This window comes from Amphiura filiformis, chromosome 15 (genome assembly GCF_039555335.1).
Source record: "Amphiura filiformis chromosome 15, Afil_fr2py, whole genome shotgun sequence".
NCBI classification, from domain to species: domain Eukaryota; kingdom Metazoa; phylum Echinodermata; class Ophiuroidea; order Amphilepidida; family Amphiuridae; genus Amphiura; species Amphiura filiformis.
Window position 1 is genome coordinate 40,563,747 of NC_092642.1, and position 144,179 is coordinate 40,707,925.

A 144,179-nucleotide genomic window follows, 5' to 3' on the forward strand; every position below is an offset into this window, starting at 1 on the left:
TGTATGCCAATTGAATACGCTAACACTACCATTTGGAAATACATAACCTCATCATGATGAACAGTGGGGCTGTAGAAAGTGTGGACATCGAGGGAGCTGTAGACGAGGCATCCCAAGAACTTGTTAATAAACTGGTTACGTTGGTCAAGAACGATCCAGGATTTATGTCACTCCTAAAATCAAGCATTGAAAAGCTGGTGAGTGAAAAACTTGTTGCAATAACAGATAAACAGGACAGCCTGCAAGAAGAACAGGAGAAGTTGAAGGTGAAATTCATGACCTAAATGTATCTGTAAACAAACTAGAAAGGGACGTAGTTGAGCTCCAAAATGACCGTAGCATATTATTCGAGAAAGAACACAAGAATAAGGTCGACATGATAGACATGCAACAATACACACGGAGAAACTGTCTCTTAATAACTGGTATACCAGAATCAACTGAAAGGGACTCTGAGGGAAAAACCATCCCAGAAGATACCGATCAGGTCATCATGAATCTAGCTAAAGATAAACTAGGCATCGAACTTAAAGTACAAGACATTGATCGGACACATCGAGCGAGCAGAACTTTGAGAGGAGACGGCAAACCCAGAGCAATCATAGCTAAATTTGCAAGATATAATGTCAGGGACAAAATCATCAAGGATCGCAAAAACTCAAAGGAACGCACATTGAATTCACGATCTCCTTTGCAAGGCCAAACAAGAGATACTGGATAAAGCCAAGGACATGGTAAAACGCGTACCAAGGGCTCAGTCTGCTTGGTCATGGGAAGGCAATATCTATGTTCTTATGCAGCTTGGTAGACCAACACGCTACATCATGAGATCTATGTCGGACATTCAGAACATTATTCATCTCTATGGAGAAATGCCGGCAGAGTAGACTTTTCATTCAATGAATGATTGTACATAGAAATTGTAATTTTTGTGTATGATCTATTTGCTCAAGTACAGCTTGATGCAAAATGTACATTTTGTAAGAATCATAGTATGTCTTTGTTCAATATTTTCCATGCTGTTTTCTCTTCTTTCACTTACTACTTGAAAAGTATTGAACTTCCATTATTACAATTCAATAATTTACTTATTATGCAAGGTTTTACTCAACTGCAGCAATGTGTGAAAACTTTTACCAATAAGCGAGTCATATCGATAATTGAATAAATCTTTGACCAAATCAATGTAATACTGAAATTTTGAATGCAGCAATTTGTGAAAAACTCTTATCAATATAATTCAAGTCTGCAAGTCACATCAATAGTGAAACGGATTGAATATTTGATCAAATCAATATGATTATTCTGGTTGCTGTTAAACCAGTCTCGCTATTCATCTTGATTTTATTATTATCAATATTGTGTTTAAATGTTTAATTGGCCTATGTTGAACCTCTAATAATATGTATAATGATATTATATAACATGCTGCAGTGACTGGTTGATCATTAAATCTGCTTAAAAAGAAACTTCTTATCATTTGGTACAACGCTTATATTTTGAAAGAAGTGTTTCTTTTCAGGTGTTTGTTTTTAGATTATTGATATTTATATAATTGTATGTTTGTTGTATGTAAAGATATCTGTGTTTCGTCCTCAAAAATAGTAAAAGATTGTCATAAAAATATAACATGTAGAAATTGCAAGGGATTTGTTCACAAAAAATGTACTAATCTAAAACCGAATGAAATTCGACGCCTGAAATGTAATGAATGGACATGTAATAAATGTATTCAATTGGTAGAAGAAAATACTAGTATTGATGATGATAATAACACAGATATATCTCAACTCATTAATGAAACACATATTCCAAATATAGACCTTAAGAAATATGATGATATGATTTTTAATCCATTGCGATTTGGAAGTAGTTCTAGAGACAAAGATGATGTTGCTAATGTTAGTTGTAATCATGGATGTAATTATACCACACCTAGTCAATGTTCATTCCTTAAGGAGGGCAAATTAAATTTTATGAACATTAATATTAGAAGCATGTCTAAAAATTTCGATAAAATGAATGAATGTGTTAAATCTGTTAACCATGATTTCACCATTATAGGCATTTCTGAAACACACTTGAAAGATAAACCACATGACTTTTACAAAATCCCTGGATATAATTTTGAATATACTAATAGAGTCGGAAAAGAGAAAGGTGGCGCAGGTATGTACATTTCCGACAAACTTACTTATAAGCTACGTAAAGATTTGAGTAAGGCAACATCAAATTATGAGTCATGTTTCATTGAAATAGAAAATGTAAAAAGTCGCAATATTATTGTTGGTGTGGTGTACAGAGCTCATACAGCGATAAACGAATTTATATTAGATATAGACCCTGTCTTTCAAAAAATAAACACTGAAAAAAAGTTAGCCTACGTTATGGGTGACTTCAATATAGATCTCCTGAAAGTGGAAAATGAAAAAGCTATTCATGACTACTTAGATTTAATTTACTCTTATTCCTTAATGCCAACTATTTACAAACCGACCAGAATAACAGAAACATCTGCTACATTAATCGATAACATATTAACGAATAATGAAAATATTGTACAATCTGCTATTTTAGTTACTGATATAAGTGACCATTTCCCTACTATCTTGTCTACAAATCTAGATGTATCAGATATTCCGTGTAAAAAGGCAACATACAAAAGAGTACACAATAACTACAATATTAATAAGTTAAAGAACAAATTGGCTAATGTTAAATGGCAAGAATGTCTTGATAATGTTAATGCAGATGATGATTATAACAAGTTTATTGAAATATTTAACAATGTATATGATGAATGTGTACCATTGAAGAAATGTTCAAGTAAAAGAAAAAAAGACCCAAGATCACCGTGGATAACTAAAGGGCTTTTACGTTGTATAAATATGAAAAATTCTTTATATAAACAGTATTTGCAGAATCCAAATACGGAATGCCTCCAAAAATTTAAAACCTATAGGAATAAACTGCATGGTTTGATACGCAAATCTAAAAGAAACTATTTTTTTACCAAATTTGAACGGGCAAAAAATAATATGAAACAGACGTGGAAAACAATTAATAGTATTATTGGACGTGGTAAAAATCAGCAAACTAAAAATAAATTTAAGACGGACAATAATGACAATACTGCTACTATTTTAGATCCCCAAGAAATATGTGATCATTTTAATAAATATTTTGTGAACATAGGTCCGAAACTTGCAGCAAATATTCATAAATCGGGAAAAGACTATTTTGATTATCTAGATAATCCCGTATCTAGTAGCATGTATATGAAACCTATTATAGAACCAGAAATTATTAAAATCATAGATAAATTCAATCAGAACAAAAGTGCTGGTTGCGATAATATTGGAAACTTCATTATCAAAAGGGTAGCAAACGAAATTGTAAAGCCACTTGCCTCAATTTTCAATCTTTCTATCACAACAGGTATTGTCCCTCAAAAATTAAAAGTAGCAAAGGTAATACCAATCTACAAAAAAGAAGACGCTGAAGTGTTTTCGAATTATCGCCCAGTATCGGTATTGCCTTGTTTTTCAAAGATACTTGAAAGATTGGTTTTTAATAGATGTATTGCTTATATTGACAGTCATAAAATACTTAATGATAATCAATTTGGCTTCCGCAGCAATCACTCTACTTATATGGCCATTATACATTTAGTGGATAAAATTAATAATGCGGTAGAAAAGATGAAACTACTATTGGAGTATTTTTAGACCTTTCAAAGGCTTTTGATACTATAGACCATAACATATTAGCCCACAAATTAGAACACTACGGATTCCGAGGCATTGTACTGGACTGGTTTAGGAATTACTTAAGTAACAGGAAACAATATGTATATTATAACTCGTGTGAATCCAAAATGAAAGATATCATATGCGGTGTCCCTCAAGGTTCCATATTGGGACCTCTACTATTTATACTTTATATAAACGATATTGTTAACACATCTAACGTACTTAGCTTTATTCTGTTTGCAGACGACACCACAATACTATACTCGCATAAAGATATAAGAAGCAAATTTTGGTTAATTAACAATGAACTAAAGGAAGTCAGTAATTGGTTCAGAGCAAACAAATTATCAGTAAATGCCAGTAAAACCAATTATATGATTCTGGGAACACCACATATGACGTCCAAGAATTGGATAAATATTGATTCAACAACAACTGTCTGTAATGTAGATGTTAAGATAATTTTAGACGAAATCGTTCTAGAAAGGGTAGATAATACCAAATTCCTGGGAGTACTCATAGACGAAAACTTAACATGGAGGTGTCATATTAACTGTATAGCAAAAACTATTTCAAGGAATATTGGTGTAATGAACAAACTCAAATTCTTTGTACCAGATCGCATTCTTTATACTCTATATTGTACCTTTATTCAACCTTATTTGAACTATGGAATATTAATTTGGGGAAACACATGTAAAACATATTTGGATAAAATTGTGAAACTCCAAAAATGGGCGATACGGACAGTTGCCAGTAGTCATTACAGAAGTCATACAGCCCCCTTGTTTGCCAAATATAACATTTTAGCAAACAATGACACCTATAAATTAGAATTGGGAGTTTTTATGTATAAGTACAGTATTAATGAATTACCGAGCTTATTTGACAGTTTATTTACCCTACGATCTAATATTCATGATTACCAAACAAGAAACGCTAATAACTATAACTTGACTAAAAATAGCAGGGTTTTCACCGATCACGCTGTCCGTACAGCTGGTCCTATATTATGGAACTCATTGCAAAAATCTTTAAGAGCGTCTTATTCAGTGAAACATTTCCGGAACGTGTACAAAAGACACTTAATTTCAAAATATGATTAATTGACGAGCATTGTAGTGTTTTTTTGTTTCTTGTTTGTTTGTTTGTTGTTTTTAATTTTTATTATTTGCTGTTGAATTTTCTGTTTGGTAACTTTTCTGTTAAAGGGATGGCTACCTCTGGCCTTACTGGCCTTTCGGCCATCTCCTCCATGATTCTTTGATGGTATTTTAATGCGTATTTTGTATTTATATGTGAATTGTGGAAATAAATAAATGAATGAATGAATGAATGAATGAATGAATGAATGAATGAATGAATGAATGAATGAATGAATGAATGAATGAATGAATGAATGAATGAATGAATGAATGAATGAACTAACTTCTACGTGTATGACAATTGAATACGCTAACACTAACTTCTACGTGTATGCCAATTGAATACGCTAACACTAACTTCTACGTGTATGCCAATTGAATACGCTAACTTCTACGTGTATGCCAATTGAATACGCTAACTTCTACGTGTATGCCAATTGAATACGCTAACACTAACTTCTACGTGTACGCCAATTGAATACGCAAACGCTAACTTCTACGTGTTTGCCAATTGAATACGCAAACGCTAACTTCTACGTGAATGCCAATTGAATACGCTAACACTAACTTCTACGTGTATGCCAATTGAATACGCTAACACTAACTTCTACGTGTACGCCAATTGAATACGCTAACGCTAACTTCTACGTGTACGCCAATTGAATATGCTGACGCTAACTTCTACGTGTACGCTAATTGAATCAATTCAAAATCATTCTACTGTGACTGATTAATTGAAAATTTTCACAATGGAGTGGTTTTGAATTGCGCGTATAGATTAATAGAAGTTAGCGATAGCATAAAAATCTCCATCTCTCAAATAACTCCCATATATGCCATACGGTACAAGTAGCAGGATTAACGTGGGATGCTATACTCCATACCTAGCATCCCATATTTAAACTATATTACTATATTAGGGGCGGAACATTAATGGTGTTTTAGCATTATGCGTCAGTTTCTTGCCATTCTTTTGGTCCATCTGTTGTCTTGTATGGTCTGCCCATCTGCTCCATTTCATTTCATTTATCTTCTCTACAATGTCTCTGACTTTGAATGGCAACCAAGGACCAGAAAAAGAAGACGAGGGAGACAGAAAAGGAGATGGAGACATGGAAACAACAACTTTATCAAAATGGTCAAGAACAACAAATGCTGTAGGAGGACTTCACACAGCAGTGGGTAAATTAGCCTGATGTATTTAGGTGATTGAAACATGAGTCTAACACTTTGAAGGTGACTTCTTTGCTCGATTTATTTGGTTTTGTTGTTTGGAACATGTATTAAAATTGAGAGAAGGAAGAACGAACAATAATATTGATTATAGCAGTTAAGGGCACAAAGTTGTTACACATATTGGGTGTTTATAAAGAAAATAGACTCAAACATCAGTAACTCATCAGTCAAGATGAATCTATACCCTGGAAATGAGGGCACAGAGTAAGCTATAAACAAAGATACATCATCGAGTGTAGGTCTATATACATCAAAAATGAGTACACCATGCAATATAGATGAACTGTCACAGATAGAAAGGTCATACATCCTGAGTAAAAAAAGTTAATTAAATTTTACGATTTTTGTTTGTGCTACACAATCAAAGGCGGGTTCAGAGGTCATTAAGGGGTACTACACCCTGGTCAATTTTGTGCCTATTTTTGGATTTTTCTCAAAATTAAAGCACATTGGTGACAATTAAGATATGTATATTATAAGGGCAAGGACTACAACTACTGTACTGAGAATTCAACAATTCAAGGCAAGTAGTTATTGATTTATTAATCAAATATTGGTTTTCCCTAATTTTTGACCGTAACTCCACAACTGTTGTCTGTGCTGAAATAACAATTTCCAGTGCAGTAATTGTAGTCCTTGCCCCTATAATATGCATATCTTACTTGTTCCCAATGTGCTATAATTTTTGAGAAACATGCAAAAATAATCACAAAATTGGGCAGGGGGTGTAGTACCCCCTTAATATTCTCAGTTTGACTAATTATATTGCAGTATCAAATCATATTGATCCATTAATTGGTACAAACAACTCATTAAGACGTTTTTCTTTCAATCCAACGCTTACGCAGTTTGACTAACATAATCCAAATTCACACTTAACAACAAATCCTATCATTGATCATTAGTTCAAACACTGAGTTCATTAAGACGTTTGCTCTTTCCAATCTAACGCTTACGCAGTTTGACTAACATAATCCAAATTCACACTTAACAACAAATCCTATCATTGATCATTAGTTCAAACACTGAGTTCATTAAGACGTTTGCTCTTTCCAATCTAACGCTTACGCAGTTTGACTAACACCCGGGGACTAACATAATCCAAATTCACACTTAACAACAAATCCTATCATTGATCATTAGTTCAAACACTGAGTTCATTAAGACGTTTGCTCTTTCCAATCCAACGCTTACGCAGTTTGACTAACATAATCCAAATGCACACTTAACAACAAATCCTATCATTGATCATTAGTTCAAACACTGAGTTCATTAAGACGTTTGCTCTTTCCAATCCAACGCTTACGCAGTTTGACTAACATAATCCAAATTCACACTTAACAACAAATCCTATCATTGATCATTAGTTCAAACACTGAGTTCATTAAGACGTTTGCTCTTTCCAATCTAACGCTTACGCAGTTAGACTAACGTAATCCAAATGTACATCAACATGTAAATCATATTGTTGATTAATTAGTTCACAAAGTTCATTAAGATGTTTGCACTTTTCAATCCAACGCTTACCCAGTTTGACTATCACAATCCAAATTCACACTTAACAACAAATCCTATCATTGATCATTAGTTCAAACACTGAGTTCATTAAGATGTTTGCTCTTTCCAATCTAACGCTTACGCAGTTTGACTAACGTAGTCCAAATGTACATCAACAAATCATATTGATGATTAATTAGTTCACAAAGTTCATTAAGATGTTTACACTTTTCAACCCAACGCTTACCCATTTTGACTAACGCAGTCCCAATCCAAATCTACAGTTATTTCAAAACAAATCTTATTTATTAATTAGTACAAACAATGACGTTTGCATTTTTCAACCCATAGCCTTCAAGGGTAAAAGTGTTTTTTTCCTGACCTAAACAATGTGAATCGATAATATGATATACCTTTCAGGTACTTACATGTCATCTGAAAGATCTGAATAAGCCAAATCGGCATTGGAAGTTTGCAATGCATTGTGGGACATTTTTTGCAGTTCTGGGATACATCGCCCTTTGACCTATTGAGAAAATTCAGAAAAAATGGCTTTTGTGCGTGCACAATATACTCTAAAATGTTTTACAAGAATGAAAACAAACCCAAAAAATATTATTATTGAATAAATTAATTATTTAAATATTTTTAATGATAGCATTACGACAATAATAAATAAATTAATAATAATTACAGCAATTTCCCCGATATGTCAGAGGTCAAAGTGTCCCAAAATAACCGGAAGTTATAATGGCGATTGGGCTTATTATTATAATATTATTGTTTATTATGCACCAATATTATCACAATGTCATATGTAGCGGAGACACCCAGGTGAATCACTCTCTTCTGACTGCCACTTACAATTAAGCAAAATAACAGATTTACCTTGAAACCAAAATGCAAAGACCTTCAAAACACTTCAATGAATTAAAATGTTTTTATGTGTAAAAACATTCATTGTGTACAACCGCGCATTGCAATGCTTCATGTGATTTCATTAAAAACTCATCACAATACGAGTGCACTAATATATTCAGTACAGAAACGGTTTTAGAAAATAAGGCGAAGTGCTGACTTTTAAAAAGTTAATTCTGTACCAGTTTGCCAAAAATAAGCATTATCAACGGCCCGATGCCTCGACATGCATGATCAGAATGTTCTAGTTTTACTTACACAAGGCTTCTAAATATATGGTTAAAACATTTAGTGCCATGCAGTATTTTTGACGAGTCATTTTAGCACCTTTAATACATTATTTACTTCTTAGGGAAGTTCCTGCTGGTGTGTCATAGAACTCACACATCAGCATACAATTTAACTAAACTTGTTACTTTTGTTTTCATGTATCCGCAGTCACTGAAGTTCAGATTTTGTTGCCACCATAGCTATGGCTATGTAGCAGCTTCGTATACCTAAAATAGTTTATTGATTCTCTTTTGTCCGTATTTCATGGATTTCAAGGATTTATAAGTATCTTTTAAACGCCAGTTTCCAATTTAACGACTCATTTTACACGTCTTTTTTCCCATGACATATGGACTGAACCTAATATAATGCTTATGCTGTCTTCAGTATTTAGCATAACTTATCTATAACCTGCTTTCAGTAGATAGCATGGACACAATGCTATCTTCAGTTAATTCAAGTGACCTTGGCGATCTGAAAAACTCACTAAAATCACTGCAAAAGGCAAAAATGCACTTGATGGTTTGAAATGTTTTCTCTGAAATATTAGTTGTTTGACACTCTACAAAACTGTGTTAGAATTGCAGAGAATTGATGGGGTTTTAACCTATATATGACCTGCTACCACTGAATGAGTATTAAGTCGCAAGTTGGTAGTGTCGAAACGACCCGGATATTACGTTGGTGTTCATTGTTTCTTATGCACTTGTTCAAGCCAGTATGTATGTATGTCCGTGTATTGGTGAATGGGTCATTCTCGAACATGTCGAAGGACATACTACTGGCTTGTACAGGTGCGCAGCAAACAAAGAACATCAACTCAGTCAGCCAGGGCGTCTCGAAACTACCAACTTACGACTTAACGCTCATTTCATTGTAGCAGGTAAAATGTAAAAATTCCACTTTGAAACCAGCACATTCCCGTTATTTTATGTGTTCAATAATAGATCCGTCTTGTTTTACTATAATAAATTGTCACACACACTGAATTATATAATCATAAGGTTCGTTTGACACCTCTATCTTGATAATGTCATCGTAAGACGCAAAGAGTAAAATTACGAAATGTTACACCATATATTCTATATGATCGTACTGAATATCACAATTTGAACTTCTAGTGTCGTTTTCCATTTCGTTCTCATCATCCTCATCTTGGTTTCTATCGTCATTATCATCTTGACTTTCACCTGATTTTGGTGAGATCACGTATTCAGAATTTTGTTCCATTTCATGGGCATCGTCTTGAACTTTCCCGGCGGTGATATCCATATGACAATGTGTACACTCTCTTTGTTGTTCAAACAAATCTGAAGTCTGAGTGCTACTGTTAACCATTAAACCGCGTTTTACAACCACGACATTAATGTCATCCATCTGCATGTACCCATCATCAGTGTCACTTACATCAGCATCGTGATTTATCTTCTTCTGACGACCATCACTACTGCACTCAACTGGTTCTTTGGTAACGTAGCTACAAGAAAACCAACTCTGTCGTTTATATTTTGTAAATAAGGACGGTTGTCAACGCTTTTCTGGATTATGATGACTCAAAAAGTCCTCTTTCTTAATCTTACACAAATAGGTCAGGAAAAGTATAGACACCACATGCATGCACACTCCCTTCATTTGAAAGAATGGATCCGTCTTGTTTTACTATGTCTATGATAAATTGTCACACACACTGATTTATATAATCATAAGGTCAATTTGACACCTCTGTCTTGATAATGTCATCGTAAGACACAAACAGTAAAATTACGAAATGTTACACCATATATTCTATATGATCGTACTGAATATCACTATTTAAACTTCTAGTGTCGTTTTCCATTTCGTTCTCATCATCCTCATCTTGGTTTCTATCGTCATTATCATCTTGACTTTCACCTGATTTGAGTGAGATCACGTATTCAGTATTTTGTTCCATTTCATGGGCATCGTCTTGAACTTTCCCGGCGGTGATATCCATATGACAATGTGTACACTCTCTTTGTTGTTCAAACAAATCTGAAGTCTGAGTCCCGGGTCTGAGTACTACTGTTAACCATTAAACCGCGTTTTACAACCACGACATTAATGTCATCCATCTGCATGTACTCATCATCAGTGTCACTCACATCAGCATCGTGATTTATCTTCTTCTGACGACCATCACTACTGCACTCAACTGTTTCTTCGGTAACGTAGCTACAAAGAAACCAACTCTGTCTTTTACATTTTGTAAATAAGCACGGTTGTCAACGCCCAACTTTTCTGGATAATAATGACACAAAAAGTCCTTTTAATCTTACTCAGGATTATAGTAGGGATAACAATCAAAATTTCATGTTGCCCCTATTGCTACAAAAGATTGTTTTCTGGATAGAACTCATCAACAGAAGTATTTTGGTGGTTAAATGGTCAAAATCGGTAAAAACTTTTCGAATTATGAATTTTCAAAGTTTCCCATTCTGACCGGTCATTGGAACGAAATAAAATGACAAGGTCCAAAAATAGCAATTGGGAGCAAAATTGGCATAAGCATATATTTACCTTTATATATTTCTTTATTTTAACATATATGCAAACATGAAACAAGCATATTGTGAAAGTATCAAAGGGTTTCTTATGAAATGGCACTTTACTAGTCAATGGCATAAATTATTTTTTCATACCGAGGCATTGAAATCATGCATTTAGAGAACATTTGCCAAAAATCATCCAAGATGGCCGATATGGCACAAAATCAAAATTGCACTAAGTCCAGGTGAACTTTTTTTTCACAACCAAAAATTTCAATGTTATTGGGTTTAATGACCAATTAGCAGGTGTATGCAAACAAAATCTTAAGTGTCATTGAAGGTCATTGACTCATTCACAACAATAGAGGTTATCCACTTCACTCATCATGCTCATGTGTGACTTCTAACAAAAGGTGCTGGTTCCGGTAGTATTCTTCATTCAAACCAATTCAATGCATGACCTCAGAGTCACCTGCATGACTTTCGCGGCTATTTTGAAACAGTTATGGTTGCACATTCAGGTACTAGGTACTTCTTTTGAAAGTTCTAAACAAGGTATAGCCAGCAGCAAGTTGTAGATGGTATAGGCCTAAATATAAGAAAACGTTTAGGGTTGAAATCAGGTGAAAAATACATCGAATGAGCACGAAACTTCACATTTATTTTCAGAAAGGTGTCTTCTTAGCATGATTCGAAAGGAGTATGAAAATTCCAAAGGGAAGTTGGTGATTTAATTTGTAACTCGAGATCTACTTGTTCATGTTTTTTTCCTTTTTACAGAGGGGATGATAGAGGTATTACTGACAACTCTGCCAAATTACAGCTCAGTAGGCCACGTTTTTCACCTGAAATTATTGACATGAATATTTTGTGCCATTCTTGAGCAGTGCTGAACTCAGCCACTGGCAATTAAGCGCACTGTGGCGATGGACCAATTTTGACTCGCACTTACAGGAAAATGAAATCAGTTGTGTTGCTGTAATTTGCAAGATAGTTACAAAATATAATTGGCATTCACTTCTCCAATTTTTACAGAAAATATTGAAAAATAAAAAGAATGAGATCAATTTAGAAATGTCTGTGCAAGCAGTGCACAGTTGAGCTCCCTGCATGTCTATGGGAGCGTTCTAATCAAGTTGATGGTTCATTGGTCATCCCTAATTATAGGTCAGGAAAAGTATGGACACTTTTAAACATGCATGCACACTCCCTTCATTTGAAAGAATGGATCCGTCTTGTTTTACTATGATAAATTATCACACACACTGAATTAGGCAAAGTAAAATAAAAAACATGTTTCACGTCCGGGTTTTTGGAAAAAAAAAGGAGGAAGAGGGGGCTTTTTATTTTTTATTTTTTATTGCAAAACCAGTGTAAATACCCATAATTAGAGCTGCTTTATCGTATACAATAATGCCTGGAAAAAGAAGGAGGCCTCTTGTTATTTGTTGTTCTGAGAGATAGGCCCCTCTAACTTTCACAAAACCTGATAAAAGTGTTTCTTGTATAATAGCAAGGCTATAGAAAGCATCTCTACTTCCTAGACATATTTTTTGAAAAGTTATATTTGAATTTCAAAAAATTTAAATAAAATTGAAAGAAACCTCAAAAAGGAAGCGGGAGGGACGTGAAACATGTTTATTTTTTTTATTTGGCCGTATATAATCATAAGGTTCGTTTGACACCTCTGTCTTGATAATGTCATCGCAAGACGCAAACAGTAAAATTACGAAATGTTACACCATATATGTGACGTGTCATGTCAAAAGGAGACACTTTTGGGCAGGTTATCAATTCTGAGGTTTTTACATATCTTAAATATAGAGATATTTTGCTCCACAACGCCGTTTTCCCAAATGAAATCGGACATTCCTAAGCGAAGATATTGAGTTCGTAAGTTATGGTATTATAAAATTGGAAATTGAGATATCGGTCTTTAAAAATATTATTGACAATGATGAGAGTAGGAATTATCTTGAAAAATGTCTCAAAAAATACAAGATGCCGGTTATATTCCGGTCTGAAATTATCAGACAATATTTTTAACATTAATAACATTACAAATTCGCAACAATCCCAAATTGTGAAAAAATCACCCCGGGCAGATTTTTGGCTATATCTCCATTTACGATCCTGCCCAAAAGTGTCTCCTTTTGACATGACACGTCACATATTCTATATGATCGTACTGAATATCACTATTTGAACTTTTGGTGTCGTTTTCCATTTCGTTCTCATCATCCTCATCTTCGTTTCTATCGTCATTATCATCTTGACTTTCACTTGATCGTAGTGAGATCACGTATTCAGAATTTTGTTCCATTTCATGGGCTTCGTCTTGAACTTTTCCAGCGGTGATATCCATATGACAATGTGTACACTCTCTTTGTTGTGCAAACAAATCTGAAGTCTGAGTGCTACTGTTAACCATTAAACCGCGTTTTACAACCACGCCATTAATGTCATCCATCTGCATGTACCCATCATCAGTGTCACTTACATCAGCATCGTGATTTATCTTCTTCTGACGACCATCACTACTGCACTCAACTGTTACTTCGGTAACATAGCTACAAAGAAACCAACTCTGTCTTTTACATTTTGTAAATAAGCACGGTTGTCAACGCCCAACTTTTCTGGATAATAATGACACAAAAAGTCCTTTTAATCTTACTCAGGATTATAGGTCAGGAAAAGTATGGACACTTTTAAACATGCATGCACACTCCTTCATTTGAAAGAATGGATCCGTCTTGTTTTACTATGATAAATTGTCACACACACTGAATTAGGCAAAGTAAAATAAAAAACATGTTTCACGTCCGGGTTTTTGGAAAAAAAGGAGGAAGAGGGGGCTTTTTATTTTTTATTGCAAAACCAGTGTAAATACCCATAATTAGAGCTGCTTTATCGTATACAATAATGCCTGGAAAAAGAAGGAGGCCTCTTGTTATTTGTTGTTCTGAGAGATATGCCCCTCCAACTTTCACAAAACCTGATAAAAGTGTTTCTTGTATAATAGCAAGGCTATAGAAAGCATCTCTACTTCCTAGACATATTTTTTGAAAAGTTATATTTGAATTTCAAAAATTTAAATAAAATTGAAAGAAACCTCAAAAAAGGAAGCGGGAGGGGACGTGAAACATGTTTATTTTTTTTATTTGGCCGTATATAATCATAAGGTTCGTTTGACACCTCTGTCTTGATAATGTCATCGCAAGACGCAAACTGTAAAATTACGAAATGTTACACCATATATTCTATATGATCGTACTGAATATCACTATTTGAACGTTTGGTGTCGTTTTCCATTTCGTTCTCATCATCCTCATCTTCGTTTCTATCGTCATTATCATCTTGACTTTCACTTGATCGTAGTGAGATCACGTATTCAGAATTTTGTTCCATTTCATGGGCTTCGTCTTGAACTTTTCCAGCGGTGATATCCATATGACAATGTGTACACTCTCTTTGTTGTGCAAACAAATCTGAAGTCTGAGTGCTACTGTTAACCATTAAACCGCGTTTTACAACCACGACATCAATGTCATCCATCTGTATGTACCCATCATCAGTGTCACTTACATCAGCATCGTGATTTATCTTCTTCTGACGACCATCACTACTGCACTCAACTGTTTCTTCGGTAACGTAGCTACAAGAAAACCAACTCCGTGGGTTTACATTTTGTAAATAAGCACGGTTGTCAACGCTTAACTTTTCTATCTTACACAAATAGGTCAGGAAAAGTATAGACACCACATGCATGCACACTCCCTTTATTTGAAAGAATGGATTCGTCTTGTTTTACTATGATAAATAGTCACACACACTATTATTGAAAACGTTGTCTGACACCTCTATCTTGATAATGTCATCGCAAGACGCAAACAGCAAAATTACGAAATGTTACACCATATATTCTATATGATCGTACTGAATATCACTATTTAAACTTCTGGTGTCGTTTTCCATTTCGTCCTCATCATCCTCATCTTGGTTTCTATCGTCATTATCATCTTGACTTTCACTTGATTTGAGTGAGATCACGTATTCAGAATTTTGTTCCATTTCATGGGCATCGTCTTGAACTTTTCCGGCGGTGATATTCATATGACAATGTGTACACTCTCTTTGTTGTTCAAACAAATCTGAAGTCTGAGTGCTGCTGTTAACCATTAAACCGCGTTTTACAACCACGACATTAATGTCATCCATCTGCATGTACCCATCATCAGTGTCACTTACATCAGCATCGTGATTTATCTTCTTCTGACGACCATCACTACTGCACTCCACTGTTTCGTTGGTAACGTAGCTACAAGAAACCCCATTTCTATCGTTTTCATCCTGTTCTAAATAAGCAAGATTGTCAACGCCCAACTTCTGTTGCCATTTTGGCGCTTTATTGACACGTTTCATTCGAAATGCACCATGTATACGTCTCATGCTGTTTCTCTCATTCGCGCTTCTCTGCATGTCAGATGATTTGTCCATGCATTGTTGGGAAGTTGTTGGATATTGACGACTCAAGAGGTCCTCTTTCTTAATCTTTAGAGAAGAGTCGCCATTACAGTATCCATTGTTAGAAGATTTTTTCACATAAGGAGGTGAATTGTCATGTTTGCCTTTCGTCTTTATTTTCTGTCTCATCGAAGGAGGTTCAATTGCTTCTGATACTGTTAGAATCCCTGCTTCTTGCTGGGACAAATAATGCTCAGCTGCTCGAAAGGAAGCATTGTATCTTTTCCGTCTTCGTAGATCATAAGCCCTTACTCTTGATGTATCAGTGAGACGTTTCTTAACTTTGTCGTATTTTCTAGGTCCAATGGAATGTTCTACAATATCTGCTCCAAGGAGCTCTTCTTGAAATGGAAATCGTAATCCCACCACTGCGTTGATGATTTTTAGAAATGTGTAAGATAGTACAGCACACCATGCTACGATACACACAGCTGTAGCCGTTTGAACCCCTAATAGATATGCACCGCCTCCCTGCAATTGAGAAACAAATACATGTATAGATATTTTATAATCTTCAGCTATTAGCCATGATCATACTAAATACATACAGGTAATATACATGTTCATGATTATGTTCCGAAAAACATGACAGAAGGAAATACTGTAAAGGTTGGTCTGAACGCTGGAATTATGAAAACTTTCGGGCCTCATAACTGCTAAATTGTTGCTCTAAAGTATATAAAAGTATACATATTTAGAATGGCAAAGACTTGATAAGTTCATCTGTGAGGTCAAATTTGGGCCAAAATGCCATTTTGGCCCAAAATCTAAAAAATAACGTTTTTGGCCCACTTCTTTTCGTGCAACGTAACAAAAACAATTATTCATAATAAAAAGTTTCCATAATTCCAGGGTTCAGACCAACCTTAAGGCCATTAAAATTGAGTGTAACAAAAAAGTACAATGGACGTGATAGTGCTCCTTAAATATCCTTTGTCACATTATTTTCCCCAAGGTTATGGCGCATAAAAATGTAATATTGATCAAAATGTTCAAACTAGGCAGAACATAATGGCAGAACATGGTGATTACTGAAGAATTCTTTTGTAATATATCTTTAACAATGTGCTGCACACGAAAGCCACTCAGCTTACTCTTTTGTCTATTCCATAGCAAACTATTAAAGGAAGATACAAAGACATGGTTCTTAACATGGGATGCCGTAAAAATTCCAAGATTATTGGCATATTTCAATTTCTAGACTGATTGTCTTGCATGTTAAAAGTTCTGCAAAAGGTTCACTATAAAGACCACTATGGTCAGGATTGATAAGGTTAAAAATAAATCTCAATATAAGATTTAAGAGACCATTATGGGCCGGATTAATATGGTTCACCATACTAGTATAATATTACTTCGGACAAAACGTGATTGTCCAGATATTTTCCCGCGTTTTCATAAAAGGAATTCATAAGGGTCAGGATTAATAAGGTTCACCATAAACATGATAAAGGCTCACCATAAAGAGACCATACGGTCCAGATTAATATGGCTCACCATAAAGAGAGCGTTATAGTCCGCATTAATTCGGTATGGGTCACCATAAAGGTTCACCATAAAGTGACCATACGGACCGGATTAATACGGTTCACCATAAAGACTCACCATAAAGAGAGCGTTACAGGCTCACCATAAAGTGACCATACGGTCCGGATTAATATGGTTCACCGTAAAGGCTCGCCACAAAGTGACCATACGGTCCGGATTAATATGGTTCACCGTAAAGGCTCGCCACAAAGTGACCATACGGTCCGGATTAATATGGTTCACCGTAAAGGCTCGCCACAAAGTGACCATACGGTACGGTTTAATATGGTTCACCATAAATGCTCACCATAAAACAACCATTATGGTCCGTACTAATATGGTTCACCATAAAGGCTCGCCATAAAGTGAGCATACGGCCCAGATTAATATAGTTCACCATAAAGACTCACCATAAAGAGACCATTATGGTCCGGATTAATATCAGGCTCTTTAAATGCAAACAAACCAGCTGAAAGAAGACTCCAGATTCCACACATAAAATGTACAGGTATAACGCCAACCGGATCATCCACGTGGAAATGAATGAGCAACTCGATACCACCGCATGCAATAGCCCCACCGATGGCACCAATGAGTAGAGAGTATTTAGGAGGGCAGATTGTACAGAGTGCTGAAATAGAACAAGCATTAAAATATAATAAGTAACATAAAATCATAACAATGGTTTAAATTCAGACCGGGATTTAAGAAGGAAGCTTTCAGTGCGTTGTAATCTAATCGTAACTATGATGACGGATATTTTTGGTATATAGTTATGTAGCTATTAAAGGGCATATATATTGCTCGGACAACATCATATCATTGGCAAGCTAATAATGAAAATGACTCCTTTTTTGAGAAAATAATTCGTTTAAAATTGATATTCCACAAAAACGAACTGTAAGCGGTGAGTTCCTTCGAACGAGACATTTGACCTTGAAACTACTGTGATGTCATGAAATGAAGTGTGCCAGCTTTGAGAGAAAAGACTGTTAACACTCTCAATGCACAAAACGTATACTGTTTTTGTTATCATATCAGAAACAAATCCTCTGAATCAAGTATTACAAATTTAATGGTTTTTACACACATGGATAAAATCAGGGCACTACTTAATTATATATTAGTAAATTATGATATTACAGTTCATAGGTATATAAACTTCATGAGAAATATTTGGACTAAAAAATAAAAACATTTTAGATATGTATTTGTATTATTGTATTTATTATGCAAATAAACAATTTCAATGGCCCGGGAGCTAACCTTTTGTTGTCCATTCCCAATTTCTCGTGATTAAGGTCGCGCATTTATACATGAATGAACATCAAAAGAGCTCTAAGGCTCATGTGTTATGTACTGCTCGTGAACATATAGTGTCCTCTTCATTTACTGTACGTTATCAGTCCGCTGCCTTGGAAATCGCTTCGAACGGGAGGAGGGTCCATACGAGCCAGCATTTTACCAACACAATTTCTCTTTTTTTCAGGAGAAATACGAATAAAAAAATTGCAACGAGTGTCAACTTGTAATGTAATAATTATTCTCTTCGAATGGAGTTAAACTTGTTTTTGCAATAGATATGCCTTTTAAGGTGACTATCATGCTGTGTACTTCGTTATTTGAATAATCCCGAATCCCGAGCAGATATGTTGTAAATCATTGGGCATGTCACCAATGACATCGGCTGTATATGGTCAATTCCAGCCAAAGCGGGCCAAAATTCTCTCTGGGGGCCATTTTGAAAATGTTTTCCTTTTCAATTCTAGACTTATCAAATGAGACGATCATGTCTAGTGAATCATCAGGTGGAAGTGCCATCGGATTGAAAAATAACTTTTCTTGCTAGACCAAATAAAGTGTTAAATGCGCATATGCATGTTACCCACGAATTCAAGCATTTTTCACCTGTTGTACGCCATAAAATTTCACTTTCTTTAATATCTTTCAATATTTTATGTGTGACTCATATACACTAGAAATCGGTGAAGACTTTGAACGTAAAATAGAATTTTATTACATATATCTATACAGAAATATTTTGGTTATTACAAATTTTAAGAAAGAACCAGGTGTACAGTTAAGATTGTGTCAATTCTTCGAACTCTTTCCAAAGTGGCTATCATTTAACATTACTGTATTATTTCGAAAGATTAGAATAAATGCTTCATATAAATATTAAGTTAGATTTTGTATCTCGTCGCAGGATGAGGATCTCGGATGGATTCGTGGGTAACAGCGTCTGGAAAATAGCAATTCCTATTATTTTTTTTTAAATAAAAATAAAAAATACTTTTCCGTATGTCAATAATTCAGGCTGCAATGGCACTAAAATGAATTTTAATCAAAATACAGACTACATGGAATATTTAGAATGGATCATTATGGCATTTTGGGTATAAAAATTTTGAGAATAATAAAGTTGCCAAATTCAAATAGACAGAGCAAACAGTTTTATATTATTATTTTAGTAAAATCATTCCATATTTTCATGCAGCAATATTCTATTAACTCGTGTTTGACAGTTCCTATGAACTAAAACACTATCAATACATTGTTAACTATAATTTAAGTAGGGATTCGTGGGTAACCATAATGTTCGTGGGTAACACATATTTGAAGGTATGTATTGGTAAGCGGCAAAATAGAAAATATTACAGAAGGTTGGAAACCACCATGCGGTTATTCTTCCATTGTGTTTCAATGATTCCCGTTTCTCTAACCAATTGCATTTACCCAAAAATGGTAATTTAGGATAATCAATCAAAACTTCATGATGCAGCTTCAGTATACCTTCAAGAGGACGCTATTAAACAGGACTGTTTTGACCTATTTCGCATGTTTTCAAAATGTTAAGATACATAAGAAACATATAATTTACGAGTAAATCCTTGGATTCGTGGGTAACGCCGAATTCGTGGGTAAAGCTATAAGTACTATAGTACCGTTTGGGGTTTGCGTTTCTTAGGTGTATAAACTGTAAATACTGTCAAAATTATAGCATACCCATGGCTTGAATATGTGCTGATTTAAACTTAAAATAAACAATCTCCTTATTTTTCAAGGTTAGCATCTATTCGGGATTCGTGGGTAACAAAAGTTTAAACCGTCGTAGATTCTTTTTTAAAGCGGTGAACGTATTTTTACGATTTACAATTTTAAGCGCTTGTCAAACTAAATTCAGTGTCCAAAGTCATTAAATGTTAATTTAAGTTATGGCAATTATATTTGCTGGACTCGTGGGTAACAGTTGATACGTGGGTAACGTCAAATTTGATTTTTGGAATTTTATGGGTAAAACGTATTTGCACAAAATATTCACAAACTTTGGTGGAATTCAATCGTTTTACATATGATGAGAGATCATGCAAACGTCTTTCTAACGGTAATAGTTTCATTTTGATTGAAGGACATTCAGTGACATATATGGTGCTTTATCTTTGAATTCGTGGGTAACGCCAATTCATTTAAGCCATCATAACTTGTCCCCTGGTATGACTTGCTGGACTCGTGGGTAACAGTTGATACTGGGTATCAAATTTGATTTTATGGAATTTTATGGGTAAAACGTATTTGCATAAAATAATCACTTGGACCTCAGAATTATAGAACGAAACTTCGTTTCATGATATAGTCATTTATGGCATATTCACTTAACATTTTGCAGCACGAACATTTTATTTTTGATACGCGGGTAACAAAATTATTAGCCAAATTGACTTAATGGCCTCTAGAGTCCACAAACTTTGGTGGAATTCAATCGTTTTACATATGATGAGAGATCATGCAAACGTCTTTCTAACGGTAATAATTTCATTTTGATTGAAGGACATTCAATGACATATATGGTGCTTTATCTTTGAATTCGTGGGTAACGCCAATTCATTTAAGCTATCATAACTTGTCCCCTGGTATGACTTGCTAGTAAAGGCCTATATGCACAAAGAGAGCACATTGGACGTGACATGATATGCTCCATCAATAACGTGATTTCCTTTATTAATGACATTTTAAAGTGGAAAGTTAACATAGAGAGAATTTTGTCCCGCTTTCGCTGGAATTGACCATATATATACGTGCAATTCAAAGATTCTACCATACAAAAACGTGATAGATTGTCAATTGGATATCATTTCCCTGAACATTTCTGCTGATATCTTGAATGCGATGTGAACTGAATCGTAACACATTACATTTTATTCCACTTGTTTTAGTGATACAAAAGCATGAATATTATGAGAACAAAATTACTTTTGGTGCATATACTTTACAATGAGCAAAAAGTGAAGCTGTGAAGAAGAGGATGATCATTGGATATTGGCATGTTGAGTGATTCAGCAATAAGAACCTGTTTTTCAATGTGTTTTCAGAGTAACGAGTTTCAATTTGACTCAAAAGGATAAAAGGTTTGCCAAGCGATTGGTTTTCATAGCGAGTGTGTTGAAGTATTCAAATATCACAGATATACTTTTGTAGGTCCTATGGTTCTTGAGTTATGTTGCAAAGAGGGCTGAAACAACAACACCTTTGTAAAACGTACATAACTCATTAACAACAATACATCAAGCAAGTTTTCAAATATGATTTGATGATTTGTAGAATGAACTTTTGCAAAACATCAAAGTGTTATTTTTCAATAATACCGACAATACCGCGTCTACCCTTAATGGCGCGAATAAACCAAATAATTATAAGATGCTAAAAGTACCTCAATACTTTAGTGAGAAATATGCTCGATTGTTTTAGTTCTAATGTTCTATACTCAAAGTAGCATTGAATGCTTCTTTTTATGTGGATCCTGCTGCGTAACTTTACACGAAGGATAAACTTTTATTGCAGAAACTATGTTAAATGTATACCAATATACGAAGACAAAGAGAAAAAAGAAGAAGACCAAGAAGAACGAGGAGGAAAAGAAGAAATTGGAGGTGGAAAAGAAGAAATTGGAGGAGGAGAAGACGAAGAACAAGAAAATAGAGAAGAAGGAGGAGAATTAGAAGGGCCATATATTATACTGTGAAAAAATCATCCAATTACTGCATCCTCGTCACGCAACCATCAATTAAAGTGGTCAATTTATTCAAAGGCAATATAACGCTTTCGACATTATTCCAATATTCTCATAATGGTCATGCTTTATCTCAGTTTTACAAAAAATGTATCGTATATCGGCAAAGACACAGGGCTTTTAGCGTAAAATTCTCTAACCTATTTTGCAAATGTCATCGACTTAATTGGCAACAATGATCAAGGTCATATGAGTCTAGTTGTCGTTGACGCAATTGGTTGTTGACTTAAAAAGCCATTCCGTATAAGCATACCATTCTTCTCCAACTGAGAGACCGTTGATTAAATAATTAATGCTCAATACTAAAAATAAATAAATGTATAATTAGAACTTAATAAATAAAAACACAATAAAGAGTTCTCTTAATTAGTGGAGTTGTTCTAAGTATATAAAATGATTGGTACATCCAACTCCTCTTGTTCTGAAGAGTGTATCAGGCATTGTAGCACGTACCTAGGCTATCCAGGGGGGTTAATTTGCTTTCATAAGAATTTCATATATTTGTCTTATGTTAGTATTTAGGCAGTTATATTTAGGCATCTTATTGCAACTTGTTCGATTGCCAGTAGCTGTTGCCTTTATAGTTTCAGTTCAGTTCAGTTTAGTTCAGTTCAGCTTAGGAAGATTATGTTATATTATTCATTTATATTATTTGTATAATTGGGGATTTGGGGGGTCGACGGATATTCCCCAAATTATTAAGGAAGCCTGGTTCCTTAAGATTTCACACCACCAAATAGAATTATATGGTTGTGCGCCCTTAATTTCACTTCTCAATTTAAGCATTAAAATGAGCAGAAATTTGCATAATTTTAGCCAAATTTGGATTGGTCATGATTAGTAATATTATTTCCTGCAAGTGTACCACAGATGGGAGAGATCGAATAACTATTAATGATTTTAAGCAGCCTTTTCTTTACAGAAACACTGGCATGGTTTTGCCTGTAAAATAGGCAATTCCCGGGCATCGTAGACTTCGAGGGCCAGTCGTAAAAAATAATGACGGTCAACCTATATTTTTTCCCATCCAGAGGGATCAGGCAAGGGCTGATTTCAACCATCATAGCTGTCGCTTAAAACTGAGTCGCTCCTGTGAAGAAAAAAATTACGTTTTCTTAAGGCAAATTTAGCACATATCTCTATGGGACTCTGATTTGGTGGTGTGAGATCTGAAGCCCATGCAGTGGAGACCTGACGACTAGTATCTACAAAGAAAAATTTTAATTTTTCTTTGTAGAGCACAAATTGGTCTAAGCTTTTGTTTTTTGATATAAAATGGCTCTTTAAAAACATTCAAGTAATCCCTTTTGTAGGTGCACATTAATCTGTTATAAAGCAGACTGTTAGTGTATGATATTAACGAACATGCACTGCAAAACCGCGATAAAACGTTAAAAACGATATGAGTGGGGAGAACAGTTATTCATTGGTAGAACACCAGCGCACATTAGAGAATGAATTTGGAGAAAACCTTCTGATAATTAGAAACACTCGCTGAGCAGCAAGACCTTCCCTCTAAGCTTTTAATCCGATAAGCTGATTATCTATTTGTTTTCATGAATTGGAAGACATTCTTTGATGTATTACTGAGCTCAATCACCTGAAATTACTGGAGCGTGAGCCCACCCAGGCTGGTGGCTCAGCATAGTATTTTATTAACAGAAGGTTTTTTCCAAATTCGTTTCCTAATGAGTCACCTTCGGAGCCAATTTCACCCTTATTTTAAAATATGAGCACTCCATTGATTACTCTGTGAAGGTGGCTTGGGAAAATGTCCTTATACAGCATATTCTCATCTCGTCTTGATTATACATCAAACTTGTCTCTGAGCTCTGAGGTCTCTGGATTAAATCTGTTAGAGACCAGCGTTCAATATGCTCACCTGTAATAGATACTAATGAACCTAGCACTCCATTTATGAGGTAGCCGATGTCAAACTTTCTTCTCTTTGATATGTAACTGAAAGAAAAGAAAAAAACCAAAATATATCAGTGATTACTAATTTTACTTCAAATTTTGAATGAAGCGTAATAAATTCTTCATATTGTTCGCGCGCGAAATTGTGTTTAATGCAATAAAACATTATATTCGTTCATTTTTTTCTGCTGAAAATGAATTCTCTTTAAACAACCAAGACGTATAATATATTCGTTTGCGTGCTGCTTTATTTCCTTACTTTTTGATATCTGATAAAATTCGTAGACAGATCATATTTGCCGATGTTGTATTCTTGGATACACGTTCATAGCCAGACGAGTTAAGGGTTTATCTTACCTCTACAGCTACCAGTCATGAATGAATTATGGCAAGATAATGTTGATAAAATGTCCCTCGATATTGTGGTATTAAATTTTTGAAGCTATAAATGGCAGCTTTTAAAAAGTGTGAATCTCATGTGCAATGATTATTTTAATGCGCATTTGAAAGCTGAAATTGAGCAAGGCAAGATTGACAGATTATTTTGTTTAGTAAAATGGCACAAACATGACGTGCAAATGTAGTTAAATCCTCTTTCAAGGGCAGGAAAATATGGAAAGAAGCTATAGGGTCGAACTGCAGGGGACCAAATTCAATATAGTAGTATTTTAGCTGGTAACCCGTCGTCAAGAAAATCTACGTTGTTTTTTAAAATAATGTTAAACAGTCTTTCTTCTACCATTGAGTTATGGCAAGGTAATGTTCATGTCCTCGACATTGTGTATTGCAATTTTGAAAGTCTATTGCAGCGCACTGAGGCTCACATATCAAGAGCAAGAATTATTTACGCATTTGAAACTGACATTGAGGTATAACTTGGAAGATATTATTAACGCACCTGATTTTAATACTACATTATATAACTTCAAGTAGGAGTGATATGGGTCAGGAAGTACAAAACATCTAACAATAGGTATTTAATTGTATAAGCTTGTTTCTATAGTATTAAGGGATTAGTACATTAAAGCATAAATATGTGTAGCATGAATCATGGAATACCAGCTCTTGTGGAAGTTCTCTTATAATTTGTAAAATCAGATTATAAGATGGAAGAATGCAATAGAGGCCCTGCATGAAATTATCGATTGGCTCCAAACAAAGGATTTGAGCCGGTGTCCTTCACCGTAGTTATGGCGGAGTGCAGTCCATTCAATCAAATGTTGTCATCAACCTATTTGATCGTAGTGCAGGGTTATGTGTGTGAGACGAACTGTCACGGTAGATTGCAATCATGCTTTTGTTGAATGCATTTGAGTAGTCCGCCATATTTACGGGATGATACGTCACATGCAAGGCCTCTATAGTAAATATGTCTGTCGTCAGGGGGTGTGTGTGTAAGAATTCGGAATCGTATCTTTTGAGTAGGATGCGTAAGGAGGAACAATAATCTCGATAATGATGATTAAAGTCGATCTAAATCCAAACACTATGTTTGTTTCTTTATTGAGGACTGATTAAATTAAAGATAAATAAAATGGATTCATGGATTGAGTTTACAATGTATGCCACCCACGAGCTGCGCTTTATTCCGTGAATATGCACCATTCTCAAAATAATGAGGGGGTGTCATAAGAAACTTATGCTATTAGACATAATACACAGTTTTCCACTTCAGTGGTTTTAGAGAAAATAGCTAAATATGCATTCTCAGCACAGAGTTGTTCATTATACAGCCTTTCTGCCCAAGGTCGAAATTACCAGAGCATGAGTTGCATTGTAAAAAGAAAGTAATTTAAATCCCAGCAGTGCCTTACAGATCTCAAAGTGGAAACCAATTGTGGAAATGAGGCAACAACATAGTATTACAATTTTCATTGATATACGAGGGCTTAGATTTGTCAAAAGATTTGCTTCTTTTATAATCAGAAAGAAAATTTCGATGATAATAAAGAATTGATTATGAGGCAAAGAAGACTGCTATGTTTTATTTCTCATAGTAAACCTGCAGTGCGTCCAAGCAGTATGTCTTTGTGCGTCGGGCCGTATATTTCAGTGTGTATGTAATGAAAAAGTTTGAAATGATAGAATAGCGTACCAGATTCTTACGTTGCGCCAGATTATATCCGGCCTAAACTATTGCTAAAAATGCAACATACCTTTTGAAATTTTAGATATTTGTAAATATCACATGAAGGTTATTCGGCGAATAATACTCTATGTTTCTGGCATGTTCTGATAGGCTTTGCCGTATCGCCATAAACATGACAATAATTCAGATTACTTTGCACCTGGTTTAGTAAAACTAATTATAACCAGGAGGGTGAAAGTGCATAGGAACAATGCCGGGAACTACGTCACACTATTGTTCGACCTAGGCTACATCATTTTTAACGCATGCGTGTTCGTCAATACAGCTTTAGTCTCCTCCACCTTCGCAACACGGTACGTGGAGTGACTGGAATCACACTGACGGCGGAGGAGAATCCTAGCTGGTTAGACAGTTTAATTCTATCAAGCATATGATAACTGAACAATCACCGTCATTTCATCGATTTACTACAGAATATATTATATACTCAAACTATAATTTTAAAATTGTAAACCTGTTCAAAAAAAAGTGTAAATTATATTTGGGTACTAAAGTATAAGGACACGTGAATAAAATCATGTAGAAGACAAAATGGCCGCTAATCCGCCTATAGTCTAGACCTACAATCCGCGAAAAAAAGGTTGGCACACTTTGCCTGTCTTTTGGTATATCTCTGCCCCCCCCCCCGCTCCCCCAATTCAATGTTGGACCAAGCCATGTTGTCAACAGGTCCGTGAGACCCTCCAACATTGACAGATGGGGAGTGGGGGAAGGGTGAGATATAGGGGGGAGTCTGTACTTCACATATATTGCATGCATGTTTCATTCACCTCCCCAATTTTAATAGGGCACGTATTTCCATTGTATAGTGCAAGTGTGCCAACTCTTTTTTTCCTGGATTGTAGGCTACATCTTCCGGTTTGGTTATGTAACCTAGGATGCTTATCCCTTCGTATAGATCCCTGTTATAACTGCGCTCTCAAGGACATGAATATAGGGTATGACTGTACAGTAAAACCAGTTACAGATTCAATTATGGTATTTTTAGCTGGTAACCTGTCGTCAGAAACAACTACCTCGCTTCTTGGTAATCTGTCAGCCAATGGCTACCTCAAACTACTGCAATTTGTCCTTTCAGATGACGTAGCAGAAATTTGTTTATGATATTAGTTTTATTTATTTATCTATCTTTTCGTTACAAATATAAGAAGCAAAAGATGAACACTGAAAAAAAACCTCGACCCATTCGTGCTCATGTAACATGGAAATTAGTCTAGCTTTCACAATCAAAATCTCGTCTGTTGGAAACACAATTTACGTCTTTGATTGCTTATTTTTGTGTAATTAAATTTTAACATATCAAAAAAATAACCATTGACAATAGCAGCAACATCTACGGAAACAATAACAAAAACATCAAAGGACATTACGGTGTAGTGTAGGAGTCATGTCATGTGTAGTTCACATGGTCTTCGAACAATCTTTGCCTACAGCGTCTATTCATCTATTGTGTCCGAATTGACATTGGAAAATGTTGACAGTCAATATTCATGAGAGTGTACATTCAACGTCAAGTTTTCAAAATTGAGGACTTGTGTTTGGCAGGTGTAAAATACATCATTACTCATAATGAGGCTTTGGCATCATCGAATGGCTGCCTTGTGCTGTTATGTGTTTAGTTTCTATAATAATTATCATAACTTTTATTTATTCATTCCTTTCTTTTCCTATTTCTACACTGATTCTTTCTTAGTCCTACATTTTATCACCCCTCGCTCTCCTTCTCCCTCTCTCTCTCCCCTTCCCTCTCCCTACCCAAACATTTGACTTTATTGAATCTGGCTATCACCATGATAACAAAATATACTGCGAAGTATTAATTGATTGAAAATTACACAGATAGACATGATCCTATACCTGGCAGCCACGTCACGTTGATCAGCAGCTCTATTCATTTTATTTAAATCATGCACCTAAATTACGGTGGGCGATAAATAACTGTACATGCACGGCAAAATGTGCTTTTTGTGCTTGTGACGACTCAATCACACATGTGGGCTGTATGAGAACAAAAGGTACCACTGGCTCAAGTGAGCGCATTCACGTGACTTTCTTTTGATCACTTATTGACAGTAGCCTGCCTGGTAAAGCGTTAATATGCTGTAAGGTCAGTTGCCGATTTAATGGTCGAACCCTTTTGTCAAAAAAAAAAAAAAAAAAAGGTACACTTGATGAATTGCTTATTGGCAAATCAAACCGGCACCAAAAGAACAATGCGTTACGTAATTTATTGATTCTCCATGTTTATACAAGCTTTATCAAACCATGAAAGTCGCTCATGCAACTATAGCTTTAAAATAATGAATGAAGAGGCCTATAGAGTGAAACCTTTGCCTGACAAAATGTATAATTCACACTTCATTTAGTCTGAATACTTACTAATAAAATAATAACGATGATTTGAGACAAATATTGGAAAATATGTCAATCAAGTTAGTAAAATCGTATCATATGTTATGTCTAAAAGGAAATAACCCCTGACATTTCTCACAACTATATGTCGATAACTACGTCAAGATACTAAACCAACTAATTCAATACAACGAATACCATAATATTATTTTGTCAATCTCAATTGAGGTGTTCAAACACATAATTTCAGAACTAGATGTTCGCTGGACTACATACAATCACTACGTCACTATGGCCAGCATGGCCTTACCCCGGTGGGTTCAGTCTTTACTGACGATGTGTACGCATGATGGTTCCAATTAGGGGTACTTTTAAAGAAATGTCCGCGGAATTTTTGAGGACAAAATTGAAAAGAAAAATAGGGTGTATTTCTAGGACTTTCATCCGTGTTTTACCGCTACAGTTTTTGTTTTTTTGTATTTTTTCTGTCCGGTTTTTAGTAGTTCCACACAAAAATTTATAGGGTATTTTTTTCAGAAAAGAATTGTCCTCATTTCCCCGTGAAATAGGGAAAAAATTCAAAAGCATCCTTAAAATGGTAAAAATAGGGGTATTTATTTCGGAAAAATGTCATCGATTCCTCGTGATAAGGGGGTGAAATAAAAATGCGTCCTCAAAATTATAAAAATAGGGGAGGTATTTGGGGGCAAATTTTCCTTGATTTTGCGCAAAAAAGGGGATAAAATTGCTGCAAATGTCCTTGATTCCCCGTGAAATAGGGGGTCATTTTCAAATCCTGGAACGGTCATACGTCCTACCTTTAAATACAAACTGAACCCACCGGGGGCCTTACCTCAAAATAATGCCAATCATCCCACCCGCCATTGATGAACATATTGTTGCTACTGCCGATCTGTAGAAAAATAAGAAAATAGAAGAAATTAAGTTAGTGTAAGGGTTGGTTTGCTTAATAGACTAACATAAATTCACACCCACGTAAAATATGTTACAAAACAGAAGTGTTGGTGTTTTAAGGGATCTAGAATGAGCGTTTATTGCGTTTCGACAGTATTTTTTGTGGGACATGAGAGCACCTCAGACCTATCGAATTGCATCTGAATACGAAGCATGTCTTTCTAATATCAAATAATTTTCATTTGTTGAAAATCACAATATAATACAAATTTTATGACAAATTATAAAAATTATAATAAATATTTTTCAAATTGTTGATATATAACAGTCCTCGAAGTAAATTATATAAATCTAATGATATATTCTTAAAGTGTATGTAGCAGGGAGGAAAAGCCGACGGTCAATTGAAAATTTTGACCTTTCATATTGAAGATATGGATTTTTTCTCAAAAAGACCTAATTTTTTTGGGAGTTTTGGGGAAAAAAATCCATATCTTCAATACGAAAGGTCAAAATTTTAAATTGATCGTCGGCTTTTCATCCCACCTACATACACTTTAAGCATAAATATTCAGATTTATAAAGTTTACTTCAAGTACTGTTAAATATCAAAAAAAAAAAAAATATCAAATTTTAATGATTTGCCATAAAATGTGTATTAAATTGCGAATTTCAAAAATCAAAATTATTTGATATCAGAATGACATTCTTCGTATTCAGAATGCAATTCGATATGTCTGATGTGCTCTAATGTCCCAAAATAAATACTGTCCAAACGTTCATACCCCACCCCTTAACTGGAGTAGCCAGCGTATTTTTCAGGTTACAATGAACCTTGATGGGTTATGAAAAAAACCAAAAAACTGATATACGATTGAAAAACGGTAGAATGCAATACTGTCGTGTCTTTTATGAAATGGTAAAATAAATCAATAAATGCCTGACAAGGAATGAAAAAAAAATCATGTCAAAGCATGTTTCCATTTATAACTTAAAAATCGGTAATAAAAGCATGCACAAATGTGCCTGTTGTGTAGTCCAGTGAATACAGCACTCGTAAGTGGCACTTACGTGTGTTATATAATTTCAAACAAAGGTCCAGTTATAAAATGCAACACTTTCTAACCTGTTTGCGCACATTCTGACATTATTATTTTGAACTATGAGATTTATTCTTTTGTAATTTTTCATATTACAAAACTGAATTGAACAATAGTTATTTTAACTTATTTGTTTAAAACGCATTTTCCAGTGTCTAGATTCAATCAGTGAAATAAATAATAAAGAAAATTTGCAATCCAAATATCGATATTGTTGCATTCCAAGTCGGCTCTCTTTACTGTCGCTTGAAATCCAAATATCGACATTGTTGCATTCCAAGTCGGCTCTCTTTACTGTCGCTTGAATTCTAGTTATTCTAGATTATCATCCCATTTACACATATAGCATATTTCAGACTTAATTTTCTTTAATTTAATACAACTTAAATAATCGAGATCTTGACCTATATTGATCTTGTAATATTCGCAGCATGCTTGTACAAATCCCATTTATCAAGATCTCACTCAGAGGTGACATTGAATTCTCGTGATTTCTATTATCATGATTATAGTTACATATACACCTCCAAAAAAGAGAGTACTCACGTCTTTAAATGATCATTAACTTAAGCACAATTAACATGATATGATTAATATGAACATTAGGAGAATTTTGTAAGCTGCAGTATGACACCAAACTTGTGTAAAAACAAAGTAGGAATGGTCACGAAAGTAATAAATAAACGAAATTGAGTACAATCTGAAAGTGCATAGTGGCGATAAGCGTATTTCATCGATCAATATCAGTATCCTCGCCAGAGGGAGACGGGAGTATGGAAAATTGAAATGGTAGAAATGCATTATGGAAAGTGTATGAAGATACGTTCTCTGCTCCAAGCCACAACTTATGCAAGTGAGACATTTTACGGTTGGTAGCTTTTTAGCAATGAGATTTCGCACCTTGCTTTTGTTATTTTGTTCTATTCGTTTTCACACAGGTGACACGTCAAAAGTCTGTCAGTATGTGCAATTAATTGGGGGATCGCCACGTGAGTAAAACGGAAGATAAAAATACTGGTTTTTGTCTATCACTTTCAAGAAGATATATGTATTTTGGAAAAATAATTCAAAGACATCTTTGTAATAACTCACAAAGAGACAGTTAACAATTGTAGCACAACTCGTAGAATTTACTTCGTGAGTTCGAATTTTAACTGGATCTGGATAGTCCATTATCGATATATCGATGGTAAAAAAGTGGTTCTCTTTCACTCACAAATACGTGTCGTCCTGCAATTTTCTGTGAATTTCTAAAATACATATCTGAACCTAAATATGAAATTTGGAGGGTTATAATTAAACAAAAAGGTATTTTGACCCTTGTTTTCGCCACGGTTTCTGTGCCGTATTGAACATGTTTTGTATGTACAAAACGTATAGCATGCATCTCTCACGCTGTGTGGCCCATTAAGAACGATGATTTTACAGGGCTGAGATTTACTATAGTGATGGTAAAACATGCTTCTGTTTCGTGCACAGCATAATCTTGTCCTGCAATTTTCTCTGAAAATCTAGAAAACTTGTCTCAACTGCCAAATTGAACAGGTTTGTGTACAAATGCATCTCTGCAGTTGTGTGGCCGATTGCGATCATTTGAAGTCGGGTTCAAATTTGTGTTGTTGATAATCACAATCTCAAGGAAATTTTATCATAATTTGATTTGTTTTTTAAATCTTAATTTAGTCCCCAAAGTGTGTTGGTTTCTGCACTGCTCAGCGTCAGTGCAGTTACCGGAGCAGATCAGTTACGTAATCCAATTAAATGCGATTAACAACAGGGGATTAGGCCTTCGCGACTGGCAGACTGTTTGGAAGAGCATTATGCATGGTTGTCATCCATTCAAACGTATGCTTCTATGGTATGTTATGTAAAACTTCTCGACCATTCTGATGTCGTTTGACAGAAGTGTGGTATCATACTGTAGCTAAAAAATTCTGCTTAGGTTCGTAGCAAATAAAAGCCGCCTAACACCTACAGAAGATGCAAGGACGAGGAGGGTTAATAGAATAATACAATAAAGATAATTCCGCAGGTAATCCCGTCGCATCTATTCATACATAGTCCTTTTGTTCGCAAGTACATCCATTTGTAGCGTTTGATACCGTGTATAGTTAATCCGATTATTATGTCACTTCAACAGCGAATAGACCATGTAGAAGCTGTGTGTTTTGCCGAAGGGAACTGTAGGGCCTATTGTGTTGTAAACTTTAATCATTCTTTTGTCTACCTGTGTTTTCGCGGAAGGTGTAAAACGGGTGATGGAATGCAGTTTAAAATTTCCGCCAAGGCCGAATCATTTCACATTTTGGGTACATTGTAGCCGACGGGTACCCAACTAAAGGCTGCTATGCATAGTCAGGTGTAGGAATGCGTGGATTTGGATTCGTCTATAGCACAATAGACTGGCCCTTTTCCATGACTCTGCAATAGCAACATTAGAAATGGCATGTAACGAATTTTGTTATTATCGTTTAATTTCATCCTTTTTTGATGGTTCTACAATCATTGGCAACAGTAACATTAAAAATTGCATGTAACGATTTTGTATTATTATCATTTAATTTCATCCTTTCTTGATGATTCTGCAATAGCAACACGGACAAATGCATGTAAAGAAATGATTTTATGTCACTGTTGTTTAACTTCATCCTTCACTTAATATAGGGCAAATTTAATAGAGCATGCCAAATCAAACCGTTTATGAAATTACCATCTGCAAATACACAATGTTATTGCGATACACGACATTGTGCTGATGTATCTGCTTAACTTTATAGATTTGAAAGAAATTGAAGATTTTTTGCTTGGATTTTAAAGGCCTGGGCTGGTTTCGGTTTTTTTGTTTTGTTTTTTGTTTTTCTTGTTGGTTGTTGTTTTGTTTTTTGTTTTGTTTTTTTGTAAAGAGAGGCGATATATAATAGGTAGACCAACATTTGACTATCAAAAGTTGTTACTGGTGCTCAAACGGGCTGGTGTAGTGAATCATACACTGCGACCTGTGTATGTGCTGGATTCAATTCCCCGCAGTGCCGTTAAAGTTAGCCTGTTTGCTGATCCATCACCGTCTATACTAGCCTTCTTTCTAAGAGGAAAATATTGACACCTTTCCTCTAATAAATTCCTCTAAGAAAATAACAAAACATGAACAAAAACGCGTTACGGGTTAATGTCATATTAGTATGCCATACTCTAATGTGACATGCATGCATGTACGCTCCGCAATAGCACCTTGAAAAGTCGTTATATAAGCCTCGATACTTTATTATTATTATTATTTATAAAGTGTGTGTGTGATTATAAAATTGATCAACATACATCACATAGACTGTTATTTATAAATTGATATTAACTTGCCGTAGCTCTATTTTATATCATATACTTGATTTCAAGGCCATGTCTCCCGATTTTACATACACGCCTTTCATGTGGCAGTTAAAGCCATATTATAACATTTTCAAACAAAATAGATTAGCATTTCTTTGCCATAAAATGTTAGCTTTTACCGGGGCTTTTACTGTCAGATATATCCCCTTTTATTTTTGAGCCAAACAACTACGGCAAAGCAAAGAAAATTGGAATTTACTACCAGCGCACACGTCGCCAATACGTACCACTCCTTCGGTCATGTTGTGGTACGACCCTTTGTTGTGTATATCACCGTCACGCACGCCGTGTACGTACTGTGTGTTATGAACATCGTGTATGCGACTATGCGTTCGACTAATAATTCCATCGTAATAATAAAGCGCCGAATCCGGCGTTTTATTAAAAATCTCGGATTTTGACAAAACTACAGCACCTAGAGTCTTGATTTTTGCAGGGTGTATTGGTTTTATAAAGTACAATTTAATCGTGTAAAAAAAAGGAATTTTAAAAATTCAGTGAGGGCGTCCTCCTCAGCAAATAATATGGCTTTTTTTTACAAACTGTAATTGTTTTATTGAAACATCCGCATTCCCAACACACACAGTTTTTTGAATGTCTGAGAGTAAGAACATTAAAATAATTCCCTCGCAGTTAGTGTATGGTCTGTATGCGGAGTTAAAATCTAAAAGTATTTTTTTAAACATTTTAAAACTTGGACCCATGTTCATAGAGTCACAAACTATATTAAATGTAATTTCCGAAAGCAAGCTAGCCTTTATAGGTTTTGTTAAGTTCTAATAGTGTAATACTGTGGATTTTAAGAATAATCACTATAACTTTAAACACGCGGTAGTGACTGTTTCATAACATCCATAACTATTTCAAATGTAAGTCATACCGTAAAGGGGAAGTTCCGATTTTGGGGCGTAGATATTAATGAGTTAGATTAGTGTAGATACGCCATTGAGGAATTAAGCTATGTAACCCTTATAGAAGATATCCGTGCTTTCAGGGTTATTCGTCAACCAACGGAATACGATATTTGTAAATAAACTTGTTGAACTCAGTCGAACAGTAATGACGTATAAACTATGCGTGTGTTACTGTGTTATACGTCTTATTTATACGTCCATGCGTGATGCTAGGAGATGTTCAGCAGATCGTCATTGACTCACTGATATACGATACAACACACTGATATACGATACATCACACTGATATACGATAAAACACACTGATATACGATACCCCCTGTAATGAAATAGCGATTGCTTTAAGGTTGGTCTGAACCCTGGAATTATGAAAACATTCGGGCCTCATAACTGCTAAATTATTAGTCTAAAGAATATAAAAGTATACATTTTTAGAATGGAAATGACTTGATGAATTCATCTGTGAGGTCCAATTTGGGCCAAAATGCTCATTTTTGAGAACATTAAAAAAAACGGGTTTTTTGGCCCAAATTTTTTCGTGCAACCTAACAAAAAAATTGTTTGGCCAAAAAAATTTTTTTACTAATTTTTAAAAACTAGATAAAAATATCTAGGGACCGTTTTTTCATTTTTTTAAATTTTGACAAACTTCACCAAAAATATTTGAAATTTGGGCGAAAATCAGGCATTTTTTGACCATTTTTGGTGCAAATTTCTCAAAGTTGGTCAAAATTCAAAAAAATAAAAAAAGGTCCCTAGATATTTTTATCTAGTTTTTAAAAATTAATGAAAAAAAAATTTTGGCCAAACAATTTTTTTGTTACGTTGCACGAAAAAATTTGGGTCAAATAACCCGTTTTTTGGGATTTTCTCCAAAAATGAGCATTTTGGCCCAAATTGACCTCACAGATGAATTCAGCAAGTCATTTCAAGTCTAAAATGTATACTTTTATATTCTTTAGACTAATAATTTAGCAGTTATGAAGCCCGAAAGTTTCCATAATTCCAGGGTTAAGACCACCCTTAAGGTGGTACTACACCCCTTAATTAATTTGTGACTATGTTGGCATTTTTCTCAACAAATAATAAAACACTGTTAACAAAAGTTGTGCATATTATAGGGGCAAGGAATCCAGTTACTACACTGGAATTACAGTGACTCAAGACAAGCGGTAATTTATTTATGATAAGAAAAGATGTAGCACTAGAATGTACCTTATTTCTTAACATATATAATGAACCACTAGTCTTGAATCAGTGAAATTTCAGTGAAGTAATTGGATTCCTTGCCCTATAGTATACATAACTTTTGTTATCAGTGTTTAGTTATTTTTTGAAAAAAAATGCAAAATTAGTCACAAAATTTATCAGGGGGTGTAGTACCACCTTAAGCAAACAAACAATATTGGACGTCAGTTGATTTTGATGGACATGAGGTGATTACCATTCAGCAACGTCAACATTGATTTAGTCTCAATTATTGAAAGATTTTCACTGTGCTGGCCATTCTCTGAAAGCAATCTATATGCGCGTTAAGAATCTAAGGCAATGGAATTCCTTGTCCTTCTACCAAATTGGATGCATAATATTATTTACATGTCAGAAAACGTAAACAAGAGAAGTGGCTAGTCCAAATGGATATTAATTCAGGACAGGGAATTACGATAGAGCCATGGGTGGTGTTTTTCTTGTGTGAAGTAATTACAATTTTGTCACAATTACAGTAAGATAACATCCTGATAAATAATTAATGTATTTTCTGATCTATAGACCACTTGACATGTGACGTCATTGCCCGGCAGTATGCGCACGCATTATGGTACTTTCCATTGTTCTTTGCCCTGCAGTGTGCGTGCGCATCGTAGTCTGCTCAGGGCATGTGTATTTTAAATCCCCCACCACATTTCATATAGTACAAGAAAGCCATTGCAGTACGACAGCAACTTCGTGACCTCTTTTGTTCGACAGAAAATTTATACGGGTTGGTGAACACGGGTTACGTAACACAATGTTGAAATTTTAGCCGGCAAACGCTTTTATCAAAATAGCTCCAGAAATGGAAGACACGGGTCGTATATTGCATCATTCATGTACCCTGACCACAGATAAGACATCAAACATTTGTGTAAAGCAACAAATAACGTGTAAAAGTTGAATTAAATGGGGAAAAAAGAAGCTTGAACATGTCCAAAGTAGCTCGGAAAATGAGAAAAATTGCATGTCACGAACACAAAATGTTCATATCATCAAGCAAGAAAAAGCGCCGGAATCAAAAATGGGTGTCATGTTATAGAATAACTTAAGTTAGCTTGCCTGAAAATTTCGTGAATTTTGGTTGGGGTATATTCGTAGTCGTATATTGAACATGTTGAAATGTTTATCTTTGTGCGTGACTACTGTCACGCCATATATTGTACGGCCGATGTTTTTCCTGCAAAGAAACCTTCATTGTCAATTGTCCATTGTTGGTTATTGAACTTGAAAATAATACTCCCAACGTTCAAACAATTTTAAAAGTCAGCATAAAGGTTTGTGTAACATTATTTGGACGGTGTTAATTCATTCCAGAAATAGAATACACGAGTGAGGCACTGAGTGGGAATAACATTGCTATATTGTCACCGAATTAATCATATCTCTGGTATGGCTTAGTGGTAAATACATGTATTTGGAAGTTCGATCTTGGTTCGGACCCCGCAAGCACCTCTCTTTGATTTTTGATTTGATTTTAACTCATTTTTAAAAATCCTAGTTTTCATATTTTATTAAAGCCACAATATACGATTTCGGGCAAATTTGAAGTTTTGTTATTCCAAAATTATAACAATATTTATAATATTAATAAATAACTGTCAGGAAGGTTTTCACATTACATTTGAAGCAGAAGTAGCAAGATAAAATGAAAGAAAACACCTAATATCCTGACCGATGGGGGATTTATAAGACATCAAAGTTAGTTGCTCTATCTAGAAAACGAACTTGGCTGATTCCAATTAGGTGTAATCATGGTAATCCGAGGTGTAAGTTGGACATTGTGTAAAATGACAAATATGCCAAAATATTAGGTTTGAAATTCGTGCATCTCGTGATTTAATATACTATGCATAAAAGCTCATAAAATATGTTGTCGATAGGGGAGGGGTCTAGTCCAATTAAAAAATTGTGAAAATCGGTGTTGACGTTCCTTTATTTGATAAGCCTATATATAATCTTGAACTTTTGAATATTACTTAAGTTTGACAAGCTTTATTTGAAATTATTTCATATTGAAAGCTACTGAACTTAAATGCAATTTTTAAAAAAGATATCAAATCGAATGTAGGATTAGGCCTAAATATGAAATACTTAGCAACAAGAAATAAATCATGAAAAAAGTGGGCCTTCAAGCTGACATTCATTAGGCCTATACCGTAAACGTTCGCCTAATGGCGCACCTGGGCTCATTTGCCTTGGAGTAAATTTCATGTACAAATAGAGAGCTCCCTCCTTTAAATTCCCAACAAGAATTAAGTGTATGTGCCCTTATTTGCTGGTGGGATTTTTATGGGAGGACACTTTTAGTTTGTGTCTAAAATTCCAGTTATGTCAAGGGAGCCCATGGCGCGATTAGGCGAACGTTTACGGTATTATTAAAGACAAAAGGGAGAGAAAAAAGAAAGAAAAACGAACTGAAATCGAACTCTCAACCTTCCGCACTGCAGACCTTCGCTCTGTCCACTAAGCCATCGCATCTTGTTCTTGCAAAGGGTATTATTTTGCTCTCTTATTTCTCGTTCAACATGTTCAAGTATCTCATTCAACAACAATCTTTTCAAAACTGCTTGTACTTCAGTTAAATGAGATGATACTACCTTCTTTGACGACTACAATATTTTGTTACACAATAGAGTATTTTGCATTAATAAAATATATAACAATAGACGTTTTTAATTGCTATATTGATCAATATAACATGTATAATAGACAGCGCCGGCTGGGATCCATTTCGTGAAGCATCGTGACACTTGCAACGTGCGCTAACGACACGAGGAGTCAAAGAACGCAACTTTTCAACCTACGACTAGGTTGTTCCACCGCTCATTTTCGCTGAAAATTTAATACAAGCTCAGGTTGATTAATGTTTATCATAACAGAAAAGCATTAGACCGGCGTTTCCCCAAAGCTGTAGATATAACCATTTTAGTGATCGTGACATGCATTTTCTCTCATTTTTTAGGCTACTTCGCGCACCAAAAGCATTAATTTTTTCCACAATAATTCAACTTTCACATGTTATTCTTTGCTGTATACTCATGTTTCATATCTTATCTATGGACTCAATATGGAAATAAAGGGAGAAACGACTCGTGTATTCCATTTTTTTGATGTTTTCTGAAAAACCGATTTTCAACATTGCGTTACGTAACAGCAGAGGTCACGCCGGTAAAAATTACCGGAAGTGAGCTAAGTTGCTGTCGTGGATACAATATCTACCATTGTGCACTATACACACGAACATTAATACAATGTACGGTAGATTTTGTATCCACTCCTGCCTCTAGGGTCCCCAATATTGATCAATAAAATTGATCGTGTAAAGGCCGCGTAAAGTTGACCATTGATCCAATTATATCCTGTCGATTTCACGAGACGTACTGGATAGATTTCTTTGCAGAAATAAGTAAGATTTAGGCTAATAAATGGGATGGAAGGTGTCACTTGTAATTGACATTTTGCTCTAATTCCAGTGCTTACAATAGCGAGAAGACGGAAATCCTTTCGAATGAAGAGACGAAGAATCTTTAGTCCACAAATAAATGTACAATTTTGTGTTTACCAAGCCAATTTTTAATTTACACTATGAGGGGTCTGGGATTGACATTTTTCTGTTTCTTTTTTGGGAGGGGTTGGATTTAGGGGTGTGAAATATTCTTTTGGTGGTTGAGTTCGCAAACCAAAGCATGGGGGTGGGGTGGGGTGGGGGGAGGGGGGCGTAACCCCTTAACCCTAGCACCGGAAAGACCACACTGATATACAAAATGTATAACAAAGAACAATTGTGACGTGGTATATCAAAAAGAGTCACATTTGGGCAGGTTATCAATTTTGAGTGTTTTACATAGGCCTAATTAGCATAAACATAGAGATATTTTGCTCCATAACGCTGTTTTCACCAATGAAATCGGACATTCCTATAAAGAGAAGATATTAAATTCGTAAGTTATGGTATTATAAAATTGGAAATTGAGATATCGGCCTTAATAAATATTATTGACAATGTTGAGAGTAGGAATGACCTTGAAAATGTTTGAAAAATACAAGATGGCAATATATTCCGATCTGAAAGTATCAGACAATATTTTAAACATTATTAACATCACAAATTTACAACAAACTCAAATTGTGAAAAATCAAACCCGGTAGATTTTTTGCTATATATTTCTCCATTTACGATCCTGCCTAAAAGTGTCTCCTTTCGACATGTCACAATCAAAAAATACCTTGCTGCTAAAGCCCATTTGGAAGACGTGATGCCGTGTGTACTGCCGCAATTAAAACCTAACCAACCCCACCTGGAAAATAAACAAAAACGATTTAGTTTGTTACAGATTTGAGGCAATATAATAAAGATATAAACACAGCCCAATTAAAAAGTCGCCACTAGTTCCATCCCCATTTAATCAGAGTCTGATGAGTTTATGGCAAAATAATTTATAATCGATTAAGGGAAGGGGTATGAACGTTTGGACAGTATTTATTGTGGGACATGAGAGCACATCAGACATATCGAATTACATTCTGAATACGAAGAATGTCCTTCTGATATCAAGTAATTTTGATTCCATCCCCATTTAATCAGAGTCTGATGAGTTTATGGCAAAATAATTTATAATCGATTAAGGGAAGGGGTATGAACGTTTGGACAGTATTTATTGTGGGACATGAGAGCACATCAGACATATCGAATTACATTCTGAATACGAAGAATGTCCTTCTGATATCAAGTAATTTTGATTTTTGAAATTCGCAACGTAATATACATTGTATGGCAAATCATTAAAATTGATATTTTGGATATTTAACAGTACTCGAAGTAAACTTTATAAATCTGATCATTTATACTTAAAGTGTATGTATGTGAGATGAAAAGCCGACAATCAATTGAAAATTTTGACCTTTCGTATTGAAGATATGGATTTTTTTTCCAAAACAAAAAAAAAAAAAAAAAAAAAAAAAAAATCCATATCATCAATATGAAAGGTCAAAATTTTCAATTGATCGTCGGCTTTTCCTCCCAGCTACATACACTTTAAGAATATATCATTAGATTTATAAAATATACTTCGAGGACAGTTATATATCAAAAATTTGAAAAATATCAAATTTTAATAATTTGTCATAAAATTTGTATTGTATCGTGAATTTCTAAAAATGTAAATTATTTGATATCAGAAAGACATGCTTCGTATTTAGAATGCAATTTGATACGTCTGAGGTGCTCTCATGTCCCACCAAAATACTGTCGAAACGCTCATTCCAGATCCCTTAACCTGCCGGCTTATTCAGGCGACGTAATTCTTGGCACTCACGCTTGCTCCGCGGCGTGATACAACTCCCTATGTCACTTTTAAAATTTTTGCAGGAATTTCCAAACAACGGTTCCTATGCTCACGATGATTAAACTGTTGATATCTTTTGATATCAAATTTGGTATCAACCTTCGAAGGAACGTGCATAGAAAATTATTATATAAATTATTTTGCCATAAACTCATCAGACTCTGATTAAATGGGGATGGAACTAGTGGCGAATTTTTAATTTGGCTGTGTTTAGATTCTAAACTTACGTAGTGGGCTATTCCCCGGCTATTGCATTTGAAACCAAATTCCCCTTTAGGATGATTTTGGAATTCAAACCAAATTTAAAAAGGGTTCAACTGATTCCTTCCGGAAAATAGCAAAATAGTGAAAAAGGTATGTAAGATTTTAGTATTCAAAACAAAATTCTGAAATAGGGTTCACAGATATACAGTTCAATCGGAATCACACAGAGAGTACACATACGCCAGTACTGGATTAGTACTGTATGCACTGGTACTCTAGAGTAACCAAAAAAACCATGGGAAGTAATGTACAGGTCTCTGAGGTAATTGACAGCAATAGGAATCTGGTTGTGTATGACAAATTGAACTGGATTTCATTATTTTCTACACATTTCAGCTGGATTTTAACATTCAGAGTCACTCTTCTGAGACGTGATTTGGCATTGTTTAGACACCAAGGCGTTAGAAATCATAACCTCTCAATTTTCTTCACTTCTTTTCCATCCTCTTCCTTTCTTCAGATTTTATCAGCAATTTTATCATTCCGAACCGAACCGAATTAGATGATTTTTCAATATAGCGTTTCAATAGCTTTTTAATGCCAGGAAAATGAAATCTTAGTATCGGAAAGAATATAATATAATGTAATTGGATTGTAATTGACGAATGTTGTGTAGACCTATATATATAAGTCTGAAATAGCTTTTAATATCATCACGCTCTAATTCTTTTTGACATGTCCAGACTATTTTTTTAGTGTTCATGAGATTGGGTAACCACCCAAAACTATTCTTGTAAATGGCATGCAAAGCATATGGAAAATTACGTGTTGATAAAGAATAACGTAAATTTGAAACGGACGCTTGATCTGCTTCGAGGCAACATTGTAGCAACATTGTCACTATTCATCGACATTCGTTACCACAGATCTACATGACAACCAGGTAATGTGTATGTTTCAAGAAATAATTTAATTGGGTTTACTTACCAAAGCATAAACATACCAAGTAAAGCATTAGTAGGCGATCCCATTGGTGGCGGTGTATTAGTTTTATATCTTCTGTGTCTTGGACGCAAAACAAGCGTGGCAACAAATCCAGTTGTGCCACCAGCCACGTGTACCGGTCCAGCACCGGCAATGTCAACCACACCCAGCGTCTTTAAGAACCCACCTTTCGCCCACACCCAATGCGATGGAAAGCTATATATAAAAGTGTTGATAAATGAAAAGATAATATAAGCTTCTAATCTAGTTCTCTCTACCATTGCTCCTGATACAATTGTTGTTGCTGTTGTTGCAAAGGCAAGTTGGAATATAAAATTGGAATATTCCCATCCGATGGTCTCATTGGATGTAGTGTTCATACCGACAGTGAGGAAGAAGTTGCCCCAGCCAGAGAAGGCATTACTTTGGCTGCTCTCACCGAAGCTAAAAGCGTAACCCACCATCCAGTACGCTATTCCACCGAATATAACGTCCACGGCATTCTTCACCATAATGTTTACTTCATTCTTAGCCGTTGCCGTTCCACTTTCTAACAATCCAAACCCTGCAAGATAGAAAACAACGAAAACGAAATTAAACACTTATTTCCGTCGTATCATCATTATTTTACTGAAGAATTCCTCCCACTTTTATAGAAAGATTGCAATGGCAACAAGATGTTGGACAGCAACAGCTATATCGTTCAATTGTAATCTATTGTTGATTTTTTTTATGTCAACCCTGATTTGTTTTAACTGCAAAGTGGGTCTGGTAAGTTTAATTTTACCACTCTAACAGCAAAGTTACAAGCCTGTAAAGAACTGTTATCTGTCCGATGTAATGAAATGCAATTGCCAATAGTCCAGTGGCTCTGGTAAGTTTGAAATTTTACCAGTCTGACAACAAAGTTACAAGCCTGGCAAGGACTATTACGTGCCCGGTGTAATGAAATATCATTGCCAATGGTCCAGTGGCTCTGGTAAGTTTACAATTTTACCAGTCTGACAGCAAAGTTAAAAGCCTGGCAAGGACAATTACCAACCCGGTGTAATAAAATGACATTACCAATAGTCCAGTGGCTCTGGTAAGTTTGCAATTTCACCAGTCTGACAGCAAAGTTACAAGCCTGACAATGACTATTATAACCCGGGATTATAACCTACCCAATGTAACGCAATTTTATTGCCAAATGCTAATTATAGTCCAGTAAGTCTAGTTAAGTTGCGATGTATCATGTGAATGGTTTCCATGGAATTTGTCCTACAAGTTGAAATATTTTAGCACACGAACTTGTGCCCAAATGATTGGTATACATAAGTTTTCAATGTGTATCACAAAGACAGTTTCTTTCAAATTCATCCAATTCAAAATACACGTGTTGTTATAATTATACTGCGCATAAAGAGTTCCCGTACACAAGAGAATTTTTTAAAGGCGCAAAACCTAAATTATCAAGTAAAGTAGTCAATAGATGGAGAATTATGATTTTGATACCTCAGTCGACACGATGCGACTTTATTCCATTATTATCTTTAAAGGGACATTTCGTGATCCATAGCATCATCCCCACTTTTCTCAAAAAATGTTGAGATTTTTATACCACTGGAGGTCTGGTCACATAATGTTTATAATATGTCATGCGATCAAGCAAAATCAGTCGGAACTCGGAAATATTAAATTCCCAGTTTCTAGTTTCTTATAGGATAGTAAAACATTTACAAAGCTGCATCACGCCATTGAAGTCGAACAGCCAGTTCCAAAGATATGAGCAATTAAAGAGTTTACCTTTGTTTGGCTATATCTCAAAATCAATATTTCCGAGTTCCGATTGATTTTGCTTGATCGCATCACATATTTGTGTGCAAAATATTTTTTGCAGATCCATTCGCTTATAAAAAAATATCGTTTAATTTGTATTTACGTTCTGTTAACAGAACAAAATTACAGCACAGCAGCCTATCAATCATCCATAAAAAGAGGATGCTATAATCACAAATGCTAAATGTAGCATTTATGTTATTGTATGGTTTCTTCCTAGTACCTGATGTATTTTTGTTTTGATCGATATCTATCATGGCGGAATTTTAAACGTAAAATCACTGAATCGACCAAATAAGTAATAAAATGTCTACAGACTACGATTGAGACGTGATTTTACTATTGCCAGAAGCCAGACAAGTAAGATAATGCATGTATGGGAAATCACATGGAATCTCAAGGGGAAGGTCTTCTTTATTTTCGATAGTTCATCCTCATAATTGACATCTAGATGAACAAGAATCTATATCGATGATCACTTTCTTAATAGATTGAATATTCCAGAATTATGAAATATGGTGCAAAAGTGGAATAAATTCGCCCGAAGCGCGCAAAAAGTTGCAATTTGGGGGCTAAAATGGCCAAAGATGAGGTTTGGTCAGAAACTCGCATACAGGCGTCAACACTGAGAGGTGACTGTATGGACACCCCTGGCAAAATATTGGGGGGGGTATCCCCCACCCCGGATCTACAGCCTGTCTCAAAAAAAAAAATTGTGCAAGTAAAAGCGCCCTCTGTGGCAATTAGAAAATACCGTTATGACATAATGCTTACATCAACGTCAAGGGTATCGTCTTAGCTCTCAAATGTCGTTTAGTCTGTTCAATTTACTTGTTTTAATCTCGAGATATGCTTACTTAACAACGAAAGGGTAAAATCACAATTGTGCCACTTTATGGGGAAGAGGGCTGTACATGTAAATCAATGATAGCATCAAGTTTATCAAGAGTTCCTTCGTGAAATCAAAAGAATGCATCAATTACCCAACAATACAAAACTGTTTTTAGTGTTTTATCATCTGCCTTGACATCAGCAGAGCTTTTGACCGTGTGTGGCACACTGGTCTGCTTGAGAAACTTTCTGCACTAGGGTTTTCAGGTACTCTTCATGCTTGGCTGACGGACTATCTCAAAGATAGATCACTGAAGGTCGTCCTGAATGGGAGGGAGTCTGGATCGAAAAAAATCAATGCTGGGGTACCACAGGGCTCCATACTAGGCCCCCTACTGTTTATCATCTTCATTGACGACATCTCACAAGATCTGAACAATCAGTCCATCTTGTACGCAGATGATGCTACCATTATGTCCTTCATCAAATCTAGAGAAGATAGACTTCCTGCTGCAGCATCTCTCAACCGGGATTTGGCCAAGATCGAGACATGGGCTAAGACATGGAATGTCCTGTTTGGTGCTGCCAAATGTAAAACCACTACCATCTCCAACCGAAGAGATGCTGATGGCAACCATCCACCACTTCACTTTTTGGTGTAACTCTTGAAGAAGCTGAAAGCGTGGACCTTCTAGGTCTTACATTGAATAACAACTTGTCCTGGAACCAAGTAGTCACCAAAATGTCAAAGACAGCCGGTCAGCGACTGGGACTCCTCAGAAGACCTGCACAGAGAGTCATCATCTACAAGGCCATGATACGATCAAAAATGGAATATGCCAGCAGTGCTTGGACTGGTGCAACTCCCACCTCACTAGCTCAGCTTGACTCCATCCAAAATAGAGCTAAGCGTGTCATTGGTCTCCCAACAAATGAGTATGAAGATCATCGTATTCAGCCATTGAGCCACCGCAGGGCAGTTGGAGCAGCCACCCTCTTCCATCGTATGTTTTACAAGGAGGCCCCTGAGTTGTTATGCCAGCTGATGCCAGACATCCATGTCCATGACCCCAGGTTGCGACGGTCTGTGAGATCCCATGACCTAGCAGTGGAAGTCCCAAGATCAAACCTTGTCAGCCATGAAAGATCATTTCTACCATCTACAGCCCAATTATGGAATTCTCTACCTGCCCAAATTCCAGCCATTAGATCGAGTGCCAGCTTTAGCAGGGAGGTTAATCGCTTTCTGGGTGCATCCTCGTCAGCAGCTTCTAAATGATTTATTTGTCTCTGCTGTTAATGCCCAGTTATGCCATGTCGTAAAAAAAAAAAAAAAAAAAAAAGTATAATGATTCTCTTTTCCACTTTCGACAAATTAAACGATACATAAATATTTCATATTCTTCTGTAAAATTAAATACATGTGCATGTCAAAGATTTTATCATGGTAAATACTGTTCTCTTTGTCATTCAAGACATGTTAAAAGACAAACAAATATTGCACACTTATAGGTTAATGAACTTTGACAAGTTCATGAAGTTTGACAAATTAATGAAATTAGATAAAATAATGCACGCACGCTGGTATTGATGCGCCTAATGCACGAGCCCCGAAGAGGGGAGTGCATGAGAGGCATCAACATCAGCTATCATTGATTTACATGTACAGCCCTATTCCCTATAGTAAAAGTGGCACAATTGTGATTTTACCCTTTCGTTGTTAACTAAACATATCTCGAGATTAAAAAGAGCAAATTGAACAGAACAAACGGTATTTGAGAGCTAAGACGGTGCCCTTGACGTTGATGTAAGCATCATGTCACAACGGTATTTTATAATTGCCAAAGAGGGCGCTTTTCACTTGCACAATTTTTTTTTTTTTTTTGTATACGCCTATGGTGAAAGAAACAAATTAATGTTGAGTCACGACAAGGCAGTGACAACACAATCATCACACGAAATGCAAGGACAGTCGAAGGGTACTTAAATGGTTATCTTGAATAAGAGTCGCATGCACAAGCAATGTTGGAGATGGCGGAAGGTTTTTCTCTAACATGCTAAGAATATTTTATTTACACTTTTGACTTTAAAGCCGTGTTGTAACATTTCCATAAAAAATAGGTCAGTATTTCTTTTCCATAAAATGCTAGGTTTTACTGTCAGATACGTCCCCTTTTAATTTTGAGCCGAACAAATGAGGTAAAGCAAAGAAAATTGGAAATTACTACCGGCGCAAATGTCGCCAATGCGTGTCATTACATCGGTTGTGCTACGGTACGATCCTTTGATGTATGTATGACCGTCCAGCACGCCATTTACGTACTGTGTTATGAACATTGCGTACGCATTCGACTAATATTTCCAACGTAATAATTAAACGACGGCTCCTTCGTTTTATTCAAAATCTCGGATTTTGACAAAACTACAACACCTAAGTCTCGATTTTGGCGAGGTATGTTAAATAAAGTGCATTACAATCATCGTGTACAAAACAGAATTTTGAAAAATTTTAAGCAAATGTTACAATATGGGTTTAAGATGTGGTGACAGATTTGGCTATATTGATACGTCCAACAGTTACTGATACATAAAATCATTGAGGACATGTTCGGAAGGTTGAGGGAACCATCGTGTTGTTCACCTAGATAAAGCTGTTACGAGTCGTAAATGACTCAAGGCCAAACCACTTTTTATCCAAATTCACACAACAAAACACATTGTTTTTTAGAATTAACAAAATAAAAAGCATAGTATGATTAACAATGATCCTGCATATAAACACAAAAGCACACACTTCATGAATCACCGTAATTTTACAATGATTACTTATCCGGCAGTCTGCTTGTTTTTGTTGACAACAAAGGTCTGTTGCACACATTGTTCCCGACGACTGATGTAAATCATAATTCAAAACTTATTCTGCAACGACCACTGTTCAGCGAAATCCACTGTTGACTGAAATTTATATATCCTTTGCGTACAAATTCTTGAACAGATGACAATAGTACTTCTTTCACCAATGACTTATTTGCTCCAGAAAACGGGCTTTTTCCGAACTGTTCCACACACATCGACAGATGTGTTGTTTCATAAACCAGACTTCAGCAAATCGACAGAAGAATATATTCCACTTTTAGTAAGAGAAGATCGAGCACTTTCTTGACTATAAACATTGGAATGATCGTCCTCGAAACATTAAAAAAAAAACCTACGTCTCAACACAAATGTCTTCAAGAACATAATATAGTAACTTGTAACCCCGGCTTGTAACAATATTTCTTCATTTCCTATTTACCTACCCCTTTAGGTAAGGTTTTCTCCTACTGGTCATTTGGGCTTCCTTTACAATCAGGATTTTGGGTGCAGGCTGGGAGTGCCCTCCCACCATCAGTTAGGGCACGGACCCTCTATTATTGTTGGGATTTTCTTGGGAGGTGCTTTCTGTCTGTGATTTCTATTTCAAGGCGTGGAAGTAAATATGCGCCGCAAGGTATTTAAGCTAATACCTCTTCTTAATATCATATGGAGTAAATTTTTACATTTTCTTGTCTTTTATGTGTATTTTTAAATACTTGTTTGTTTTACTTCTGTTCTAGGTTGTCTTCGTCGTCTTCTGCCATCATTTTTATTACCATTCGCATTTATGGACATTCCGGTAAGCATTCAATTTGCTTCATATTCTTCCGTTTGTGAGATTTTGAGCAATATTTTCACTGACATTGGATCTTTTTGCTCACCGGTGCAGTCAACGATTCCTTACCCGTGTGGTCCCGTGCACCGAACACCATAGGGTTCACTATAATTTCTGCGTGTTGGAACCCGTGTCCTGTGTTCATCAACCATGACAAACTCATTGACTTGGATATTTGCTATAGTGCTCGTGTCCTTGAGCGTACATTCATCTGTTTGTCACCGCTTTACTATCCCGATTTATGATGGCGATGAATGGAGTAATCATGACAAGGCTATCCGTGATTTACTGGGTCCGCTCCACTTCGAAATTGGAGCAGACGAGTCCCCTGCTTGTGCAGCTCAGAAATTTTCCGATACGCTTGTCTCCTACTTTGGTAGCCATGAAGATTTTGTTGAAGAAAAACATTCTCAAACGTACTTATCACATGAGCCAAAGATTCTGTCCGCGGCCAGAAAAAAGAAGAGCATTTTACGCAAAAAAGCATTTGCTGCAAACGCAACCCGTGAAGATAAAAATATGTTTCGCCAAGCGGTTAAGACTGTCTCATACCTCAAAAAGCTGGACAAAAGCAACAAAACTACCAAAACCGCCGCCCATCAGGAAAAAATGTATCATTCGAACTTTTGGAGCTTCGCCAAAAACGCATCCAATAATACTCTTGACTCTACTTCCGCCCGACCAACTTTTACCAAAGATGTTGCCGACACATACTTCCCAAATAAATACTCTCAACAAGTGACACTCGACCTTACCCAACTTTCATGGTTCCCGAACCTTCCAGTTAAAGATGACTCGTACATTTCATTCAATATGTCTGTTATCAAACCTAAGGATGTCAAAAACATTCTCCGGACGAAGAAAGCAACCTCAGCACCCGGTGATGATGGTCTTATGTATGGGATGCTCAAGCATCTCCCGTCTACTCACCATCTTTTGGCCACCATTTTTACCAAAATGCTTCTGGTTGACCCTCTTCCTCCGGAGTCTTGGTCTCAATCCAAGGTAGTGCTTATTCATAAAGCCGGCGAAACTGACAAACCGGAAAATTTCCGGATGATTTCGCTTACTTCTTGCATTGCGAAGGTTTTCCACCAAGTCGTCGCTGAGCGATTAGGCTCATATCTGACTACTAACCTGTACATAGACCCCGCGATCCAGAAAGCGTTTCTTCAGGGAGTAAACGGATGTATTGAACATAATCAAGTATTGCAAGAAACAATCTCTTATGCCAAAACCCGGAAGAAGACTGTACATATTACGTTTTTCGATTTGGCTGATGCCTTCGGCAGTGTAAGCCATGATCTCATTACTCACTCCATGGAACGCTGTCAGCTCCCCGAGAATGTCCAGTCCTATGTTACTAATCTCTATTCCAACCTTAACGGCCACGTCCAAGGCCCCAACTGGAATTCTTTACCATTTAAATTCAAGAGGGGGACATTCCAAGGCGATCCTTTGTCCCCCGTTATTTTTCTCATGTGTTTCAACCCATTGCTCGAATACCTGGAAACCATGCGTGAGAAGACCGGCTTTTGTTTGGACACAACCAAAATCATCACTACCCCATATGCCGACGATTTCAATCTCATCACCAATAACAAAATTCAACACCAAAAAATAATGAACGAACTTCATACGAAGGCTACCAGCATGGGTCTCACATTAAAACCATCCAAATGTCGTTCTCTCTCTTTATGTGGTGGCAAACCAACTCTGATTGATTTCCATATCGGAGAAAATGTCGTGAAAACCGTTAATGAGGACCCACAAAAATTCCTCGGGTCGCTGATAACGTTTCATGGAAAGGAACAAGAAATTTATGATTATGTCTATGCACAGCTCTATAGTAAATTAAATAATATTGACTCCACTTTAATTCGCAATGAGTACAAACTGGCAATATATATCCGTTACTGCCTCTCCTCCATGAGATTCTGTCTTACGGTGCATGACCTGACCCATTCTAATCTTGTGCTTTTAGACCGTATGTCCGGGCAGTATGTTAAGAAATGGCTTGGGATTCCAAAACATGGTGCAAATACTGCCCTGGTCCATATGTCCCGAGGGCTTAACATCCAGCGCATTTCTGATGTTTATCGCCAGGCTCATTCCGCATCATATAGTAGATCTAGGTGCAAAGCTGATGAAGTTACTAACCTGGCTCTTGACCTCAAGCTCAACAGAGAATCTACGTGGTCTCGTAAAATTTCCATAACCAACCAGTGTGAAAACGTTCATGCACTTGCTATTGGAGCCCGGGTCAACCCCCTTGGAATAAGGTCCAACCTGATGTTAAAAAGATCCTGAAGGAAGAGACGGATAACCACTGGAAATCTGTAGTTGAGCCCCTCTTGAGCCAGGGGGAGTTTCCGAAACTGCTTGAAACATGTAATTCCGATCTGTCTTGGAAATCCATTATGTTTTCATTACCAAAGGGTGTGCTTAAATTTGCAATCAATGCCTCCATAGATTCCTTGCCATCATTCACCAATTTGAAAAGATGGGGAAAAAGGCTTACGGACAGCTGTCCCTTTGTCAGGGGAAAGGTACTCTCCTGCACATTTTAAATAATTGCCAAAATATGCTGGACAGGTATCTATGGAGACACAACAACCTCATCCGTATTTTTCTTTCCACATTTCAACAGTCGGAGGCATTTCGTAATTCTCATATTAAAATCTATGCCGATCTGGAAAATTATACCATAGGAGGGGGACCATACCACCCAATATCATTTCCACGTCTCAAAAACCGGACATTGTGTTATACTGGCCTTCTGACAAGCGAGTCATTCTCTTTGAGTTGTCGGTACCATTTGAACCAAACATCAGTAAAGCTCATTACACCAAACTTGATCGCTATTCTTCCCTGGTTGCCGACATCACTAACGCCGGGTACTGTTGCTCACTTGTTGCGGTTGAAGTAGGCTCAAGAGGCTTCATTGACGCCGACAACAAGAATAGTCTGACTCGTCTGTCAAAAGATCTCAATCTTCCCACAAAGTATTCTGATCTCAAGACCCAGTTGATTAAATCGGCGCTAATGTCATCTTATTCCATTTTCATCGCCAGATATGAAACATCTTGGAATGTAAATGAAATTATTTAACTTTTTCTTCCCGCCATGAGTATTTCCAACTTTGTTTATTTATTTAAATGTTTGTATTTTTGTCCTGCCTTGCCTGCAACCGGAATGGGTTGCAGTAGATCTGGGCTTTATATGTGTTTTTCTTTATGTTGAATAAAGATGATTTATATATATATTTTTAAATACTTGTTTGTTGGTTATCTGTGTTGTATCCTGGGCAGCAAGGGAGATCAGTGCTGGCCACTGATTGCTTGTCCCAGGTTAAAGAAGAAATAACTAAATAAATAAATAGATAAATTAGAAAGCCTACAACAAATTTCTTGATAAAATCCACCAAGAAAATCTCTTGCTTTTCTCTTTTATACAAAACTTGTCACCCTGGAAAGCCCCGGCTAGTAAAAGCTCATTCTCATGATTCTGTCACATCCACCTTATTATAGTCACAGGGATTTAACAAGATGCAATACAAAATTTAGCCATATGGGGATTTCCCAGATAAAATAGATTTCCCCAGAAATGTCATTCATTACACACAAACTCTTGCACGATCACTTGAAAGGGGGTTCCCATCTTTCATGAAATAGCTTTAAATTGTAAACAAAGTTAAATAATTAAATTAAATTACTCAGGGCACATCACAAAGCGCTGGTTAAACCTTTATCGTCTATCTTCACCCAAGTGTATTAGGCCTTAATAGGTACCGGCATATTGCTGGGCAACAGACTCCTTGAGCAGGAGGAGTGGCGATCAACAACAAGAAGTTAATTAAGGGGTGTCGGGCCTAAATGCGAACGAAAAAGAATTGGTCCGTTAGACCTGAGAGCATTGCTCCGTCATGACCTTTACATTACCTATGACCGTTACATTTACTGTATAATTATCAAGTTCCTGATCAGTCGCTTTTCTTAAATATAATTATTTTGATCAATATGATGTCAAAATGGCAAAAGGCTGACCATCTCTATTATATACACATATTTTTAAACGGATATTAGCATCTATCAAACAATTCAAACATTTCAGTTGTAGTTCTATAGAATCTGTTGTTATATTTATTGCGCCTTCCTAAATAACAACCTTAGGGCAATTTAAAGAGTCAAAATGTTCACTCTAAACCGTTCAGGCATACCAAAAACACTTTCAAACATTTATTCCAAAGATTTGGTCACGGAACATTAGCAATCTTCTTTTACTATAAATAAATGAATTAAAAAACCATATAAAATGCGTTTGCTCATATTTGGACATAAATCCGTTGAATTCCGCACAGGATTCCTATAATAACATTGACATATTCCTTGTCATGCAACTATTGTGAATGTCTAATTCAATACAGCCATTATAAAATACTGGACTTTCTACAACTAATTGTTCTGAAAAGGAACAAAAAGGCACTGAGCGAAACAAAGATTCATTCGATTTTAAATTACATTTTCTTGGATGGCAATATTGTCATATTAAATATCATGCACGCGTAATATCATCGATTTTTCGTTGTAATATTGCTAATTTAGAGAATTTAAACTATCGCATAATTATGTAATTCCGCTGCCTCTTTAAGTTTACAATACGACCCTATGTATTTAAAGCCTTAATGTACGATTTCCGTCAAATATCTAAAATGGTTTAAATGGCTTGACCTTTTATTTTGCAGAATGTTGAATCATTGTTTCAAATTTAAATGAAAGAAAACATTAGCCGTATTCATGGGGCTTCATTTTTTTTTTTTTTTATAAGTCCTAGAAACCAAGAAGATTTCACTAAATTACATTAAGTCATAAAGCAATAGACAAAAACGAGTAGTAATATAGAACATACTCTTACATAAGCAGAAAACACAGAGGTTGGTTCAAAATTGAAATTTGTGCGGTAATTATGCATCATGGGCGTAGACAAGACCATTAATTGAAGGCCATTATTAATTGGATGCGAAATGCAAGCGAAACAGGCACATTTATAGTTGGGCGATCTAGAGCAATTCCGTGACCGTGGAGAGCGAAGGTTCTTTTTTCAGTGGATTTGTCTTCTATGAAGGTTAATTAAAAAATTTAGCGGGGTGCCCCTCGCGAAAGTGTGGGCGAATCCGTGGGAGCCCAAAATCCAAAATGGCCGCCATCGGCCATTTTAAAAATTATTTTTTCAATGGTTTGGCCTACAATGCTGTTCAGTATTATGTTTTCTGAGGTTTTTTGGGTCGACGAATTCATATCTGATGTCTATTTTATGATATTACCAACTTTTGACCTTCAAATCCAAGATGGCCGCCGATTTTCAGCTCAGAAAGGTCAATTTTTCACATTTGTCGTAGAGCCTTCATAATAGGCTCTAATTCAAGCTCTCAACATGTCGAGTTGGGTGATGGACACTAAAAACTACAAGTAATAATGATTTGACCTATTTTTGACCTTCAAATCCAAGGTGGCCGCCGATTTTTAACTGGTGAGAAAGGTAAAAATTTCAAATTCGTTGTATAGCCTTCATAATATACTCTAATTAGAGCTCTGAGTAGTCGTAGAGTCTTCATAATATCTGTAATGAATACCGTACCCCATTCTGGCATACACATACACCCCCGCACACCTACATATACATTATATTCACATTATTTGAATAAGTTTAGTCGTTATTGGTTTCAGGTCTACGTGTGTTTTGCTCTGCACCCTATCAACAAAGAATGAATGCAGCATCAAAGACATTTATATAATTTTATATTTAGAAAGAAACACTATTATATGAGACTGTACTAGTGCATAGATCACCTATAACACTACTTGCTTGTTACCTACAGCAAAATCATCCCCTATCAATGTCTACTGAAATGTAGCAATCCGTGTAGGACCTAAGTCCTATCATACTATTGTCCAAGGTAAATATGGTAAATGGGAGAGTTTACAAACAAAAACGGAAAACATATGGTGATTTTTACAACACTTCTTCATGGAAATATGGGTCTAGAAGTCATTACATACATCACATGTTACATTATATCTTAATCTCATCTTCAGACAGGATTGAAAAGGCTCAGTATTCAAGTAAACCATCAAGTTCTGAAAGTGATGATGAGACAGAGGGACCATTGGCACCCAAGCGCCCGCGTTCATCTGTGCGTGGACCTCTTCACAAAAAAAACTAAATGTGTATGGTGCATGTGGGGTGTGGATCTGAAGCACCCAAATAGACCACAGGGTTAGCTGTCCATAGTCAACACACACTCAGCATGACGCTCCTTTAAGCGCCACACAGTCCTCGTAAAACATGGGGAGCTGAGGGGTCGTCTCACACAGCTTGTTGAGTCCACGTCAGCACTGTCAGGTCCTTTCGCAAATGATATCATGTACCAACAAGCCTGTTGGTTGCAGCACGTCAATCACACACAATTAAAGTTAGATGATGTAATGCATCATCAGAATGTGTGTCTCGCAGAGCCAAAAAATTTGCTCTTTAGACACGTGGATGGATTCGATCTTTCACCGAGCACGAGATCCATTCACGAGACCCTCTTATTCCCTCTGTTACTCCTGTTGCATTGCCTGTTATAGTATCGATCTTGAAGTCGTCAGTGTTAACGATAACAATGGCTGGCTTGCTGTCTGCAATCTCCTGCTGGCAGGTTGCCTATGCTTCAACGACCATTAGAGTTCAGTAATCTTACAATCAGCATAGCTGATGCAGACACGACTCTTGTGTAGAGTTCCACCAGATCTTGACTCCTCGTTATACAAGGAACATTGATGCCCAGGTTGATAACAGTGGTGGTGATCTGTCCAGTGCTGTGATCATGGATGCCAGACTGAGTATGGAATGGTTGAGATCGACAGTTTTCTCTGAGGCTGTTTTAGCCAAGTCGGCAGCTTGTTGATTAGTTAACAGTTAAAACTGTTAACTAATCAACTCACAGAACTCTTTGTGTTCTTCAAGATGATCGATATGAGGTGGGCAGGCGGCAGTAGATGTGTCTTTGATCTTCTTAAACAGCCGCTGTGCCAGGTTCTTCTGGAGGATCTGTTCATTACTGATACCAAGTGATGAAATGGCAGCCTCAGTGTCATCACCTCTTCCCCCAATATCATAGACCCACTCACCCTTGTTATCTTTTTATTTCTCTCTTTGAAGCCAATTGTCTCTTGATACTCATTAATGCGAATTGAGCAGGTCCTTGAGATTGGACGATTTTACAGCACCCACTGCATAGTCATAGTCACTATGCATAGCATAGTCATGCGTTTGTAGTCTGCTATACAGAGGTGCTTAGTGAAGATGATCGAATCCATGTGTCGAAAGACCAAATTCTTTACCTCTGCGAGACACACGTTCTGAAAACACATCGATTTGTGTGTGGTTGACATGGTTCAACCAACAGGCATAGTGATACACTCAATATCAATTTGCGAAAGGATCTGACAGTGCTGACGTGGACTCAACAATCTGTGTGAGACGATCCCTCAGCTCCCCATGTTTTACGAGGACTGTGTGGCGCTTAAAGGAGCGCCATGCTGAGTGTGTTGATTATGAAAAGCTAACTCCCCAGCAAACACAAAAACGTTTTAAAAACGTTTTAAATAAGTTGTATTTTGGCTTTTGATTTAGGTAAAAACATTTTAATAACATTAAAATGTCGGGTTATATAAAGGTCATGAAATCGTTTTAAAACGTTTTGTATAAAAACACACTACAACAATATTTTTAAAATGTTTTCGAAATGTCATTGTAAACTATTTTTGCAAACATTTTTGGCCAAATATTTTGTCAACACTTAAATAACATTATGTTAAAATATTTGCACCCAGCAAACACAGGAATGTTCTTAAAATATTTTTTACAAAACGTTTTAATAACATTTAAATGTCGGGTTATATAAAGGACATGAAAACATTTTAAAAACGTTATTGTAAATATTTTGGGGAAACATTTTTTGCAAAATATTTTTTCAATCCCAAAATAACATTCTGTTTAGAATGATTTGTACCAAGTTTTCAAAAATGTTTTTGGAATGTTATTAAAACATTTTTATACCATTTATATAACCAGACATTTAAATGTTTTCTGTAAAACAGTTGTATTTGCTGTGCAGTAAATTAGCAACAAATGTTTTTTAATGTTATGAAAACGTTTTATACCATTAATGTACCCTTTATATAACCCGACATTTAAACGTTTTCTGACAACCTTTTATAATCTTTTGCGAATGATGTCGAAAACGTTTTGTGTTTGCTGGGTCTGTGGTCAATCCGGGTGCTTCAGATCCACACCACGCATGCACCATACACATTTAGGTTTTTTCGTGAAGAGGTCCACGCACAGATGAACGCGGGCGCTTGGGTGACAATGGTCCCTCTGTCTCATCATCACTTTTAGAACTTGGTGGTTTACTTGAATACTGAAGATGAGATTAAGATATAATGTAACATGAGATGTATGTAATGACTTTTAGACCCATATTTCCATGAGGAGGTGTTGTAAAAATCACCATATTTGTCAAGTCCTGACCGGGGTCCTGACCAGTTTTTCGTTTTTTTTTTGTAAACTCTCCCATTTACCATATTTACCTTGGACAATAGTAGGACTTAGGCCCTACACGGATTGCTACATTTCAGTAGATATTGATAGGGGATGATTTTGCTGTAGGTATTAAACAAGCAAGCAGTGTTATAGGTGATCTATGCACTAGTCTCATAGAATAATATTTCTTTTTAAATATATATAAATATCTTTGATGCTGCATTCATTCTTTGTTGATAGGGTGCAGAGCAAAACACACGTAGACCTGAAACCAATAACGACTAAACTTATTCAAATAATGTGAATATAATGTATATGTAGGTGTGCGGGGGTGTATGTGTATGCCAGAATGGGGTACGGTATTCATTACAGATATTATGAAGACTCTACGACTACTCAGAGCTCTCATTAGAGTATATTATGAAGGCTAAACGACGAATTTGAAATTTTTACCTTTCTTAGCTGAAAATCGGCGGCCATCTTGGATTTCAAGGTCAAAATAGGTCAAATCATTATTACTTGTAGTTTTTAGTGTCCATCACCCAACTCGGCATGTTGAGAGCTTCAATTAGAGCCTATTATGAAGGCTCTACGACAAATGTGAAAATTTGACCTTTCTGAGCTAAAAATCGGCGGCCATCTTGCATTTGAAGGTCAAAAATAGGTCAAATCATTATTACTGGTAGTTTTTAGAGTCAATTATTCAACTCGGCATGAGGAGAACTTTAATTAGAGCTTATTATGAAGGCTCTACGACAATTATGAAAATGTGACCTTTCTGAGCTGAAAATCGGCGGCCATCTTGGATTTGAAGTTCAAAAGTTGGTAATATCATAAAATAGACATCAGATATGAATTCCTCGACCAACAAACCCCAGAAAACATATACTGAATAGCATTGTAGGCCAAACCATTGAAAAAATAATTTTTAAAATGGCCGATGGCGGCCATTTTGGATTTTGGGCTCCCACGGATTCCGCCCACACTTTCGCGAGCGGCACCCCCGCTAAATTTTTTAATTAACCTTTATAGAAGACAAATCCACTGAAAAACGAACCTTCGCTCTCCACGGTCACGGAATTGCTCTAGATCACCCAACTATTACCCCCTAATAACTGGAAATTTAAAACTTATCATTAAAAACATATGTAAAATTCCGGGAGTAAAATGCATTCTAACAATTGAAACAAAGCTATATTATTGGTACATGTGTGAGATCACTCGCTATTTTGAAAGGTTAAACTCTTAAAAGACCTCTCTTTGGAAAGTGTGCAGTATGGGTATTATGATCACGGGTAACGACCAGGATTATGGGTAAAGTATAAGGACACCGCGATAGAGCCTGTCGGAGCTGGGCTAATAAGCCTCTAATACTCACATATGTATATAAGGATGAAATGTTGGTATTCATACCAACATTTCCCACATAATGTCGCTATGACATCATAATGTAAGTGCGCCCTCAATTTTCCCGCCATAAAGAGCGCAAGATATGGACTTACAAATTAATACAATTATCTCGAGTCCTTTGAGGGCTTATTTGAGCGCTTCAGTGCACCGAGAATAGATATATTACGAGATTGATACAACAGCCATTTAGACATCGTTTTGATGTTCAGGAGTGGTCTTATTCTGTTTCTTCTTTAATTAAAGGGGCACATCGTGATCCACAGCCTCATCCCCCACTTTTCTCAAAAAAAGTTGAGATTTTTATATCACTGGAAACCTCTGGCTACATAATGTTTATGTACAAAATATTTCTTGCAGATTAATTCGTTTAGCAAAGATATCGTGAAATTTGAATTTCGTTCTGGTGCACCAGAACGAAATTACAACGTATTGTCTATGGAGCAGTGTAATACACATAATCATGCATAACTCGCACACGCAATATCGGAATCAACTGAAATTTTGGGAATATGCTTTTTTCGTGGATATGTACTGAAAAATGTCATAAAAAGAGGATGCTAGGATCACGAAATACTCCTTTAATTGACACTGACACTATTCACCAATTATGGAGTTTCATGTTGGATTGTCCGTATTCCTTTTGATCTGTTGATACGAGAATCAAAATCTGGAAGAAAGTGCAGCGTCTTCATTCTTTTTAGTAAAATTTCCTATTTTTCTTCAGAATTTAGCAAATTTATCGTAATTTTAAACAGAATTAATCGAAAATAATTAGTATATGTTTCATGTATCATAATACTCAAAACAATTGCCAAAGCAATATCTAATTGTGAAAAGTGACTGATAGCATCGAATGAGAACGCAAAATCCATAAAAGATATGTTTTTCTTTTTCGTCAATTTAAGTATTTTTGCGGGGTTTTGATCACCATATAAAAACACTGTGAATAATACAATAATGGGTTAACCCACTTTAGACACACTTTGGCTAACAAAATTCAAACAATACAACACATTTTCAGTCCTTATATTATCGCTGGCTCAATAAGGAAAAACGGACTTTCACCAGGCTGTGATGTGGGGATGAGGCTGTTGAGGCTTTATGGCGCATTAACAGTTAGACTAAATCCATCGTCATTGTCTTTTAACTCTTATTGAGATATTCCAGTTGAAATCCATACACTCCCTATGGAAGACATGACCTTAATCTTCACACATGAATTACATGAATGGGTACCTCTGTTTGAAATCTGCACCCCCTGCGTGAGAGTTTAAGGTCATATCTTCCACAGGGAGTGCATGAATAGCCCATATTTTAATACAAGCAATGAGTCCAAAGATTTTTGATTTTCTCAAACACGTAATATATTGATCTTGTCAAATATACGTACTCAGTGTAAACAGTTGTTTTGCCCTTGAACCTATTAATATAATCATGCGAAAACATATCAATCACAAATATTTGTTACAACAATTTTTCTTCCATGACATAATTATTATTCTTGGTTACTCTTTCAATTTCGATCCAAGCTTTGGGTTTTCTGCTTATGTATAAGGTGGAAGAGTTTAATTAAAGTCTAAGAAAGAAAGAAAGAAAGAAAGAAAGAAAGAAAGAAGGAAGGAAACGAGAAAAGAAAAGAAAGAAGACCACGTACTCTATATACTTGATGACACTCCATTTGGTTATTAGTTTAGGGCCCTGGTTTAATGATTATACTTGGGGTTTAGATGACAATGAAAGCATATCCCCAGAGCCTTGATGACTGAAATTCAGAAACCAACTGAATTCTTAAAACCATTTTACCAGACTCACATCTTTTGAGAGACTACGGTATCGCACCTTAATCCTCTAGGTGCATCTTCAGGTCATCTGTTGATCTGGCGGCAATTGGTCATCTTTATGACCACTGGTGAGATAGTGTTGCCAGGGGCCTACAATTCTGTAGTCACGAACATTCGCAAGAAGCTAGATCAACGACCTCTGGTAACACTATCTTACCAGTGGTCAATGATGACCAATTACCTATACCGCCAGATCAACAGACGGCCTGTAGATGCCTATGATAAGGCGCGATACCGTAGCCTCTCAAAAACGTGAGTCCACTTGAATGGTTTTAAGAGATTAATTCTAAAAATGTAATATTGTATTTTTTGTATGTTGTTTGTCCATATTACACACAACAAGTTAGATATACCAGAGAAGATGTAAAGAAAGGAGGGAGAACAGAAGTATATCCTGGAGATAATCCTGTAGGTAATCCTGTCGAACCTATTCATAGTCCTTTATTCTCAAGTAGTTGCAAATCTACTTGAAAGTAGCCTTTGATGTGATGTGTGTTGCCGACTACGGTTGATTAATTTTCACTCCAGAATTGAAACCATATCCAATGTTTCTATAGAGAATCCCTTGAAAGTATGACACGTGTGTGTTAAGTACCTGATGTTGCTCTGAAGGGATACCACACGTGGATACTATAAGAAAGAAATGTAGTTTTGTAAAGATTCCAAAAAAACGTCCATTTTGGAACATATATTAATTATTTAGGGGAGTGTTTTAGGATTTTGTTAGAAAAGTGATGATTTTTGATCATCTATATTTTATTGTTTTATGTATTTTCCTGTCATTTCCTGCAAACTTAATAAAGATATTTTGATAATTGAAAATAGTCTGTATCATAAATCGTAGCGGTTGAAAGCGTAACCAAGCGTGCAAAATTATTATTTGCCATGGAACTTCGGTCATATTTTATTTGAAATAAACTGGATGTTAGGATCTGCATGCATGGTATGCACAGTATTGATGGTATACAGACACTGACCTTTCCCTAAAACTAGTAAGCAGCAACTTGTGTATCACACCCGTCATGGGTTTGACCCCTTTTGTTGTATTTTATTGTTAAACCTAAATAGCGTGATTAAAATATCAATGTGACGGTATAATAAAAAGATATGATAAAATGACAATATGACAGGAGAGGGAATTGCACTTAAGGGTATGAACTACCAAATCACACCATCCATCCATTCGCACAAAGAATGACTCAAACCAAATCACTAGATGGACAGGAGAACACTAAGGATGATTCCGGAGTTCAGCCAAACTGGAGCTGGGCTTTCCTTGAATCTTTTGGTTTTCCACCTGTAACTCTTGACTTTAGGGGGCTTTCTTTATAGGGTAAAATATCATTGCTAATAGTCTAATGGTTCTGGCAAGTTGGCAATTTTACCAATCTGACAACAAATTTACAAGCCTAACAAGAACTATTACCTGCCCGGTGTAATGAAATAACATTGGCAATAGTCCAGAGGCTCTGGTAAGTTTGAAATTTTACCAGTCTGACAGCAACGTTACAAGCCTGACAAGGACTATCCCAGCAAACACAAAACGTTTTCGACATCATTCGCAAAAGGTTATAAAACGTTGTCAGAAAACGTTTAAATGTCGGGTTATATAAAGGGTACATTAATGGTATAAAACGTTTTCATATCATTAAATAACATTTGTTGGTAATTTACTGCACAGCAAACACAAATGTTTTACAGAAAACATTTAAATGTCGGGTTATAAAAAGGGTATAAAAACGTTTTAATAACATTCCAAAAACATTTTTGAAAACTTGGTACAAATCATTCTAAACAGAATGTTATTTTGGGGATGAAAAAAAAAAATGTTTTGCAAAAATGTTTGCACAAAATATTTACAATAACGTTTTTAAAATGTTTTCACGACCTTTATATAACCCGACATTTAAATGTTATTAAAATGTTTTGTAAAAAACATTTTAAGAACATTTCTGTGTTTGCTGGGTGCAAATATTTTAACATTAACGTTATTTAAGTGTTGACAAAATATTTGGCCAAAAATGTTTGCAAACATAGTTTACAATGACATTTCGAAGACATTTTAAAAATATTGTTGTAGTGTGTTTTCATACAAAACGTTTTAAAACGATTTCATGACCTTTATATAACCCGACATTTTAATGTTATTAAAACGTTTTTACCTAAACCAAAACCCAAAAATATAACTTATTTAAAACGTTTTTGTGTTTGCTGGGATTATAACCCGGGATTATAACGTACCCGATGTAACGAAATTTTATTGCCAAATGCTAATTATAGACCAGTAAGTATAGTTAAGGGACCGTTCACAAACACTTGTAAAGGGGGGGGGCTGATGCAAAAAACATTTCATCGCGAAATGTTTTCGGCCCCCCCTTACAGATCTCAAGAATTTCAGGCCCCCCTTTTTAACATTATTATGGGTCAACCCCATAGAAAAGCATATAAACTCAATTTTCCCAGGAAAATGTGTGGTAATTTTTTTCAGGGCCCCCCTTAGGAGGGTCAAAATTTTTCATTCCCCCCTTTTTGCATCAGCCCCCCTAACAAGTGTTTGTGAACGGTCCCTAAGTTGCCATGTATCATGTGAATGGTTTCCATGGATTTGTCCCATGTACAAGTTGAAATATTTTAGCACACGAACTTGTGCCCAAATTATTGGTATACATCAGTTTTCAACGTTTATCACCAACACAGTGTTAACTTATATACTGAGCACAAAGAGTATCCGTACACCTAAGAATTTTTTAAACAGGCGCTAGACCTAAATTATCAAGTAAAATAGTCAATAGATGGAGAATTATGTTCTGCGTATTTTGATACCTCAGTCGACACGATGCGACTTTATTCTATACTATCTTTAAAGGGACATTTCGTAGCATCGTTCCCACTTTTCTCAAAAAATGTTGAGATTTTTATACCACTGGAGGTCTGGTTACATAATGCTCATTATGTCATGCGATCAAGCAAAATCAGTCGGAACTCGGAAATATTAAATTATCAGTTTCTTATAGGAGAGTAATAAATTTCACAAAGCTGCATTTTGCAAAAAACGCCATTGAAGTCGAACAGCCAGTTCCAAAGATATAAGCAATTTAGACTTTACCTTTGTTTGGCTATATCTCAAAATCAATATTTCCGAGTTAAGTTCCGACTGATTTTGCTTGATCGCATCACATATTGTGTGCAAAATATTTTTTGCAGATCCATTGGCTTAGCAAAATATCGTTAAATTTGTATTTACGTTCTGTTAAGGGATGGGGTATGAACGTTTGGACAGTATTTATTGTGGGACATTAGAGCACATCAGACATATCTAATTGCATTCTGAATACGAAGAATGTCCTTCTGATATCAAATAAATTTGATTTTTTGAAATTCGCAATGTAATACACATTTAATGGCAAATGATTGAAGATTGATATTTTTGATATTTAACAGTACTCGAAGTAAACTTTATAAATCTGATGATTTATACTTCAAGTGTATGTAGGTGGGATGAAAAGCCGAAGATCAATTAAAAATTTTGACCTTTCGTATTGAAGATATGGATTTTTCCTCAAAAAGCGGAAGGGAAAAATTCATATTTTCAATATAAAAGGTCAAAATTTGTAAATAAATAAAATTTTCAACGCAGCTAAATACACTTTAAGAACATATCATTAGATTTATAAAATTTACTTCGAAGACTGTTATATATCAAAAATGTGAAAAATATAAAATTTTAATAAATAATTTGTCATAAAATTTATATTATATTCTTCGTATTCAGAATGCAATTCGATATGTCTGATGTGCTCTCATGTCCCACAAAAATACTGTCGAAACGCTCAAAACGCTCATTCCAGCTCCCTTACAACACAGCAGCCTATCAATCATCCATAAAAAGAGGATACTAGAATCAAAAATGCTAAATGTAGCATTTACTTTATTGTATGGATTCTTCCTAGTACCTGATGTATTTTTGTTTTGGTCGATATCTCTCATGCCGGAATTGTTAACGTAAAATCACCGAATCGACCAAATAAGTAATAAAATGTCTACAGACTTTGATTGAGACGTGATTTTACTATTGCCAGAAGCCAGACAAGTAAGATAATGCATGTATGGGAAATCACATGGAATCTCAAGGGGAAGGTCTTCTTTATTTTCGATAGTTCATCCTCATAATTGACATCTAGATGAACAAGAATCTATATCGATGATCACTTTCTTAATAGATTGAATATTCCAGAATTAATTTTGAGTGATGGTTGAAAGTAAAAAATAAAATGAGATGGGAGGCCAAACAGAACTTGGATATTTTTGGCCACCCTTTTGGTCATTGGTCACTAGAGTAGATACGTGCATGATTTTTCCTGGGAGGGGGAAATAACGAAAATCTCCGATTTTGCCTATTATTAGTCATAATTCAATAACTGTGATATATACAAATATAACCACCCAGTGGCTTCCTTGACTTATCTCCTATTAGATCAATATGATCAAAGTATTACCCTGTACAAATAAACTGTATTATTATTTATAGCAGGCTTTTGAGCGATACAACAGAACTAGATATTGTATAGTTTTTGCAAAATACCCGAATGCAATACAATATTGTTTTTAATATTGCACGTGTATCGCGTACGCTATCGCGCGTCACCATGGTCATGGCTCCTAATACTATTAGGAGCCATGACCATGGTGACGCGCGATAGCACCAACACGCATCACAATACAACAACACAACAGCACGGCTACCACACGGCCACCGTACCGGCTCACAGGAGATTTATATATAAACAAGTAAAACCACAAGCCTATGATGAATAACCTAGGAAATATAATCCACATCTACAAATAAACCTGTATATTTTCCGAACTTGTCCTTAAGGGAAAGAAAGCGCAGAAAACAAGAAGGTCAATACGCATTGGTTAGGCCCGGTGGCTAGGTAAGCTTAAATTTTCATTTTACCGCAGAGGGAATGCATGATATAAATAAAAATAATAATATTGAATGGCTTATATTCGTGTGATTTTGCACTCAATAGAAAAATATATTCTTGTATCACACTCAAAGCCATTCAATATTATATAATTATTTCAGCAATGTTAACAAAATTACCAAAACTGGAAAAATATGGCCTGAAGGCTCCGACTCTTGAAACGTGGCTCACATGCAGCGAGTCACAGTTAAAGATCTCGAAGTCAGTTTCAATCAGGGTAAAGCCTGGCTGTTCATACCTGGCAAAACAAGGAAGAGTAAATTTAGATATAGGAAGTAGAGAGTGGCATGGTCCACTGGTTAAGGTCTTTGTTGACTCTGTTACAAGAGGTCACCGGTCGGTTCGATACCCAGTGGTGGCAAATTATTTCATATTCATTTTTCTGCTATCTCCAGTATTGCATTTGGACTGTGGGGCACATAGAGTAAATGGCAATTAAAGACCTCGTAGTCAGTTCCGAACAGGGTAACGCATGGCTGTTCGTACATCCTACCTTGGCCCCTGGGCATCGTGGGAGAACAGTGTTTCAGCACTAAATGGCGTACCACGACTTGAAAGAAGTCAAACAAAAACACGATTAAATGTTGAGTCACGACAGGGCAGGGACAGCATAATCATCACATGAAATGCAAGGACAGTCGAAGGGCACTAATGGTTAACTACAGAATTGATTGAATAAGAGCCGAATGCACAGGCAATATTGGAGATGAAGTTTTTCTCTTACAGGCCAAGAGTATTTTATTTACAGTTTAGGCTTTAAAGCCATGTTGTACAATTTCCATAAAAAAGATCAGTATTTTCTTTCATTTTCATAAAATGTTTGGTTTTACATAGGTCCCCTTTTAATTTTGAGCCGTCAAATGAGGTAAACATGGTAGAGCAAAGAAAACTGGAATTTACTACCAGTGCAGATGTTGTCAATGCGTGTCACTACGTCGGTTGTGCTACGGTATGATCCTGTGATGTGTGTATGACCGTCCCGCACGCCATGTACGTATTGTGTTATATATATTACGTACGCGTTCGACTAATTTTCCATCGTAATAATTAAACAGCCCGGCGGTTCCTGCGTTTTATACAAAATCTCGGATTTTGACAAAACTACAGTACCTAAAGTCTCGATTTTTGCAGGGTTTGTTAGTTTAATAAAGTACATTACAATCGAGTCCAAAACAGAATTTTAAAAAATATTGAGGGCGTCCTCCTCAACAAATGTTACAATATGCCTTTAAGATGTTTTGACAGATTTACTATAAAGTCCAACAGTTACTGGTACATAAAATCATTGAGGACATGAACTCATGTTCGGAAGGTTGAGGGAACCATCACGTTGTTCACCTAGATAAAGCGTAAATGACTCAAGGCCAAAACTACCCTGGGCCCAAATTCACTTCAAAATGCACAACAAAACATATTGCTTGTTTGAGTTAACAAAATTAGAATCTTTAATGAAAAGTATAGTATGATTGACAATGATCTTGCACATGCACACAAACATAAAAGCATATACACTTCGGGAATCACAATGATAATTTTACAATGATTGCTTATCCGGCAGTCTTCTTCATGTTGTTGATTACAAAGCTCTGTTGCACTGGATGTTTCGGACGACTGACGACGTAGTTTTTTCTCCGGGTGTTCCGGTTTTTCTCCTACATCTAAAATCAGACCTCTTCCCATATCCCTCTCCCGTCATATTCGGTTGGCATCCCTTGAATTTAGTAGCCTCAGAGCTGTGTTGGGCTTTGTCTGGCTTCGGTCTAATGTTATGAATATAAATAAATAAATATATTCTGATTCAAATTTGTCCTGCGAAGACCAGTGTTAAGCGAAATCCACTGCTGACTTGCATTTATATATCCTTTGCGTACAAATCTTTGCACCGATTATTATTTCCAAAATGGTGCTACTTTCAGCAATCACTCACTTTCTCCACTTTCCCGCACTTTTCATTTAAGCGTTGTTTCACAAACTAGACTTCAGCAAGTCGACAGAAGAATATTTTCCTCTTTTGGGAAAATAAGAGCATTTTGTTGAACTTGAAATCTCTTTCGTTATATATTGATGATTAATAGCACATTATTAGCTATGAAATTAACTGGCTTACATGTGCCTTTGTTTGGAGGCACATAGACTATTTTAAAACACATCTTTTTCACATTTCTTGATCAAATCTGCCAAGAAAATCTCTTGCTTTTCTTTTTTATACCAAACTTGTAAAACTGAAAAGCCTTATCTTTTAAAAGCTCATTTTGTCATGCATCCACCTTTTCATAGCCACAGGTATTTTGCATTTAACATGATGCAGTTAAGTGGTCACATTGAGCCATATGGGGATTTCCCAAATAAAATAGATAGATTCTCCAGGAATGTTATTCATTACACACAAACTCTTGCATGATTACTTGAAAGGGGTTCCCATCTTTCATAAAATAGCTTTAAACAAAGTTAAATAATCAAATTAAATTACTCAGGGCACATCACAAAGCCTCTATCGTCTATCTCCACCCAAGTGTATTAGGTCTTAATGGGTACCGGCATATTGCTGGGCAACAGACTCCTTGAGCGGGAGGAATGACGAACTCAACAACAAGTTAATTCAGGGGTGTCGGGCCTAAATGCGAACGAGAAAGAAATGGTCCCTTAGAACTGTGAGCATTGCTCCGTCATGACCTTTACATTACCTATGACCTTTACATTACCTGTATAATTATCAAGTTCCTGATCAGTCGCTTTTCTTAAAATATAATTATTTTGATCAATATGACGTCAAAATGGCGAAAGGCTGACCATCTCTATTATATACACATATTTTTAAACGGATATTAGCATCTATCAAACAATTCAAACATTTCAGTTGCAGTTCTATAGAATCTGTTGTTATATTTATTGCGCCTTGCTAGATAACAACCTCAAGGCGATTTAAAGAGTCAAAATATTCACTCTAACGTTCTAATTTATTCATTAACCTTCAGGCATGCCAAAACACTTCCAACCCTTTGTTCCAACGATTTGGTCCCGGAACTTTAGCATTCTTCTCTTACTATAAATAGATGAATAATAATAAAAAACATATAAAATGCGTTTGCTCATTATTTGGACCATCTCATAAAACCAAGACCCGTTGACCTTAGACTGAGTTATTTGAGTTCCCCACAGGATTCCTGTAATAACATTGACATATAGACGAATCCATTTTCACGCATTCCTACACCTCAATGGCAGCCATAGCTGGGTCCCCTCTTAGGTCTATCCCACCTAAAATGTGAAATGATGTGGCCTTGGCGGGGATATTAAACTGCATTCCATCACCCGTGTTACATGTAGACAAAAAAATGATGAAAGTTAATTTACAACACAATGCAATTCAACATCGATTCCTAAGCGGATTTAATCCACCCAATTGGGCAGTAACAACACCAGTTTGGTGCAGACGGGACCCAGTAATGGCCAACTGAATTCTGACCATCATTTGGCTCGTTGGATTTGTCTATTCCTTGTCATGCAACTATTGTAAATGTTAGGGACTAATCCAAAACGTCCAACCTTAACCAGTCTAATACAATACAGCCATTACAAAATACTGGGCTTTCTACAACTAATTGTTCTGATAAGAAAAAAGGCCCTGAGCGAAACAAAGAGTCATTCTATTTTAAATTACATTTTCTTGGATGGCAATATTGTCATATTAAACATCATGCACGCGTAATATCATCGATTCTCGTTCTAATATTACAAATTTAGAGAACCTAAACTATCGCATGATTATGTACTTTGTTACTAAGGGGTATGTTGCCTCTTTAAACTTACAGTACGACCCTATGTATTTAAAAAAATCAGTAGCAGTGTAAAAAATCGAGGTAAGTAAGTAAGTAGAATATTTACAATAGTATTCAGTATTCTTTAGGAATTGCCCTATAATTCATACAGCATGAGCTTTTAGACGGTCATATTTTGGTAAATGTCTAAAGTGGTTTAAACGGTCTGACCTTTTCTTTCGCTGAATGCTGAATCATTGTTTTCAGATTTAAATGAAAGAAAATTTTTTGTGAGAGTATAAGTCCTAGAAACCGAGAAGATTTCAAATTACATTAAGTCATTGGGCGATAGACAAAGACGAGTAGTAATGTAGAACAGACTCTTGCATAAGCAGAAACACAGAGGTTGGTTCAAAATTGAAATTTGTGCAGTAATTATGCATCAAGGGCGTAGACAAGGCCATTAATTGAAGGAGGTCATTATTAATTGGATGCGAAATGCAAGCAAAACAGGCATATTTACCCCCTAATAACTGGAAATTTATGACTTGAATAACTGGATGAAGATCCCGTGGACTTATAAAGTGTCTAATGACGATGTCCTAAGTAGAGCAAATGTGAACAGGAAGTTGTTACGTGAAATCAGAGTTAAGCAGCTCAAATTCCTTGGTCATATCCTCAGAAAGGATGGTTTCGAGAACCTAGTATTGACAGGAAGAATAGAAGGAACAAGGAGCAGAGGCAGGAAGAGAGTGATGTGGTTATCAAATCTGAAAGACTGGCTAAAAGAAAGGGGAGCTGAACATAAAGCGACAGAGCTTTTGGAGATTGCTTATAACAGAGATTTGTGGCATGACATGATCGCCAACGTCTTAGGATATGGCACCTAGAGAGAGAGAGAGAACTGGAAATTTAAAACTTACCATTAATAAATATAAGTAAAATTCCGCGAGTAAAATGTGTTCTAATGACTGAAACAAAACTGGTATTGGTACATGTATCACCAGCCATTTTGAAAGGCTAAACTCGTGAAAGACCTCTCTTTTAAAAGCGTGCATTATGTGTATTATGATTATGGGTACAGACGAACAGGATTGTGGGTAAAGTAGAAGGACACCGCGATAGAGCCTGACGGAGTTAAGCCAATACCCGCATACCAAGGATAAGTACTAGCATTTCCCACATAATGTCACTATGACATCATAATGTAAGTGCGCCCTTAATTTTCCCCGCCAAAAAGAGCGCAAGGTACGGACTCGAGTCATTTGAGGGCTATTTTGAGCGTTTCAGTGAATCATGGATAGACAACAGCCATGTAGATAACGTGTAGATGTTCAGGTGTGGTCTTATTCTATTTCTTCCTTATTTGAATGACATTGACCCCGTTCCCCAATTAAGGAGTAACATTTTGAATTGTAAGTGTTGTGATTCCTTCTGAGAACCAAAATCTGGAAGAAAGTACAGCTTCTTCATTCTTTTGAACTTATGTATCATAATACTCAAAACAATTGCGAAAGCAATATCTAATTGTGAAAAGTGACTGATGGCATCGAATGAGAACGCAAAATCCATAAAAAGTATGTGTTTCATTTTCGTTATATTACGTATTTTTGCGAGGTTGTGATCACCATATAAAAACACTGTGAATAATAAAATAATGGGTTAACCCACTTTAGACACACTTTGGCAAACAAAATTCAAACAATACAACACATTTTCAGTTCTTATATTATCGCTGGCTCAATAAGGAAAAACGGGCTTTCACCAGGCTGTGATGTGGGGATGAGGCTGTTGAACGGACCCAGGATCAGCATGATCAGACCATGTTCCTTTATTGTGCGTTAACAGTTACACTAAATTCATCTTCATTGTCTTTGAACTCTTATTGAGATATTCCAGTTGAAATCCATACACTCCCTCAGTAGCGTACGCAGGAATTTTTCAAGGGGGGTGTGATGATAAAAAATAATAAAATGTTAAAAATGGCCGCGTAGCGGACATCGCGTCGCGCTTGCACGACGCCAGGGGGGTGTCTGAGGGGGGATGTGCCCCCCTCAGAAGTAAGAAACTTTTGCAAAATGAATACCTAATTGAAGTGATTTGGTGGACCATTTTGGCACTATTAGTGTGTAAAATTCAAGTTGTCTGAAAAAGCCGAAAATTTGTGAAATGACGGTCTATGAAACCTTTTGTGAACAAGTTTTCCCTTATTCATGTTAATTGTAGGCCTATTATTGTGTTGAACACAAATTGGTAAATATCAAAAGCAGAAGCGAAAATGGGAACTTTTAGTAAGAAACTTTTGCAAAATGAAGACCTGATTGAAGCGATTTGGTGGACCATTTGGGCATTATTAGTGTGTAAAATTTTATTTTTAAAAAGCCGAAAACTTATGAAATGACGGTCTATGAAGCCTTTCCCTCCTCAGAAATTTTGCAAAATGAAGGTCCAATTGAAGCCATTTGGTTCATATTTTTACGCTATTTCAATGCAAAATACTGTCTAATTATGCTTTATTTTAACATATTCTTTTGAAAAGCGATTAGATTTGGATTACAAAGTAAAAATCATCTGAATTATATTATGCTTGCGTACTTACACCGTGTTTTGACAGAAAAAAATTGCAAACGGTTTTCAACTGATAACATAGCGCAATGCGGTGTAAGAGATGCAGTTTTTTAAGCGTGATGATGGGGTTGACAATTAAAACTTTCAAGTACGTTGCTGGGGTATTAAAGGGTGTGGGTGTGATGATGTAAGGGTGCAGGTGTTGGTGTAAACATGTATATCAATTAACAATTAAAACCTTTACGTACGTATGTTGCCAGGAGTGTGATGATGTGGGGAGGGGGTGGGGGTGTTGACATGTATCAACAATTAACACATTTACGTATGTTGCCGGTCAATACCGGGTATAGGGGTGAGATAATTTGTGTGAAAGTTGTTAAGGCATCTATAGGCCTATGATTGTGATAATATGTCCCCTATGCCTTGCTCACCCCCCTCTCTCTCTCTCTCTCTCTCTCCCTCCCTCTCTCCCCCTCCTTCTCTCTCCTCTCTCTCTCTTTCTTTGTCCTTTCTTTCCCCCCATTTTTTGGGACAGATCCAAGGGGGGTGTTTCACACACGTAACACCCCTGCGTACGCCAATGCACTCCCTATGGAAGACATGACCTTAATCTTCACACATGAATTACCTGAATGGGTAGCTCCGTTTGAAATCTGCACCCCCTGTGTGGAAGATTAAGGTCATATCTTCCACAGGGAGTGTATGAATTTCAACAGGAATAGCCCATATTTAATACAAGCAATGAGTCCAAAGATTTTTGATTTTCTCAAACACGTAATATATTGATCTTCATCAAATATACGTACTCATTTACAACAGTTGATTTGCTCGTGAACCTATTAATATAATCAATACATGCGAAAACATATCAATCACAAATATTTTTTACAACAATTTGTTCTTGTTTACAGCCATGACATAATTATTATTCTTGGTTACTCTTTCAATTTCGAACCAAGCTTTGGGTTTTCTGCTTATGTGAGGTTGAAGAGTCTAAAGTCTAAGAAAGAAAGAAAGAAAGAAGGAAGGAAGGAAGGAAGGAAACGAGAAAAGAAATGAAAGAAGGCCATGTATTCTATATACTTCAGATGACAATGAAAGCATTATCTCCAGAGCCTTGATGATTGAAATTCATCTGGATGATCTGGCGGCAATTGGTCATCTTTATGACCACTGGCGAGATAGTGTTCAAGGTGCATAGCAGTGAATGACAAAGGTATATGTCTTACATTAGTCCAGGGAGACGCTTTTTATATTTAAACACCATCTTCATTCTATGATATAAAGGGTTTTGTAGTCAATCTTTATTAGGAATAACCACCTGTTAAAGCCATATTATAACATTTGCTGAGGAGAACGCCCTCAAAAAAATTTTAAATTCTGGTTTTTACACGATTGTAATGTACTTTAGTCAATAAAGATACTCTGCAAAAATCAAGACTTTAGGTTCTGTAGTTTTGTCAAAATCCGAGATTTGATGACGATGGAAATATTAGTCGAACACGTATGCACAGTACGTACAGGGCGTGCGGGATACACATACACACACACCCCGAACACTGAAACATCCTAAATACAATTATTATTTTGATCACAAAAATAGTTACAGCTATTATTACTACAGCAAAATTATTTAAAGAATATCATAGTTTGGCCTTCGTGTTAAACAAGCCGTGGAAAGGTACTGAGCTTGTTTTCTAGTCCAAACATTTCCGTTATAAAAGGATATCACCAACAAATATTTCCGTTCACGGGATAAGAAGCGTACCATGGCTTTGTATGAACAGGTTTAATGGCATAAAATTGAGCAACGAATGATTATAACTTAGGCGTACAGTAACGGGTGAACGTGGGAGTTCTTCGAAATATTTAGTGGATGTGCCGCGCAGGCTTTCGGATGATGACTTTCTGACCTACTGTGCTGTTTTGCCATCAATTTTTTTCAGAAAATGCACCCAAATTGGGCATTGGTCATAACTGAAAACCAACCCATCGATATACAAACATCGTCGTGGCACATCACCCTACACCTTCAACCACTACTTAGAACGCCCTACACGGTAATATTTAAGCCTCAAATGTAAGCAATCCCAGGTATGGATAAATCTCCAATATTTTGACAAGGGATGGTCCATACAATCACCCCTACATGTTGACGCATGTATAGGTTTCTGACTAAATTAACCGAATATTTGGCCATTTTAGCCTTAAAAGTGCTACTGTTGCACAACATTCCACCATTTTAGCTTTAATATCATAAATATGACAAAAATTTTCGCACGGTTCGCGCGGATTGGTAACATAAACTTTTCAAAACTGGCCAAAACTTTCATTATTTTCATTCAAATCTCAATTTGATGTTATTTGATGTTATTTTGAAATTGTTTTCTTGTCAGTTATGTTTGTGTCATTCTTGTACGCATTTTAGCAGTGTTTTGCAGCAGTAGGGATAGAGCATGTGCTAAATAATGGACATTTTAGAATCCCTCGTCTCTTTCTGGAACATTTTTAGATGCGCTTGCAATAATAGTAACTTATTTAAAAAGATTTTGATTTCATAATATGAGCAAAATGAACCTATGATATGCCGCAGAAATTAATTTGGAACATGTTTTATTGTTTGAATCCATATATAACCCACTACAAATAGCAAATAATGAAATGATGCCAAATAATGAATAATGAACTGTGACCTCGTCCCCTTCTCAAGATCTCCAAGAGGAAACTATGAATTCATTGCATAGTGATCTCTCCATTTCCTATACTGTTCGAGCCTTTGCTAGCTTTTAAATTCCATTATTTAGACATAGACCCTCAGTGGAAAGACCTAATACCCAACATGCGTCAAAAATAGCTGATCATTACACGAATAAATATTTGAATAAGTTTTGTAAAACGTTTAGATTTAAAACATTGTTTTAAGTGAGAAAATGTAACACGATAAAACAATGTGACAGGCTGTTGACCCGTTCATTAGTATAAATCATTCATTTGGATGAGATAATTTCATAGAAAAAAAAAAAAATTCTTTTCTTATAGTTTTGTACAATTCTCATCGGTTTTACACGAATTCTCATTTTGAATTTCCACTAGTTCTTTTAGCAGAAATGAATCCACCAAGAGACTGATTAATAATTCATGACGGTATAAATTGTTGCGAAATTGATTCAAATCATTCGAGCAATCTATCTTTGAATTGTCTCACCGCCTTCATAATTGTCAAAATGATCAATAATTTAAGGAAATAAAGGATAAAACTGGGACTAATAACCATGGCTATAGAATCGGCAGGAAACCATTAATATCAGACGCTACACGTATAGCAATGTAGCTTATTAAAAATTCATGCACCACTTTGCCATACATTCTGAGAAACGTTTTAAACATAATTAAACCCGGAAAATTAGGGAACGATCAATATTTTTAAATAGGGGGGGGGGGGGTGTATCAGAAATTCAAAAATTAGGGGTGAATTTTCTTTTTGTGCGCCTACCCTCGAAATTCGCTCAATATATATGTTCTTGCTACCCATTTTCTCTTCACATTTCATCATTTGTCATTTTGTGTTTCCCGTTTGCCCTTAATATATAAAACAACAACAACAAAACAAGACACACACAATAAGTCGTGTTTCTACCAACATTATTATTCCAATTAAAACTACTGACCAGGCGGCGGATGACATGATCGAGCCGGCAACTTGTGAAACTACCCGGCCGTATGGCATTTTCCAATATAGGGGGCCTAGTCGGTTAGTTTTGTGGGGTTCATTATCGAACCCCAACGGTTTTAGCTTGTATTTATATTATTTATCAACATAGGCCTATTTGTTTGTGATATTTCAAGCGTTTTAAAATTTCAAAATAATCCCATTCAATTACACGGTTGACGATGAATATTTACTGAATTTAGAGAATGCAATGCGGCCACCACCTGCTATACTGACGGATCCCTAACAGCCTTGGCCACTTATTGTGTCTTTGCTAGTACCACTAACGCTCTTAATTGTCCGTATTTTGTCCGTAGATGATTATTCATTCTTTTCTTTTGTATATTCATGGGAATAGGTTGCTAGAATTTTCCAACAATTGCAACAAAGGCTCAAAACTGTAATTTATTATGTTTTGCTATAAAATTTGACCAGATATAGAGACAAATAATATCAATACAGAAATAAAGTGCTTTATGAAATTTGACGGATGGACAAGTTGACAACCAATTTGATTGTTCGGGGTGTGTATAGTCCCCTTATATAGATGATTATTCATTCTTTTCTTTATACATTTGTATATTCATGGGAATAGGTTGCTAGAATTTTCCAACAATTGCAACAAAGGCTCAAAACTGTAATTTATATGTTTTGCTATAAAATTTGTCCAGATATAGCGACAAATAATATCAATACAGAAATAAAGTGCTTTATGAAATTTGACGGATGGACAAGTTGACAACCAATTTGATTGTTCGTATTTTGTATATTCCTCTTTTATTTATGATTATTCATTCTTTTTATACATTTGTATATTCATGGGAATAGGTTGCTAGAATTTTCCAACAATTACAACAAAGGCTCAAAATTGTAATTTTGACCAGATATAGAGACAAATAATATCAATACAGAAATAAAGTGCTTTATGAAATTTGACGGATGGACAAGTTGACAACCAATTTGATTGTTCGGATTTTGTATATTCCCCTTTTATAGATGATTATTCATTCTTTTCTTTATACATTTGTATATTCATGGGAATAGTTTGCTAGAATTTTCCAACAATTGCAACAAAGGCTCAAAACTGTAATTTATTATGTTTTGCTATAAAATTTGACCAGATATAGAGACAAATAATATCAATACAGAAATAAAGTGCTTTATGAAATTTGACGGATGGACAAGTTGACAACCAATTTGATTGTTCGTATTTTGTATATTCCCTCTTTTCTTTATGATTATTCATTCTTTTTATACATTTGTATATTCATGGGAATAGGTTGCTAGAATTTTCCAACAATTACAACAAAGGCTCAAAATTGTAATTTTGACCAGATATAGAGACAAATAATATCAATACAGAAATAAAGTGCTTTATGAAATTTGACTGATGGACAACTTGACAACCAATTTGATTGTTCGGATTTTGTATATTCCCCTTTTATAGATGATTATTCATTCTTTTCTTTATACATTTGTATATTCATGGGAATAGGTTGCTAGAATTTTCCAACAATTACAACAAAGGCTCAAAATTGTAATTTTGACCAGATATAGAGACAAATAATATCAATACAGAAATAAAGTGCTTCATGAAATTTGACGGATGGACAAGTTGACAACCAATTTGATTGTTCGGATTTTGTATATTCCCCTTTTATAGATGATTATTCATTCTTTTCTTTATACATTTGTATATTCATGGGAATAGGTTGCTAGAATATTCCAACAATTGCAACAAAGGCTCAAAACTGTAATTTATTATGTTTTGCTATAAAATTTGACCAGATATAGAGACAAATAATATCAATACAGAAATAAAGTGCTTTATGAAATTTGACGGATGGACAAGTTGACAACCAATTTGATTGTTCGTATTTTGTATATTCCCCTTTTATAGATGATTATTCATTTTTTTCTTTATACATTTGTATATTCATGGGAATAGGTTGCTAGAATTTTCCAACAATTGCAACAAAGGCTCAAAACTGTAATTTATTATGTTTTGCTATAAAATTTGACCAGATATAGAGACAAATAATATCAATACAGAAATAAAGTGCTTTATGAAATTTGACGGATGGACAAGTTGACAACCAATTTGATTGTTCGTATTTTGTATATTCCCCTTTTATTTATGATTATTCATTCTTTTTATACATTTGTATATTCATGGGAATAGGTTGCTAGAATTTTCCAACAATTACAACAAAGGCTCAAAATTGTAATTTTGACCAGATATAGAGACAAATAATATCAATACAGAAATAAAGTGCTTTATGAAATTTGACGGATGGACGAGTTGAAAACCAATTACTGATAGTTTAACTCGTGCAAGTGACGGCTTTACAAATATAAATAAGGGTAAATACACACATTAAGTAATTGATCATTTTAAAATTTATTTTAAATTCGCTTTTAGCTCTTTAAATCATCTCTAAATTATAGCTACTAACGTTGATCGATTCTTTTAATACCAGTGGATGGTTTTAAAATTATTCAAAAGTACAAGAAATCAATTTCATTTCGCAGTTATTTTAAATATATCTTTGAAAACTTTTACGAGAAAATAGTGATAAGATGGAATGTACTTTCAAAGTCAGTATTAATAGAATACATGTGGTAAAAGACTAATGGTAAGAAACAGATGCTATTTTTGTTTTAATGCAGGAAAATAAAATAACATATCTTTACTCTTACTCTTGAATCATTTAAGTGAAAAGAATGATGAAAAAAAGACAAATGGTAAGACAGTACTTCTAATGCTATTATAATTTTTGTTTGATTTTTTCAAACATCAGACAAATGAAATTGTCTCTGCTTCCTTATTTTGAATATATATCCTAATAACAGTGACATTAAAATCACAGACGCGACACAATTGAAAATCACGCGTATAGGCTAAAATATCACCATTATCACCATTTTCTTATGTTTATTTATTAATAGATAATGAACTGCATTAATGGGAACTTTAATGTCATATCTTATAAGGCTTATGCAGGCTGCCATTTTTTAAAAGTTAATACAGCTTTCATATTCAGGTTTTTCAAAATTAAGCTTATATGAGTATAGAAACCATATAATTTAGTTTATAAGTAAATGTGGGGTTTTGAATTATGTTAAATAGGCGGTGTTGATTGTTGGAGAGACAATACAATATTGTTTTGTTTCATTTTAATCAAATTATCAGATAATTTAATTGATATCTTTGCACGACATTTGAAATATGTGAGGCACTATGACAATGTACATAATACTGCACTGATACATAACAAAGCAAACAATCTGTTTGACCAGGGAGCCCCGAGAAGTGTAAAGATAACTATGCTAACGGGTTTGTCAAGTCACTTGTTAATGGAATCGTAGGTTGCAGCACGACAACAATAAATCTGTATTTTTCTGGAAGTCACCATGGATAGATTTAAATATGATTTACGTTACTACTAGTTAATATGTATTTATAATAACTAATGATAAAATCGATACAGTTACGCTGTCGATGATCAAGAATAAAACAAGCATATTGTAGTATAACATTTAGTTTTGGGTTTTTATAAACGCCGACATATCGGATTACACATTTTACATCGCATTGTAGAACATTTTTAAAGGGCAAGTGCATGCATATAAGCTTTCTGGTAGAAACGTTTTATATTTGCTGAATGATTTAAATTAAACTTCTACACTACTTATTTCTTTCGCTTACCGGAGACGCTTCCGCGTCATCAGCCGATGTTGTTAGCTCTGATGGTTTCTAGGTTATTTGGTTTAAAATTGTAAGCGATATTTTAAAAACTATCATTCCTTCATGGCTAGATGCAAAATGATCCCATATAGATGTGACAGAACATTTATATAATTATGATGATCTTTATTTACACTTTCAATTCTTTAAAAGTCAATTCCAACTTATTATTAACGTAAAGAATATTTGTTAACACGAGTGGCGTTTGATTTGTGATATATACAGGCTGTTCAGAATATTAAATGTTGCCCTTAATGGTTTGGCGACATACCGTGGTTTGGCAATATACATGTAAAGTGTTATGTTACTATCAAGAAGTATGAGCGGTTTAAGATTGACGAAAAGAGGAGGAGGGTGGCTCTTCAATTATTGCTCGACGGTGTGTGCCCCAGAGTCGCAGACTCCGTACCCATTCCTATGGGAAATGTTATGTAAGGATTTTGGTTAATATATAATTTCTTTATTATATCTCTACCGATTTTGCATTTAGAGCAACTAAATTTCGCTTGTAGTGAGTACCAAAACGGGATTTTTGGTTAAAATCCGACAATTAATCCTCCTTGGTACTTCCGAGTGCTTCCCTACCCCGTCGATTTCGAGTTACGTACCGACACTATCTCTTGAATTGGCCAGGTTGTTTATTATAGTTAAGCTTACCCTTACCTAATGTATTATGTAAAGGGATCGCAAGCAAAAGAGGCAAAAATAAACTTCTGGAATTTCTCCGCGAATATCTTACAACAGTATAAAAATTATAGAGCATAGTTAGACCTACCAGACTGCATAGTAAAGATGACAAAAGCACTTGTAAGTATCCATGTGGCATCATCCCAAGGATTAGGCAAAATATGTACTTTCTGTACAAATATTGGACATTCAGTTGTATTAACAGTTTGATTTCCGTATTCCGTTACCCATGTTGTTCCAGTATACATCACATCTGTAACCAGTGTGGTATTGTGTTTCCCAGAAACATCTGTTGATGTCCCAAATACAGGAGAAAATACGGATCCATTTTGCACCATGACTGTCGCTGACTATAAATTCCTTGTTATATTTCCACAAATGTAAGATTCGGTTCTTGTTCCGATTTTGTTTCTTCATCCCATGAGCATATCAAATATCAGACGACATTGACCATTTTTATTCCATTTATTTACATTTTACGACGATTCAAATGTGAGATGTCTTTGTATACTGCTCACCGTTCGTACTCATCGACTATTTAATTCTCTCTGGTTTCACTGTCCTCTGTACAAATTAACTAGCAATCTGAATTGCTTACCGCTGACGCAAGAGGATGTTTAATGACGAGTTGTTTAAGTACTACGACAGAGGATGGCAGGCATGGACTTTTTCATCAATATGAACATAGAGAGCAATTGGACAACAATAAATATATAAAACAAAGTTTTAAACAGGTGAAACACTAGAAGACCAATAAGGCCTGATCATCACGCCTTTTTCCTAAAGGAAAAATAAAAAGCTGACGTCATCGCGTCATCAGACTGAGATATCGCAAAATTCGTGGATTACATAGACTTTGATAGAGTCATGACACGGAATCGCAATTCTCGAGTGCGCCGATAATTCTATTTTACCATCTGAACACGACTAAATTAGTTACGTATACATTAAAAAAATATAATGATTAAAATGAAAATGACTAAAAGACAAGATAAAGGAAAATGCTCAAAAAAATTAAATATTATTAATTTTTCAGAAAATATTTCACTGATTTTGTATGTTTATAGAAAAGGTTATTCTATTCAGATGTCTTGGTTACCGTAATTACGGATATGCCAGATTACACAGAAAAATAATACTATAATAATAGTTTGCATGGAGCGGGCAACTCTTTTACGGAATACATAAAGACAGAATTATGAGGCTGTCATTATAATTATAAAGGTACAGTGCACTTTCTGTAATCACTGGTAATGATTACTTTAACAGTTCATATCGCCCATTATTATACTTCGGGATCGACGTTGTTTTACACACCTAAGGATACATTTCGCAGAATTGAGATTCAGGAAGCTTAGCAGGATATATAAAGTGCCATCCTCAAATGCGGATACTAATTGTAGTTTAATTCGAAATCATAAATTCATTATATCTTTTACCAATATTCTGCAGATCTTTATAAATAATTGTTTGAGAAAGACAAAAAGAAAACCGAAAGTCTCCAAATAGTTATGTTATTTACTGTGCTTCAAAGAGCAAATTCCTTGTTGAATATTCAGTGGTCATGCGGTAAGAAAATACAATACAATACTACATTATAATGCATGGATGAAGTGGCTGGGCACATGTTTTTATTCACCAGTTTGTTACTTATTTATTATAACAGCCAATTCACACCAAGCATGCCAAATAAAGTCATAACATAAACGATTAAGCACAAGCTATAAAAGTGGCGGGGGGGCATCGATCGGAAAATTGCCGAAAACGGCTTGTGCCCCCCATCAGATCCGGTGCCCCCCCCCTGTGATGACCCACGCTACGCCACTGAGCTAAAGGCATCCCAAAAAGAAAGTATCCAGTTTGATTTTGATCCATAAATCAAAGATGAGGTCTTAAATCAAGACCTACCAAAAGTATGGTACAGATGAATTTATTTCGCACAGTTTGATACCTCATTTGTCCAAATCGATGCAGAATTGATGACACAATGACCTTTTAAATGCAATCACCTCAATTTTAAAAGTTGCAGTAATCCCTATTGACTGTTTGACTTCACTTCATGTGTTTTATTCAATACAGATGCTCTTTCACTCCTCAATGTTTTACCATTCACTCTTCACAGTCAGTATCTGGTATGTCCTCCTGCTGCATCAATGACTGCCAGCCAGACATCTGCGGCGCATGCTCTCAGCGAGACGTCTGATGCGTCCTGGCCTTGATTGAGCATGTTGAGTAGCAGGACCAAATCAATATAAATTTACTGCAACTTTTAAAATTGAGGCGATTGCATTTAAAAGATCATTGTGTCATCAATTCTGCATCGATTTGGACAAATGAGGTATCAAAATGTGCGGAATAAATTGATCTGTAATATACTTTTGGTAGGTCTTGTTTTAAGACCCCATCTTTGACTTATGGACCAAAATAAAACTGGATATTTTTTTGGGGGATGCGTTTATATACATTATTGAATAACAGACTATTTACCGATGAAAAGAGAATTTTAGAGTATTTTTGAGATTTTTGGTTGCGTGAATGTTGTAGTGCCGCAACTCACCATTCCAATAACAAAATATGATTTGACAAAACCCTTAGCATAATGATCATTCCATTTCTCCGGGTTCCTTGGTCTAACACTGTTCAAGCCTTTGTTAATTCCGTTTATATTTAGACCTGGACCCTTACTGGAATAAGACAGGAGTGTCATGTCTTAACTTACTATAGAAAAATGCACCAGGTCAAATTGACGTCGATAAAAATGTCAATAAAATGTCAATTCAGCGACAATTCCTGTGATGACTCTGACAAGGAAATTGAACTTTAGAACACCGACAAAATAATTAAATCAATTCAAAACCTTCAACATCCTGATATCTAAGGTCACTTTATTGTCATCTCATTAAGGTGCATAAAACATATAAATAATATATTTTTGTTGTTTTTTGTCTTGCTTCAACGTCCACCTTTTAGTAGAAATAAATCCACCAAAAAGACTGATTAATAACTCATGACGGTATAATTTGTTGGGAAATTCATTAAAATCGTTCGAGCAATCAATCTTTGAATTGTCTCTCCCGCCTTCATAATTGTCAAAATGATCAATAATTTAAGGAAATAAAGGAAAAAACTAATAACCACGGCTATAGAATCGGCAGGAAACCATTAATATCAGACGGCAAGAGGTACACGTATAACAATATATCTTATTAACATTTCATGCACGACTTTGTCAGACATTCTGTAAAACGTTTTAAACATATTAAACCCTGAAAATTAGGGAACAGAGTCATTCCATGTCAACTCCAGGGATGTGCACCGCAGTACCTCTTCAATTGTTTTCTTTTTCTGTGTGGTGGTAGATATTGATGAGAAAGTAAAATCCTGAAAATTTGAGCTTCACACTCTATTTCGTTTTCCTGTGGCATCAATTTGAAATTTAGGAGGGGTCAGCGTAAAAAATGTGTCGCAACGCGAAAGACGATGTTTGGAGGTCTATAAATGTATAAAGGGAAACCACTACAACTTTGAAAATAATGTGTCCTGTGGTACTTTTTGTGTATAATTCAAATCTGGCATCAGAAAACTTGTAACTCCTTTACTTTAAAATATATAGGGCCCTCAAAATGCAACTTCGTCCATCCAGGACCAACTTCGGGGGGTCAGAACTCCAAAAGTAAAAATAATTTTTTGTCAATTTTTTGCCAGTGTTACGAGTCGTACTTGACTCAAGGCCAAAATCACCTTTTACCCGAACTCACACGAATGCACAACACAAATACACTGTTCGTTTAAGCTAACAAAATCTAAGTCTTTAATTGAAAGCAAGTTTCGTTTGGTACAATATAATGACTACAAATGCACATATACATTAATCAAATATAATCACTCTTTATCTATTTTGTACTTAGCCAGCATTCTTCTTCTTGGTGATCATAAAGTTCTTGTAATGTTCTGGACGACTGATGGAATATATCCCTATTCACTTGTCCTGCGACAATCAGCGAAGTCCTTTGTACACTTGCATTGATAACTCCGTGCGTATAAAATCCTTACACGAAAATGGTGTTCTCCAAACACGTTTACAACTCCTTGCGCAATTCTCCTATACTAAACTCCTTGCGCCGTCCTCCTATGCTAAACTCCTTGCGCCGTTCTCCTATGCTAAACTCCTTGCGCCGTTCTCCTATGCTAAACTCCTTGCGCAGTTCTCCAAATTTAACTCCTTGCGCTGCTTTCTCCAAACTTGGTGCTATTTCCACCTTTCACAGTCATGTAAACAACAGTTATAATTTCCGTCAAAGCCAAAGTAATGTAACTATACCCCTGCCAAGAACAGAGTACAAAAAGCGCAGTCTGTCTTATAGAGGTGCTGTAAGCTGGAATGAACTAGAAAATAATATCCAAAATTCTCCAACATTATATACTTTTAAAAATAATCTAAAAAAAACCCCATAATGACATGCCTGTAAGCATGGTAAGTAACCATAAGAGTATCATAATGGCTTTTGACAATTAATAATTTTGTGATTGTAATATGTTTAAGCCTAGATAATAAGCTTTTGTAATTGTTTGTTATTTTGTACATGTATGTTTGTTTATGCACGGCCCCAAGGAAGAACAACTTTTGTTGAATTGGGCTTTCCGTGTTGAAATAAAGTCTAATATTCACACAATATCTTCAGGAAGCAGGACTGCGATGCAGTTGTCCCCACTTATTTTGACAGTTGCGTTGAATCAAAATACCAGACTTCAGCAAGTCGACAGAAGAATATATTTCCTTTCTTGGAAGAATAAATAACGTTCTTTGACGTATTCTAGATCTTCTCCGACAACACTGGTAAATAGTAGTACTTTGACTACATAAAATATTTCTGGTTTGTAATTTCCTTTCTTTCAAGGAATTGGACTGTAAGCATAGCCCAGATCAACACTATCAACTGTGACAATAATTGTGTTTACATTTCTTATATATCAGGCCCTGGGAAATCCCAAGTATTAATACACATGATGAGAACTTGGAAATTCCCAAGCCTTAATTATAACAGTAATCTTTCACATGACATCACTTCCTGAGGGGAAATCCCATTACATCACTTCCTGAGGGGAATCCCATATATGATGTCATCTCTTTACAATCTGAAGGGGGTTTCCAAATATTCCAAATTAGATATGATTCAACTTGTTTTGCTCAATTTGAGAGGGAATTCCCTAAAATGTCATCACTCATGTAACTTTGTAAACAAAGATAAATCATCAAATTAAATTACTCAGGGCACATCACACCAGTCAGAGCCCTTTGGTATAGGACATTACTCCTATCCCATATTAAGCCCATGCAAAACTCCAATTGTACATTTTTTGTACATTTTGACCGCCCTGAAAACCAATGTCAGACATTTTGTCCCACCACTTCAGGTATGTTGAAAATATGTTCTTGGACAACATTTCTAAGAAATAGTGGCTTGGGGTCTTGATGACTTTGCTTTAAAAACATCAGTTAGGTTTGCCTACTCACATATGAGTCATTCCAGCCACATCAACAAAATGGGGTGGTTGGTCAGTGGTCATCCCCTCATTTCTAGCATACTTCTATGAGCATAATGAACACATAGAAAAAATGAATGCTCAAATCCAAGCGGTTTTGGAGATATGGCTTGTCAAAATTTGGCCCAGATCCCCACTTTTTGCTCTCCCGAGTCGCGTCGTTGAATTAGTAGCGTTTTGGGACATTCATATTTTGACTTTGGAAAAAAGATATTTTACTGAAAAGTACTAACTGGGGTGACTTTTACCCAGAAAAACAGAATCTGGCCTCAGAAACATTGTATCTTATCTACTGAAGAAGATATGGGTCTCTCAAAACAATGTTTCGTTTTGTGAAAATTTATTTGTCAAAATGGTCATTCCCAATATAACTACTGACGGTCTCTAACAGCCTTGGCCAACTATCGTGCCTCGATCAGGGCCACTAACGCTCTTATTTTCCGTAATAATATATTTTCCCTTTTTATATATGATTCTTCATTCTTTTCTTTATACATTTGTATATTCATGGGAATAGGTTGCTAGAATTTTCCAACAATTTCAACAAAGGCTCAAAACTGTAATTTATTTTATTCTGCTATAAAATTTGATCAGATATAGAGACAAATAATATCAATACGAAAAAATTCCGCATTATGAAATTTGACTGATGGGCGAGTGGTCAACCAATCACTGATAGTTTAAATCATGCCAGTGACGGCTTTACCAATAATAAGGGTAAAATACACAAATAAAGCAAGCAATTGATAATTTTGCAATTTATTTTAAATTCGCGTTTAGCTCTTTTAAGTCATCTCGAAATTATACCTACTAACGTTGATCGATTCTTTTAATACCAGTGAATGATTTTAAAATTGTTCAAAAGTATAAGAAATCAATTTCATTTCGCAATTATTTTAAATAAATCTTTGAAAACTTTAAAGAGAAAAGAATGATAAGATGGAATGTACTTTCAAAGTCATTATTAATAGAATACATGTGGTAAAAGACTAATGGTAAAAATCAAATGCTATTTTTGTTTTAATGCAGGAAAAATGAAACAACATCTATTCTACCTCTGAATCATTTAAGTGAAAAGAATTACGTAATGAACCGTCAAAAGACAAGTTGTAAGAATCGAGTACTTTAAATGCTATTATTTTATTTTATCAAATATGCAGACTAAATGAAACAATATATCTCTATTCTGCCTCCTTATTTTGAATATATTTCCTAATAACAGTCACATTAAAGTCACATATTTAACACAATTCAAAATCATGCGTATAGGCTACCATATCACCCTTAATCTCACTCTCGTATCTTTATGTTATTAATAGGTAACAAATTGGGCCGTTCCAGTTGAAATCCACACTCCCCCTGTGGGAGATTTTGGAAATATCTTCCACAAGGGGAGTATGAATTTCAAAAGGAATGAACACATTTAAATCTTCCACAGGGGGAGTGTGGATGTTAAATGAAATAGCCCATTGGAGATTTTGATGACCATTACGGAAATTAGAAGACTGAAATTAGTCTTTGTTGTACGCTACATCTTTCAAGATTAAAAATCAAACTTGTCGTCTGCAGTCTACACCTGAGTGGAGAGAATTAAAAAAAACCACTTTCATATTCAGGGTAGTTTAAAGTTTTTAAGCTCATATGAGTATAAAGACCATGTAATCTTTAAGTATACGAAATCTAAATGGTAGGGGGTTGGATTATTTTAAATGGGCGGTGTAAATATTTAACCATTTTTGGACAGAAATTATCAGATAGTTTAATTGATATTTTTGCACGAGATCAAATATATGAGGCACTATGACTTCGACAATGTACATAATACTGCACTAGTATTATAACAAAGCAAACAATCTGTTTGACCAAGTAGCCCCGAGAAGTGGAAAGATAACTATGCTAACGGGTTTGTCAAGTCACTTGTTAATAGAATCGTAGGTCGCAGCACGGTAACAATAATTCTGTATTTTGCTGGAAGTCACTATGGATATATTTGAATATGATTTACGTTACTACTTGTTAATAAGTACACTGCAAAATTCCTGGCGACAGAGTGACTACATCGCACTGGATCTCTGCAGTCACCACCGCCGTCACGCTATAATAACCTACCCTATGGTGGCTGACAGAGTCACTACAGGAGAGTGACTACATCGGAAACAAGGCAGTAGGGTACTATGCAGCAGTGTCATCACGTAGTAACTACAACTGCTAGCCTCCGATGTGTTACCTACTCGATGCCGCATCGGCGACTCATGATGTACACCACCGACTAGATTCCGACAGTGGTCCACATCTTGTAGTCACATCAAAGTGACTTCCGTAGCCAGTGCCCCATGCGTCGCCTGCTCGGTGCCCAGTCGGCGAACTTCAATGTGACTACGCTGCCGAAAGGTCGTTGACCGAACCCTGTTATGAGTTCGAACACTCTGGGGACGCGCGCGTATATCTACCAAATACGCGCTGATGATGACAAATACGCGTTATCAAATTATGCCTATAAATCGGTGTCACATCAATAGAGGCCTGTTGCAATGTTTGTTTGAAATTGTCTTATTTTTTATCACGCAAATATTAATGCTTGTTATGAATTATTATTGTTATAATTATTCATTTATTTTACACATTTAATATTTTAATTCATCAATAGGCCTACATGCTTCTTATATCCTACTTTTAACTTCTTTATTTGCAATTTTTCTCAAGTTGTTTTCTTTCGAAGTGTTTCTTTGTTTCTTCCATTCTTCGTTTATTGGTTTCTTCCTGTTTATTTATTTTTTAACTTTTTATTTATTTAGTTATTCAAATAACCACCAATTAACAAAAATGTATTTTATTAGTTTATTGAATTATACTTTGTTTACTGATCATGTTTATTTCTTTTACTAACAAATTTATTTTATTCATCTAATATTTCCCTTATTTTTAAAGTCCAGTTTGCAATTTCCCTCCCTAATCCCTAAAAAAGCAAGAAATAAAGAATATTATTTGAATAAATCAAGAGAATATAAAAAATATGGCAATAAAAGCAAAACCGGCAACCCAAAACGCCAGTACTGAGCACCCAGGACCAATCGCGTAGTCACACCGGTGTGACTCTCCTGCGAAGTCACTGCGCCGCGAAGTCACTCTTTAGAAACCTAGGAGGCTGGCTACCCGGCTATTTCGGACCGGCGATATGGAAAACCGAGGTGTAGTTTCCGATGGAGTGACATTCTGGTGACATCGGCGTCACACAGATGAGAATCTTGCAGTGTATATTTAAATACTTAATTAAATAATGATAAAATCGATACGGTTACGCTGTCGACGATCAAGAATAAAACAAGCAAACTAGCAACAAAAACAAAAATATTGTAGTACAATGTATAACATTTAGTTTTGGGTTTTCATTAAAGCCGACATATCGGATTACACATTTTACATCGCACTGTAGAACAATTTTTAAAGGGCAAGTGCACGCATATAAGCTATCTGATAAAAACGTTAAATATTTGCTGAATGATTTAAATTAAACTTCTACACTACTTATTTCTTTCGCTTACCGGAGGCGCTTCCGCGTCATCAGCCAATGTTGTTAGCTCTGATGGTTTCTAGGTTATTTGTTTTAAAATTTTAAGCGATATTTTAACAACTATCATTCCTACACGACTAGATGCAAATGGATTCTATATAGACGTGACAGAACAGTCATTATGATAATCTTTATTTAAACTTTCAAGACTATTCAAACACATCGTTAACGTAAAGAATATTAATTTTGTTGACAAGAGCGGTGTTTTAATTTGTGATATACATACTGTTTACATTAAATATTGGCCCTAATACTAGTTTGGTGATATACCGTGGTTTGTCAATATACATGTATAGTGTTACTATCGCAGTGCAGTGCATTTAGAGCAACTACAAATTTCGCTTGTAGCTATAGTACCAAAACGGGATTTTAGGTTAAAATCCGACAATCCTCCTTCGTACCTTTAATAAAGTGCTACCCCGTCAATTGCGTCATAAGTGTTACCTACCGACACTATTACTTGAATTGGCAGGCCAGATTGTTTATTATACTTAAACGTACCCTTACCTCATGTATTATGTAAAGGGATCACAACCAAAAGAGGCAAAAAGAAACTACAGGAATTCCTACGGGAATTTCTTATAACAGTAGCATTACAAAGCATAGTTAAACCTACCAGACTGCATAGTAAAGATGACAAAAGCACTTGTAAGTATCCATGTGGCATCATCCCAAGGATTAGGCAAAATATGTACCTTCTGTACAAATATTGGACATTCAGTTGTATTAACAGTTTGATTTCCGTATTCCGTCACCCATGTTGTTCCAGTATACATCACTTCTGTATCCAGTGTGGTATTGGGTTTCCCAGGAACATCTGTTGATGTCCCAAATGCAGGAGCAAGTACGGATCCATTTTGTACCATGACTGTTGCTGACTATAAATTCCTTGTTATATTTCCACAAATTTAAGATTCGATTCTTGTTCTGATTTTGTTTCGTCATCCCAAGAGCATATCAAATATCAGACGACATTGACCATTTTTATTCCATTTATTTACGATTCAAATGTGAGATGTCTTTGTATACTGCTCACCGTTCGTACTCATCGACTGCTTAGTTCTGTTTGGTTTCACTGTCCCCAGTACAAATTAACTAGCAATCTGAATTGCTTACCACTGCCGCTAGAGGATGTTTAATGATGAGTTGATTAAGTACTGCGCCAGAGGATGGCAGACATGGACTTTTTCATCAATATGAACATAGAGAGCAATTGGAGAACAATAAATATATAACACAAAGTTTTAAACAAGTGAAACACTGGAATACCAATAAGGCCTGTTGATGCTTTTTCCTAAAGAAAAATAGAAAGCTAAGGCAGGGATATAGTCGGGATGGGCATCTGAAATGACGTAACCAAACCGGAAGATGTAGCCTAGGTCTAGACAATAGGCGGATTAGCGGCCATTTTGTTTCTACTTGATGTTATTCACGTGTCGATATACTTTAGTACACAAATATATAAGTTAACATGTTTACAATTTTTAAATTATATTTTGAGTATACAATATATTCTGTAGTAAATCGATTGTTCAGGTATTATGCTTGATAGAATTAAACTGTCTGACCAGCTAGTATTCTCCTCCGCCGTCAGTGTGATTCCAGTCACTCCACGTACCGTGTCGCGAAGGTGGAGGAGACTAAAGCTGTATTGACGAACAGGCATGCGTTAAAAATGATGTAGCCTAGGTCGAACAATAGCGTGACGTAGTTCCCGACATTGTCCCTATGAACTCTTACCCTCCTGGCTGAGGTCATCAGACTGAGACATCGCAAAACTCGAGGATTACGCAGTTCTCGTGAAATCAGTGAGCTTACCTAAACTTCATATGGACAAGGACTGTGTATTGTCTCGGTCATACCCGTACAATAATTCAGTCCTAACTGCAATGGTTTACTGCAGTATGTAGTCGGATAGAACTTGCTTATGAGTGTAGAGTTGGGTATGACTGGCATGTTTGGCTTTAATATTGACATATGAGGTATAGTTTGACCTACCTACGACTAATCAATCTAGAGTTATTGGTGAAAAGGTCAAAGGTAGGAATTTGGGCTATGTTATCCAATTTTGATGAAAGTCGTCTCAAACTGTTTGCTATACGAATTTAAAAAAAATAGTTTGCACCAGCTATAATGTTTCGTTACCATAGTAACATACCAAAAGGAGTTACTGCCCGTTGAATCCAATTGACGTATTTTCCGGCGTGCGTTTCTTTCGCACGTTTGTCTTTCGGGTGAACTTGGATTTTTTAAGAGTTTGATGGGGCTTCATAACCGTATCGAACTTGTCTTTTTTGTAAATTCTCTGTTTTCGCTCCGAGAGGCCATTTACATAGAGGACCACCATCATACCTATGCTCTTGTCATCGGTGGTCTTAGATTTCTTTAATCTCAGTTTTTTTGGCTTATTGAGTTTTATTTCACATTTGGTCTTTTACCTCACCCATAGCCCAGTCTGGGTAGCCACAAGTTTTAAGGGCTGTACGGATTCTCTCTTCTTCTTTGAATTTTGTCATCTGTTTCCGTAACAACAGAGTCCATGCAGTAGAAGAGAGTTAACTCCCATTTTTTGATGGACAGGGTGCTCATAATGGAAATTTAGATATTGGGCTGTTTGTGTCGGGAGAAAAAGACAAAAAGTTTCTTTTTGAAGGAATTCAATATTGGAGACATGCTCTAAATATAGTAGAGACCAGCTCTGATCCATTGCTAGTGTGACACTGTTATATCATTTTTGGATCCATCCTTTGGTTCCCTGCTGGTCAGTTGGAACAGATTTTTGATGTTTTTAGAATAGACAACAATTATAACATTATTGATTAACAGGCAATCTACCGAAAAAGGAGAATCTAAGAGTATTATTGAGATTTTTGGTTGTGTGAATGTTGTAGTGCCGCAACCCACCATTTCAATAACAAATGATTTGTCAAATCCGTTAGCATAGTGATCTGTTCATTTCCCTGGTCTCTTGGTCAAACGCAAAACGTTTTCGAGCAGTTAACGAGCAGTCAAGTTAACGAGCAGTAAACGTTAACGAGCAGTCAAGTTAGCTCAATCGATAAGGCGTTCGACTATGGTGCGAGAGGTTGCGGGTTCGAACCCTGGCGGTGCCTAGTACGCTCTCGTGGAAAAATTGAGTTAGCTTGAAATTCCCTGGACAAGGAACTTACTGTTAATTTGTCTCGTTGTAACCCGTACGAAACTCGGGGAGCTGATCCTGGTTGCGAAGGTTATTTGTGGAATGTCTAGGGTGTGCGCTCTTGAAGCAGCAAAGTCCCTGATTTGTTGTTTAATGGTTTATGGAATGATGTGGGGCCGTAGTGGTCAGCGACAACCTGTAATGTGTGCTGAGGCTTGTGGATCAACGTCTAGGCGTTGTGCCTGTGCGTAGCGCACTATAAATCACTGCGCTTTTTTTTTCTTTTTTTTGGTCAAATACTTTGAGAGCCGTTGCTAGCTTTTTAATTCAATTAATATTTAGACATAGACCCTTACTTGAATAAGACATGATATAATGAAAGACAGAGATAAAAAGATTTTATCGCGTCTGACGTCATCTGTCAATCAAACTCGAGCACGGTTTGTTTACAAGCGTCGTGATGATATGAGTTGCTGAACGGAACGCGGTGGTATAACCGGGCGCCTTATTGTTAATTTTGCACCTTCAAACATACAAACCATCATAAAAAGTTAGGTCTTTATAGTAGGAAACTTTTTTCGCGAATGCACCATGTCAACAATGCCTAGAAAAGTTGCTTTTTGCCTTGACAAAGTACGTAATTTTTCGCCATTTTCTGCTATTCCTTTTCTCCGATCGGCACCAGATAAATCGGCCTTCCTTTTACGTGCTATTAAGTTGTATTAACCAATCAAGGATCGTAATTGACAGAGACGTCAGACGCGATAAAATAATTTTATCTGTCTTTCATTAGTCAGGTTATTAACTTACTGAAGAAAAATGCAATAAATCAAATGATCGTCAATAAAAATGTCAATAAAAATGTCAATTTAGCGAGAATTCCGGTAAAATTGTCATGACTCTGACAAGCAAATTGAACTTTAGAACACCGACAAAATAATTAAATCAATTCAAAACCTTCAACATCCTGAAATCTAAGGTCACTTTATTGTCATCGTTAAGGTGCATAAAACATATAAATAATATATCTGTGTTGTTTTTTGTCTTGCTTCAACGTCTACCTTTTAGCAGAAATAAATCAACCAAACAGACTCATGAAGGTATAATTTGTTGGGAAATTCATTCAAATCATTCGAGCAATCAATCTTAGAATTGTCTCTCCCGCCTTCATCATTCATAATTGTCAAAATGATCAATAATTTAAGGAAATAAAGGATAAAACTAATAACCACGGCTATAGAATCTGCAGGAAACCATTAATATCAGACGGCAAGAGGTACACGTATAACAATATATCATATTAACATTTCATGCACGACTTTGTCAGACATTCTGTAAAACGTTTTAAACATATTAAACCCTGAAAATAAGGGAACAATATTAAATAGAATGGTATTGGGAATTCAAAAATTAGGGCTGATATTTTTTCCGCGCCTCCCCTTGAAATTCGCTCAAACTGTTTGTGCTGCCCATTTTCTCTTTCTTCACATTTCTAGATTTGCCATTTCATGTTCACCTTTTGTCCTTAACATAAAAACAACAACAAAACTACACATGAAAAAGGTCGCGTTCCTCTGAAATGTCATTCTCAACTTAACTATTGACCGGTATCTAACAGCCTTGGCCTACTATCGTGTCTCTGTCAGGGCCACTAACGCTCTTATTGTCCGTAATTGTATTTTCCCTTTTTATTTATGACTCTTCAATCTTTTCTTTATACATTTGTATATTCATGGAATTTAAGGTAGCTAGAATTTGCCAACAATTGCAACAAAGGCTCAAAACTATATTCTGCTATAAAATTTGACCAGATATAGAGACAAATAATATCAATACGAAAAAAAATCCGCAATATGAAATTTGACTGATGGACGAGTGGTCAACCAATCACTGATAGTTAAACTCCTGCCAGTGACGGCTTTACCAATAATAAGGGTAAAATACAGACATAAAACAAGCAATTGATCATTTTGCAATTTATTTTAAATTCGCTTTTAGCTCATAAGTCATCTCTAAATTATAGCTACTAACGTCGATCGATTCTTTTAATACCAGTTAATACCAGTGAATGATTTTAAAATTGTTCAAAAGTATAAGAAATCAATTTCATTTCGCAGTTGTTTTAAACATATCTTTGAAAACTTTGAAGAGAAAAGAATGATAAGATGGAATGTACTTTCAAAGTCATTATTAATAGAATACATGTGGTAAAAGACTAATGGTAAGAATCAAATGCTATTTTTTGTTTTAATGCATGAAAATGAAACAACATATCTTTACTCTACTCCTGAATCATTTAAGTGAAAAGAATGATGAAATAAATTGGCAAATGACAAATGGTAAGACAGTATGCTAATGCTATTATAAATTTTCTATTATTTGATCAAACTGCAGACAAATGAAATAATATATCTCTACTCTGTTTCCTTATTTTGAATATATTTTCTAATAACAGTGACATTAAAATCACAGACGCGACACAATTGAAAATCACGCATATAGGCTAAAATATCACCATTTTCTTATGTTTATTTGTTAATAGATAATGAACTGCAGATTATGAAGACCTTTCCAAAAACTAAAAAAAAACATTAATGGGAACTTTAATTTCATATCTTATAAGGCTTATGCAGGCTGCCATTTTTTTTAAAGTAAGTACAACTTTCATATTTAGGCTCTTTAAGCCTTAAGGGCTGGGGTATGAACGTTTGGACACTATTTATTTTGGGACATTAGAGCACATCAGACATATCGAACTGCATTCTGAATACGAAGAATGTCATTCTGATATCAAATAATTTTGATTTTTTGAAATTCGCAATTTAATACACATTTTATGGCAAATCATTAAAATTGATATTTTGATATTTAACAGTACTTGAAGTAAACTTTATAAATCTGATGATTTATACTTAAAGTGTATGTAGGTGGGATGAAAAGCCGACGATCAATTGAAAATTTTGACCTTTCGTATTGATGATATGGATTTTTTCCCCAAAAAAATCCATAACTTCAATATGAAAGGTCAAAATTTTCAATTGACCGTCGGCTTTTCCTCCCTGCTACATACACTTTAAAATATATCATTAGATTTATATAATTTACTTCGAGGACTGTTATATATCAAAAATTTGAAAAATATCAAATTTTTATAATTTGTCATAAAATTTGTATTATATTGTGATTTTCAAAAATGAAAATTATTTGATATCAGAAAGACATGCTTCGTATTCAGATTGCAATTCGAAAGGTCTGAGGTGCTCTCATGTCCCCCCCCCCCCAAAAAAAAATACTGTCGAAAAGCAATAAACGCTCATTTTAGATCCCTTAAGCTAATATGAGTATAGAAACCATGTAATCTAGTTTATAAGTATGAAATCTAAATGTGGGTTTTTGAATTATGTTAAATGGGCGGTGTTGATTTTGGTCAAAATTTAACCATTTTTGGAGAGAAATACAATACAATAGTGTTTTGTTTCATTTTAATTAAATTATCAGATAGTTACATTGATATCTTTGCATGAGATCAAATATATGAGGCGCTATGACTTCGACAATGTACATAATACTGCACTAGTATTACAACAAAGCAAACAATCTGTTTGACCAAGGAGCACCGAGAAGTGGAAAGATAACTATGCTATCGGGTTTGTCAAGTCACTTGTTAATGGAATCGCAGCTTGCAGCACGGCAACAATAAATATGTATTTTTCTGGAAGTCACCATGGATAGATTTTAAATAATTATGATTGACATTACTACTAGTTAATATGTATATACAAATACTTAATTAAACAAGCTAGCAAAATATTGTGGGATAATATTTAGTTTTGGGTTTTCTTAAACGCCGACATATCGGATCGCATATGTTACATTGTATTGTATTAGAACCATTTTTAAAGGACAAGTGCATGCATGCATAATAAAGCTATATTGTAGAAACGCTTACCGGAGGCTCTTCCGCTTCATCAGCCGATGATGTTAGCTCTGATGGTTTCTAGGTTATTTGTTTTAAAATTGTAAGCGATATTTTAACAACTATCATTCCTAAACGACTAGATGCAAATAGATCCTTTAAAGATGTGACAGAACAGCCATTATGATGATCATCAAACTTTTTTTAAGACTATATTGATTTGTTAACACGAGTGGCGTTTTGATTCCTGGTGATATATCGGCCCTAATGGTTTGGTGATATACCGTGGTTTGTCAATTAATATACATGTATACTATGAAGAAATAACTTGCGATGAGCGGTTTAAGATTGGCGAAAAGATGAGGAGGGTGGCTCTTCAATTATTGCTCGACGGTGTGTGCCCCCGAGTCGCTGACCCCTTACCCATTTCTTTGGAAAAATTTATGTAAGGATTTTGGTTAATATATAATTTCGTCATTATATCTCTACTGATTTTGCATTTAGAGCAACTAAATGTCACCTGTAGCGTGTACCAAAACAGGATTTTTGGTTAAAAGTTTATTCGCTGTTTCTCGCGCATTGTGAGGAAAAGTTGTCAAATGGAAACCAATGGTAAAGATTTTTTTTCCTTCAGAAACATTTTTGCAACATTTGCATGTGTGGCACATCCCTATGCCTCAAATATGTGAGCCACTTCGGGTTCTCCTACCCCCTCGATTGCTACGTAAGTGTTACGTACCGACACTACCTCTAGAATTGGGCAGATTGTTTATTATAGTTAAACCTACTCTTACCTCATATATTAGGTAAAGGGTTCATTAACTTTGCAGGCAAAAGAATCAAAAATAAACTTCTGGAATTTCTCCTGGAATTTCTTATAACAGTAGCACTATAAAGCATAGTTAAACCTACCAGACTGCATAGTAAAGATGACAAAAGCACTTGTTAGTATCCATGTAGCATCATCCCAAGGATTAGGCAAAATATGTACTTTCTGTACAAATATTGGACATTCTGTTGTATTAACAGTTTGATTACCGTATTCCGTTACCCATGTTGTTCCAGTATACATCACTTCTGTAACCAGCGTGGTATTGTGTTTCACAGGAACATCTGTTGATGTCCCAAACACAGGAGCAAGTACGGATCCATTTTGCACCATGACTGTCGCTGTACTGGACTATAAATTCCTTGTTATATTTCCACAAATATAAGATTCGGTTCTTGTTCCGATTTTGTTTCGTCATCCCAAGAACATATCAAGTATCAGTTAACGACATTGACCATATTTATTCCATTTATTTACATTTTACGACGATTCAAATGTGAGATGTCTTTGTATACTGCTCACCGTTCGTACTCATCGACTGCTTAATTCTGTTTGGTTTCACTGTCCTCTGTATAAATTAACTAGTAATCTGAATTGCTTATCGCTGTCGCTAGAGGATGTTTAATGATGAGTTGATTAAGTACTGCGCCAGAGGATGGCAGACATGGACCTTTTCATCAATATGAACATAGAGAGCAATTGGACAACAATAAAATAATATATAACACAAATTTTTTATACAGGTGAAACACTGGAATACCAATAAGGCCTGGTGATGCTTTTTCCTAAAGAAAAATAGAAAGCTGAGGTCATTAGACTGAGACATCGCAAAACTCGAGGATTACACAGTTCTCGTGAAATCAGTGAGCTTACCTAAACTTTACATGGACGTGTATTGTCTCGGTCATATCCGTACAAGAATTCAGTCCTAACTGCAACGGTTTACTGCGGTATGTAGTCGGATAGAGCTTGCTTATGAGTGTAGGGTTGGGTATGACTGGCATGTTTGGCTTTAACATATGAGGTATAGTTTGACCTAGTTCGCACGATGTCTTCCGAGTGAACTAGGATTTTTCTAAGAATTTGGTGGGGCTTTATAACCGTATCGAACTTGTGTTTTTTTGTAAATTCTCTGGCTTCGCTCCGAAAGGCCATTTACATAGGGAATCACCATCATACCTTTGCTCTTGTCATCGGTGGTCTTAGATTTCTTTAATCTCAGTTTTTTTGTTGGCTTTTTGAGTTTAATTTCGCATTTGGTCTTTTACCTCACCCATAGCCCAGTCTGGGTAGCCACATTAAGTTTTAAGAGCTGTACGGATTCTCTCTTTTGTCATCTGTTTCCGTAACAACAGAGTTCATGCAGTAGAAGAGAGTTAACTCCCATTTTTTGATGGACATGGTGCTCATAATGGAAATTTAGATATTGTTTGTGTCGGGAAAAAAGACAAATCGTTTCTTTTTCAAGGAATTCGATATTAGAGATCTGCTCTAAATATAGTAGAGACCAGCTCTAATCCATTGCTAGTGTGACACTTTTATATCCTTTTTTTGATCCATCATTTGGTTCCCTGCTGGTCAGTTGGAACAGATTTTTGCTGTTTTTAGATTAAGCAAAAATTATAACATTATTGATTAACAGGCTATCTACCGAAAAAGGAGAATCTAAGAGTATTATTGAGATTTTTGGTTGTGTGAATGCCGTAGTGCCGCAACCCACCATTTCAATAACAAATGATTTCACAAATCCGTTCGCATAGTGATCTTTTCATTTCCCGGGTCCCTTGGTCAAATACTTTGGGAGCCTTTGTTAGTTTTTTAATTCAATTTATATTTAGACCTAGACCCTTGCTGGAATAAGACATGGTATAATGAAAGACAGAGATAAAAAGATTTTATCGCGTCTGACGTCATCTGTCAATCAAACTCGAGCACGGTTTGTTTAGAAGTGTCGTGATGATATGAGTTGCTGAACGCGGCGGTATAACCGGACGCCTTATTGTTAATGTTGCACCTTCAAGCATACAAACCATCTCAAAAGTTAGGTATTTATAGTAGGAAACTTTCTTTCGCGAATGCACCATGTCAACAATGCCCAGAAAAGTTGCTTTTTGCCTAGAAAAAGTACGTAATTTTCGCCATTTTCTGCTATTCCTTTTTCTCCGATCGGCACCAGATAAATTACAAGGATCGTAATTGACAGAGACGTCAGACGCGATAAAATCTTTTTATCTCTGTCTTTCATTATTGTCAGGTTATTAACTTACTGAAGAAAATTGCACCAGATCAAATGGAGGTCAATTAAAATGTCAATAAAAATGTCAATTTAGCAAGAATTCCGGTAAAATTGTCATGACTCTGACAAGGAAATTGAACTTTAGAACACCGACAAAATAATTAAATCAATTCAAAACCTTCAACATCCTGAAATCTAAGGTCACTTTATTGTCATCATTAAGGTGCATAAAACATATAAATAATATATTTTTGTTGTTTTTGTCTTGCTTCAACGTCTACCTTTTAGTAGAAATAAATCCACCAAACAAACTGATTAATAACTCATGACGGTATAATTTGTTGGGAAATTCATTCAAATCGCTCGAGCAATCAATCTTTGAATTGTCTCTCCCGCCTTCATAATTGTCAAAATGATCAATAATTTAAGGAAATAAAAGATAAAACTAATAACCACGGCAATAGAATCTGTAGGAAACCATTAATATCAGACGGCAAGAGGTACACGTATAACAATATATCTTATTAACATTTCATGCACGACTTTGTCAGACATTCTGTAAAACGTTTTAAAAATATTAAACCCTGAAAATAAGGGAACAATATTAAATAGAATGGTATTGGGAATTCGAAAATTAGGGCTGATATTTTTTCCGCGCCTTCCCTCGAAATTCGCTCAAACTGTTCGTGCTCCCCATTTTGTCTGCACATTTCTAGATTTGCCATTTCATGTTCTCCCTTTTGCGCTTAATATAAAAACAACAACAAAACTACAAACAAAAAGGTTCGTGTTCCTCTAAAAATTTGTCATTACCAATATAACTATTGAACGGTCTCTAACAGCCTTGGCCAACTATCGTGTCTCGGTCAGGGCCACTAACGCTCTTATTGTCCGTAATTGTATTTTCCCTTTTTATTGATGATTCTTCATTCTTTTTTTATAAATTTTATATATTCATGGGAATAGGTTGCTAGAATTTTCCACCAATTGCAACAAAAGCTCAAAACTATATTCTGCTATAAAATTTGACCACATATAGAGACAAATAATATCAATACGAAAAAAAATCCGCATTATGAAATTTGACTGATGGGCGAGTGGTCAACCAATCACTGATAGTTTAACTCATGCCAGTGACGGCTTTACCAATAATTCAGTTTTACAAAGCGCAGTAAAAGTAAAACTCATTTTACCCATGCTGAGAAAAGGGATGATTCCATTGGTCCAGGTCGGGCAGTTGTTATTGTTGGCAGGGACAGTGAACCAATGGGAGTCGCCGTCTCGTGATGACGTTGGGCGCTATCATGTTTTGATTATCATTGTTGATTAGCAATCAAACAAGCAACATCGGGAAAATTTTCCCACCCACCACTCCCTTTATATATAAGGGTATGTTGTTGGTGAAAAATAATTAATATTATTTCAATAGAGTTTTGGTAAACCCGTGCAAGGAAGAAAAAGTCTTGAAGGTAATAGTTAAATGAAAAGATATATGTAACTTTATGGAAAAGTTAGTAGGATTGCATACAAAAGAGTTGTAGAAAGACAAAACAAAATTAATAGAGTGATGAATTGTCAATTATGTTTTATTAGCATGATATCGTTAAAATGTTCCTCAACTTTTTCGAAGCATAGGAGCACATGTGAGAAGGAAATCGTTTACAGTAAGTTATTTGCAAGATAATAGTTAAATATGTTATATCCAATAGGAGTACCTTAGAGGGAGAAGCTTCCACAGATCTACAAGCAAAATGGAAATATAGTCGGGTTTATATCTTAATTAATAAGCTTATTTAATTATAATTTAATTATCTCAGGTGCCATAGGTATTTGAGAGAAAGCTTTCATAGATCTTCAAAGATAATGATATCTTCAAAGATAAAAGGTGTCGCAATATAATAAGGTTATAATTGTGCAAATGTATGTTGCCTTATTTCTTTACTATCTCCATAGTTAATTTGAGACTTGGATTTTGAGATATTCTTTTCTTGAATTACAATGATATATATGCACATTATACGAGTATTTCACAGTAATCCTTTATCCATTGTAACTTCCAGGTCACATATACGCCTGGTAGGAATCAAGGGATATTCACCCTCTGAGCTCTTGAATTGTATGCACCAGTAGTTTATATACCTTTTGTGGGTCTCAGCCATGATATTATATGTTGCTAACTCCTACAGTCAGCGTCGCTGTAGCAGTGGTCCCGATAGTGACGTCGAGGTCAATGGTTCAAATTGGAACACTTTACTACGGTCGTACGCTGTTGTGAAGGGAAATCAGATGGCGGCCGTCTGATCCAGTTGTTTCAATTATGCTTTCTCTAGATGAGAATATATTTTGTTTTGAAAAGCTAACTCCTACAGTCAGCGTCGCTGTAGCAGTGGTCCCGATAGTGACGTCGAGGTCAATGGTTCAAATTGGAACACTTTACTACGGTCGTACGCTGTTGTGAAGGGAAATCAGATGGCGGCCGTCTGATCCAGTTGTTTCAATTATGCTTTCTCTAGATGAGAATATATTTTATTTGTACCGGTATATAAATGGGTTTCGGCTGAGATCAGAGGTAATTGGTGTTGATTCGGAAACTAATTTCAAGTGCATAATAAATGGTGACTTGTTTGATTGCCATCATGATTAGCAAAACAATCGTGTCATTGTCCTTTTTCGTTTTCTCTGTCTAAGGGTAATAAGGGTAAAATACACAAATAAAGCAAGCAATTGATCATTTTGCAATTTATTTTAAATTCGCTTTTAGCTCTTAAAGAGGGACTGGGTTGACCAGGCAAACTTTCAAGGGTAACCCAATTAAGTAGGCTTAAAATATAATCAAGCCAATGTTTAGTTATTGTTCACCTCTATACCAACAAACTTTACACAGCTCCTATTAAACTTAATGTGTTTTCCAGATATTTATAGCGGCCTTTAAGTCATCTCTAAATTATAGCTACTAACTTTGATCGATTCTTTTAATAACAGTGAATGATTTTAAAATTGTTCAAGAGTACAAGAAAGCAATTTCATTTCGCAGTTATTTTAAATATATCTGTGAAAACTTTTAAGAGAAAAGAATAAAAATATGGAATGTACTTTCAAAGTCATTATTAATAGAATACATGTGGTAAAAGACTAATGGTAAGAATCAAATGCTATTTTTGTTTTAATTCAGAAAAATGAAACAACATACCTCTACTCTACTCCTGAATGATGAAATGAAATATCAAAAGGCAAATGGTAAGAATCAAGTACTTCAGATGCTATTATATTATTTTTTTATCAAAATGCAAGAGAATAACATTAATAATCTGTCTCATTATTTTAAATACAGGGTGTCCCCAAAAAAAGAGGCTCCTCATTGCATCCTCTTTTTCTCCTATTTCTGAAAAGTTGATTAAATATATTTTGGTGTGTAAAGAAACCTTTAATCGTTAGCTTTAATAAACCAAAACAATTATTTCAATCGGCTCACAACTTTTGAAGATATGCCCTTTTGAATAAAAGTACCCTTTTTTCACTCTGTCCACGGATAGCAAACAGAGTGGTTCGGATGGCTCATGCTGAGGAGTGGCCTGCACGATCACCAGACCTCACACCACTTGATTTATTTCCTTTGTGGCAAAATCCAAGATCTTCGCAAACGTATTACTGAATGCATTCGCAAATATCCGGCGCACAAGGATGGTACGCAACGCAATTGATGCAATGAGGACCAGGGCTGAAACCTGTATTCGCCAAGGAGACAACCAGGTAGAGGGCAGAGCAGCACAGTAAACTCACTTCAGAAGAACCAAAGACAAACCAAACAGCCTTTTAGTTTAGGGCTACCTTTTATCCTAAAAAGAGAAATGACTTATGTTGTAAATAAAAAAAAAAAGCAAGAAACAACAAAGTAAGAAAGTAAGAAAACAAAAAGGTATAAATAAACAAGAAAAAATAAGTAACCCAGCAAACACAAAAACGTTTTAAAAACGTTTTAAATAAGTTATATTTTGGCTTTTGGTTTCGGTAAAAACGTTTTAATAACATTAAAATGTCGGGTTATATAAAGGTCATGAAAACGTTTTAAAACGTTTGGTATGAAAACACACTACAACAATATTTTTAAAATGTTTTCAAAATGTTATTGTAAACTATTTTTACAAACATTTTTTCCAAATGTTCTTAAAATGTATTTTTCAAAACGTTTTAATAACATTTAAATGTCGGGTTATATAAAGGTCATGAAAACGTTTTTAAAACGTTATTGCAAATATTTTGGGCAAACATTTTTCGCAAAATATTTTGTGAACCCAAAAATAACATTCTGTTTAGAATGTTTTGTATTAAGTTTTCAAAAATGTTTTTGGAACGTTATAAAAACGTTTTTATACCCTTTATATAACCCGACATTTAAACGTTTTCTAACAATCTTTTATAACCTTTTGCAAATGATGTCGAAAACGTTTTGTGTTTGCTGGGAATTGCATGTAAAGCAAAAGAAGTCCCATTCGGCATCCATTTTACCCACAAATTAATGACACTATTAACAAAATTCATTGCCCATAAACCCACCGGTAAAGCCCATTCCGTAAATAAAGTTATTTTATAAAGATATCATTCAGGAATGTTTGATATTCATGCACGGTATGTGTACTTCTTTTCAATCTTTGATGTAGCCAAACCTTTTCCGTGGACAGAGTGAAAAACGGGTACATTTCTTTAAAAGAGCATATCTTCAAAAGTTTTATGCCGATTGACATTAAAGTCACATATATAACACAATTCGAAATGTTGCGCATAGGCTACAATATTACCATTAATTGCACTCTCTTATCTTTATATTAATAGGTAATGAATCGGAGATTATAACCATGTAATATTATATGAGATTAAAATTGTGGGATTTTTGATTATTTTGAATGTGTGGTATTGATTTTGGCCAATATTTAACGAATTGTTTTGTTTCATTATAATTGATATCTTTGCATGAGATCAAATATATGAGGCACCGTGACTTCGACAATGTACACCATACTGGGCTGATACACAACAAAGTAAACAATCTGTTTGACCAAGTAGCCCCGAGAAGTGGAAAGATAACTATGCTAACGGGTTTGTCAAGTCACTTGTTAATGGAATCGTAGGTCGCAGCACGGTAACAATAAATCTGTATTTTGTGGAAGTCACTATGGATATATTTATATATGATTGACGTTACTACTTGTTAATAAGTATATTTAAATACTTAATTAAATAATGATAAAAATCGATACGGTTTCGCTGTCGACGATCAAGAAAAAAACTAGCAAACAAAAACAAAATTATTTTAGGATAATATTCAGTTTTGGGTTTTCATAAACGTCGACATATCGGATTACACATTTTACATAGCACTGTAGAATAATTATAAAGGGCAAGGGCATAAGCTATCTGATAAAAACGTTATATATTTGCTGAATGATTGAAATTAAACTTCTACACTACTTATTTCTTTCGCTTACCGGAGACGCTTCCGCGTCATCAACCGATGTTGTTAGCTCTGATGGCTTCTAGGTTATTTGTGTTAAAATTGTAAGCGATATTTTAAGAACCATCATTTCTTCATGGCTAGATGCAAATGGATCCTATAATGTGACAGAACAGTTACATGTATTATAATGATCTTTATTTAAACTTTCAATACTTTCCAAAGAATATATTGAGTTGCTAACACGAGCGCAGTTTTGATTTTTTTATATACGAGTATACAGGCTGTTCAGAAAATTAAATATTGGCCATAGTGGTTTGGTGATATACCGTGGTTTGTCAATATACATGACATTGTATACTATCAATGTTTTATGGTTTATGATTGGCAACAAGAGGATGGGATGGCTCTTCAATTATGCTTCGGGATGTGCCCCCGAGTAATGATATTTTACTAAAATTAACTAAAATTTTACTAAAATAAGAGTTTTTTGTGTTTTGGGAAAAAATCCATATCTTCAATACGAAAGGTCAAAATTTTCAATTGATCGTCGGCTTTTCATCCCACCTACATACACTTTAAGTATAAATCATCAGATTTATAAAGATTACTTCAGTACTCTTAAATATCAAAATATCATTTTTAATGATTTGCCATAAAATGTGTATTACATTGCGAATTTCAAAAATCAAAATTATTTGATATCAGAAGGACATTCTTCGTATTCAGAATGCAATTCGATATGTCTGATGTGCTCTAATGTTCCACAATAAAATCCAAACGTTCATACCCCATCCCTTAACTGCGCAAGCAAAAGAATCAAAAATAAACTACAAGAATTTCTTATAACAGTAGCATTATTAATAGTTAAACCTACCAGACTGCATAGTAAAGATGACAAAAGCACTTGTAAGTATCCATGTGGCATCATCCCAAGGATTAGGCAAAATATGTACTTTCTGTACAAATATTGGACATTCTGTTGTATTAACAGTTTGATTTCCGTATTCCGTTACCCATGTTGTTCCAGTATACATCACATCTGTAACCAGTGTGGTATTGTGTTTCCCAGGAACATCTGTTGATGTCCCAAATACAGGAGCAAGTACGGATCCATTTTGCACCATGACTGTCGCTGACTATAAATTCCTTGTTATATTTCCACAAATTTAAGATTCGGTTGTTGTTCCGATTTTGTTTCGTCATCCCAAGAGCATATCAAATATCAGTTAACGATATTAACCAGTTTTATTCCATTTATTTACATTTTACGACGATTCAAATGTGAGATGTCTTTGTATACTGCTCACCGTTCGTACTCATCGACTGTTTAATTCACTCTGGTTTCACTGTCCTCAGTACAAATTAACTAGCAATCTGAATTGCGTACCGCTGACGCTAGAGGATGTTTAATGATGGGTTTTTAAGTACTGCGCCAGAGGATGACAGACATGGACATGAAAATCAAGTTTGCATGTTGTACTAATCATTTCCATTCATCAGTCAGTCGCATATATACCCGTAAAATACACGTTTTCCTTTATTTAGTCATTTATTTCCGTCAAAAAATACAAACTATACACATTTTTCATTAATATGAACAATAATTGGACAATATAATACAATGTTTACTGACTGGAAGACCAATAAGGCCCGATAATCTCATCATGCAGTTATTGTTACCTACATGTATGTACACAACACAGGGGCACTCACAATAGGCAATTGAACCCTACTGGTAGCGCTGTGTTGTAGATATAGGAGATGAACTAGTTAGCGTCATATATGAAAAAGTATAAAAGCTATGATTTTAGTACATTCTCTATGTTTCAATTACTTATTCTTTTCAAAATATCTGAATTTTCAACCCGGTACAAGCTTTAATAACGGGGGACCATACATTTGTATGAGAAAGAAATATACCATCTATATCCAAACTCCCGTGTTATTCCAATGCACATTTTGCTTCACCGGGCCGCCCTGGCTTGGTCACATTTGCAAGAGGGGTGTCACGAAACCGTCATAGGTACAAATTTAGTACTTTCTGTGAACGAAGTATGGTTTATTCTCTACATGTCAATATTTAAATCATTAGCATAGTCCTTATAATAACAGTGGACCGCCTTGATGAGTAAATGACAGCAAACCAATGAAAAATACCCCAAAACTCAGTCAGTGGAGCTCCGCCCGTACATGTCAATAGCGTCATTATCGATTGGATTAGTCGACCGTAGCGGACAATTCGATCGCTCATTGGATTAATATTATCACGTGGTAATAAATTTGCGTTGGACAATCGATTACTATAATGGTTTAGTACTGCATATCTCGGTTTAATCTTCACTATTCCGGGTTTATGGCTGGAAAGGTCACGGTGAATTTGCCGTGGACATAAGTGCACTATGTAAAGCTCGCGTTATCAGGCATCGCAAAACTTTTCAGCCTTCAAAATATAGAGTCGTGTGGACACGCTTTCGGGAATTGGCTCAATGGTTGCAATTCTCAAGTACGCAGATCCTCGAGAAATGTTATACTATTCAGATGTACTTACGGATATGTCTATTTTGTCATTGATATGAATGTGTCAGATTACTTCGATTAATACTGTACATGTATAATAATAGTTTACATGGAGCGGGCAACTCAGTTAACAGAATACCTATACATAAAGACACATACGCTCGTATGAGCCTGTCATTATATAAAGGAAATTGTGGTACAGTGTACTATCTGTAATCACTGGTAACTAATAGTTCATATCGCCCATTATTGGAGTTTGATGCTTTAATTAGTTTGTACAAGTATTTTTTTTATGTATTTCATATCGTGCAAGTAAGGTAATATCAATACAATATACACGCCTACGAATACATTTCGCAGAATTGAGATGCAGCAAGTTTAGCAGGATATATAAAGTGCCCTCCTCAAATGTGGATACTAATTGCAGTTTAATTTGAAATCATAAATTTATCAGATCATTTACCAGTATGCTTCGAATATATTTATAAATACGTATCTATAAAACGCACGTGACCACCTCCGCGCTGCCATAACAGCTCGTAGACAGTAAGTCTCGAAGTGACCTTCTACATAGCGGGTGGTCTTCCTGTACATTTGCATGCAAAGGCGGTAAACAACACGAGACTACTGTGCAGCAAAATTGTCTATTTTGTTCAACAATTATATTGTAAACGTTTCCGTCGTTAAATATTTTTTCCGTCGGCAAATATTTTAAAAATATTGTTTTTGATAACATATTACAAATTCGGAATCCCCTCATGTGTAATAATTTTGCTACTTAAATAATTATGATGATATGTATCTATAGAGTTCCTATCCTTTTCAATGGCATGATGATTTGGTCACACTTGCTGGTCTTGTTGGTCATGTCGTGCCCATGGGTCACGTGCGTATCTATAAATACGTATTTATAAATATAGTCGAAGCATACTGTTTACTTTAGATCTTTTTAAGTAATTGCTCATATAAGAAAGAGAGAAACTGAAAGTCTGAAAAGTTGAACAAGCATGTAGTTTTTCACGCAATGATGGGTTCTGTCGCTCATATATGCACCCTCCCCCCAAATTATAGTACTATTAGTTTGAATAGCTCGTAATCGGCGGGCCTTATAACATCGCGGATTAATATCAATATATTTTATTTGGAGAATTTTCTTGTGACATCAGGCCAGAATATTTAAAGTCCTATACTTTGTCTACTTTCTTTAAAGCCATATTATAACCTCAATATTAATTTTTGTCAAAATTCCGTTTGTTACATAATTATAATGTACTTTATTGAACTATACCTGGAAAATGTAAGACTCTGGGTGCTGTAGTTTAGTCACAATCCGAGATTTTGATTAAAACGCAGTAACCGTCGTTTTATTATTACGATGGAAATATTAGTCGAGCGCGTACTCGATGATCATAACACCCCAGCAAACACAAAAACGTTTTAAAACCGTTTTAAATAAGTTATATTTTGGATTTTGGTTTAGGTAAAAACGTTTTAATAACATTAAAATGTCGGGTTATATAAAGGTCATGATAACGTTTTAAAACGTTTTGTATGAAAACACACTACAACAATATTTTTAAATGTTTTCAAAAAATGTTATTGTAAACTATTTTTGTAAACATTTTTGCCAAATATTGTGTCAATACTTAAATAACATTATGTCAAAATGTTTGAACCCAGCAAACACAGAAATGTTCTTTAAACATTTTTTTTCAAAACCCTTTAATAACATTTAAATGTCGGGTTATATAAATGTCATGAAAACGTTTTTAAAACGTTATTGAAAATATTTTGGGCAAACATTTTTCGCAAAATATTTTTTCAACCCCAAATTAACATTCTGTTTAGAATGTTTTGTATTAAGTTTTCAAGAATGTTTTTGGAATGTTATTAAAACGTTTTATAACCTTTATATAACCCGACATTTAAACGTTTTCTGTAAAACATTTTTGTTTGCGAGCAGTAGATGATAAAAAAAATGTTTTTTAAGGTTATGAAAACGTTTTATACTCTTAATATACCCTTTATATAACCCGACATTTAAACGTTTTCTGACAACCTTTTATAACCTTTTGCGAATGATGTCGAAAACGTTTTGTGTTTGCTGGGACATTACGTACATGTACATGGCTACACACATAAAGGATCGTGTCGTAGCACAACCGAATGAAGTGACACGCATTGACGACATCGGCGCTGGTAGTAAATTCCAATTTCCTTTGCTTTACCTCAGTTGTTCAGTTTAAAATTAAAAGGGGACATGTCTGACAGTAAAAGCTAACATTTTATGGTAAAGAAATACTAATCTATTTTTATGGAAATGTTATAACATGGCTTTAACACGCAAAATATAGACCAGGTAGATCAATTTATCCGTCTTAACGTGTGTCTACTTTTCGACGTAGTGATAAAAGCCTAATAATTTCCGCTGATTACGAGCTGATCAAAATATATGAGAGCAAAGTACTTTTACCTGCTATTGGCCTAATATCTATAATGGCCGATTAATACTCTATATTCGACGTTGAATATTGTGATTCAACAAGTATTCGTTATCTGTTTAAAATCATTTTTACCTTCTAAAGAATGGTTGCTGACGAAACAAGTTTTCGCTATCGTATATTTGGTAGCGAAATAAATAGCCGATAGGGAATACTTCGTCAACAAACATTCGTTAGAAGATCAAAATGACTTATAACAGATATAATAACGAATACTTCGAGGGTTGACAAACAGAAGGCCTTAACTCACTTTTGGTACCAAAATAATCTGTAATACCCACAGATTCTTAAAATCATAAAGCCTTAACTAAATCAACTTCCTATTGCATCTATAGCACAATAATACTTGGTCACATTTCAATGAAAAATATTATTTTAACTCAAGTTTCTCAAAAAGGCACTTTTTGAGTTAAGGCCTTCTGTTTGTCAACCCTCGACTTGTTGAATGTATTCGACATCGAAACCGGGCATCGAACTTGTAACTTTTAAACATGAGCTTGTAAGCATTTCGAATAAAAATACTTTTTTATGTAATCTTATATTTTATATATCTCCGGTTTTGTCGTTTCTCACTTAGCGAGCAATAACCTATACGAAGGACAAGTGAATTTAAATTTCGAATGCTTTCATTTGAAATGCGATGATAATTATTATGATTTTAAAGCATAAATGATAACCTTGTCCTCTCAGTTTATGACACTCAACGAGAAATCTCATAGGATTGTCAATGGTTGATATTTTTAGTATTATTATTGTTATGTTTCCTTGTCAAATCGCATTAGGATTTGATTATTTGTGCTGCTGCTATAAACTGCTTGTAAATGAAGGTGAGAGAACATAGCTTCATAAGGGGTATTATAGAGTTAAGTTAGCTCAATCGGAATGGCGTTAGACACTTGTGCATACTGCATAGGTGTGTGGTGGCGAGTTTAAGCCCTGGTGCAGTCTCTGTTTGTTCTCGTGAAATAATAAAGATAACTTGAAATAACCCTGATTCCGGCTACGATGGTTTACTGTGGTATGTCAGACGTGCGCGTTTTGGCTGCAATGAAGTCACTGATTGTTGCGAAATGGATTCTGTGGTATGTATTAGGCCGCCTTGTTCAGCGAATGTCTACGAAGTGTGTTGAGAACTGTGGGTTTGTGTCTGTGCTTGGGGATGACACTAAATTCACGGGTTTTGTATCAACCACGCAAACCTATGGCGAATTTTGTTGGCTTGCTCTCAACAAAGTGAGGCAAGGTATCGATCGGTTATGAATAATTTACATCAGCCCTAACTCGGCCCATGTGATTAAGGTCACCACATAAAGGTGTTGTAAGTTTAGCGAATTGTACCTTTTGAAGAGAGTAAAAACTCCCTCAATCGCGGTCACGACGGACGGAAATAGGGTCAATTACAATTATCCCATCAGGCAGCAGTGATAGTTTTTCCAAGAAAGTCTGCTAATTTGAAAAGGGACTTACGTCTTTTTTCTATAGTAATGTCGAAATTAGGGCTTACTTTCAATGATACTGTGCATGACAGGTATGTTAGTTGTTTGGTTATCAAAAACTTCCTTCACCCAATGGAATTTGGGGAGCTGCAGAGATAATTGGTGGATGTTACAATCTAAATGCGGATAGCTATAGGTGTGCGCCGCTCGGCAGCAACCTAGTTGATGCGATCTGATTGTGATGATTCACCATTGCTGCGAAATTACAGCGCTTTGAGTCCTCTAAGATCTGGAGAAAGGCGCTTTATAAATCCAAAATGTATTATTATTAGGTATAAAATATGAAATACAAGTGAGTATTTAAAGTAAAAATACATGTGATACATCCGTGACCTTGCATTATGGCGCCGCATTTGTCTGTGTGTTCGTATTTCATGTACTGCTCATTATCTTGTGAAAAAATATCAATCTTCACTAATCAGATATAGTGATATTTGACTCACGGCATGAATTATTGATTTTATAAGTAGGTAAAGAAAATCACACAATAGTGACTACGGGGTTTGTAAAGCACAAATGAATCAAAAACGTCTGACTGAGGTCACACTGAGGTTGAAGTATTGATGCGTCTGGGATTGAAAAGCAAGTGGGCCAGGTCAACCTGCAGTAGTTTAAGATTGGCGGCTGGTTTACATTTAGTTAATTGTCATGTGTATACTCGATTGTTTTATCTTGGTCAGTTAACATCTCTTTTGAATGCGGATAAATCGTATTTACTGCACATCTATCTGTTAGAATTCAATTTTTATTTATTTTAGATAGAATTCTACCATCCAGATAGGATGATGCAGTAGAATTTTACACACAACAAATTGAACAGTTACATTTATTTTATAACGAAATGGAATACTATGGAAAGCTAATCATTTTTAAATGATTAAAATAGTTGTTAAAACAGCTATTTAATTGCGCATTTAACCCAATATAGAAATCGAGGCAAGCTATGTCTGTGGATATTATTAGCGCCCCTAGCAAGGTCACGACGTTATTTTAATAGCAATTCGCTATTAAGATAAGAATTGGACACATGCAAATTAGTTATTGACACATCCTGATTTTTATTATCCTTACCTGTGCGTAGGCGCACTATAGATGAGTTGACATCAATGTTTATCAAAAAAGGCGAGGGACTGGTATATTGATATGCTTGAGCGAACTGCATACAACCACTGCATCGTTCAATAGCCTTATTGCGGTGTGGCGGTGGTTTTAAAAGCACGGGCCCTGAACAAAATGTGATTCGCGCGCATACTGCCATGAAAAAAATAATGACAATTGTGATGATGCCCGCTCATACTGCCAGGCAATGACGTCACAAGTCAACGCAGCTATAAATTGCTGCGTTATTTAGTATTGCTTATTCAAATTGACCACTATAATATGTCCCAAAAACTCCACTGTCGTTTCTCTCTATCGGATCGGTTGGTGTCAATTTTTGTTTACGATAATTCATCATGAAGTCGTCCGGTGTCGGCGATATGGCACGTTTTCTATGGTATTTCTTCCGGTAAATCTTGTAGAATATTACTTTTGAAAAATCAAATATAAGTTCGACGAATTCAAACACCGTTATCATGGAGACTCCCAACCATAGTCCAATCTGGCCACCCAAATCACTTATTACACTAAAAAGCTGAAAGAATCAAATTAAATATCAAATATAAATATCATATCAATATAATTATTAAACATCAAATATAATATCAATTTATAATTCACATAAATCTATAAAGATCCACACAAACATCGAAGTAACCATGGTAACTGATGGTAACTATATGCTGAAAATATTCTTTTATCATTTATGGTCCTAAAAATCAAATTAAAGATTCATTTTGCTATTCCATACACCCCCTAGACATGCCCACATAACGCCCACACTGGGGGTGTAAATTTGAAATTCACACTCCCTGTGTAGAAGATTAAGGTCATGTTTTCCATATAGGGGTGTGTGAATTTCAACAGGAATAGCCCATTAAGGCATTACCAAGAACCCTTGGTAACCATTTTAAAGGTCAGATTTTATTTCATATCTAAAAATGTTCTCATAATAATGGATTTCGTGTTGTTTTTGTTGACTGAGACTACGCATACCCGAGAAAAACTACAAGTTATGGCGACAAGATATTTTTGGTGGACTTTTTTGCGGGAAATAATCCTGTCAAAATGTTAAAGTAATCGTTTTCAACAACTAAATTCATGGTCGGAAAAATAAAGATGCCTCTGGTAGCTATAGATGATGAGTTTGATATACTTAGTTGCAGTTATCCCAGATAATGTTTCATTTGTTTTTACAGAGTCTTAAGGGATCCAAAATGAGCGTTTATTGCGTTTCGACAGTATTTTTGTGGGACATGAGAGCACCTCAGACCTATCGAATTGCATTCTGAATACGAAGCATGTCTTTCTGATATCAAATAATTTTCATTTTTTAAATCACAATATAATACAAATTTTATGACAAATTATAAAAATTTGATATTTTCAAATTTTTGATATATAACAGTCCTCGAAGTAAATTATATAAATCTAATGATATATTCTTAAAGTGTATGTAGCAGGGAGGAAAAGCCGACGGTCAATTGAAAATTTTGACCTTTCATATTGAAGATATGGATTTGTTTCCCAAAAAGACCTAATTTTTTTGGTGTTTTGGGAAAAAAATCCATATCTTCAATACGAAAGGTCAACATTTTCAATTGATCGTCGGCTTTCATCCCACCTACATACACTTTAAGTATAAATCATCAGATTTATAAAGTTTACTTCAAGTACTGTTAAATATCAAAAATATCAATTTTAATGATTTGCCATAAAATGTGTATTAAATTGCGAATTTCAAAAATCAAAATTATTTGATATCAGAATGACATTCTTCGTATTCAGAATGCAATTCGATATGTCTGATGTGCTCTAATGTCCCAAAATAAATACTGTCCAAACGTTCATACCCCAGCCCTTAATGAATCGACAAGTGTTTTAATCAAAAAATGTGCCGTGTTTCAAACACGCCATTCAATGAAATTGATCGTCAAGTCCTCTTAAAGCAATTTTATATATTAGTCGAACGCATACGAGATGTTCATAACACAGTACGTACATGGTGTGCGGGACGGTGATCTACACAACAAAGGATCGTACCGTAACACGTCCGACATCGGCGCTGGTAGTTAATTCCAAATTGTCTTTGCTTTGCCTTAGAAAAAAAAAAAAAAAAGGGATATATCTGACAGTAAAAACTAACATTTTAGGGCAAAGAAATATTAATCCATTTTGTATGAAAATGTTATAATAATGCTTTAAGGCTAGTGGAATGGCGGGAGCCATATTTGTCCAGTTTTAGCCATTTAATTAAAAACTGTTGGTGTTTTGTATGTTCACTTACATCATAAGATGGCGTTTCCACTATAGCCTCATAATTAAGCTCTTCGTAATAGACCTGTATCTTTAACACGTTATGCCTGTAAAAAAAAACAGAAAAGTATGCAGATTGTAGATATTTATGATACAATATTATATATGCATGATATACATATGTTATTCTAAAGGATCAGATGTCGTCAACTTTCTGTGCGATTATAATTAATACTATTGCAATTATTTTTAACAATAATATTAATATTATGGTTCACCTAGGATTCGCAATGTAATTCTGGTGATTCACAATACGAAGCGCCGCCAGCGGTTGCTCTTACCAGTCCAATTTTTGACCTTCAGGGTCGACATCGCCGTTTTAGCCTCCACTGGATTTTCACGCGAATGTGATAATATAGAGGTTGTGCATATGACGTATCATACCGCAAATATGGCGGACTACTCAAATGCATTCAACAAAAGCATGATTGAAATCTACCGCCACAGTTCGTCTCACACACATAACAAAATGCACTATGAAATAGGTTGATGACATTTACTGAGCATACTACTTTATTACTCAATAGAATTTACCCATTATAATTTTCATTCACATTTCGATGTACTTCAATATGTAATATGTCATGATACAGTTGAAGCCATTATCAGCAATTGAACATTAAAATCGGTATGGGTGTGGTGGCAGGGAAAAAAATCATGGCTGGGACCTGATATGAAATCGGGGGCACGAGTATACAGGGTTTAAAAATATTATCATGATAAACTCACTGGACAAAATCTGGATTGTTTAATACGCGTTGATTGAGATCATCCGATACTTCCATCAAATCGGCTTTGATGTCCACCTGTATTGCGAAATAAAAGAATAGTTAATTGTATGTTTGACTTTTGCTATTTGTTGATGTACACGGTGTTGTTGCCAATCTGATATCATTATGCATTATTCTGTTCTTTAGCATTTATCTGCTGCGCACCTTTCCCATTATAAACAGAATCGATCATTTTCGGAACAACTGACTATAATAACAACTTAATGTAAGGGACGCACCATTAGATTCTCAGGGGGGGGCATGGGAGTTTGGGTCAGGCAGAATTTTTTTTCGCCGCCAAAGGCGGCGAAGTTTTTTTTTTTTCGCCGCCTTCGGCGGCGAAGTTATATTTTTCAATTTTAATGTATATTTTTATACAAAGTTGGGTGGGGAAATTTTTTTTTTACTCATCAGTGAGGCAAAATTTTTTTTTCTCACTAGTGGGCAAAGTTTTTTTTTTTTTCTCACTAGTGGGCAAAGTTTTTTTTTTTTCAAAAAACTCCCATGCCCCCCTGGAAATCTAATGGTGCGCCCCTAACTTTTCCTCAATGAATGCTGCCGGTAAATTTAAAACATTTCGCAAGGCATACGCACTGTGCGATTGGTAGAGCTACCCACCCCTACACATCAACATTACACTACTAACACATTCATCGCTACTACCAGTATCACCACACATGGGGTGTAGCAAGAGCCTCGGGGGCCATGGAGATTTAGCAGTGTGGCATCATGCAGTTATTGTTACCTACTGTATACACACAACACAGAGGCACTCACAATAGGTTATTGACCTCTACTGGTAGCGGCAACTAGTTAGCATCATATATCAAAAGTATAAGACCTATGATTTTAGTACTTGTGTTATAGTGAGATTACTTAATTCTTTTTAATGTGTCTGCATTTTTAACCCGATACAAATTTCGGTAACGGGGACCATACATTTGTGTGAGAAATGAAAACCCAAAATCTTGTCCAAAGTCCCGTGCAAATTCAATGCTAATTTTCCCTCACTGAAATGGCCTGGGTTTGCCGCAGTTGGAAGACAGGTGTCGCGAAACTGTTTGAGGTACAATTTAGTACTTTCTGTCAATCACGCTTGATCTTGATCTCTTTATGCCAGCCTTTAATTCATTAGCATAGTCTTTATAATAACGGGGACCGGAGATCGCATGAAACTCAAGTTAGAGAGAGCACAAACCAGTGTGAAGCCAACCGGAAATGGTAACCATGGCAGTCAAGTGGCCTATTCTAGGCGCCAATTGGCTGTGACTGTAGTAGATGGAACTAGTTAACACTGGGTTATTGTTGGCACTTGACAAACAGCACTTAATTCATTAGCATAGTCTTTATAATAACGGGGGACCGCCTTGATAAGTAAAATGACAGGAGATCGCATGTAACTCAAGTTAGAGAGAGCCCAAACCTGTGTGAAGCCAACCGGAAATGGTAACCATGGCAGTCAAGTGGCCCATTCTAGGCGCCAATTGGCTGTGACTGTGGTAGATGGAACTAGTTAACACTGGGTTATTGTTGGCACTTGACAAACAGCACTTAAACCCGGTAAGTGTTGTAAAGGTCATGGAAAATTTACTGTAGACATAACTGCACTATGGGGGCATTTTTAACATCTCCTTTGTCAGCTCTATCACTAACCCAATTCGTTTTCGCTTTTGCTCGGGGCCCCTGGACTTCGTTCACCTGCTTGCTACGCCCCTCTTATATCACATCACCAAAGTCAAGTGCCTATTATTCATACCTTAGCTTTGCTGTTTGGCCACGTAGCAGACGATATCGTCATCTCGAATAAACTTTGACTAGAAAAAACAACAGCGAACAAACAAATAAACATACAATACAACATAAAATTTGCTCACTGGATATGAAAGTTGAAAATAGCAATATAAATGGTATTTCTATAAATATTTTCGCTTTAGTCACCCTTCATTATTAGAAATAGTCACCATGCAGTTTGATATCCTTGCGGAGTTCAAACCTACTGTATTGGTTAGAAACCTATTCCGTGGTGGCGAGAGCGGCCCTATCACATCTTATTTCTGAATTCAATAATACATAGTGAGATTATATTTTAAGAATTTAGTCCAATTAGGTTAGACCTTTTATAACAGTGTATGTGTATATAGTCACCTGCAAGACGTATAACAACCACAATCAAGCTCTTCCTTGATAAAGCTTTCTTCCGCAACTTCTTGGCATTCAACTTGTTAAAAATAAGTTAAATAAAATGGAAAAACAAAATTAAAATCAAATGAAGACTTTTTAATCAAATTTCAGAATTTTTCTGCTAAAATGCATCCGACATTGAAGAGTCAGAATACTGGTAGAATTGTCCCTTGCTAGTTTTGATTTAAAAAGGTTGGTTCTTACATTTTAATCAACTGGTGTAATAACGTGATTCATCTTTATGTACAAATCATCGTTTTGTTTCAGAATTCGATACATACCTTGAGTATCGTTCGTGGAATAGCAAGGCTCGTATGTATTGTTATAACGAAATCGTGAGTCTGCGCAGCTGCAATTCCTTAAAATAGTTTCATACAAACAACTCTTTTCACAAGCCTGGATATGAAACAAGAGAACAAGATAAAAACCTTTACATTATCACAATGTTATAAAATATGGGTTACCACTAGTTTCCTCTCATTTATTCGCAACATTGAAATAAACACAAACATGTGTTCTGTTCGTTCGAGAATTTTGAAGACAATGATTGCACCTCACACTATTCCAGCTTCTCAGTGCAACACAATGAGGCAAATGTATAGTTTCCAAGCTAGAAGAGGAACCGTCATGTTCTCAGTGCCGCGGCATTATGGAATACCAAAGGTTGTGGTCAATGCCATCCAGGTGCTCTACAAGGACTCCAATAGTGCCGTTATGGTAGATGGAAGTATCTCAGAGCCTTTCCAAGTAACAACTGGAGTGCTTCAGGGTGATGTGTTGGCACCATTCCTGTTCATTATCCTGGTAGACAACCTCCTGAAGAAATCAACTTCTGGAATCGATGCTGGAATTGTTACCTACCCACGTCGGTCAAGCATGCATCCTGCTAGGATGCTGAATGACCTGGATTTTGCTGATGATATTGCCCTGTTGGAATCTTCTATAGCCCGGGCCCAGTCATAGCTTACTAGAACTTCACCAGCAGCAGCAGATCTAGGCCTTGTCATCAGCGCACCTAAAAATATATGACTGTAAACTGTAACGCCCAGCCAACACTCGAAGTCTATGGTAGCACCATCAACCATGTCACAGACTTCAAGATGGGCTCTAGTGTTGGAGACCTAAAAAGAAGAAAAGCACTAGCCTGGGCCGCTTTCTGGAAACTTGGAGAAGCCCATCCCTGCCAATCGAAGCAAAAATCAAGCTGTTTGAGACAACTTGTGTTACTGTCCTTCTGTACGGGTGCGAGTTATGGGTAATCACCAAGGACATGGAAACAAGACCAATGCCTTTGCAACATCTTGCTACAGAGTCATGTGAAACATCAAGCGTGTAGGTCGGATTCCAAATGAAACCATCTACAATCTGACCAACACCACTCCACAGGTTGCCAGAGTCAAGATTCATCAACTCAAATTTCTCGGCCATATACTGCGTCTTGAAGACGACGAGCCTGTGAAAGAATATGCCACCACATGGAAAGAGGAAACCGGGACGGCCGCGCACACTGTACTTACAGTATGTACAGCACCTCCTGGGAGATACTCATGGGATGCTGCAGCCAAACAAAATTGTTTCGCTTGCCCAAGATCGCAATAGTTGGAGAAAGCTTGTAGTCGCCTGCATGTTCCGCAGCAGACTGATGATGATGAGAGGAACCATTTTACCTTTTTGTACTTTGTTCACATAATTACAAAAAATGACTTAGGCAATTAGCGTAACAGGCTATCACTATTGTCACCAAATCTGACATAACGTCAGCCTGCTACGCTAATTGCCGAAGTCATTTTTGTACAAAATGTGGATCAAGCATGCATCAGTTACGTAATCACCCTAATTATTTCGGATTATCCCTTTTGTATCATTATCATTTGCAAAGATTGGTGAATATATATGTTCAAATGCATGTTTGAACCATATTTTGCACTTTGTTCTCAAAATTACAATAAATTACTTGGGCAATTAGCGTAGCAGGCTGACGATAACCTACGGATTAAAACATTGCATTAAATGTCAAATTATTTGTGACTCCTAAGGCACAGTTTCAGAGAAATGTTAGTGTGTTTACCGTTAAGCTGTAGCCGACACCAAAGAAATCACTGAATATATTAGCTATGAAATTCTCTGAAGTGTCTACACAATCACTATAACGGTGACGCTCAATATCGATCTGCAAAAACGACAAAACACATGATCAAAATCAAGACAAATTCATAATGATTAACTAAGACTTTGGAGGTAATAATACGCAAGCATGCAAACAAACAAGATAAGCAATCAAGGCAAAAATCCAAAAAGTAGGCGGCGACAATATTATATTTCTTGATTTAAAAATACTTATTTCACCGAAAAGTATACGATATATACTTCATACTTAAGAAACAGCAGGCTCTTTGTTCGTTATATCTTGTTCGTTAAAATAATTAACAAAATGTATGAGATGATGTACCCCAGACAAAAGAATAACCAACATTCCATGTTTAAACACATTGTACCAGGTGGCTAGAATACCTTTCTTATGCCAATAGACGTCAGTACACCAGGTTGCACACTGATACCTTGATCTTCAGGAAATGGCATCACATCTTGCTCATGCACAGCAACACGAATACCAGACGCTTCTTGTAAATCTGTTATGTACTCATTTTCCTCTATATAAAGCTCCAGTTCCAAACCTATTCAAGGAAAACGTCGAAAAATTGCTTGAGGTGTGGTTGTATTACAAAAGTGTTATTTTATAAATAGCCACCCAGTTAATCTAATTATCAATGATTTGAAACTACCCCAAATAGTTGTGATTTATAGGTTAATAAAGGCGTATCATTTGTTGGGAGTAAAATGGTAAGAAATAATGCATTTGTACAAGTGATACGCATTTATTAACCTATAGATATACCTAATGGCGCACATTGCTCCTTAGCCTTGAGGTAAAATTTCACGTACAAATAAAAAACCCTCCTCGTAAAATCCCAATAAGAATTAAAGATACGTACCCTTATTTGCTGGTGGCATTTTTACGTGAGGGTTCTTTTAGTTTGTCCCTTTTATGTCGAGTAGGCCCATATGCCCCATTAAGCGAATCTTTATAGTAGGTTGAATCATTTGCCTTGCAGTTTGTTAGAAACATTTATTAACTACACCGTTACTTTCTTAGGAAAGTAGATGTAAAAGTCAAAAAATAGTCCGACATCTTGCGGGTGTTTTCCTGTTGCGTGAGACACAGCGGCTAATTTTACGCTAGCATCTTCCGCAGCGGCTAAAATTCCACAACGTCTATTGCAATAGACGTCCATTCAGGAAACAATCCGCGAACAAACCTGATCACTTGAGTGTAGAGAGCAGCGGCAATAACGTCGGACGATATTTTTGGCTTCGTGTTTTATTGCACAATTGATGGACATGCACAAAATAATAGCGCATGTTTCTATGTTTACATGACCGGCAGATACTTTTAAAACAGCTTAACAGACACCACTAAGTTATATTAGGCGATGCATGAAAATAAGGCGAGGAACTATTTGTTTGTAGGCCATCTGAAAAGGCTGCTTTAAAATTATTGAAAATGGCCAAGTTATATAGCAAATAGTGCAATTTAGGTTTTGATGATTTAAAATTGTAGGTTTTCTCTCTCAATACAAGACAATTTTGTTGAAACAATAGGACATCAGTTTTCAGTAAACATCCCCCTACGTACCCAATTGTAACTTTCAGCTTCGGGTGCGCACTGCCTTTTTAAGGTAATTGAAGTACAGTGCGTTAAAACAAGAAAAGTCTCCGATTAACTATATGCTGAGTGTTTAGTCATTTGACATCTAAATCATCTAGTTTCATCTGGTATTGTTGGCGTTTAACTGAGAGAATTCTTAATATGAAAAAGATTCCGTCAAGTTTTGTCATTTTTGATTGAAAACTGTATAATAGGTAACCGCGAACCACAAAGCCTTACCGTATAAAGGTCCTGATTTACTTGCATGTATTATGGGGTCAGTCAACCCGGAATTAAAAGTGTAGCAATTTCCATACAAGTAATTATTGAAATATGAGAAATTTCTGTAAACAAGCACACACACAAAAAAAAGCAAAATTATGATTTGATTGGATTACGTCTTTGTATAAGCAAGCAACTGATTTATAAATCGATTAATAATTGATGTAACAATACCTGCCACACAATTGTTAACTTTGTGTAATTACTTCGTTGGTTATTTGGGAGATACCTACATAATATACAGGCTGTATAAAATAATTGGTACCAATCAGTTTTCATTGATACTGAATGAGTCAGACGCATCAAAATTCAACAGATCCAAACAATTTGTAGATTAAGTCATAAACTATCCATTCTGGACATTTCAAGAGTATCCAATATTGCATTTGGAAGAGGCAGGCTTTTCAATAAACATCAGAATTGATGGGTACCAATCATTTTGATACAGCTTGTATAGTGCTCACAGGGGCGTAGCCAGCTTTCTTGGTCAGGGGTGGCAAAATAAAATTTCGGGGGCACAGACGAAAAAAAAAATGTAGTTGCATCATACAATACATATGCCGTTTTTGTTTTTGATAAAGCTTGTACATGTCTCCAAGCTTCCCAAAAGGCTTTATTGGGGGTAATGTGCGCGCAAAAATTTTGTATTTTACACTATTTTTGCCCATTGTCAGGATAAAAGGGCTTTATTACGATAATGTGCGCGCGCAGCGCGAACATTTTTTGTATTTTACACTATTTTGGCCCATGATTGGGGTGAATTTCGGTGGAAAAGGGCCTCCTTGCCCTTTTTCTTTTCCTTTGCCCTCCAGATTTTCTAATTGATTTTTTGTCAGAGGGGCACTTTTTTCTTTCATTTTTTTGTCAGGGGCACTCTGCCCCCCCCCCGGCTACGCTACTGAGTGCTCATGCGTGTTGAATTTCATAATACAAATCACAGACATCGGTAGCAGAGGGATGTCTTATTCTTCTTTCTATCGGTACATCGAAACTATTGAGCTTCAAAACGCTTATCAGATTCGTTTGATTACAGTATAATGGTAATCTATAGTATAACAGCGGCTTCAAATGATCCTCAATTCTCGAATGTCCAGAATGTGATATGAATGCACTTTAATCATTTGGTGTGCCTACCATACGATACGTTTTTTGTTTTTTTGTTTTTTGTAATGGCACATATCACTCCTTACCTAAATCGTAAAATCAAATCAATAGAAAATTAATAAGTATATTGATACGATATAACTTTGCGACCTAAGTATATATGTTTCATTACTTCAACAGAAAACTTCAACAGAAAAGTATCCGATGATATACCTCCCTTTATGGCTTGAAATTATGACTTTAGGCTAATTAATATCACTTATACGAACTGATAAACATACTGAAATGGAACTTACGATGGTCCGCATGAATATCCTGCCCATGAGCAAGACAGCAACATATCATTAATATCATGCCCAAAGTCTTTGCGATCTTCATAATCAATACTAGCAATCCTGTCCAACACTTCTTGCCGTGTAGAGAATTTCTCCTTCCTTTCACTCAAATGATTAAAATCCCCATATCGTTTCTGTTCTACGATTATCGGCTCAGCAACTCTTCTGTCAGAAGCTGCTTCTGCCGCCGCGCTTTCGTCAACAGGTGAGGCATCGTCCGATGGTGGAAGAACTCCTGATTGTCCATCATTTGCAGCAGCGTCATCACCCGATGGAGGTACTTCGGCAGCTACATCACCATCACCAGATGGAAGTACTTCGGCAGCATCGTCATCAGATAACGGTGGAGGGGCCTTGAATAAATCAAAGTAATCACTCAATAAAGCTTTTCATCATCCGGATTATTAATTTAAAATGTGTATTAATCAGTTTTATCTTACCAAAAGACCAAAGACAATGCAGTTTCGACCCATTCCAAATGTAAAAATACAGAGGAGAGTGATCTAACACATCTCTCCCTTTTTATGACAAGGCAAAGCTAGGCATTAATAGCATAAACATATTGTCTTGGAGACTGCTGACAGGTTTGCGCCTCTAAACCTCCTTGCTGCGGAAGATGGCCCAAAGTGACCAAGTCTTTGTTTTGAGGGATAATCGAGTGTGTAAATAATGTAATACTGTATAGAACTCAAATAAATTTAGCCTTTTCAAATTATGTGCATTGTTATTATTGTGGATACTATAGATAGAGTAACCATCTCAACATTTCCCCTTATGTTTTAAATAGAAGGTACCCAAATGAATGCTTCAGTAAAGTAAAATATAATTGTTCTCTTTCCCGAAAGTGACATTTATATGTTATATTTTTTTTATTCCATTTCAATATCTTATTCCCTTACGAGGTTGTGCTGATATACAATATTATATCCACACTTTAACCATGTTAAACAAAAATAATGCAAAATCTGTGACGAAATATATATTACAAGGCAAACTGTAAGTTTAACATTCATCCGACGTCCTGTCGATTTCACAATACGTACTAAATAGCAATGTTATTTGCATATGTAGGATCAGGCTAATCTGTGGGATGGAAGGTGTTACCATGGTGACCTAAGGTGACATTGCCCGCTTATTCCACTTACATTATGTACATGGTAGAATGGAAATTCGCTTGAACGCCAAGACGAAGAATGTTTAGCCCACAAAATGTCCAGATGCCTTTAGAGTGGTCACCAAATTGTTTTAATTGGTTTTGCAAGGTATCAGGCAAATGGTAACGAAAGAAGATTACATGGAAGCGGTTTTTGAATGATGACTTGGGATCTCGGAAATTACAATAACAATAATAAGGTCATATGGTTACTCCATTAACATGATAAAAGCACATAATGACATTTAAACATGGAATGAACAAACAAGACAATGTTTTTGGTATGATTCAAGATCATCTGGTGCATGCCTTATGGGTACCAACATGACCGTTCTTTCGCCAAAAACCTTGAAGGACCTTTTTTCTACTAAGGTTGGTAATTTCTTCCATCCGGCACATCCACTGTGAATCATTCACCCACAGTGACTACCACCATTTTCCTGATACCTTGCAGAAACCAAAAACCATTTCGCGACCATTGTGAAGACATCTGGACATTTTGTTTGTCTCTGCATTCAATCGGCTTTCCGCCATTGCAGTCACTGAAATAAGTGCATGACCAGAGGATGATTTAAGCACTTCCCAGCAAGTCTTGCGGTTAGCACAACTGTGTGAGTGAACATGACACCACTGCCCGCCCACTGCATACACACGTGCATGGTTAAATTTGAATTTGGACTGATATATTTACAATAAATACACATTCAAAATGCCAGTCGATTTCACATTTTATGTTATCTACAGAAGGTGTGAATTATCCTTCATGCATACATCACTTTAGATCTGAAATCGACCAAGTAATAATGACACACGGGCAATTCTAAAACAACATCTTTTGCACAGAGTTCAATGGGATTTGAAAAGTAAAGTGGCAGTTGAAACTCTAGTGATATTCACTTTTACAGTGCATGATGGGGCTTCCTTAAATCATCCTCTGGTGCATGACTAAGGGACTGTGCACAAATTATGAGCCCCCCGGGGATATAATTTCCAAACAGCATGCCAAAAAATGCTTTCCGCCTCCCCGGCTTGCCAAAAAATATGCCCCCCTTCCATATGCCAAATTTTTGAAATGGTAGAGATATACCGTAGAAACCCGTCTATAAGGAATAGAAGCGACTGTGATGATAGCATATTTCACGCTAGCGCCCTCCACAATATTATATCATTATGGAATTTGAGCAAATCATTTACCGACACAAGCAGGTATACAATGTATTATTTTATCTTTATTTCGCATCTCACGAGCATAGCTCACTTGGCAAGGCATAAGACTTTGGTTCTTTAGATCGGAAGATGGTGAGTTCGAGCCTCATCACGGTCACACAAACTTTTATAAACAAAATATTGTTCAAACTTTTCATTTATATTTTCATGCATTTTCTAAAGACTCCTTTCGTGATCATTTTTTTTTCATATTTAGTTTAATTTATTCTATTGTTTTTCTTTTATTGTTTCTTTTCTTTGTCTTTTTTTCTTGTTTAATTTTATTTTTTCTTTATTTTCTTTGATTCATATAATATTGGCAGGATAAGGAGAGGAGGAACTAAAGACCCATTCAGTGATTTGCTCATCCGGACGATCGTAAAAATCATCAAAATTCACCTTTGTCATTGTCATAGATGTGGTAACATAGCCTGCTAGTGGTTCAGCAGAAAACCGTGTGACACATAATATACATTTGGCTACATTTTAATATACGATAAATACGAATTTATTAAACATGGTAACAAATATTCTCTAGCAGATCGGTTATACGATGGAACTGGTAGGCATAGGCCTATTATAAATTCGGGATATTAAACATCTTCCTGACGAGACAGATCTGCGCATGTGGTCAAAGACGATTCCTTACTAGCCACAGACCGTCCGCTGGGAATTAGTTGAATCGCTATGGCTGTTGCGCTGGCGAAGTTACGTAATAATCGGATTAACTACCATAGCAATAGGTGAAAACAATTTTTGAATATACCGCGTTATACACTGATACGTTCAGGCGGTACCTCTTCATTGAACCATATCATGCTGCACCTGTAAGATCTTTGAAAAGACCAGTATTGTATTCAATCTATGATTGCAGACATACACAGTACAGGTGATGAGTGTAACCTGCTTGTAGCGCAGCGCGATATGTTCAAAATTGTTTTCACCTATTGCTATGGTAATTAATCCGATTAATTACGCAACTTCACCAGCGTATAATGGACGAATAAATTCTGACCATCACTTGGCTTGTTGGATTCGTCTATACTACAATTCGCTGTCGAAGTGACGTAATAATCGCAATAACTACCATCAAGCAGATTGCACTAATCACCCGCGTATGTCACCAAACATAGATTGAATACCACTCTTTTCATAAATACTAATCTTACATGGCGAGTGATTAGCATTTCTTTGACAACTATGGTTTAATGCATAGGTGCCACGTGAACGATGAAGTGCAGGGCTATATATTCGAAATTGTATTCATCAATTGCTATGGTAGTTAATCCGATTAATTACGTCACATCGACAGCGAATAGCCTATAGTATGGGTTCAAGTGGAACAAAAAATAGTGTATGTCCATTGCTAGCTATGGTAATTAATCATGTTAGTGTTTACATCACTACTTCGGTGAAGACAAGAGAAGTGTGCCTTCTCTACCAACGCCTGTGATATAACAGGTGCAAGCGAAACAAAATTGAATGACCAGAATAGTTTCCTTTGTCAGATGAATTGATTGAAGTTTTGAAGACACTCTATTCTTGATGGGACAATAGATTCAAATATGGAATAATTATTATTCCTCATCTATTTTTTTATTGAAAAAACTGCAATTGTGGCAACAGAACAATATTTATTTTGATTTCATTTCAAGTAGAAACAAAATCGTGCTTAAGCCAAAAACGCACCCTACCTCAAGAATTGGGATGGCACAAAGGTGCAACATAGGTTTTTATTGCAAAGACGAGGACAGACAAGTAGTTACAACACATCTGTCTAACCGTGGGTTTCGCTATTATTTAGAATAAATGCTTTTACTAGTTTCTATAAAACCACAAAATTACTAAAAAAACTATAAAAAAACAAAAAAAACAAAAAAACAACAAAAAAAACACACCTAAAATTAAAAGTAGAAAGGTAGATTTGAAGAAAGATAAAAAGAACATGTCAAAAAGTTAAAATTAAACGAGAATTAAAAAACGGAACCGGTGCCCGGACCATGCTCTCTTCAGCATGTCTTCAGTTCCAAAGTCTGACGCTCTATCAATTGAGCTATACGATCCTGATATACGAAACAGTCGTTATTATGTCAATACAATTGATTGGTGTTACAACATACTTAGATGGAATGCATAGCCACCCAGTGCCAGTATATATTTGCTCAAACTCCAAATACAACAAGCAACCAATTTTATTGAGGGCGTTTCTTAGGTATATCCTTGTAGACGGGGTTTTACGGTATATTGCGATTGCAGCGAACAAGAAAATTTGCACATTTAAGCGTTTCCGTACTGTTTTCGTAAACCCTTGTGTAGCTTTTATTTCAAAGGCGCCCATGAATGTGTACCAACAATCTCAGCTTGCTAAAAATTGCCCACCCCTTCACCTGTCCAAAAATCATTGCCTCCCTCCAATTTTACCTCCCCTGGGCTCATAATGTCAACAACGTGAACACATTCCATCCCATTGATTTATTATCAAAAACCATGTTGGATCAAACGATATGAAAAGATCTCGCGATATCTGAAAAACATGATTACATGTGAAAACGTGAAAACTTACACATATAATAACACTAGCCCCGTACTGATGTAAGTATGTATTAAACCAGGATCACCTTGGGGGAACTGGCGAATGTATTTGCTCACCCTTTGAATAGAAAGGGTGAGCATGTCATGGGTAAATAAAGTATAAATAAGTAAATAAACCGTCTGAATATGTGAACTAAATGCGTATTATTTACTTTTAAATGTGAACAATATTTACCACCAATTTCACGAGAGGTTTCATGAGTGATATACTTGCTACTAAATCACACAGCCGGTACTTAGCACAATTATTGTGTACATAACGACGGTTTAATTTATGTAGAGAAGTCTGTATTGCCCGAAGAATACTACATCAATTTGTATAAATTTGTACATGTTGAGAGGTGGGCGATCATCTTCTTGTAAAGGTCCCCAATTCACTTTTGGGGCCTGTGATAACTTCTAATATTCATTCTCTTTACAATTGGAATTTCAGTTTGGAAACATTTTATATTTTTTTTCAGGGTTGTTTCAGGAAGTTGGTTTCTACTTTATCATTATGAAATAATGATATCCCTTCAAAACACACGCACAAATTTAAACTTAGAAATAGCGAGCATATACAAATCAAATTCTCAAACAATCTATTTCAACTTTCAAACTGCTGGAGAGCGGTGTAGTCAGTGGTGGTGTCCTGCCCATCGCTCATCTTGACCGTCGGTACAGACGACGCGTCGCCCTGGGGGAAAATCGGGGTCCACAATTGACAATTATGTGTGCACTGCTAATGCACGGTGAAGAAAAGAAGAGTGAACATTTTGCCTCCAAATCAACCTGTTTACGTTGCAGGACCAAATCATTAAACCCATCCCCAAAAGAAAGTGCCCAGTTTGATTTTGGTCCACAAATCAAAGCTGGGGTCTTAAATCAAGACCTATCAAAAGTATGTTACAGATACATTGATTCCGTACAGTTTGATACCTCATTTGTCGATGCAGAATTGCAGTAATTCCTATTGATGTGGTTTTCCTGCTTCTCAAGATTCTTCATAAAGGTGCACCATAACAGAGACGGACTAAGACTGTTTGACTTCACTTCATGTGTTACTCTTTAACTCCTTCCTCAATGTTTTACTCTTCACTCTTCATAGTCAACATCTGGTATGTCATCCTGACATCTGCGGCGCATGCTCTCAGTGAAACAAAATGAATATTGAGAAGCAGGACCAAATCAATAGCAATTACTGCAATTTTTAAAATTGAGGCGATTGCATTCAAAAGGTCATTTTTGTCTTCGATTCTCCATCGATTTTGACAAATGGGGTATCAAACTGTGCGGAATAAATTTATCTAAAACATACTGTTGGTAGGTCTTGATTTAACACCCCTTGTTTGACTTATGGACCAAAATTAAACTGGATACTTTCTTTTTGGGATGGCTTTAGTATATTAACGGATTAGGCCATTTTAAATCGACTTTCGAAAAGTTTTTTGATACATTCAATGACATTCACCAAAAAGTAAAAATCGCAGTTTAACAAATAACGGTTCAAATGAAAGCCATTATTGGGGGCTAATTGTTGTATCACTATGATAGGCCTGACACCAATATAAACACTTGTTTCGGTGACCCAAGTTCATGGTCATTTCTGCTCACGCACTTTTTTACAGATGGCCTGGAATTTCATATTTCGGTTTCAGCGATTGCCCGAAAAAGGTGGTATGTTTTTGAAAAGCGTTTCCGCTTGGAATGTAGATAGTTATGTTGCTATTAGGTCGTGTGTCTTGAGCTCGCCACCAAAAAAAGGTGGCGACGTTACATTTTGCCAAAGTCGACTCAAAACAAATGATGATATCTCTGTCAAGCAAGAAGTTATTGTCATGCGTGTGGTCTCATTTTAGTGCTAAATAAAATGCACTTTCAACCCTGTAAAAAGAAATACTTGAACTTTTTTAATACTGACACTGTGCTTCATAGAATTCAGAATGGGCAGGGTGGCGGTGGTGGGGATGTGGTGGTGGGGATGTGGTACACACAAACCCTATGTGATTGGTATTTTAGTGCGTAATCTGCTTCTGTAAAGGCTGTAAATTGGATTTGGACTCTATTTAGCATCTAAAAGACTCATGGCCTTACAGCTAAACAATTCTACTAATTGTTTTTAATCATTTATGATTGGTTTAGTCTAGAAAATACAAACTTATCCATACAAAACTACCCGTTGTCATATTAAACACTGTAGTAAGTAATGCAGATGTCTTCAAAATCTAAAAGTTACTGTAAAATTTTAATTACTTGCCCTATCATAGTCAAAGTATAGATTTTCTGAAGGAAATTTCACGAGGAATCTAAATATGGACATCTTTTTCTGTATGGGTTAGAGGGGAAATGTTTAGGTTCAAAATATGTTAAATTGAAAAAAAAATCTAACATACTTTGGGACACCCTATATTCCGAGATTACCAAACAGCTGTGATTTTGGTTTCTTCCAAAGTCAGTTGGCTCTCCATATCCTCTAACCAAATGAATGTTGTTTACTTCCAGTTTATTACTGTAAGTTGGTAATAAGCAATGCATTGAGTGACCCATTTTTTATCAAAATCTTTTTATTCCACCCTGTATAACTTGCAGGTCACCCTGTATAATGAGTTGAAATGTATATATTTGAATTGCTTATGCCTTCAGCTTTACAAAAATGTATACTGTTGCTAGTTTAGGGTTGACGATTGTCGAGATAATCTAATTAGAAACCCGGTTGGTGTAAAAATTCATAATATTTGTCATGTAACGCTAAGGGTGGCGAGTTCAGGACACACGGCCATCTTCGCGATTTTAATTTATGCCCTCTTTAGCCGACAATTTTCAATGCATTTTACACAATAGATACGTCGCTTGCATAAATACCGCTATTTTTAACAGTATCGTTTTTGTTAACCAACATACCATCCAAAAGAGTTCTCAAGACTTTGATGAAACCATAGATACCAAATCGGACTGCATGTGATGAACAGATTTTACACTAGAATCAAAAAGAACCAGCGTAGGCCCTCTCAAAATGTACTTTTTTAAATATCGCGTTGTGATAAAAATGACTGCCTTTTCCTTGTTTTTTATAACAAGGAAAAGCTTTACTTACCTCAAACTTCAAACGTAGTGCTGTCTCAGTGTCCGCTACTGGTTGGTATTATTCAGATTAAGCGATTTTCATGATTTAGGCCTACTTAGCCTACATTTGACCAACTATTTGCCCACACCGTGTACGAATATATTCCAAATATGGCGCTGCATTCAGTATCACACTAACGACAAGGTTATACCAGAGAGTTGATATTCTTGAGAGGGCACTCTATTCACGTGGTTTCTTTTCCAACGCTAAAAGATCACGAATTTTGGTGGTTTGCAAATGAAAAGTGTCCGCACTATCGATTGATTACGTAACTGTTATGAATAATTTATTAGGTTTTTCAATGCAATCGCCTCGACCCATTAATACATATTATCTGTATTATCAAAGTACTTGGAATAGCAATCCGGTGAGTTCACTGAACTACGCCCTAATACTGATGGCGTTTTAATGGCGTTTAATGGCGCTAATCCTCTCCATACACAGATGAACAAATACAATAGATGAAGGTCAACACGTATGACCTCCTATGTGACATGTTATATGTGATGTACAAAACCTGAATATCATAAAGATCAGTATTCGTTTGTGCATATGAACTGCACATTTACGTTGCTAGATATTACTCATTATATATAATGACAAATATTAGTATTATGACAATACGGTATATACATTGTATATAAAACGACTAATAGATCCTACTATCATGGCGTCAGGTCAATGTTCATCATACCCCGTATGTTTCTTAAAATTCATTCATATTTGAGACAAATTGCTGTGCCCATTTTATTGGTGCACAAGTAGATCCGTGTTTTTTTTAATGTTCATTTCCTTTTAATGAAAGAATTAAGGTTTTCCACTGCACGGGGGCCACAAGGGTGATACTAATTTTAATGCTATATTTTCAAAACGAATACGTTCTCCCGGTTGGCTCTATAGCGATCTTACAGAAAAGGTATTTCTAGTGCAATGCAGCGTCGGACTCTAGCTGAGAGCGTAGCCTAACTCATTCCGGACTCCAAAAGGGCTCTCCATACACAAATGAACAAACACAAAGGAGGGTAGTCTCCTCCGTGACCAGCTTGATTTCGATGGAGCGGAACCAAATTGGCTGCGGAGGAGACGGGTCATTTTTCCATGCAAATTTTTCAGTGTCAGCCGCCTGGTTATACTAAGATGTGTAAGACTTTCTGACACTATATTCACGGTTGTTCTAATGGCTATTCAAACTTATGACAAATTTGGCTGGTTTGCGTTGTTCAATACCATTTCACCCTGATGTGACAGTGACGTCACATCCGGGGTCACGTCAGTATAAAGCTGGTTTCATACTACCCTGCCGGTTGCAATGAGCGGCGTGGCGCACGCGCATTGCAGACAAACGGACACAATCAAGGCTCGTCATTGGTTGAAACGCTCTGCCGCTTGCCGGGTGTTCGTGATCGCGCGCCATTATCGTGATGATCGGGGATTCCTTTTTTGTGATGAAGGCACCAGCCGAAATGTCCGTTTTCAGAATGCAATGAACATAACTCTGTACTCCCCGGGAGATGATGTATTTTGCGACACTCATACACCCCTGGAATAGTGCATGGTGGGAAAGAGGAAAAAGGTCTATACGAATTTTATTAGGCGCAGCATCACTCGCTGGAGTTCGATGGCGCTGGTGTACATACGCACGCACGATAAAGGTTGGCAATTGAAGCAGGCCTCAGTTTAGCGAACTTTGTCTAGTTTAATGCGATGCGAGTGCAAGCGCCGCTCGGACTGTGAAGGTTTCTGGATACCGAATATGGGTTTAGATTAGGCCTATATCATTTCCTCTAGGCCATATAATTTATTTTGGAAAGGAAAGTCTAATCTCGGAGCCTATTCAATTGAGAAGGGACTGGATTTTGTCATAATAATATAAAAATTAATACTTGTCGTCCATAACAAGAAATAATGCCTCGCGATTTTTTTGATATCCAGCCATAGTATTTTAATTGATTAAGGGATGTGGCTGTAGGAACAAAGACCAAACAAACATATTCTTGTTTACGCCGTAATATTGTAGTATTTCAACCATTTTACAACTTCAGCTGTGTAACTTGCAAACATTCCCGCTAAAAAGTGGTTCTTTGAATTTTTTTAAATACATTAAAAATCGCATTGGACTTTTCGTACTGATTATACTATAATGATTACCTGCCTATAATGTTCTGATCACACTATAGACTGGGATTATATGTGACCCCATTGCCAGGCAATTTGTTCCTATTGTTCCTTGTCTGGAAAAATTCAGGGACCGTGCTTTTAAATAACCCGCCAGAACACAATAAGGCCATTGACCTGTGTAGTGGTCATACGTTGTTCATTCGACCATAAAAGATTTCTGGTCCCTCAGCAACTCATTAAAAATGCGTTGCATCAGGTCAGGGATTCTATTATAATAATTCTAATCCTTTCTTTGAGGTGAATAGATAAAAGAGAGTTCTTGAAAAACAGGTGTGATGTTGTAGATAATATATTATCATCAAAGTTGCTGGCATATAGGACATTTCGTGGAAGTGGCGCTTATTATATATTTCTTGTAAACACAATCTAATGTGGTACTCGCTACATGGAGAAGGTCGGTCTGCAAATGTCCATGCATGAAGCTATATAGTAGAGATATTATAGCTTCATGTTCAGTGTAAATCAATTAAAATACTATAGCTGGATATCAAAAAATCGTGATGCATTCCTTCTTGTTATGGACGATATTAATTTTGATATTACTGTGACAAAATCCATTCCCTTCTCAATTGATTAGGCTCCAGTCTTAGGCTTTCTTTTCTAAAAATAAATCATAGGGCCTAAAGGCAATTAAATATGGGCTAAACCCATATTCGGTATGCGGAAAGTTTTCATAGTCATCTATTACCTATACCAGGGGTCCGCAAATAGCGTGGCTTCCCGAGTGGCGCGAGGCGCCGTTTAGATTTAAAATAAATAAATAAATAAATAAATAAATAAATAAATAAATAAATAAATAAATAAATAAATAAATAAATAAATAAATAAATAAATAAATAAATAAATAAATTCCCATGTTCTCCGTGTAAAGACAGGCTAAAATAGTGCAAAATATTGCACCAAATTGCGTCATTTGCACCTCAACTTAAAAAAAAAACACGTTAACTTCACAGGGGGCACCCTCTGACTCCCCAGCCGTGCTAAAGCACCGCCATTGAGTGGCGCTTTTCAGTCTTTTATTTCATGTGGCGCTTCAACAAACCTATTTGAGGAAGCCTGACCTATACCAGTTTTCACCCCGATGTGGCAGTGACGTCAACGCGTCGAAGCAGCTGTTTCGCTCGCGCATCTATGCGGTGTCTTTAAGCGCGTGCGAGTGTACACCAGCGCTTTGATCGAACGCTAGGGAGTGTAATGAAATTCATACAGTGCTGATGTCACTGCCATATCAGTAGCCTGAATCCTTCTGGCCTCTAATGACGGCGTCTTTTATTTACCCACAATCCGTCACTTTGCCTTATTCACCAACAGCACAACCCGATGACCGTGCGTAGTTGTTGAAAAACTGAAGGATCCAGTCTACCACATCAGGGTGAAAATGGTATAGCTTATCGCAAACCAGCCAAATTTGTATATGTTTGAATAGCTATAGAATACCCGTGAATATAGTGTCAGAAACTCTCACACATCTTGGGATAACCTTGTCATTAATGTGAGACAGAAAGCAACGCCATTTTGGGGATATATTTGAACATTGCGAGGGAAAACATTGCGGTAAAAGTAAGTTAATCATGAAAATCGTTTAATTCTAATAATATCAACCAGTAACGGACACTTAGCCAAGACTATGTGAGAAGTTTGGGGTATGTAAAGCATTTTCTTGTTATAAAAACAAGGAAAAAGCAGTCCAAAATTAAACAACTCGATATTTTAAAAAGTACATTTTGAGAAGGCCTACGCTGGTTCTTTTAATTCTAGTTCAAAATCTGTTCATCACCTGCAGTCCGATTTGGTATCTACGGTTTCATAAAAGTATTGGGAACTCTTTTGGATGGTATTTTGATTTAAAAAACGATACTGTTAAAAATATCGGTATTTATGCCAGCGACATTTCTATTATGTAAAATGCATTGAAAATTGTCGGCTAAAAAGTGCATAAATTAAAATCGCGAACAGTAATAGCAACAACAACTATCTACATTCCAAGCGGAAACGCTTTTCAAAAACATACCACCTTTTTCGGGCAATCGCTGAAACCGAAATATGAAATTCTAGGCCATCTGTAAAAAGTGCGTGAGCAGAAATGACCATGAACTTGGGTCACCGAAATAAGTGTTTATATTGGTGTCAGGCCTTTCATAGTGATACAACAATTAGCCCCCAATAATGGCTTTCATTTGAATCGTTATTTGTTAAACTGCGATTTTTACTTTTTGAGAAATCAATGAATGTATCAAAAAACTTTTCGAAAGTCGATTTAAAATGGCCTAACCCGTTAAACTGAACATGAAGCTATATCTTTACTAGCTTCATGCATTAATTTGCAGACCCGCTCGGCCTTCTACATGTAGTGAGTACCACATTAGATTGTGTTTACAAGAAATAATAAGCGCTGCCTCCTCGAAATTTCTTATGCCATCAGCTTTGATGATTAAATATTATCTACAACTCTGCACCTGTGTTCAAGGCCTTTCTTTTATCTATTGACCTCAAAAGAAAGGATTAGAATGATCAGAATGACGTCCCTGACCCCTTTCCACACATTAATAATGAGTCGGTAAGGGAACGTGCTACCGTTATACTCCATTGAGTACGTATGGCTACTACGCAGTTCAATGGCCTTATTGTGATCTGGCGGGCGTTTTAAAAGCACGGTCCCTGACTGCGTGGGCATATTTCCGGACAAGGAACAATAGAGACCAATTGCCTGGCAATGACGTCACATGTAATACAAGTCTATAGTGTGATTAGAACATTATAGGCTGGTGGTCACTTATAGTACGATCAGTACGAAAAGTCCAATGCGATTATTAATGTATTTTCTAAAATTAAAAGAACCACTTTTTAGCGGGAATTTTGTAAGTTACACAGCTGAAGTTGTGAAAGGGTTGAAAGACTACAATATTACGGCATAAACAAGAATTTCTTTGTTTGGTCGTTATTCCTATAGGCTCATCCCTTAACGTACGTTGATTCATTTTTGGAAAATTTTGAGCCGCACCTCCCCCACCATGTAGCTTTCCAAAGGGGTTAATAATATCAGGCTAAGCAGCTCTTAGCTGAGATTGAAAGTCATGTGATGAGATGACCTAATTCATACTGTAAAAACGCCGGTTTCATAAAATGAAGAAAACGGTTTTATAGCAGGACACTATGAAAGAAAAAGACAAAACTTAAACTAGAATTTTCAAAATCTCACCTGTTTCGGGGTTGTAGGTAACTGATCAGATCGGCGACGGCGTTTCCTGCCAGGTGGTGGTAGTAATGGTTTACCTGTCTTGCCACCGCCGCTAGGGCCTCCACTGTTACCTGCGGGAACTCCTGGTGGATCTGTCAGGATGTTCTCATTATCTGCAACGCCATCGCCAGGGGAAGCTCCTGGTACATCTGGTGTGTTTGTAACTGGGCTGTTCTTGTCTGTAGTGACACTACTGCTAAGTACATCACCATGTGGCACTCCGGAAGTACCTTCTGGTGCTTGGGTGTTTTCATTATCTTCAATGCCAACACCATTTGGCAATCCAGAGGTAGCTACACCTGGTGTGACTGTAACCGGGCTGTTCTTGGCTGTAGTAACACTACTGCTAAGCACACTACCATTTGACACTCCAGATATACCTCCTGGTGTTTGGGTGTTTTTATTATCTGTAATGCCATTGCCATTAGGTAATCCAAAGGTATCTGCTGGTATATCTGGTGCGACCGTAACTAGGCTGTTCTTGTCTGAAGCAACACCACTTGTAGGTACATTACCATTTGACACTCCAGAAATACCTTCTGGCGTTTGGGTGTTTATATCTGTAATGCCGTCGTCATTAGGTAATCCAGAAGTAGCTCCTGGTGTGACTGTCACCGGGCTGTTCTTGGCTGTAGTGACACTAAGCACACCGCCAGTTAGCACTCTAGAAGTTGTACCTTCGGGTATTTGGGTGCTTTCATTATCTGCAATGCCATCGCCATTAGACACCCCAGGTGTACCTCCACGTTCTTCAGATGGATCTGTAAGCTTGCTGTTATTATTGTCTGAAATGCCATCACCAATAGACACGGCAGTGGTACCTACTACTGATAGATCTGTAATTAATGTGTTCCCATTATCTACGATACTATTTTCGCTATGGACTCCAAGAGTAGTAGTATCTGTTGGCACTATTTGAGTTATTGTTACCGGGCTGTTCTTATTGTCTGAAATGTCCTCACTGTCAGGGACTCTAGTGGAACCTATTGTTAGTTGTGATGGAGTTGTTTTTGGAGTGCTCCCATTGTCTGTGATACCAACATCGTGTTGGAATATAAGAACAGTAGTATCTCCGGACAGTGTAGTAATTGTAACCGGGCTGTTACCTTTGTCTGAAATGCCACCAATTATACTAGGCACGGTGGTACTGGCTGCTGCTGATAGTATTACCTGTGATGGATCTGTTACTGGAGTGTTATCATTACCTGCGATACCATTATCGATATGAACTTTAGGAGTAGTACCTACTGACACTTCAGAGGGATTGGTACCATTGCCTGAAATGGCATCACCACTAGGCACACCAGTGGTAGCTGCTGTTGGTACTTGTGGTGGATCTGTATTTGGAGTGTTCCCATTATCTGTGACGCCATTATCACTGAGAACTTTAGGAGTAGTACCGCCTGGCACTTCAGAGGGATCTGTTATGGGACTGTTACCATTGCCTGAAATGACATCATCAGCAGGTACTCCATTGGTTCTTGCTGCTGGTTGCTGTGGTGGATCCGTAATTTGAGTGTTCTCATCATCTGTGAAACCATCAGTACCGGGGACTCCAAGAAGAGTAGTAGTACCTCCTGGTACTAATGTGTTACCATTATCTGTGAAGTCTTTATCGCTATGGACTGCAGTAGTAGTTTCTCCTGGCATCTGTGGAATATCTGTTGGTACTTTTGGGGGACCTGTAATCGAATTATTTCCATTATCTAAGATACCATCATCGCTTTGGACTCCAGGAGTAGTAGGATCTCCTGGCACCTTTGAGGGATCTGCAACCGGGCTGTTATTATTGTCTGAAATTCCATCACCACCAGGTACTCCAGAAGTACCTGTTGGCACTTGTGCTTGGTCTGATACTAGCGTGTTTTTATTATCACCATTAGGGACTCCTGGAGTACTTCCCGGTAACTCTGGTGGGTCTGTAACCGGAATGTTCTTATTGCTTGAAGTAACACTATTGCTAGAAAACCCTCCTGATGCTTGTGTGTTCCCATTGTTTTCCATTCCATCGCCACTTTCCGGCCCGGATCCAGGAGGAGGCCTTCCTCCTGGTCCGTTATAGATTCCAGGAGTATTATCAACTACTTCCGGTGAATCTGTAATGGGGCTGTTATTGTCTGTAGTGGCATCACTCTTAGACACTCCTGGATTATCGCCAGGTGCTTGAGGTGAATCCGTGAGTGGAATATTTCCATTGTTGACTGTGTCTTGACCACTAGGATCTCCAGTAGATTCTCCGTGGTCTCCCTGAGTGTCTCCTGTTTCTCCACCGGATTCCCCTTTCTCTTCCTGAGTGCCCCCTGGTTCTCCATCAGATTCTCCTTGCTCACGTTCCTGAGTTCCCCCTGTTTCTCCAACAGATTCACCTTGCTCTCCCTGAGTGCCCGCAGATTCTCCAGCAACAGTGTCTGGTGAATCAGGTGGGTTGTTGTCATTAATTCGAAGTGTTGTTTGATGTGATTTACCAGCAGTTACCTCTGAATTGGCAGTCTGTATACTTTGTTGAGCAGAATTTGTACTTTTTACAATGTTCGATGATTGTGTTGAAACAACTACATACTCTTCTGTACTCTGTGTAGTCTCTGATCCAAGTATTTCATTTAATAAGCTAACATCGGCGATTTTTGATGTTTTAATTGGATTTAAGTTACATATAGTTATAGCAGGAAAATTAAGTTGTCTGCTATACTTTAATTCAATAGTCGTATCAACATTGCGTTGATAATATGCATCAATTATTCCAGTACACTGCCACAGGAACATACCGAGTCCTGTGATAAATAATACAGACCAGAATAATTTGCGTGGTATGCTTTCTGATCTGTCAATATTGGGCAATCCGTGGGCGCTAGCATTACTCATTGCATTCTGGAGTAGTTTTTGAAATGTCTCCTCCTCGGCTTCATCCGCTTGTTCGGCATTGGCTTCCATCATGTTGAATACGGACACTGGCACTTGATCCGTTTCAAAGAAAATCACAGTGAGCAGACGATACTATTTTTTGAAATAATGTTTGATGAGTTCCAAGCACTCATTGTTATATTCAAATCGAAGTGGGTGGTATAAGTATATTCCTGGATCTGATGTCTGATCTCCACTTCTTGGGTAAAAGGTGTATTATAATTCCATAAAATGAGAAGAACATCTAAAGTCGACATGTCGAATGCGCTGCCTTGCAAACTTAGTTGGTACATAACATATTATCCATAATATCTTACTCGAAAGTTGTTCGCAAACCATTTAATAGATAAATATACATATAGCCTGCAAGTGTTATTCCTCTAGAAGTTACTAATGTTTTAGAACCGTGTTTGAGGATCATATCTACTCATGTCCAAAAAAAGAACAAAGTTAGTTAGAGTAGTCACATTCTAAACAAAGTTCCAACTTGTATAAATTTTAGGGATTGCTAAAACGGTGAGTTTTGTGTGAGTGAGACAATGATTTTAAGTGAGTTGTTCTACGAGTTGCAATCTGCTGTGATGCACCATAAGATGGCATGGAATACGAGTTATTTTAGGATGGGGACAGCGTCATAGCTAGGAGGGGCTCGGCTGACAGCCATGATATTTGAGACTTTTAGAACTTTTTTTGTATTTTCTTAGTCATTTTTGACCATTTGCATTATAACTAATGCCCCTTGAAAATTGCCTTTCCTTAAATTTAAATGGCCTGAATAATAATATTCTTCAGTTTTTTCAAACTGAAAACCCGAATGAGTCTGACAATGGGCAATTCCAGTTGAAATCCAAATGGAAGTCATGACCTTAATCTCCTACGGGGGGTGTAGATTTCAAATGGAGTCACTCATTCTGGTAACCCCATTTGAAATTCACACTCCCTGTCTGGAAGATTAAGGTCATGTCTTCCAAAGGTAGCATATGAATTTCAACTGGAAAAACCCAATACGTTCTTCAACTCGCACACATTTCTTGTGGTACACTCACTCAATGTTACTATAAACTCATCTTAGTAAAACTCTCAAATAGACTAACAATAATGCTTATACCATTCCCACCTTGCACAACTTGGTTATTTAAGTGGTTGGTACAACTTGAGCAAATACTCCATACACAATGGTACAAGAGCTACTGTTGAAACAGCCCTCTGGCTGGCATGATGATCATCAAACATAAAAATACTCCCTATTTAAAAATCCTTCCACATTTGTTGACATCAAACCTCTTCAATTCATATGTTGTTTTTGTCGATCGGTAACATTATATTTATGCAGTAACAATAGTAACAGTGGCTCATATCTTCTTTGCTGATTACAATAAATAGTTGGAACAATCAAGTGCCAGATTCTGCAAATCATGTTAGAGTGTAAATCCAGCATTCCTACAACAATCTAATTTTTCCTTCTCAAAAACTTTGCAGAACTTCTACACCCATAACCCTTGCTTCTGATCTTTACCTCTAAATAGTGAATATCAAGCACAAATCCAGCCTTTTGATTTGTTCCAATCGCTATACCTATTTAACAATTGTACAGGTTGCAATAATGATGGTCAATGTTTGTTCATGTAAGTGCACGTCACACACTACACATGTAAGAGGTACATTTTTTTGGTCAAGGAGTATTAATGTGTATAAAAGCATTATGATTTCAAGGTTTGGACAATATTTATTTGTAATTATAGTCATTCCTAGGAGAAGGTGATTTCCATAACAGGATGACAAGTTATTGAACTTTAATTTAACCTTAAGGGGAGAGGGAGAAATTCTTCTGATCTACATGGTATAGAGAATCAGTGAATAGAATTAAATAAGAGAAGTTCCCAACTCTTTTTTCAAACTTGTACTACCACTTGACATTAAGGGTGGGTTTAACCCTGGAATTATGGAAACTTTGAGCCTCATAACTGCTAAATTGTTGGTCTTAAGTATATAAAAGAATACATATTTAGCATGGCAAAGACTTGACAAATCCATTTGTGAGTTCAAATTTGGGCAAACAACCCGTTTTCTTTTTGGGATTTTCTCCCAAACTGACCATTTTTGCCAAAATTTGACTTCACAACTTGGAGGGAGTACAGAAAGGGGCACAGAAGGGGCACAGAATTAGTCGATTTGGTGTTTGCTCAGGGCACCCACAAACCATGGAATGGGCCTTATAACATAATGAACTTTTCAACAAAAAAACTTGTAAACACTGGTGATCCTTTGTGCATTGAGTAATCTTCTAGAGATTTTTGAAGGTGATTCAAATAGCTAATATCAGGGATGCTATCTTCAGTAGATAGCGGTTTGTAACATGATATTGTATTTAAGGGCAACCATGAAAAACACAACATTAGCATGTCCAGAGAGCCTAAAGGTATAAACTGTGTTGCATCTCCAGGGTTCACACCAATAAATAAATCTTGCCGGACTCCATCTAAACATTTCAGCGTTTTTATGTGAGAAAGCACACCTGGTTTATTAAAATTTCAAAACTTAGTAAACAAGTGAAACATGCTAGTATTCTTGCTATTAGTGCCAGGTGTGCTCTGTTGATTTCTTTCCGAGATGATGTTACACAATATTCTGAGATTTAAAACCCATTTATTTTTCTGAGTTTAGAGGAATGACAAACTGCTGAGTGCTCATCTGTTTACAAAATTTGCAAATCTCAATGTTAATTAAGCTTATAGTGTTCAGTGTGGTCAAATCAATGAGTACACCTTTAATAAATCAGGGAATTCCCCTTTTCTTCCAGATTTCATTTACATAGCCCATATGCAATGGTCTAGAAAATATAAATAGATAAAATTTCTCTTTGTTGTATGTGCAATGATTCATGCAAAGGTTAACTGTTATGGCTATTCCATTTGAATTCCATACACCCCTGTGTAAGACATGACATTAATCTTCCTCACAGGGAGTGTGAATTTCAAATGGCGTTACCTGAATGGGTGACTTGTATTATTGGGGATGTATGGATTTCAACTGAAATAGCCCATTGCTTTCACTTTCATTTTCCTATAATTATTGAGTGCAATTATGGTACCAAAACATAGTAACCATTAAGCAATGAGAGAGCATGTTTTCTCCAACCTTAAAATACCCTTCTCCACCACTCTATGTGCGGAATGTTTCTTCAAGGGTTGATAAAAAATTTCACAATCCAACATTGATCGGGGGGGATGGGGGAGCTGTCAAATACAACATTTTTAACCTTGACCCGAATGAATTATGTCACATAATATGAGGCAGTGTGGGCATGTATTCATGTGTATCTATCACGGATTGGCTGATCAAATTTATGCAAAAGTTGCTTTCAGCAATCTATACCTTTTTGATGTATTATTGAAACTCACTCAACTAGGGTACGCTACCCACTGGCTTTGTGACTTTGATATTTATACCATGTTTACAAATGTAAGTGACCGTGACATTTATCATAATACAGATATACAGGGTTCAAAAGAAATAACTCCCCCCCCTAAAATTACAAAACATTTCTTTGCATAACTTGACATTTATTTTGTTGATTTGAGAAATTCAAAAAGCTGTGAATAGAGGAATCGTTTTTCATTCCTCCCAAAGTTGTTTCATTTGCAAAAGCAATATTTTTGGTCAAAAATAATCACATTTTCCAAAAATTATGCTTTCAGAAAAAGTTGCACTTTACCACATTTTGTACAAAACGTTCTCGATATTAATGTTATGGTTGATTTAATTCTTGTTTTTTTCCTTCACCATTCTGTCTCTGATCCTTCAGGCACCCATGCAACCATCATTCAGTGCAAAAGAAAGATTTGTTGAACTTAATTTAGGCGTAAAATGAGATTTTCTTTGATGTTTTTAATCATCAGTTGTTTCAAAATGATAAAATCACTAGGAAGGAGAAATGAGCTCTCCACGCATAAATTTGACCAAAATGGTGAACATTTACCTGTATTGGGTCAGTTGAAGCATCTTGCATTTTGATTTAAAATTATGGCTTTCTTGGATAATGGTGTAACACTCATGATGTGGCGACAAGAGATTGGCTGCATGCAGTTAATTGGCTGGATGCTGACTTCCAACTTCCAATCTTTGTTGACCATTTCTTCTTTGTTATGTACGCCTTTATTCAAGAGATCCGTTGCTATAGATCTTTTGCAACCGCTTTCTGTCTACCATTTGCAA

At 36.0% G+C, this 144,179-nt stretch overlaps 1 protein-coding gene across 1 annotated transcript; it reads right to left on the reverse strand.

Annotated features, from left to right (window-relative positions):
• Positions 1-15,223: 15,223 nt before the first annotated feature.
• On the reverse strand, positions 15,224-80,938 carry LOC140170955 (putative ammonium transporter 2). Its single transcript, XM_072194148.1, has 7 exons — positions 80,689-80,938; positions 42,966-43,527; positions 40,656-40,727; positions 29,716-29,775; positions 24,327-24,403; positions 17,787-18,007; positions 15,224-16,320 (listed from the first exon to the last, which is right to left on the reverse strand). The coding sequence occupies exons 1-7, from the start codon at positions 80,936-80,938 to the stop codon at positions 15,235-15,237; spliced, it is 2,328 nt and encodes a 775-aa protein (XP_072050249.1). The 3' UTR covers positions 15,224-15,234.
• Positions 80,939-144,179: the final 63,241 nt, after the last annotated feature.

Bases quoted from the DNA above. Each gene is read 5' to 3' on its own strand.
- LOC140170955 (XM_072194148.1), bottom strand. From the start codon at position 80,938: ATGGTGCAAAATGGATCCGTATTTTCTCCTGTATTTGGGACATCAACA. The intron at 40,728-42,965 runs GTAAGTAAACCC...TTTATTTTCCAG, and splicing joins CTTGGTATGTTTATGCTTTG to GTGGGGTTGGTTAGGTTTTA. The intron at 24,404-29,715 runs GTAAGGCCCCCG...CTTTTCTTTCAG, and splicing joins ATGATTGGCATTATTTTGAG to TTACATATCAAAGAGAAGAA.